The 116,637-nt window shown below is 43.1% G+C and overlaps 11 protein-coding genes across 17 annotated transcripts; 5 read left to right on the forward strand and 6 right to left on the reverse strand.

Moving 5' to 3' along the window:
- Positions 1-407: 407 nt before the first annotated feature.
- LOC108095776 (protein toll) lies at positions 408-43,040 on the forward strand. Its single transcript, XM_017197022.2, has 4 exons — positions 408-809; positions 27,438-27,563; positions 38,293-39,554; positions 39,737-43,040. Exons 3-4 carry the CDS (start codon positions 38,332-38,334, stop codon positions 41,808-41,810), a joined length of 3,297 nt encoding a protein of 1,098 aa, XP_017052511.1. The 5' UTR covers positions 408-809; positions 27,438-27,563; positions 38,293-38,331; the 3' UTR covers positions 41,811-43,040.
- Positions 43,041-43,099: 59 nt separating this feature from the next.
- Positions 43,100-64,190, reverse strand: LOC108095777 (cation-independent mannose-6-phosphate receptor). 4 transcript variants are annotated; one of them, XM_017197027.1, is made up of 18 exons: positions 64,119-64,190; positions 63,698-63,771; positions 63,541-63,624; positions 62,853-63,069; positions 62,627-62,790; positions 62,256-62,539; positions 62,051-62,198; positions 61,865-61,986; positions 61,683-61,795; positions 56,607-57,040; positions 56,381-56,494; positions 50,048-50,194; positions 49,484-49,663; positions 49,294-49,420; positions 47,569-47,636; positions 44,406-44,583; positions 44,106-44,236; positions 43,100-43,872 (listed from the first exon to the last, which is right to left on the reverse strand). In XM_017197027.1, the coding sequence occupies exons 2-18, from the start codon at positions 63,752-63,754 to the stop codon at positions 43,792-43,794; spliced, it is 2,649 nt and encodes an 882-aa protein (XP_017052516.1). In that variant the 5' UTR covers positions 63,755-63,771; positions 64,119-64,190; the 3' UTR covers positions 43,100-43,791. The 4 variants fall into 4 exon arrangements, with proteins under 4 accessions (XP_017052516.1, XP_017052512.1, XP_017052513.1 ...); XM_017197023.1 differs by having other exon boundaries at positions 44,313-44,583; XM_017197024.1 differs by having other exon boundaries at positions 44,313-44,583; positions 64,096-64,144.
- A 254-nt stretch (positions 64,191-64,444) lies between these two features.
- LOC108095798 (integrator complex subunit 12) lies at positions 64,445-65,694 on the forward strand. The gene is given in 2 exon segments (XM_017197062.2): positions 64,445-64,686; positions 64,689-65,694. Coding segments are annotated over 2 exon segments (990 nt in total). The 5' UTR covers positions 64,445-64,529; the 3' UTR covers positions 65,522-65,694.
- Positions 65,672-67,702, reverse strand: LOC108095797 (nucleosomal histone kinase 1). Its single transcript, XM_017197060.2, has 2 exons — positions 67,366-67,702; positions 65,672-67,306 (listed from the first exon to the last, which is right to left on the reverse strand). The coding sequence occupies exons 1-2, from the start codon at positions 67,597-67,599 to the stop codon at positions 65,756-65,758; spliced, it is 1,785 nt and encodes a 594-aa protein (XP_017052549.1). The 5' UTR covers positions 67,600-67,702; the 3' UTR covers positions 65,672-65,755.
- Positions 67,703-68,082: 380 nt separating this feature from the next.
- Positions 68,083-69,956, forward strand: LOC108095801 (histone H2A.v). The gene is made up of 4 exons (XM_017197066.1): positions 68,083-68,283; positions 68,572-68,649; positions 68,821-68,934; positions 69,405-69,956. The coding sequence occupies exons 1-4, from the start codon at positions 68,281-68,283 to the stop codon at positions 69,633-69,635; spliced, it is 426 nt and encodes a 141-aa protein (XP_017052555.1). The 5' UTR covers positions 68,083-68,280; the 3' UTR covers positions 69,636-69,956.
- A 301-nt stretch (positions 69,957-70,257) lies between these two features.
- On the reverse strand, positions 70,258-73,223 carry LOC108095800 (SPARC). Its single transcript, XM_017197065.1, has 3 exons — positions 73,122-73,223; positions 71,212-71,385; positions 70,258-71,152 (listed from the first exon to the last, which is right to left on the reverse strand). The coding sequence occupies exons 2-3, from the start codon at positions 71,365-71,367 to the stop codon at positions 70,400-70,402; spliced, it is 909 nt and encodes a 302-aa protein (XP_017052554.1). The 5' UTR covers positions 71,368-71,385; positions 73,122-73,223; the 3' UTR covers positions 70,258-70,399.
- An 86-nt stretch (positions 73,224-73,309) lies between these two features.
- On the reverse strand, positions 73,310-77,094 carry LOC108095799 (ribonucleoprotein RB97D). Of its 2 annotated transcripts, XM_017197064.2 has the most exons (6): positions 76,923-77,093; positions 76,533-76,762; positions 76,227-76,471; positions 75,321-76,079; positions 75,110-75,266; positions 73,310-74,945 (listed from the first exon to the last, which is right to left on the reverse strand). In XM_017197064.2, exons 1-5 carry the CDS (start codon positions 77,004-77,006, stop codon positions 75,115-75,117), a joined length of 1,470 nt encoding a protein of 489 aa, XP_017052553.1. In that variant the 5' UTR covers positions 77,007-77,093; the 3' UTR covers positions 73,310-74,945; positions 75,110-75,114. The 2 variants fall into 2 exon arrangements, with proteins under 2 accessions (XP_017052553.1, XP_017052552.1); XM_017197063.2 differs by having other exon boundaries at positions 73,310-75,266; positions 76,923-77,094.
- Positions 77,095-77,608: 514 nt separating this feature from the next.
- On the forward strand, positions 77,609-82,773 carry LOC108095963 (oxidoreductase-like domain-containing protein 1). Of its 3 annotated transcripts, XM_017197305.2 has the most exons (4): positions 79,042-79,178; positions 81,805-81,845; positions 81,908-82,146; positions 82,395-82,773. In XM_017197305.2, the coding sequence occupies exons 3-4, from the start codon at positions 81,922-81,924 to the stop codon at positions 82,632-82,634; spliced, it is 465 nt and encodes a 154-aa protein (XP_017052794.1). In that variant the 5' UTR covers positions 79,042-79,178; positions 81,805-81,845; positions 81,908-81,921; the 3' UTR covers positions 82,635-82,773. The 3 variants fall into 3 exon arrangements, with proteins under 3 accessions (XP_017052792.1, XP_017052794.1, XP_017052793.1); XM_017197304.2 differs by having other exon boundaries at positions 79,043-79,178; positions 81,805-82,146; XM_017197303.2 differs by lacking the exons at positions 79,042-79,178; positions 82,395-82,773 and adding an exon at positions 77,609-78,676 and having other exon boundaries at positions 81,805-81,919.
- On the reverse strand, positions 79,200-83,562 carry LOC108095962 (homeobox protein rough). Its single transcript, XM_017197302.1, has 3 exons — positions 83,022-83,562; positions 79,927-80,161; positions 79,200-79,583 (listed from the first exon to the last, which is right to left on the reverse strand). Exons 1-3 carry the CDS (start codon positions 83,560-83,562, stop codon positions 79,304-79,306), a joined length of 1,056 nt encoding a protein of 351 aa, XP_017052791.1. The 3' UTR covers positions 79,200-79,303.
- An 816-nt stretch (positions 83,563-84,378) lies between these two features.
- LOC108095833 lies at positions 84,379-113,531 on the forward strand. The gene is made up of 3 exons (XM_017197116.2): positions 84,379-84,674; positions 85,924-86,500; positions 112,005-113,531. Exons 2-3 carry the CDS (start codon positions 86,227-86,229, stop codon positions 112,994-112,996), a joined length of 1,266 nt encoding a protein of 421 aa, XP_017052605.1. The 5' UTR covers positions 84,379-84,674; positions 85,924-86,226; the 3' UTR covers positions 112,997-113,531.
- LOC108095832 (DNA-binding protein Ets97D) lies at positions 113,310-115,402 on the reverse strand. The gene is made up of 5 exons (XM_017197114.1): positions 115,242-115,402; positions 115,051-115,165; positions 114,919-114,988; positions 114,146-114,860; positions 113,310-114,087 (listed from the first exon to the last, which is right to left on the reverse strand). The coding sequence occupies exons 1-5, from the start codon at positions 115,303-115,305 to the stop codon at positions 113,657-113,659; spliced, it is 1,395 nt and encodes a 464-aa protein (XP_017052603.1). The 5' UTR covers positions 115,306-115,402; the 3' UTR covers positions 113,310-113,656.
- Positions 115,403-116,637: the final 1,235 nt, after the last annotated feature.

The following is a 116,637-nucleotide window of genomic DNA, read 5'->3' on the forward strand; positions in this document are numbered from 1 at the left end:
TTTTCTGTTTTGCATTTGAAACTTATCAGTTTTATTTTTTTTGGTCATTCTTTTGTTTTGGGTAATGAGGGAAATGTTAAAGAATTTTTAGGTCTGCCAGACTTTAGACTTTTCTCCTAATTTATTTAGTTATGTACATACTTATCAAAGATTATTAATTTCGAATTCCAACTGGCATAATAGTTTTACTTTTTTTTAACGTATATTAATTTATTTATAATTATATAGCAGTTAACCCCAAGTTGAACAGAGTATTTCACTGTCGACCCCTAAGTGTTTTCTGCTTCCGTTTGTTCGCTCACTGTAGGTATTGTTAACGAACTGAGAGATCCGACGAGACTAGCTTATACTCCACCATGCTTTCTAGCTGTTTCAGCTCTCATTTTCCGTCTGGCAGTTTTTTTCGAACCGCCGAGGAGAAAGCACGCTTAGCGCTTGCCGCAGTTGGATTTTTGGGTTTTCCAAGCCAGAGTCGCGCGTTCGTGAGTTGTGGGCCGCTTTTGTTTGTCTCTTTTTGTGGCCAGCGATTTGGCAACCGATGCGAATAAGCCAAGTTAAGAGCAACGCAACAACGCAGCACAAAAACAAGACACAAGGCGCAATTAAATGCAAATGTGTGAAAGTGTACCGAGTATTTAACAGAAAAAAGTACAAAATTCGCGGTTAAAAAGTGCGAACAAGCGCAAACAGAAAAGCTAACAGTGCCAGTGCGTGATTGTTCGTGCCAGCTACATAAACCGAATTAAAATTAATATTTGCTCAAGAGATCTTGGCAGTTAACCTCACATTTAGTATAACTTATTAAAACGGTAAGTATTTACGCCTTCTTGTTCAGTTATTACACTTTGAACCTCGCCATCTCGCTCTGTCTCGTTATCTGTCGTTCAATTTTGCTTTGTGCTAAGCTTCGCTTCGCGCGCGCTTAGATCTGCCATCTCTTTTCCACTCGCCGATCACTCCCAATCGTCTATAATTGCACAGGAAAAAAAGCTTTAAAAATTATTATCTACTTATCACTTTCGTTCAGATAACAGTATTTCCATTTTCTGGCAGCAAATAACCGACATGTAATAAGATGAAAACTATACAAATAAGTAATGAAAAGTAAACTTCATACATTAAAATGATTTACAAAAGTTAATATATTCAAACCCTTTTTTTTCTCTGCAATTAAGCCATGAATAACTGTTACAACAATTGTTACCGTTGCTCAATTTTCTCCAGTGGTTGTATGTGTCACTTGTTGTTCACTATTTCCGCGGTTTTTCACCTCACTTTCATGGGAAATGCGAAAAATGCTGCAGTGCAATTGCAAGTGCTTTTCGGCCTTGGGGTGTGTATTGCGTTTCGGCGAAGAAAAAACACAGAAATCAAAGCCACACGCACTTGGCCCGCGCTCAAAGCTTTACCCATCACATTAGCACTCTGATTTTGGCCAAAAACCAGTTTCGATTCGAGACAAGCAGACTCGACAAAAGTTTATTTACTCCCAAAGAGAGCTTCGTTCAACAGGTTTTTTTTGCGGGGACTTTATTTGTTCAGAAGGTGGGAATTTCTGTTGCAGTTCGGCTTTGTGCAATTAAACGAACGTGATTTAGACGATTATTTATAGAACCCTTCGATTTAGGATAAACAGAGTTTCCAGTTACGTCGACTTAAATTTAAGAAAGGGCTGTAAACGTTGCAGGTAGTTCTAGGGCCAATAATATTCTTAAATCACGTAAGAACGTTTTAATTAAAGAAAGGGGAAAAACAAACTTTCTTGTGACGTCAATTATGAATGTAAAAAATGTTATTGCTGGTTTTCTCAGAACCAGAGATCAATAACATATAAGTCCCAGATCTTTTCAAATAAGTTATTAATTAAGCCTCTGTTTTTCTTTGTTAAAATTTAAATTATTTCATTAGTCATTTAATAGAACTAATTATTAAAGACATTCAAAAATTCCCATTACTGAAATGGTTTATTGCAAATGACCTATGATAGACCTCGCATACTGTTTACTTTTGCACATTGGTCTTTCCCAGTGCTCATAAATCTCTTTTATTTGATAACATTTTCAAATTTACGGAATTTACCTTGTTTAAAATCTATGAAGATAATAGGAGTCTCTGCTTCCTATGCTAAGTTCAAAGCTTATCAGGAGTCAGAATGTGCAATCTTGACTTAAGAAAGATTTTGTTTCAAGGAAAAATGTTCTATATATTTATTAATATTGAACGTACATATTTCGATTTTCCGTTATTATTCTTCTTTATAAACGCCTTTGGCTTCTCCTTGTAATTGTAGTTAGGATTTGGGTTAAGATTTTTCCTCTTTGGCACAGATCAAAAGCAGCCAGCTTTGAAAGCAACTACAACAATAGGGGCAAAAAAATGTGAGTCTCTCCGTCTGTGAAGGTAAAACTGCGGAAGTCATTTAACAGTCTACTTAACTTTTGCCAAAAAGCCCAAAAAAAAAAAAAAAAAAACAATGGAAAAATGAAGTAGAAAACGGCAAACTGGAAACGTTCAAGATGCTCCGCTTGGCTCTTTGGTCTTGGCCACGTTAGAAAGTAGCTGTAATTGTGGCTCCGTTATTGTTATGGCCAAACCGCCACTCGTTCAACTGCAGGCGGTAAAAGTTGCCCAAAATGAATTGTCATACAAGTTTGTTATAAATATTTCTGCACTGTCTGAAAAATGAAACAGTCATACACATTTAAGATTCATTGTTGTGTATTCTCTTTGTGGTGTTTTTGAGGGCGTTTGTCCACCGACTTGATAAGCGAAAAGACAGAAAAACAATATTTGAGGCTGGCTCCGGTTAGGTTTTTTACATCTGCCAAGTGTTTTTAAGCTGTTTTTGCTATTTCACTCTTCGTTATTGTCGGCTTGTGTTTATAATTAGCAAGTCTGCTTTGAGTGTTTCTATGACTTGCGATCCGCTCAGCGGGATGAGTCAGCTTCCGAGAGAAGTGAGCGTGGCGATCGATCTCCCAGATGCCTTACTCTCTTGATCTCCGATCAGCGGGCGGTTAAACCCAAAGTCAAACCTGATCGGTGACGTAAATGGGGGCCGTCTACTATACACAACTAAAACTAAAACCTATTATTAAATGTAGATCGAATGTAAAAATAGGTATTCATATTAAAAGAAAAAGAAAAGGGATACAAGTTTTTCTTTGTCGTTTACCGATCACTATTAAGTCACTTTAAAGCTTTATACATATCGTTAATAAAACAACTTTATCTCTCTTTGCAACATCTTCTTTTTCTTTGGGTGTACCTTCGACGTGTGAGGTTCTTTACTCACTAATCAGCATTCGATTGTAATGTGATAGACCTGCTGGGACAGTCGGAGGGTTTATTGCGTTGCATTCAATTAATTAATTCCCATTTTATTGAGTCAGCTGACCATACAATCGTAAAGGGAGGAAGAGCCATAAGATACCCACTGCGACATTCTGTGGAGGGAAATAAAGTCGTTGCACTTGCTTTCACCCTAATGCCTTCATCAGCTGCACAAACGAAAAATCTCATTAATTTTCCACTGTCGCTCTATCTTTGGGATATCTCTCTATTGTTTGTCCTCGTCCTTTTTTTTTTTTGGTTGGCCCTACCTGCGTGCAGAAGTTTTCCTTTATCATGTTTTTGGTCGCGACATGTTTTCTGATCCGTGTCCTGTGCGCTGCTCTAGTTCATTAGATGGACTTGGCTAATCGATTTCCATAATCAAACAGCTGGCGCCAAAATGCTCTCTCGCGGAGTGAGACATTCCAAATTAACCAGAGTAAATGTTGATATAATAAACCTCTGGCTGGGCCAATTAGGCCTCATTCTCCACCTGGCAGGCCCACATATTTTCTCATTTGAATAACGAAACACGGCCACAGCAGGGGAAACATTAGACGCGCCTAAACGTGGAAATTAGCGGCCGCGGAAAAACCAACAAAAAATTCCAAATAAAAAAAGCATACGAAAAAAAAGAGAAATTTAATTAAAGCCGCATAGAAAAAATGCATAAATTTAGTCACCCAAACACCCACCTGGCATGTAATATTTGTAACCTCAGGGCGGGGTAAAAAACGTGTAATTTTCACGGTCCCCGAGCTGCAGCTTTTCAGCAACTTGGCGGGTCAGTCCGGCACAATGATTAGGGTCAGTGCTGGGTGGCATGCCCCCAAAAGGAAAACTCCTGCCATCTAGCAGCAAAAGCAAAAGCAAAAGCAACAGCAAAAGCAGCAGCAGCAGGTTGCCAACAATTTCTGCTTATAATTTTCCGTTTTTCATCCTCCTTCTTTGCCTCTCTTTGTTCTGGCCGAGATAAAAGCATTTGTCATTAGCATAAAATGTTCTGGCTCAGGTTTTGATCTGGAGTTTGGCCCCGAAAAAAAGGGAATATTTGAACTTCATTAGTGGGCCAGCTAGCCCAAATGGGCACTTGGCTATAATTAAAATTTAAGCTAATTTTAATGCTCAAAAACGAGAGGGGAATAGAGCAGTAACTCGGCAACAATCTGGGGCAGATATTAAAAATACCTCAAATGGTGAATGGTAACCGCTTGATTTGACTTTAAGAACGAGCACGAACTCTGAGGAGCACAAAGTGAAAGATAATTTAGGGAAAATGGAAAGCCTACGCTTGCCTATTGATGGGCATTCGCTGATAGCATTGCCCACGCAACATTAAGAACAGGAAAAGCCTCTTTTGTAGGTGTAACCAAATGACGAATTCGTCATCATGCCTCGCCGAGCACCCTTGACATTCGAGGAACCCTCGCAAACGTCTCAAGATTTAAGTCGCTGATAAGTCAAAACCCTACTTAGATGGCCAAGATGCCACGATAGCACTCCCAAAGGGCAACACTCAACGCCTTGCGTGGATGGTCAGCAATTAATGGGACTTCTGCAGCTCCTCCTTAATGATTGATATCCGACGAGCGGGCCTGGGAAAATGTTTTGCCACACCAACACATTGCCCCGACATGATCCCCAATAACCGAAATGTCAGGAGCCAGCCCCTCGAATTTACATCAATGGCATATCGGTTGAAAATTTAATAGCACATTAAGGGCGGACAAGGACTAACATTTGCATTCCTAATGAGACGGACCGCCACGCACATAGCCATAGCCCGACTGCAATTGGTGGGGACAGCCGGAATTATATAGCAATCAGTCGAGGACTCAAATGTGTCAATATGTTTCCGTCAAGGGATGGGGAAAAGGGAATGTGAAGCCATGTGTATTGGACTGTCTGCAATTTTTATGCAGGCTATATAAACAATTCACTCCGCTGCGAAATCAGAGCAAGACCGAGGGCTAGGGAACATGTAAATCAATACACAACAAATACACAAACAAATTATAAATGCAAACAGAGACGAGGCAGACAAATCGGCCAGACAGAAAGAAGCGAAATGTCCGGCTGTTTGCACAGATTGACGCCATTAAAATCAACGTATGACATTTTTTGTTGTTTGCGGACCCCCGCCTCCACATATTCGACAAAAAACAAAAACATGTATGTATAAATCCAGGCCACCTCTTAGATGGCAGTCAATGATAATCGGCCAGCGACGGACAAACAACCAGAACCCAGGCCCAAACACGAAGCAAAATCTGAGCTCGATTCTTGCATGTTTTAAGCTGCCCGCTGTGTGGATCCACACAAGAGGTCGTAAAAACAGAGTGTCATAAACATAAAATTGATTTTGATTTTAGTCCGCCGTTCCTCTGGGCATTTCCCACTCTCCCTGTTGTATAAATCTGGTTTTTGGGACAGTTTGGGGTGTGCTTAATTTTTAATCGAGTCCCGTGGGCAGACCTTTGAAAGACCCCAATTTGGCCCCGCATTTAATATTGATTTCAGACGCCGAATTCGACATTGCCGTACACATTAATTGCTGTTATTATTAGGAAAATACACATTAATTATGAACGACCAGACGTAGATTATATCACAAGTGTTTGAGCACTGTTCGGGGACATAACCATAGTCATACTTTTTAATGGCCCGTAAACTTGGAGGGGGACAAGAGAACATTATCGATATTCTCTGTATACTCGTACGTTCACATGTATGCCTAATTTATGGCGCAGTCAGCATAGAAAGTTTAATGAACCTGCAGCTTAAAATCATAACTTCTATGGCTCCCGCCCATGACGGCCCGCCTATCTGCCGCTCACCAGGCGAGTTATTAAAACCGACAAGTCTGAGAGCCGCCGCCGCGGCAGAAGTAAGCGAGGCTAAAGCCGAGACCCCAAATTGAAACACGAAAATATGTTACAAGACCGCATACAGTGCGTCACGCATTGTTAAGGCCGAAGAAGCTTCACAGCAACTGAAGGTTTACAAACATTACGTAGAGAAAACACAAATACTGTGAGATAATAGTGAGTTAATAACGCGGAGAGTGTAAAAACAATATTTGCCATAAAAAAATAAACATTTAAAAATTTACGATTGATTTTAGTAACTTATAAAGAGCTTTAGTCCCATAGAGCTTCAGAGCTTTTACAGCCTTGAAACGCACTGTACTTCAAGGAGGAAATGACTGTGGCTTACCCACACATAACGGGTCGTCATAGGTTTTTTTAATCGTGATCGCCGCAACACCTTTGATGCGGCTGCGCATGCGCCGTGAAAAACTCCCGAGGAATGCATTTTTCAATAATTTAGTTAGCCCGATAAAGTGGGAGACGGCAAGAAGCATACTTCAAGCTAATGCGATTTTGCGGCTGACCAAATTACTGATGGATCTATAGTACCTCGATTATGTTAATCGAGGAGGGAGCCCAGCGTGGGAATATGGCCCAGCAGTGCCCTATAGCTGAGATTTTCACGTAAGCCGCTTAAGCCAAAGGAGGATGAGATTTCTTTCTCTTCTTGCCGCCAAACAGACGAGTCCAATTTTGGGCTCTGAGCCATTTGACAAATAAGACTTTTCATGTCGACATCAGCGCGCTGTGGCAGCGTGTTTCCCGTTTCGTTTTGTAATTATTTTTCCAAGCAGCAAAATGAAAAGGAGAATTCTGTTTTCATGAAAACTGTCAGAGTCCAAAACTAAAAGCAGACACAAGATAAATAAAGCACTGCTTATTGCTGTCCTTTGGCTCTGTGTGTTTGTCATGAAAACAGGACCAGAAAAAACAAAAAAAAAAGGGCTGATAAAAAGAGAATGAAGCTCTGGAGGAAACTTTCATCATTTGGTCGAGGAAATTAATTAAAAGATAATGACGATTTTGCCGTTAGAACTCGGCACACACAGATATTTTGACAGAAAGCAATTAGAGGCAACCAATTATGCGAAATAGTTTGCTCTGGACTCCTCGGGGGTTGCGGCTCCCCGAGTTTTTAGCCTATCCCCAATCGGTCTTATCCGTGTCAGTCCGCCCCAAGTCACCCTGATGACCTGTTTGCATGTCTGCCACTTTGCCTGTCGACACTGACGCCCTGCCATGCTAAATATTGATCAATTATGTCGGCCCCTGTGGGCCCCTGGCAATTTGAGCTGCCCCTGGGAATTGCATCCACACCATCCATCAACCGAATCGCACAGAGCTCGTTCTAATCCAGTATATTATATTCTTTTTATTTGCAGGTAAGCCAAAAGTACTGGGGAGCTTCAAGTAATTCGGTATTCCTGCCCCTTTAAGTGAGTACCCAAGGATTTCTTTTGAAGATGGGGCATTTCCTGCCCATTCAAACGAGACGAAGCTCGCTTTGTTTACCGCTTTTCAATTGTCTGCAATCACTCTATTTATGGGAACTCGAGCATGAACTGGGAATGAATCGTGATATCACAAAACTTTCCCACACAGAAAATCGTCCTGTCATCCGGCGGGCATAGTTGGAAGGCTTGCCCCGGGCTAAACGCATAAATATAAATGAATAATTTAAAAGCTTTTTAAGTTTTATTTAAACTCCGCATCTAAATCCCCCTTGGCTCATACAGGGAGTACACACACTCTGGATGTTGCGGATTAACATTCAGAGTGCCCCGGGCACTACACTTTGAGTGTTTGCAGGGCATTTAAGTTAAGTCGAGCTAAAAACTTCCTCCGACATTCATTTCTTTTCTGCCTCCACTGTTGTTGTTGTTGTTGTCGTTATTGTTGTTGTTGTTGTGGCTGGAAAAGCAGATAAGCCAAGTTAAGGGTGAAGATGCAGAGGCAATACAGAAATTTCACGCCTCACCAGAATATCGATTAGAATTGTTCAATTTCAATTATCATCGAGGCAAAGAAGGGGCCACCAGAAAATGAAAAGATTTTCCCAGATGATGACAACGATAATGAGCAATGGCCAAAGCCTGTTCGAGCGGGAAACATGGAAAACGTGAAACGTGAATTGCATAAAATTTAACACTAAATAGCCTCCCAAAAAATTGCTGACTTACAGCGACGACTGCTCCACTGGAGTCTCAAATTGGGATTCTCGAACGCGCCCCTTTGTCGATTGATGCGCCAATAAAATGAAATAAAACAAAATTAATGAGCAGCCGTTCGTGCTGAGCCAGCACAACATTGGAAAATTGCGCAAAATAAATTAAATTAAGCGTTTGTTTCCCAGGATTTTACCCAGGCCCGGACACAAAATCGAATCGCGCCGAGTCGAGCCGAAGATGTATGGCATTTTAAAAAGTTTTAGCCCAATTTAGCCCCGTTGATTGTAAATAAGTACATACGTACATACACACAAACATAGTCACTGTGAGACGACATCTTCAAAAGCAAAGCAAATCGAAAATCGTGACAGGAATGCATGAGAGCCGATGTCCCAGGGGCGCCAAAAGGTGGCCTAGACCGGCCCTTTCCACTCCACTCCGGCTTATTTATCCTTAGATGGCCTTAATTGCAGCTCACAACGGCACACATTTGATTCAATCAAACACAGTCATTGATTTTGTGTCTTATTATTGCGCCTTTTACTTTATTTTTTGAATGACTTCTTCGTATAATTGAAATTGCTTTTACTTTTTCCCTGCCTTGAGCCCGGGACCCTGTTCCTTCCCTTTCCCTTTTTTTACTCGTTTGGCTTGGAAAATTTATTTAAAGCGAAAGCATTTTCAATTAATTTGCCAACAGCGGTTTTGGTGCCAGCCGGCAACACCGCAAAACAGCCGCAAAGAATTTTATTTATTTATATTGAGCTTGCCGGGGCAAAAGTGTCAAACGAGAGCCGGGTAGAAGGACGACGTCCTTTACTTGCTCGCTTTTCATGTAGATTTTATTTGCGACAAGCAGCCGCGAGTCAACAAACATAAGCACATACCCATACCCGTATAACCATACCCATACCCATACCCAGGCCAAGAAATTGAATTTTACATGTATTTTTAATATTTACCAAGCGGCAGCAGCCAGCAACAACAATAAAAACGAAAGGGACTTGTTTGTCTTGTTTGCGCCCTAAAGGCAGCTACAGTTTTTGATGTATGAATACCCTTGATGTGGCCCCGGGTCCTGAAACTTGTTGTTGGAGTTTATGTTTAAGGGGTAACACTGCTCTGGATTTTATTCGAAAGAATAACTTTCTATTTTTCTTCTCAATCTCCCAAAGGCGATTCGTGTAGTCGAGGTGCATTGTTCAAACTTCAATCGATCGATAGTTTATCTCACATTCAAGCTGCACTGAATGAGTCTTAAATACATTACCCTTTTAAATGTAAAAAAAAAATTAAATAATTATTAAATTTGTATTGATTATTTGTTATTTGCTCATCGAAAGATAAATCTCCTAAGAAGTTTTGTGATATTAGGTATCTTATTGAAGGATATTCCCACTTCGAGGATGTACTTTTAAGAAAGGAGCCTCATCTGCATCCCTTTTATCGCTGAGAAACAAAAACGAAGACAAAACATATTGAATTTCACCGCTGTTCCTTGGGTTTTTGCTGCTAGGTCCGCGCTTTGTTATCATTTTTTTTTCGGGTTCTTCTTGCTATAATAAAATGGAAAATATTTGTTAACGTTTTTATGCAAATCAATGACGCTGGCGTGAGCTGAGCAAATGCGGCGACCCACAGCAAAGATGCGGGGGAGAAGGAGCCCCAGCGTTCGGGGGAATTTATAATAAAATTTTGACATGGCGACAGAACAACTTGACAGCCATAAAACATCAAAAAGTTATCGCTCCATCGCCGTCCGCTCCGAATCCCTCTGCATCAGCCGCCGGCGGATGGGATGGACATGTGTCCTGGCTCCTCGGAGCAAAACGCTTTTTTGTTCTTCCTGCCTTTCGTAAATTTAAAATCAAGAAAATGCGGGAATTACGTTTGTTTTTCCCTCCTTGGCTCCTCGCCTTTTTTGTGTAGTCCTTGTTTTCATCATCAGCAATGAAATGCATAAAGTTTTTCGCAAAAGTTGTTGGCTGGATTTGTTTGTCGCAAAGGGTCGACAATGGATGGCATGTGGAGTGGGATCCCCGAAAAGGGGAATGGGGCAAGTGGAAGGTTCTGGAGACTGTGAAAGTTTTACCCGCTGTTCGCCGGGATTTTCCTGGGGTATTAGCGTTGTTAGCCCCACGTTTTGCCTCTGTTATGCTTGATTTTGCCTTCCTTTGCCTGGCCCTTTACCATTTTCTTTGCCATCTCTCCTAACTTTCGCTGTACTTTGCCCGTTCCTCAGTTTACTTGACTTCACTTCGCCTTTGGCCCCGGCGTGAAATTTGCTCTGGTGCGTGTATGTGCGTTTCGAGGGGGAAAGAGATTTGTCAGGGAAAGTCAGAAAGGCTCGGGAATCTTTTTCTTGCGGTTAGAGGCGAAACCAATTTGTAGATTTGAAAAGTTTCTCTTCAAAACCGTTAACAGAACACTTTGAATATGCCAAGGATGCGGGGATGAGAGACCCTCGCCGACTTCTTTCCATTTTTTTTATGTTTTTGACACTTGGCAGCGGCGAGGACAGGCGAATAAGTTGGCAGGCAGCTGACAGAGAACGAGAAGTTGGCTTTTATTAGCTGCGAGAGACCCTTCAAGTATCTGGTAATAAGTTTCCAAGATTTTTTCCGATAACCGAGATAATGGAGAGCAACTCTGCCCTCGGATCCCAGAAATCTTTTGTGCCCAGTCACTTTGGCCCTCTTCAATACCCCGTGCTCACCTTTTTTTCCATTCGCATCCTGCCATTCAAGCGAGGCGAATGTAAATTCCGAGATAAAAATCTATATGGTGTGCATATTTCGCGCACCTTTACTTGTTTGTTTTTCAGCTCTCTCCCGCTCGGCTTCTTTCACTTTCAATAAAAACGCATAATTCTTGTTTTACAACGCGAGGCCGCCAAGGATAATGCCTCGGAATCGCAGAGCGACAGGGACGGCAAACACACATTCCCCTCGACTGTTTGCATGTGCCGCCGGTGTGATAAAGGGGATTTAAGATTCACCAAACGATAAATTGCGGTAAAAGGTGTCTCTCACTCTAGGCACCAAGGATATAGATCCTGTGGCCGGGTTTTGCTGATAGCCAAAATCTTCAGCATTGAAAACATGATTTTTAACTGGCAGAGCTGAAAGGCGAATACGACAGCCTCGCCGTGGCTTTGTGTGTGTGCTAGTCCTGTTTGCACGGTGCACAAATGAAATGAGATTTCCAAGCAAAGATAGAAATACTCACTCACTTACAGAGACAAAAAACTTGATAGAAAACCTTAAGACAATAAATAACAAAGGTTTATTCTGAGAATACATGTTCTTAGAAATTTACATGTGAGAGAAAAGGTTTTTATTGTGGTTCTCTGTTGAGAAACAAGTTGAATCAATAGTAAATCAACAAAAAAGTTAACTTATTTTTATTTTATGTAAAATTTATGTATATGAACTCCTTTCACCTTTTTCTCTCAGTGCACAAGCACGCACACAAGCGCGAAGGGAGACAAAATCACACAGGCAGAGGCATATACGTGTTTTCATTCAGGTGGAGCATATGAGAAATTCTCAATTTGAATGCAAACATGTTGGATTATTATGATTTTCTTCCTACCGTTGGCAGTTTTTCTTGTTAGTTTGCTTGCCGGCTTTTTTTCTACCCCCTATGTGGTGGATCTGGAGCCAGCTCCTGGGTATTTGTGTGCTTTCTGTGAGCGGAATGCCTTTGCTAGGAACATTTTTTTCCGCCGTGCTGTGTGACAAGTATTAAGTGCAATCAAAAGAAGATTTACAAGCGTCATGAATGAAATATTTGCACCACATATGGCCGCACACAGGAACGGCTTACAGATTCTATCTGTGTCTCTATCTGCATCCGCATCTGTATCTGAATTTGTATGTGTATCCGTGCCTGCACTTGCGTAGTAAGTGTTTGCGCATAAAAACACATTTGACATGGTTGATGTTTATGGTCGCCCAGGCCATTATCTAGAAACAAAACAGCCTGTCTATCTTGATCAGTGGTAGGTGAGTTTAATTATTGATTATGGCACAGGAAAAAAGCTGTGGAAGTGGAAAGGGAGGGAAAGCCAGCGGGTCAGCTGGCAAAGTGAAAGGATGTGACACCGAACCGAGTTCGGGGGCAAAAACTTGCTAATAAATTTGTAGCTCCTCTGTCCGTGAAAGCGTGGCTTTTTCGCTTGTTGTTTGTTTCGGCGTTTTGGGGTTTCGTTACATTTTCCCAGGCGGCGGTAGTCGCATGACTTTTGAATAACCTTTCCCACAATTGTTTGCGCTTGTTGTGCACCAAATTGCACAGACAATTGCTGGAGACTGGATTCACAGCTTTGGCCTGAGCTTCAGCTTGGATTCGAGCCACAGTTGATTGGCGCAACTCGCTATCGCATTCGCATATTCATGATGACACACACATGTGCATGCATAACTAAGCAATCCAGCCGGCAAACTGGAGTTCGCCTCCATGATTTAGCAATTGAGTCGAACGACGGCGGCGGCGACGAACGACGAACGACGATTAAGATGCGCCATCTGGCTGGATTACATTGAATTGACTTTGGGGCCATAATTGATGGCTTTCCAATTCTCAGTGGTAGTGGAAGGTGGGATTCGGCAGGGAGGGAGGCTCAGCAATATGGTTAGAAGTCGATATCCACCCGAGCCTTTGATGTAATACAATGCGCGCTTCTCGCTTTTGACACTCTCCAAAAATTAATGATCTGGCAAGCCGCAAAAACCAAGCAACTCGAGTGTGGCTGTGGATGGCAGTTAATAAACGAGTGTTCTCACGAGTGGTGACTCTTCTGGTTTCAGTTGCGCTTCAGCTTGCGCGGCAGATTGTTCATTTGGTAAGAGTGGCACTTCTCTGATTAATAATCCATTGCCTGCTGATTATTGCAAATAGATAAGAGGTTCATTAGCGTTAAACTAAAACCCTAAAAGAAGATGAAGCTCTACATAAAAGAAAGAATTTTAAGCTTGAGATTTACCATTTGAGTTGATGAACGTAATTCTTACTGATATTAGAATGTATAAATTCTTAATACTTTCTTGTTGTCGCTTATCTTTCTTAATAATGCGTAAGCTTTTAGTGACTCACATATGTCCAAAAAGTTTTTATGATTCTGAATATGAACCTGCATTTTTTTCCGTGCCATTAAAACTTTGACTCGAGCAGGCATTTAGGAGGCGATTTGTTCAAACGTTTTTTGGCCAGTTATCGGAAGCTAATGGCTGCGCTGATAATTCCCCAAATGCCTTTTTTGTCTTTGGAGCATAATTTACGCATCGTCGCAGACGAAATTATGTGTAACATGTATATACTTTGTGTGAGCCAGCTGCCATGTGAGCTGCTCGTAAAATGTCCGTCCAAAAATGGGCTCGAAACGGCCGTAAAAATCGATGCACGCCAGATATACATATACCAATGGCGAATGGGTGTGTATATATTTATGAGCAATTTTCAGAAGTGCTTTAAAGTGTAAAGCATGTGCGCTTTCGGACGGAGACCAGCGCGAAATAATATGCTAAGGTAAAAGGTAAAAGGCATAAGGTAAAATGGGGAAAGCAAGGCTGCGGCAAACAAACATTGCGCATACGCCGTGTTAATTTGCATTGTTATCAGACGCCGCCACTGCTGTTCGCTGATGCGCGTCTTTTGAGCCATCCGAGGGCACGGAGACCGCCTGCCAGGCGGCATTGCCGCATCCTTACAGCTGTGGTTGCCTGCCGCACCACGTGGCGTATGCGTAACTCCGTATGCCCCCGCATCGTTGCGTCGGTTTGTTTTTATGCCGTATGTGTATGCGTTATTAAATTTATTTGACTTGACGTGCGCACACACACACACACAGACAGAAGGCAGCATAGAATGGTATGGTTAGAGGATTGGGATGCGGATGAGGATGCGGATACGGATACGGAGCTAAGGGAGAGGAAATGGCTACAACAAACTCACACATCGACATCAGGCAGAAGGAAGTTAGCAAGTCCCAAGGTTTCGGGTTCCGAGTTCCGAGTTTGCGGCTCCTGGTGGCTATGCAACTGCCCCAACTGCTCTCCCTTACATTTCTCATTCTCATTTAATATTTAAATTGCTTGTGGTTAAAATATCTCATGTGCTCTTGTGGCAATTTATATTTTAAATTATTAATTCTGCCTTATTACATTACATACAGCATATCCTGCCTTTTTTTTTCCTCTCCCTCCCGTTTAGCCAGCTCAATTTCAAGCTTGACTTCATATTTATTCAAAAACACACAACATACCCGAGCAACAGCCTCACATGACTTAGATTTTTCGGTGGGCTGAAGGGGAGCGAATGCGGATTTGCTTCGGGTACGCAATTGAATTTGGTCCTCTTTGGATTTTCTATTTGCATTTCAAAAGGAATTTTCAATTAAAATGTCAACATAATTTAGAATTAATTTTTGAATCTATTCCGTTCGCTTATGTAAATAACATTCTAGGCTGGGTAATTTAATTTCTAGTTTGTTTTATTTTCTTTGCAGAAATTTCTTTCGAGTCTTGCAGGAAAACTAAAATAAATTTGCCGGTTGTGTAAACAAAAAATGATTCCTTGGCATTTAGTTATATTTATCTTGCAATTGTTTCTTCTGGTCTTATTTAACTGATTATTCCGTTGAAATTCGTTTTTTTATAAATTCTTGTTTTTATTGTTTGTCTTAAAAATAATAAGAAATCGGTGCTATCTTCTCTTCTAAAATACAAACAATTTCGGGCAAAGCCAACTGTAAATCTGTTTTCATTGCTTTTTGATAACCCATGTATTGTTCTATAAATAACAGCTTCAATTTGCTTTATTTTTCTTGTGTTATATTAAAAGCAAACATCATTCTTTGATACTTAAAGTGAATAAAGGCAGATAAAAAGCGCCGGCTGACTCTGTTTTTCTGACTATCACCCTGAACTCCCCTCTTTCTTTTTACGACGACATCAACATCGTTCCCATTGCCTGATGGGTATTAAAAACAAATACATTTTATTCATGGCTGCGTGTCAAAGTTTTTGGAAATATTTATTTCACAACGGCTTGAATTTATGTCGTACATACCAACATTCTCGCTTCTTTCGTTTGCAATTTTTTATTATGCAAACTTTTTTGTGAGTCGCATGAATTTTATATCCTTTATTCACGCATAACTTTTCCTCTCGCGTTTGCCAAACAAAAGTTGGAAAAACCGCTGAAATGAAATTCGATGGAGTTGCTCTGCTCTAGAATGGCTGATGCGAGCAAAAACAGAAATTTCATTTATAAATTTCCCATTTTTGTACGTGTTTTTATAAGTTTAATAACACATAATGGTCAACACGATTTGCGATTTGTTGCTTAAGCTGATAAACACGCTAATTGCTTGGCATTTTATTAAGCTGCTTTTATATATGTATATTCCCTTCATCCAACTTCTTATTAAAGCTCATCAAATGCTTATCTGCTATCAGCACCCAGCCAACTGCTAAAAGCTGCAGATCCTGGCAACGCGTTAGCGACTACCGACCCACGTACGAAAAAAATAAAATCAACAACAACAAGGGAGCCTTAATAAAAAAGGAAATGTCGCATAATCATATGTGTGAGTGTGTGTGGTCGTGACAAATGATACGGAGCCCCCGAGGAATAAGGTTTGGCAGTTCATAGAACCCCGAAGCAGTCAGCCGGTATTTTTCATTAGGCGCGAGAAATATTAAACAGACGACAGGCTGAAATTATTATCCTGAATCTGGCAGCCGGCGGTGGCGATGATAACAAATTACGTATACGCATCACACATACGCCGCGTTGTCGCAGGAAAGCTCATCAGCGGGAGCTGGCACTCCGCTCTTTTTTTCGCCAAGTCCCAACCCCCCGTCAGTTTTCCTGTAATATTTAAGCATCGTTTTAGCCCCACTCGAGGCAACGTCTGGCTGTGGCAGTTGGCCCTCTAAGCTGTTGTGATTGTCAGTTGCGTTGCTAAGCTGTTTCACGAGTAGAAAAACCCGGGGAGCAGGAGGTTCCATCAGCCAACAATTGTTTACTCTGCTAGCGCAATGCGTGTGCTCGGCTCCTCGGGCACTTTATTATATTTGTAATATGTATTATGACATTTCTTTTATGGGCTTTTCCCTCTTACCCGATGATTTGTCGATCGAGGAATAGAGGAATCGGGGAATCGGCACGGCAGAGTGCGTTAAGCATTTATTAAACCGAAATACGAGGGTGGCATAAAGACCAACTTATGGCCCAGCTCTTGCAGGAAGTGGGCGTAATTGCGTTTCTATGTTCGCTATTTGTATGCCCTCATGTGTTCATTTCCGCACGCAAATAAACAGGATAAAATCAGGCAATGGCCAAAGATTGGAGTCGAGTCCCCCCGTCCTTGCTAGGAATTATTGATCGAATGGCAGGAGATGGTGGAGGGTGGCGAGAATTCCTGCAAACGATCCCGGGGCCACATAAATTTTATTCTTTATGAAACCCAAGCATGCCAGATTGAAAGGGGTGTTGACAAATCCTGGGACCCCAAAGCCTGACCTGCGGCACTTCATAAAACGTAATCCGGACTCGTGGCTGCCAGAGCCGCTTATGACAAACATAATCATTAAGCCATTATTATTATTACACTTACGGCGGGCGAATTCCGCCCACACGCACATAAATTACTCCAGGATATCGTGGGCTCGGTCGCCTCGCCAGCCCGAGCAATTCTCAATGATTTACGGTCCATATTCCGATTGCCGGCTAAAAGGAGCAGCGCCCGAAGGCGTCGCCGCCGCTGCGTTGCCATCGATAAACAACTCGAAATGAAATGCAATTCCGGGCGAAATGCAAAAGGAAGCTCCTTCCGGCTTTCAGGAGTCCTGCGTTCGTCTGCACCGGAATGGCCCACTGCGTATCAAGTGTGTGCACAGCCCGACTTGTCCATCTATCTGTTTGTCGATATTGGAAATCTGATTTTATGGGTTTTTATTTCGTTTGACTTTGCGCTGATTTTCAATTGCTTTCGCACTCGCACTCGCACCCGCATCGCCATTTTACCCCTTTTTCCCTGGTCGTACTTTTAATAATAACTTCTGGCATCGTGCTCTGGATGCAGGTCCTGCTCTTCGGAGTCCTTGTTCGGAGTCCTTTATCCCAGTGCGGCAAATTGTTTGTCTTTCATAACCCGCTCTCTGGCTCTTGCGAGTGCGCCTGCCATATTTTTTGATTTTATGAAATATTTATGCCTGGCTTTGGTCAACAGGGAAATTGATTTTTCTTACCGCCTCTCGGTGCCCCACTTCCCATTCCCATTTCCCGTCGCCTGTCACGTTCATACATGTCCTGCGACAGCCTGTTGAGAAACAATTACAGTTACGCCCAATGGCCAGAGGAGCTCGGCGCCGCCACCCAGGAACAGGTGTTGACATGTGTCGCTGCGGAAAATTAATAAATATTTTATCATTTGTATAAACACAACATTTCATTAATTTTTATATATTTGTATTTGCGGCCGCCGGCCGTGCGGTTCCTTTTGTCCGTGACTATGCATATTCTTCTTAATTAATCGGCCGTGTCGCGTAGTCCTTTGTGTAAAATTATTGGTAAATGCAGCCGGCAATTAAATACTTAATGCCAAAGTGCAGAGTTAAACAGCCGCAGCAGAGAAACCAGAGGCATTGTCAACATCATCATCAACAACAAAAGCAGCGGGCAGATTCACCATCGACACCATTATCGTTATGTTAATGGAGTGCCCCCCGAAAAGATGGCCATAATAATAATGATAATGATAATAATAATAATAACAACAAGAAACAACAACAAAAATGATAACGTGGACAATCCCTTTTTGCATATTTTCAGTATTTATTATCAAACGCTTTCAATTGGGTTTCAACCAATTAATTTTCATAAAGAGAAGAGCGACATTCAATTTTAATATTTTTAATTAACCGTCAAGCATAGACAGTGCTTAATGTGCCTGCAAAATAAAATAATGAGCCAGACGATAATCGGATAATGCTGCTTAACTTGTTAATCCTTGCATAAATCTAAATGCCTGACGGCGCTATCCAGTTTGACACTTTTACTCACTGTTCTTGTCACTTGGTTACTTCCACATTTAGACTTGCATATTACAAACATCATTTTTCATTTCCTCCCAAAAATGGAAGGGGGTGGTGGTGGTGGTGCTTCGCTCAAATAGTTGGCAGTGGGTGAAGGTCGCACGCACATGACGACAGTCATCAGTCAGTTGGTTAACTCGCTGTGGCCCGCTCTGTGCGTTTAAGTGCTTGTTTGAGGTTTACTCGCAGTGTGACCATAATCTGCCACAGACACTTACACACAGCGACGTCAACAGATAAATAAACAAGCGACAGAGACAGACAATCGGCGCGGGAGAGAGAAAGGGAGACGCAGCAAGGAGCACATAAACGATGTCCTGGCGTAGCCTGATTAATGATGTTGCGACAATAATTAATTATATGCCTGCATCTCGGGAGTGATGGTGGTGAGCTGTGGCTATAGGGTGGGTGGTTTTGCCAAGCGGTCGGTGCGGAGTGGGGCCAGGTCAGTGCAGGGTTTTAGTGTGGCCGACACCACAAGTATTTCATTTCATTCGCGCCGCATTTTACATGGCTGGGCGTTGGTAAGCCACAAAAACCACTAAATGCTGTCTAAGCAATTGCTTCGTCGTGCTGTGGTGTAGGTTGGGGTTTTCACGATTTAATATAAATATTTGGGTATTACCAAAAAATAAATCACAAAATGAATTTTTAAATTAGTGTATAACAATAAGAAAATCTAAAGCTAGAATAAATTTTTCCAACCAGCTTTTTTGTTGTTCTACGTAAGTGGGTTAGGGTAAAATATTGCGATTAAATTACATCGACTGTACCTAAACTTTCTTACTTAAAACCACCTCAAAAATGCTCAGTATTCGCTAATGTTCGTATGTAGGTTGTTGGCCCGTCAAAATATATTAGACTCGATTGTTATCCGGCACTCCTTTAGCCACTCAAGTGCTGGCAAAGCTTTGGGGTAGCAATTAAAATGCAATTTAAGATATTTCTGCATATCCCTAGCCTCGGCATTCTTCACCCGTGTTTTTCGCGTTCATTGCCACCGCGTTTTTCACCGACTGCAAGTGTGTGAGTGCATGATTTAGACATTTCAATTTGCATGTGTTAACATGCAATGCAAAAAGGATTCGATTCTTATCGCTGCCACATGCCAAAGGCCAAAAAAAAAAACACTGGCGGGAGCAGTGCCCGAGTCCTGTCTGCAGATCCCACAACTGCTGGCCAATACAGCAAGCACTTTTCTGCACTTTCTTTACTATATAGTCGAGGCGAGTCGAGGTTTATAATGGCGCAACTTCCATTGCATGCAACGTGCTGCACACTCCCACTCAAACCGACGAACGTACATACGAGTATATGTGCTTCGCTTTCCTTACCTCTCCGCAATGTGGAAATTTGAATATCCTGCGGTAATTTCCACTATTTTTAGTACTTTGTTGCCCTTTTGAACTGTCATTACTGCGGCTTGCGAAGTTGAGTGAGGAAAAAAGGAGCTGAAGGAGCGGAAAGAGGTGTCGCGAGGGGTTAAGGGAAGGGGTTAAGTGACTGCCTGCTGGGTTTTCGGGTGGCGCATCTTTTGTGCCATTCACGTTCTTTTCGCCCTTCCGTTTTCCGCTTTTCCTCACTCACAGCCCCCACAATCCTTTATTTGCATGCGAGTTGAGTTACTTTTTATGGATTCCAACATAAGCGACCGGGGAAAGAACGAAAAGAATCCATATACTCGTATATATATACATATACACATTCAGCAGAACTTGGCGAACTCGCATAACTTTGATGGGGATTTTTGATTACTTCTCAAATGGCTTCCAGCTCCATCAAGAGCCTCACTCCTCCTTCACTCTAATGCGCAATTAGAGCACCATTCGTTGATTGAGAAATTAGCCAAGTTTGAGTTGCGTCCGTCAAAAGACCGTTTTCGGCGTGGCCAAAGGACTTATGTGGCATTAAAACGTTCAGAAGCCATTCTTCATTATGCTGGCCAAAAACGGACGACTGCGGACGTGGCCATTGCGTGAGCCTCCATTTTGCCCACTCCTCCAAGAACTTTTGTGTGCGTGACAATTGTCCGTAGTTGAGCCGAAAACCGGGATCTCGCATCTTGCGTCGGTCTTTTTTTCGGGGGGTCATGTATGCCACATTATGCTGTTATTGCACAAAGAGAAAAAGGTTATTTGTAACTCTGAACTTTTTTAGTAAGTTTTCTTTTTAATTTTTAATTCTACTAATTAAATAACTAGTTAAGATATCGATTTCTTTCTGTGTATAAGCTTAACTCATTTCTCGCCCAAGCTTAATAAAGTTGCGCCTTGGGGTTTCGGGGAAATTGACCAAACTAAGGCTGCTCAACTCGGGCGATTTTTACTCGCACATTAACCCCGAATCGGTTAAAACGCAGCGAGAGCCCCACAAAATTGGCACGTTAAAAGCGTCTATAAAATGCATGTGTAAACAAGCCCCGAACTCGTGTCCAATTATGGCCAGCTCACACGAAATTGGGCGGAGAAGGTAAAGGATCGGGGACCAGCTGGATGAGGATGGAGGGTCGGCGGAAGCCAAAGCAAACTTTTATCTAAACAAACAGCTCGTTTGGGCCAGGCTAAAATGGACGCAGAGTGACTGGCGAAGCAGCGAGGCGCGGCATGCTAAAAATAAATGAAGACATTAGCGACGCTCAAATGACATGTTATCGACTTTGAGGGCCAAGAGGGCCAAGCGATGGCGGACACCGCAATTACCGTTAGCAACACACACATACAGGAGCACAGAGACACAATCGAGTGTATGTGTATGTGTTAACCTGGATCATAAATAAAGAGCTATAATGGAGGTAACCTTTTGGGGCAGAAAAAGGGAGAATGGGTGAGAGTAACACGGCTGTGACTGCGTTTGCCTTTCAGCTTTTTTAAGCGCGCTTCAGATTCTTGCGAATGATATAGGAACATGCAAACTTCCGGCGGAAGTGCAGGCGTGCGACAGAGACGGAAGACCATTTCCCCTGCTCCACCAATACACTGACACGAAAAAGCCATTAACACACACGTATACGTATATACGTATATGTACTGGGCTTGGGTAGCAGTTTTTTATGTGTTTGCGATAAATTCTCATTTCGCCGAGCTGCGCTTTTTCGCCGCAATCAGTTGGGTGGAAGCAACATAAATATTTTACCAGCCAGCCAGCCAGACAGACTGACAGACAACGGGGCAAACAGGCAGAAGGACTGAAGGACAATCGGACGGACGCACCGAGGAGCAGCAGAGGGACAGACCCTCGAAGGCGATGGCGAAAAGGCCACCACATAAAGTTACAAAAGTTGCGGCATTTTCAAAATGCAAATTACCATGTGCGAGTTCTTTGGACGCCTTACCCTTTGGCCCTTCTCCCTCCGCCGCCCGCTGGCACTCAATCCAGCCACATGAGCCCATCAATTAAAGGTCATTTACATGTCAATGCAGCCGACCAGCAGCGGCCAGCAGCAAATAACGAAAACAATGGCAGCAAACCGCAAAGTTTTGCACCCAGCGAAACTTCTCTGTAATTGAAGCATTTTAGCCCACGTCATTGCTCAGATTTGTATCGCCGCCCAAAGGCAGGGGCGTATCCAAAAAGGGGGTTAAAACCGAGGTTAAATAAATCAATCTTTATAAATCAATTCCTTAAACCAATTTTGATCTCGATAAAAATAGTAAAGGGAAATGATTTGTTCTATAAAAAGTGGCCAATTTGAGTAACCCCCTGCCTACGCCCATGTGTAATGGCCCTTGCATGTTTATGGCTCTCAACCTACTCCTTCAATGGGTGAAAAAGACTTTTGTTACGAAATTGCCTTCGCTGTTGCCAAATACTTTGCAGTTTGTAATTTTAACTGCGTTGCAATTTGTTAAGTGCAACGACCAGTGTGTTTATTTTGGTGAATTTAAGTACAGACCATGTGGTGTAACTATTAAAAAATGAAGTTATTAAACTCACGAAGAGGGCTGCCAAAAATGACAGTTCATGTGGCTTTTAGTTTTTGGTAAGGCAAATGGAGGTTTGTTGCATCAATTTAAAATCGCTTTAACATCAACAGAATTAACACGCAAACGCGTATCGACCGCTTACGCACAAACAGAGGCCAACAAACGAGCCTTTGTTTCGTCAACATCATAATGTCGCCCGTTTTGTCGCTTCCGCGACAGCGGCTAAAAGTTCCGCCCCTTTGGGGCACTCCACCCACTTCCGTGGCAAGCACCCAACACCACCCACCCACTCAGACACAGAGTGTACTGTGCTGATTTGCATTTTCGACATTGTTTGGCTCGATGATGACTGCCACGCCTCCAACTGTGATGGAACCCATTACCACCACCCCCCGCCCTCTCGGCATCGACGGCAATTTATGTGTTGCATTGTTTATGACAGATTTATCGCAAGTTAATGACATGCGACCGCTGATTTATGTAGCCAACACAAATATGCCAGCCAAATGACGCGGAGCTGACAGACGAACGCATTCTGAATAGCATCTGAATGGCAACCGAATGGCCAGGAGCTGTATGGAGGTATGGATCAGAAGCACTAATGAGCACACCTCCGCGGATCGAAAGGTAATATTCCATTTGATCCGCACTATAGGAGGAGTGCTCTGCTGCAAGCGCTGCAGGTGAAATAAAGAAGCTGCAGGGAGTGATTATTTGCACATTTACACAACTGGAGATAATTTGTTTATTCCTTTTCATTCTCTCGCGTTTTCATTTCCCCAAAGAAGGTTGTTAAGTCTGGAGGTGATGTTGGTAACAATGGAATAATTACAGCAAATTTAATTGAAGTGAATTTAAAACTTTCCGATAAAAAAAATTTTAGTAGATATTTTACTTAAATATATACACACGTGAATAGGATATTCTCAATACTCAAGCATTTAATTTATGGAAGTTTTATTTTAATAGACAAATGACTTGGAGTCTCATTACTCAAAAGAATATAAATTTCACAAGTTTTAATTTCCATTAACCTATTGATAACGATAAGGAAATTAACGTACTCGAAAGAGCATAGAACCATTTGTTTCCCAAGTAACCAACTTTCCTCGTCGTTCTTGCAGCTTCTTTTCTCCTGTTGTCTGGGTGCTGTAATTTTAATAATGAGAAATTGTCAGCGCATAAAATGAAGTCCAGACAACGACAGCTGACACAACAACCCACAGTAGACCCACAGTAGTGGACCATCAGCAGCAGCAGCAGCAGCATCCCATTTCCATTCCCGGCCTTCCGCCACTTTTAATTTAAAGCTTTTGCACATTTACGCGTCAGCTGCCCGTCTTGTTGGTGTTGTCATTGTTGTTGCTCGTATATAATAATAAGTGCGCGGCAAGTCCTCTCTCTTCTTCTTGCTTGAACTTCCTTTCTGGTCCCGGCCATGCAAATATTTATATGCCAGCGTTGAACTTTGTTGATTACAAAAAACGGAATGAAACGGAACACGAAAAACGGAGCAACAAAAGTGAAAAGATTTTTTTGTATCCTTCAGATACGTTTTTTTTCAGTTGGCTGAGTAATTTTTTTAGGGAAGTAGGTTAAGAGAAAACACAAATTTTTTTTCAAGGCTTTCCTTTGCTTTCCTTTTTACGAATAAGTTTATTCGGCCAAAGGTCAAGTGTAATACACCCGAAAGTGATGTACTCGTACAAATACTATACACGTATATATGCACGATCCTTTGCGTGCTGTGAGAAATGGCCCGGTCTTTGGTTTTTTGAGGTCAGCCATATATTTCAATTAAAGCTGAACATGCAAAGCATAAAGAATAAAACTCCGGCAGCTGAAGTCAAATAAATTTTTTTGGCTTGTGAAATCCGAAACTCCGCTGCTCATCGTGTGTTAATGCTAATAAAAGATGATTTATGCGTGCGGAAAATGAAGCAGAGCTCTCGGCCAACTTCCCAGGGAACTTTGTTGTGGTAAATGCGTGCGACTTGCTTCCTGGCCAACATGGCAATATCGACTTTCCACTCGAAGAAGAACGTAATTAACACGCTGCACAAACAGCAGTCACTAGCAACAGCAACAGCAAAAGCAACCACAACAAACAACACACAACAAACAACACCTAGAACGTCAGCAAGAACAATGCATAAATCTACTTTCCTGGTTCAATGCGCCGGCTGCGGTTGGCTAACGTGATTAGAAAAGAAAACCAAAAGCGAGGGAGCCGCCGCACAAGAACTAGTTTTCTTTTTCCTACCTTCAGCATAATGGGAAATCGAAGCCGCAACAAACGGTAAAAAGCAGCCCGCAACTGTGGAAAGAACTTCAGCTAACCATGATGGCTCGAGTAGGAAAAAGCCGCCGAGGAAGCTTAGAAAGTGCTGGAAACCAAAGCAGGGCAACAGTATCGTTTCGGCGAACATTTAAAAGGCTTTTTTTGCGCTACAGCCCGGCCAAGTCAGCCAAGCGCGAATTATGCCCATGAAACATGTGTAAAAGATACTGAGGGAGTTGCAATTGAAGTAATTACAAATGCACAGCCATTCTACATTCTAAATGTGCCGAACAAAGGCAGAAATTGCTGAAAACTCATATACAAAAGAACAGAGCCGGAGTTGCATGAATGAAAGACCCAAATGCATACACAAATAAATTAGCAACTAAACATAAAAACAAAGGCAAGCTTTGGGGGAGACTGCTATGTAATTATGTAAAAAAAAAAGCGGAGCGCGTGCATCCACAAGATACATATGCATATGCTTTTTTTTATGTGCTGTGTTCTGCTGTGCTGTGTGTGGGTTTGCCTGGCAACGTGGCAACACATTTGCACATTTCATTATTTAACAAAAAGAAGATGCAGCGAAAGGGCCGCCGGTGGGAGGGCAATAAAAACTGAGGCTGCCTCACTTTTATTAACATCCATTGAGAGCTGCCTGCCCTAAGCAGTGCTCATTATGGCAACATCAACGGAAAAGCGACGGCAGAGGCAGCAGGAGCAGCGGATCCCAGCCCCATGTCTATTAAAATTAAAATGCGCTCAGCTCTTTTTTATAATCTTTCATTCGTAAAGTAAGAGAACCGAAATTGCCACACAAAACGCGCAGCGGGGAAGGAAACTGGTCTGCCACTTCAGTGATTTTCAATATGAAAATGCAGCCAGACAGAGCTGACAGACAGCCGAAAGGGGGGAGTTTTGGGCCCGGTCTGAATGCATGTTGCCGCATGCTTGGCTGAATACGAATGCAGGAGCATTATGTGGCAACAGTCAGGGATTGCGGTTTACAGCCTATGCAAATTAGCAGATATATATCTGCCATAAACGCGATACATGCAGATAGTAGATAAAACAGTGCTAGCATTTATCGCAGCAATTTAAGAAACTCCACATTCATGTGATGCCTTTAAGAGATAGTGCGAGACAAAAAGAAGTGTTTTAAAATATCAGTTCAATAAAAATGTTAGATTTATGTGGACAATAACAATGGAACTCATATATTTATTGGTCTGTTTTAATTGGATGATTTTGGAGACCACGACTTTTAATTGAGGGGAATAACCCATTTTTTGCTCTCTGTGCCTTTAAGAGATACTGCGAGACAAAAATAAATGTTTTAAAATATCAGTTCAATAAAAATGTTAGATTTATGTGGACAATAACAATGGAACTTATACATTTATTGGTCTATTTTAATTGGATGATTTTCGAGACCACGACCTTTAATTTAGGGGAATAACCCATTTTTTGCTCTCTGTGCGACCTTTCAATTAATAGCAATAGCTGTCGAAGCTTGGAAAAAAATACATCGTCTTTGGGTGAACAAAATGCTTCGATAATCCCTGCTAAACATGCCACTTAAAATTGTGAACAAATCGTAAGATGTGTCCAAACCAAAAGCATGGAAAGTCAAATAAATATTTGAGAAAATACAACATATTTGGTATTCATTCATTTTTGGGCCCACATCCTTGTCCACTGCACAAAAAGGCAATTGAATTAGAAATTCTTGAGTAGTTGTCAGTTTAGATAACTGGCAATTTGTATGCGGCGTGCAATTAGAAAATTTCGGGCCTCAAAATAAAATAACAAAATAACAGACACACACGAGAGCGACAGACAGAGATGAGCTGATGAATTTAGTGAACCAGAGCCGGCCATGCATACAAAATAAACAAAGAAACACAAAGATGTTTCCTTATTTATGGCAGAGTCCAAAATGTATTCAAATATGTAGATTTGCCAAGTTTATTTCCCCAACCCGTTTTGCACATGGCAGGCAGGAAATAACCGAATTACAGGACAAGACCTTTGCCACTTTCACCCCGGCTGCCATTCGGGGTGAAATTTGTTATTTATTTGCAATCCGGGCTTAGTTCTTAATTATTTTCTTGAAACTGTTTCGTAACCAAACAAGAACGCTTTTCCCATTTTATTCGATTGAGTGAAATGCAGGACAAATTGAATAATATTATTCCAGAAATTTGAATATTCTTTTGGAGGGTTTTTTCGCAACCATTCCGCAGGGATTCATGTCAAGTTGTAACACTCAGTCGCCATCCCGATCCTTTGGCCGCCTCTTGTCTGCATTATACGCTCTTGACTTGCAAATTGTTTACGGTTATGGCTTGCATTGCAAATTCTAAGTAACAGCCAGCTTAATTAAATTAAGCATACGTATCCAGCCACGCCCTTAAGCGGCTGCAACGGGGGCGACATCGCTCATGAATAGGCATTACGTATGCGTTGAAATTTAAGTGGCTTACACACACGTGTCATGTACACACTCTTCACATGGACACGGCTTGTTTGCCACTTTTGCATATGTATGACATAATTAGTGTCATAATGATACACACACAGGCACACACACACATATGCCGGGCACTTGTCTAGCAGGCTCAAAAGTTGAAAAGTCCCTGAAGAAATGGCCCAACCAGTCATTTGGTATGCTAATAAGATGCCCGACTCCACCCTTTCACTCTTACCCTTGTTTGGCCCCCAACTAATTTGCATATTTTTCACGTTTTTCGTTGCAGTAAATTACTTAAAAACACATTAAAAATGTTCCACGGACTGCAGCTGCATCTGTAGTGGGAGGCAGGATCCAACGAAAAGGATAAGGTTTCCTCTTTCTCAACGCGGCAAGGATAGCTCCGAGCAAGGTGAGTGAAAATAAATATTATCACGGATCTCATAGCGCACTTTATAAACATTCATAATAAAATTGTTATTTATGTCCGTCGACTGATAAACAGAACACTTCTTTGGCATTCATTTTTTTAAATATCATTAAGTATTGCATCCTTTAATTGCAGCTCAGTTTTCAATTAACTTTTTTTGCGGTTTTTTGTTTAATCGAGCATAAAGCAAGCTGCAAATATAAATAAATTGCATTAAATAAATACGGGAATGCCAAGGGAAATAGACAAAGCAAAAAATTACAGAAATGTAAACCGCAATTATTTTCATAAATGTGCAGCACACTAAAAAACTAGAAAAACACTCAAAAAGAGCACACAGCGCTTCTAAATTTTTCACCACTTTTCCCGAAGAGTTCATAACTTTTATCACTCACTGTCGTCCGCACAACCGCACACTTATACACCCACACACACGCCTCCTTGGCACTTGTTGTTACTTTTTTATTGCCACCTTTTTTCTCGCTATTTCTCTCTCTCGCTCTTTGCGAAATGCAAAATGCGAAAATGCATTGTGACAGCTATTTTTTTAAATGTCAACAAGAGGACCATAAAAAAATACGCATACGCCACAAACACTTTGTCGTTGGTGTTGCATAAGGAAAAACACTTTTTAAATATTTTCAGAGGCACTTTTATGACGTCTAGCACAAACGTGGTGAAGTGAGCAAAAAATGGCTGAAAAGCTTGAAAAGCGGCGGCAGCAACTATTAATAATGTTTTTTTAGTAAATACTAGTGCGTGCGGCATTTAATGCATTTGAAAAAACATATCATTATATACATATAAGGGAAAAAATCTATTTAAAGGGTTACGTAACGAAAGAAAAAGTCATTTGTTTATTGTGATTAAAAATCATTGTACTGAGACTTATATGCTTACCTTTAACCCTTAAATATCACCAAAAAACAAAACGAAAATCGCTGGCTCAGTAGTATGCTACGATTTAATGGTCGTTCGAATACGTTTTTTTTAGTTGTTTAGCTGCAGTTTTCCTGTTTTTACCACAGTTCCTCGGTTTAGCAGACAAATTATGCGTTAAGGGTGCCACCCTGCGGCTCAAAGAGCTGAAGAATTTAATTAAATTTGCACAAAAGTTAGCAACGGATACTGGAAAAAGTCGGGCACTGGCAACCAGAAATGGTTGCAGTGGCAAAAAAATTGGTGAAAAATGCTTAAATTTCGCGCATGGTTTTCAATTTGACGCGCCCCTAGAAAACGCCAGCTTTAGAGAACACTTAATTGGTTTTTCACCAGGCAACGGCAACGGCAACGGTTGCTGACCGCAAATTAAAATAAAAGCACTGGCCGATCCAACCGACCAAAGCCTAATCTCGTATTCCACCCAGCTGAAGAATAAGCAAAGCGGCTATAGAAAATTTAAATTGCATTGCCCCATCGAATGCAGCGACCACGTGGCAAAGGACAAACACAATGTTCCACGGCTTATTTGACTTTATGCAAATTGATTGCATAAATAATTTATGATTAAGGATCGGGCAATAATTTGCCAATTTAAATGCACAATTAGTTTAATTGATGCGCTGTCACACGCCTGCCCAAAAAAAACAAAAAAAATAAATACACACCCACCAAATGTGTCGCTGCAATCCGAGCGAAACGAACTCGTCGACTCTGTATTTGACAAATAAATAATAAAATGTTTATTTCGATTTCAAAAATGTTGCCATGTTGACAGTCCTGCCAGTACATAATTATGCAAAATTCAGCACCAGCGAAAATAAATAAATAAAACAAAGTTCCCAAACAAGCGACGGCAATTAAAATTAAAAATTAACAAAATATTTTCCCCAGCATTATAATCGCACACACTCAGACAGGCACAGACGCAAAATTAACACCCGCGCATGCATGGCATCGAGTTAAAGCTCATTATATTTGCATTTGCATACGAAATACATAGTTTCAACACCTCCCATCTCTGCCCTTCTTAGCCAGAAAATGTTTTAACGAAAAACCAATTAATGCAGCCAAGCGAGCTGACTGCTCCTGATGATGTCGGTGCTGCAACTAAAATATTTTCTATGTGGAGCAGCCGCATTGCAAAATATGTAAATGTACAGATATTATGTGAATTACCATCAAATTGTTTATGTAACATTTTTCACGTCATTCCGGCTAAAATTTCCAGCCAGAAGCTATGCAAAATATTTATGTGCGTATGGCAGCTGCCGTTTCAAATATTAAAGTATAATTAAGAGGAAATTACCAGCCGGAACTTGTCATAATTAATTACTTAAAAATCGGGGATTAACTCTAAAAACCCCAGCTTTTGAGCCCCAACCAAGGTTAAGCGAATTCCACATGTTTCCCTTTTCACTTTCAGAGCGCCACTATCTGTGCATCCATCAGAACTTTTTATTTACTTATTTTCTTTATGCACTTGCCACCGACTCTGACTTCCCCATGGACCGTTCATTAAGTTCGAGTGGAGTTCACAAACGTTGCGCATAAAGTGCACTTTACGAATTCACGCATTTTTATGACAAGATTTCAGCTTTTCATTTGAAACCAAAAGGCAACGCTACAGAGTTCTCACCCTGCCCTCTATCAAGGCAGTAACGTAATTTTTTTATTTACTTTCTTTTATTTGTACTTTGATTTAATGGCCATAAAAATTCGGGGCGAAGGAGCAGAGCGAACACGCGTGCATAAAAATCACAAGGCACGCTGTGAATTTTAATACAACGCTGCGTATACGTAATGATTTCACTTGGTCGTCGCCATTTTGATTTTCCATTGGGCCAACAACTTCCCTCGTTGTTGTTGTTTTTCTTGCTATAGCTACCATCAAGGGAACTGCTGACTTTAATTCTCGCTTTTTTTCCTGCAATTGAAACATGAAATTGCATTTATTGTGTGCGGCAGCAATGCAAACAAATATACGCACTGGGTCCTGTGACAGGGTTCTGGAGTAAGGCCTTATGACACCAAAAAGTAGGCAGAGATTTTTGATTTATCGCCGCAATGCCACACGCACACCACATGTGTGTGCGTGAGAGTGTGTGTGCGTGAAAGCATCGGCATATAAATACTTATGTACATAAATTGAAATGAAGTGCCAGCCACTTTTGTGACCGTTTCAGAGATTTTAATCTTTATTTATCGCCATTGCGGTTGGCATTGTCCTCAGGGCTCATCCTGCGCTTTCGCGGCTATTGGCGAATTTATGTTAAGCAGCCTACTTCCCTCTCTTACCAGCTATTTATTTTTGTTTTTTTGATAAATGTTAATGTCTCTATAAGCGCGTGTGAAGCATATATCAACACATACGTCCATTTTAAATGTTAATCAACCCGGGACCCAATCTATCAATACTTATACATATTTAATGCTCAACCCCAGAGGCCAATGCCAAATAAAAAATATTCCGAAAACAGACCGTAAAACAATAAATAACCAAAATCAGGATGGGGACAAAAAACGCCAAAATCGTATGGCTTTGAGCCGACAATGAAGGACATTTAATAATTTTTTTCTGGGCACTGCAAAACCAAGTCGGACATTCATCGGATGTGGTAACGGTTTGTCTGTGTGGCAGCCGTTGCATAAGGCAATCTGTGCAACATGTACACACAAAACTGTGCTTTTACAAATAAATATTGCATTGGGATTAAGCCTGTCACAGATAACTCTATTCGCATGGAATGATTTGGATTTTGTGTCTGCTATTCGGAAGCGTTACACGGAAATATGTTGTGTGTTAGCAAAATATTTTTATTAAACCAAAACTAAAGTTCTTACAAAAACGAAAAAAAAGTTTACTAGTCATACCTACAAAATTGTTTACTTAACCTGGGACTCTAATCTGTTCTAATTGGTATACAGAATCATTTACAAGTATTTCAAAGTCTTCAAGTCATTTCCACCAGAAAAGTTTTAAAGTTTCTCGACGCCAAGCTAAAAGCAAATGGCGCCAGCGCAACTTGCTAAAGTGTCTTAATTATCGATGCAATTTTAGGTTTTCCGTCTGCTGCCAAAAAATGATGGCCCCCATTGAACTTAATCGAACCAACGCTCCGGCCAAAAGGCGTAACAACAACGACAAGGGCTTAAATGGGCAAATGGGCAACGAACAGCGAGTCGAGTGCGTTTATTTATAACAAGCGCAAAATGTGCACAATTAGCGCTATATATGGCATCGAACCTACAGAGGGCGATTCTGCCGCCATAATCATGGCAAGCATGCCATTTAAGGCCCCAGAACTTTAAACGTGACTCACATTTCAAAGAGGAAGTCCGGGGAGTACGGGTTTTGGGGGCCTGCGGGTCGGCGAATTAAGCTGCATACAATAAAACAAAGCGCAAATTATGAGGGCCGACAGCGGACAAGAACGGCAGCAAATAAAAGCCGATGGCAGTGGCAAAGGCAGTGGCAGTGGCGATGGCGATGGCGACAGGCAGAATAAATAGAAATCAAGAAAGCATAAAAATGCCCAGCGCGGACAGGGACAAGGCGAAAGCCAAAGTTTGAATGCAGCGGTACGAAAAATTAAGTAGTTGGCAGAACCTGTCCAGTCCCCAAAGACTAAAGGCAACCGACTAGGAGAAGGAAAACCTGCGGATCCTCCATCGCATTGGTAATTGAAGTGTACGCGTGCGTCCCCCCGGAACTTGGATTTGGCCACACTTGGCGGATTGTCGGTGGGTTGGCTGAAATGGTTGCTGGGCTGGCCAGCATTATGCTGTATTATTTACAATACGAGGGCCGGCGGTCTGCCCGCCACTTAGATACATACGTTGCCCCATAAAATGCTGTTTAAATGAACGCTGGCCGAGCGTGCAATGGACGACATTTTCATTTACGATGCCAGCGGCTCAAGGAGGTGAGGCCAAATTGAATGCGGACTGGGTGTCTATTATTTTATTTCTATTCTGCCGGCAGCCAGCTCTCACGGAGTGGCTTCGCCATCCCAATCCCATTCCGCCCGTCGAGTTGTTTATTTATGTGATGGACTGTGCGTGTGTGGAAGTTGCAGATAAATTTACTTAGCCGCCCGAGGAGAGCGCTCTAGTTGAGCAACTCCGGGGCTTAAGGAAATGACAAGTTGCAAGTGGAACGGAGAGTGAACTTGGTCAGGGAGATTGATGGTACTGGAATAATGAAGCTTGGCAAGGCCGAGGAGCTAGCGAAGAGATGTCCCACCTTTGTGCACCCACACGGGAAAAAATTGATAAAAACCTAAACCGATTTTGTATATTATAAAAGTTTATAAACAGCTTTTAAAGTTATAAAATAACTTTAATCTCTTTTTAATGCGACACTTGGCATAAAAAACATAGATAATACTTTAAAACCTCCTCTTAAGTAACTAAAATCAATACTGATTTGTTATTTGCTTAAAAAAATGTGAAAACTATCTCCTTTAAAATCGGATTATTCAGGATATCGGTTCAGTTTTTTTGGCCTGTATACTCTCGAGCTTGTGTGCAGTACGTCATCGCCTGGCGAGTGGAAATCAATTTACGTTAAATGTTTGCCCATCCACCGAATCTAAACAAGGCTGGCCGCATAAACCTGCGCTGACAGGATGTGCGCTAAGTGAGCCAAGGAGCAAGCGGCCTGATGGAGTGGATGGAGGTTCCACGGAGGAGCAGTCAACCGCAGAGTATCCATTTGAGTGACTTTGGGCAGGGCCGTGGATGGGATGTTGAGGGTCGAGCCCCAGAATAAACAATCGGCCACCGGCGCTTCTGCGTTTTCTGCCATGGCAAACAACTGGCTTGCTGTGCAACAAAAACATCATCATCCTCATCGACCTGGCCAACAACAATGGGGCCTATTAAACTTGAATGCGTCACGCATGCTTGCTGGTTCTTTTGCCTTAAGAGCTCCTCCCTCCTTTACTCTCTTCTCGTTTCTCCTGCCTTTTTCATCGGCTCAACAAGTTTTTGCATTTGTCTCGGGCACGAGCGCATTATGCTGAAAACTTTGCGAAAAACTTGGGACGACAACATGATTAACAGACAAATGACATTACAAAGCCTTTCACTTGGCGACTTCTCCTCACTTTGGAAAGAGCTAAAAAAAAAAGCGAAAAAAAAACTGCATCATCGCCTTGGTGCCTTTCTATTTCCCAGACAATGAGCTGGCTTTCAACGAGATCTGGAGAGGAGGCCCTTCGCGAATATGTGGGGGAGTCTCGGTCCCGGGGCGGAATGCGCAAATCAGGTCTTAACCCCTTTTCTTTCATCTGCTTAGCCGTCTGCTCTGTCTGCAGTAACTTGAACTTTCAGTGAGCCGTGCAGCTGGCAAGAGTAATGAGCAGGCGAGTATCTTATGGATTTGTCGCTGACTTTGAAGTTGGCTTTTTTGCTGGCCCGTTCGTTTCCTCGTTCGTTCGCCTCGTCTCCTGAAAAGTTGAGCTGTGCTGATGCATTTACTAATAGAAATTTTAAATTTAAATGCCAGCGTTTCTTGCACCCATCCGTCGCGGCTGTGCACTTGAGCACTTGCAGCTCGCCTTCGGCGGTTTGCACTTAACGCCGAGGCGTTACAGCGTAAGCAGCTTCGAGATATTTTCAACTCACTGCGGCTCGAGTGCTTTCGACTTGGACCCATCCTCTGGCCCTTCTGGAATTTTGATGCGCTTTGGCAAAAATTCTACAGAAAGTGTAAGCCATAAATAATGGAGGCGGACTTAATGAATTCATCCGAGCAGCCAAAGGATGTCTTAACCTTGCGATGTTTGTGCATAATTAGCTGGAGCAGCAATTCCTGGAAGATGTTCTACATTTATCACTGGGTTATACAAAGTACAAAGCAACATTTGTTCATTTATACATGATGTTTATGGCAGGCCCTTTGATAATTTTAGCCCTTAAGGGACACTACAAATTTTTTTATAATATAAGTTGTTTCAGTTTATTCACTGTTGTTTTATAAAAGTGTACTATGTGCAACTATAATTTGAGATATTTTTGTATACTGACTGCACTGAGTTCTGCCAGCCATTGTATCGGACAGACGGTCTGTCTGCCACATTGCCAATCACATATATTGAACAGTTTCCAATTTTCCGATATTAAGACCCGCTTAGAGACTCTTCACTCGCCGCCCCCCAAAACACATCTTGAGATGGAGAACACAGATGTTTACTTAAAGCTCCGGTTTGGCAATACATTGGCCCATCTGGCTGGCTATATAAACATGTCCCGACTGCCTGTTCACCAAAGTGTTGGAGGCGATGCCTGTAAAACCAGAAACATGGGGCCAAAAGACTTGGAAAAGTTTTTGGGGGAATTGAAATCCTTTGGCAAACAACGAAGCAACCGCACACATATGCGCACACATATTGGGTTGGAGGGGAAAATGAAACATTGCCAGTGCAGTGGTATACAAAAACCGCACTTGGCCAGACTTTCCGTTTCCTAGCAGCTCGGAAATGGAAAATGGTCGAAGGACCTCCCCATTCACTTCCTCTTCAGCCGCACTTCACATGCGTGTAAGAACTTTTCTCAAGCATTTGTAAGTTTTTAATAAGAAATTGTTAAACAACTTGTTCTGGTTTTTTTCTCTCTCGGTTCTCTTTAGGACTTGGCAAGGCTGCTGCCTCTTGGCAGAAACTGTAGTAATTAGTCATGTTGATTGATGAACGTTCGCTGCGAGTGTGCGAGTGTACAATGTGTATGTGCGTACTGCCAATTTTAGTCGTAAATCCTCCTGCTGTTGCGTTTTTGTATGGCAAAAATTAATTTAAAGGACGAACAATATGTCAACGCCATTTAAAGACTTTGGCATTGCCGTAATCCCGACAGTGGGAGCATTAAGAAAACTTAACCATTAAATGGTTGCTTCCTGCAGGCATCCGAAAGCCAATTTTCCAAGAGCAAGCTGCGGGCGGTGCGACTATTAAACATCAGTCTTACACACGCCAAAACACTCGGTGGGTGAGTGGTGAGTGGTTCCCCGAGAAGGCTTACATTGTGTACTCCTTGGGTGGGCAATAAAAATCCAAGGTGGTTGGAAGGCAGGAAGGAGCTTCATCCTGGAAGGAGTCCTTCCCCAAAACTCAACCCACACAACCTCATCATGCCATGCCTGCGGTTGTAATTTAGTGTGCCTAATGAATTTAGTACCGTTACATACCGGAAGCGAGCATGTGAGTGCAAAAATGCGCACTCGACTGGAATGTCTGTGAATCTCCATGTGTGTGTGAGTGAGTGTGTGTGTGTGTGCGGTTACGTGCTGGTATTGGGGGTTTCCCCCATCCCCCCGTCTATCCTGTGCCGTTTCAGTGTGAAAATGTGTGAAAAATCTGCGCTGTGGCAAAACTTCGTTAACCTTTATTAACGACACGAAGGAGAGCGTCTAATTAAACAAGACAAAATTTTAAATCGAGCGTAACGCTTACACACAGGTAGCTTCATAATTTCCTAGCATGTGTGTCTATGTGTGTGTGTGTGAAATGAGCAATTATTTTTAATTGCCTAGGCGGGATTAAATTGGGTGCCAGGGCAGGATTCAATTAATTGGCAGGACCCAGAGCAAAGGCAACACTTCTGGCCTGATTGCCCAGAGTAAATGTTGGCACTGCTTTGGCAAGAGGGTTCCGCTCGAGGCGAGATGTCAACAAACGGGGCACAATTCGCCCCAGATTAGATTGCATAAACAAAACGCGCTCGGGATATCAATGCGGATTGAAGGAGCCCAGGTTTCAGGCTCCAGGTTCCAGCTCGTTGCTGGATATTTACACGGCCAGCGTGGCATAAAAGCGAAAAGTAATTTTCCTAAGTGAATATAAATGTTTAAAATCTTGCCAAGAAAAGCAGCCAACAGCGGCAGCAACTACAACAAGAACAACAAAGCGCCGAATGGCTGGCTGACTTGGCTAAGAAAATTTAAAAGGCAAAACACTGTGGCCCATGGTAGTTCAGTGAAACGAGCGCACCACCACCATCACCACCACTCATTGGGTGAAAAGTGCTTAAAGTTTTATGCGAAATTGAAGTCGGGCAGCAGGAACATGCTGCAGCGTTCCAAAAACAAGGTGTTGGATTCCCGCTCCTGTGGACCAACAAAGCGTGTCTACTCTGCCATTTAATGGCTTAAGGGGATATCTGCAATCTGATGGCTGGCAAACACTTAGCACACACAATGCCTTCCATTTGCAATAACTATTATCATAAGCATTCAGCAATATTTCGATAGCAAAACACTTTTTCAAAACAAATAACCTGTCTATCACTTTTCCAATCAAAGTTTCTCATGAAAAATCCAGACGCTTAAAGTAGCCAGCAGATGCAGATTTTTCGGTTGGCCAAGTTGATTAAATTTTGTGAGCCAACAAAGCGCAACTAAGAAGCGGGTCTGAAAATCAATATAATCTTGTCAGCCAGGGGGCACGCGGCAAAATTTCATCATTGTTCGGTCCTAATTAATGAGGAAAAGTCACCAATTTGAAAATCAAATTACGGCGCGCATAATTAAATTGCCTTATCAAAATTTCATTCAAAAGCGTCTGTCAGAAGGCCCCGAAAAATACGAGAGTTTTTTCCTCGCCACGACGGCCAGGGACAGTTGACAGTAAATGCAATATGGCCTAAAGTTGCCTTTTTTGGGTAGCGACAGCTAGAAGGCCAAAAAACTTTTAATTGAATTCCTTTCAAATTGTTCGTAATGGGCACAATTAAATTGTCACCATCAGATTGAGAGAGAGGACTTCAAGAAGGAGCAGAGTGACAGACTGTCCGACAGACTAACTAACTGGTAGCTCAAGTTCCAGTGGTGGAGAGCTTTAGCAAAAATCTCGTATTATGCTGCACTCGAGCGCATGACAAATTCATTAAATGCACAAAGACCGTAAAGTGCCCCACTGTCCACAAGGAGCAACAGGACGAAGATCCGAACAAGGAGAGCGTTTTACAAAATTTTATACACTCCCTGACCGTAATTACACCACACAGCAGAACAAGGGGAGTCGGGATTACAGGGTATGTTCCGGCAGGACGATGGAACAGTAGTTGGGCGTGGTTTCGAGGTGAGCCAACCATGAAATGCAACATGGCCCAGGATGCGAGGAGCAAAAAGGATGTGTGCTCGTGCCATATTTATACACGGATTGTTGCCGCTGCTAGGTGTCGCCGTCTGCATGTGTGTGTCCCTCTTTTTTTTCTTTTTGATTTTGTGTTGCCCAGGAGTGGGGATTTTCCGCCCCACAGCGTCCGCACTCAAACTTAATTCATTTTCAGCGTACACACGGCGTATGCGTGCTGCTAATGAAATATTTTGAACGGGCTGTCAAAATTTCTGACTCGCGCTTAATTAACTGTCCCTGATTAAGCCGCATTCAAAAGACTTTACGCACCGCCGTGTAATGAGCACTTTTGCCAAGCTTTATTCCATTAAGGAATGCCAAATGTTTGTGCTCCCTTTTATTTCGCTTCCATATAATTACGTAAAAGTTCGTTCCGCCTCCGAGTCGCCGCCCTTTCATTATATCTCCAACATTTTCGGTATGGCTTGTCATTTTCATAATGACAAATGAAAAATCTTCGAAAGAAGTTTACTTTGCATTTAAATTATATTAATTATGGTGCATACACCAAGAGAACATAAAATATTATTTTTAAATTATTATGAAACGCAAAAGGTCGAAGGTTTTTAAGCTTTTTATTATTACCTTCCTTACGCACGTTCGTTAATTGTTATATTTAATTTATTTGCTTTCAGTCCAAACAAACAGTAGAGGAAACATAAAAGGAGGCCATCATGGGTCAACTAAAAATGGCTTATGAACTGGGTGTGCTCCTGCTGATCCTGCACCTATTAAATTGGCCAGGATCTGAGGCGTCCTTCGGCCGGGATGCGTGTAACGAAATAAGCATGGAAAAGAATTGTCATTGTATTTTCAGTGTGATGTCAGAATATGAGATCCACTGCCCGGCGAACACGGAGTATCCCACATTCAGGCTAAACATTCAGCCCAATGATTACGTGCAGATTGTTTGCAATGTGACGGACACCACGGAATACCAGCGGTTGCCTAAGAACATGCAGATCGGCGAGGTAAACAGAGTCCAAATGCGACGCTGTATGCTGCCCGGCCACAAGCCGATCGCCAGTATTCTGGATCACTTGGGCATAGAATCCCCCAAAACGCTGATCTTCGAGAGCGACAACCTGGGCATGAACATCACCCGCCAGCACTTGGATCGCCTGCACAACCTTCAGCGATTCCGGTTCACGGCCCGACGACCCACGCACATTCCCGGTAATCTATTGGCCGATATGCGTAACCTTAGCTATCTGGAGCTGAGGGCCAATATCGCCGAGATGCCATCGCACCTGTTCGATGACCTGGAGAGCCTCGAGTCCATCGAATTCGGCAGCAATCAGCTGAGGCAGATGCCGCGCGCAATTTTCAGTAAGATGCCCAAGCTGAGGCACGTCAATTTGTGGAGCAACCAGCTGCACAACCTGACCAAACACGACTTCGAGGGCGCCTCCGCGGTGCTGGGCATCGATATTCATGACAACGGCATCGAGCAGCTGCCACACGATGTGTTCGCCCACCTCACAAATCTCACTGAGATCAATCTGAGCGCCAATCGCTTTCGTTCGCTGCCGGAGGGACTCTTTGAGCACAACAAACACCTGAGTGAGGTGCGTCTCATGAACAATCGGGTGAAGCTGGTCACACTGCCATCGAGACTATACGCCAATCTGCCGGAACTGAAGATCGTTCGGATTAGATGCGAATTGGAATCCCTGCCGGGTGATCTCTTCGAGCATTCCTCGGAAATCACTAACATCTCCCTGAGTGACAACCATTTGAGCACACTGCCCGCCAATCTGCTGGAGCACCAGGTGAACCTCCTGTCCTTGGACTTGAGCAACAATAGGCTGACCCACCTGCCGGATTCTATTTTTGAGCACACCAACAAGCTGGTGGAGCTACGTTTGGAGGGCAATCTCCTCACCAACATCAGCAGGTAAACAACATTTAAACTTAATTAGTTAGTGTTTAAGGTAGGGTTTCTGAATTAAATAAATTTAATGGAAGAAGTCAGGTATGGTTTTTTATCATATTAAAAAAATTTGTTTTTTTTTTTTTGTTGACAACCTTTCTATTATTTATTGCTAACTAATCTTTTGAATGTCTTTTTAATTACAGTGAATTATTCAGTCGTCTGAGCAACCTGGACACTCTCTATATGAGCAGAAATCTCTTACGCACCATTGAAACCCGAGCTTTTGCTGGAACCCGTCGACTTCACCACCTCCACTTGGATCACAACAAAATTGACCTGCTACAATCTTTGCTGGGCAGTTCGAGTTTGGGCGAGAACAACTCCCCGTTTGGCTACATGACCGAACTGGTGACCCTCAATTTGCGCAACAACTCGATCATTGTTATTTACTACGACTGGAATGTCGTGCTGACAAGGTTGAGGGAACTGGACCTGAGCTACAACAAAATTAGTTCCCTGAAATACGAGGATCTGCAATTCTTGTCACAGAACGATTTGAACGTCAACTTAACGCACAACAACATTCGATCGATCTCGTTGCCCAAAGACGTGGATGTTGGAGAGGAATTCAATCCGGTGCCGGTCAATCTTGATCTCAATGACAACCCCTTGGACTGCAGTTGCACGCTCCTACGGTTCGTCCAGTTGGTGAGGGCTGAACATAAGCCGAACTACGCCAAGCAGTTCAGGTTCCGCACGGATCGACTTAACTGCAGTCAGCCGAAGTCCCTGGAGAATACCCTTGTCCGCCAGGTGCACCCAAAGTTGCTCACCTGCCCGCTGGATGTATCCAATGATCCACGAGATCGCAAGTGCCCGCTCGGCTGCGAATGCTTGGTGCGCACATTCGACAAGGCTTTAGTGGTGAAGTGTAACAACGGCAACTTGACCCATGTTCCTAGATTACCAGAACTGCACCAGAACTTGGATTTGATGGAGCTCTATCTAGAGAACAACACATTGCTTAGCCTGCCCTCTGGCGACACTCCCGGCTACATGAAGGTAACTAGTCTGCATTTGTCCGGCAACAATCTCACCCACATCGATGTGGGGCAATTGCCTCCAAATCTGACGCACCTGGATGTGAGTTGGAATCATCTGGAAACGCTGAACGCCACCGTCTTGGGTTATCTCAACCGCACCATGCCATGGAACTCGATGAAGCTGTCTGGAAATCCGTGGATGTGCGATTGTACTGCCAAATCACTGCTGCTTTTCACCCAGAATAACTTCAAGCGGATCCCGGATCGCTATGAAATGATGTGCGTGAACGCCGAGGTGCCCACTCGAATGGTGGAGCTATCCACAAATGACATCTGTCCGGAGGAAAGGGGTGTCTTTATAGCCCTGGCCGTGACGATCGCCTTAGCCGGGCTTTTAGTCGGATTTACTGCAGCTCTGTACTACAAATACCAGATAGAGATCAAGATCTATTTGTATAACCGTGGACTTTTCTTGTGGTTTGTCACGGAGGAGGAACTGGACAAGGATAAGTTATTTGACGCTTTCATTTCCTATTCCAACAACGATCGGATGTTCATTGAGGACTACCTGGCGCCCATGTTGGAACATGGTCCTCAGAAATACAAACTGTGTCTGCATGAGCGCGACTGGCTGGTCGGTTCCCCTATTCCGGATAATATAGTGCGCTCGGTGGCGGGTTCTCGGCGTACCGTTATTGTGCTCAGCCAGAACTTCATCAAATCGGAGTGGTCCAAAATGGAATTCCGAGCTGCCCACAGATCAGCCCTGGACGAAGGACGCGCCCGCGTCATTGTGATCATCTACTCGGACATCGGAGATGTGGAGAAGCTGGACGAGGACCTGAAGGCCTACCTGAAGATGAACACCTACCTGAAGTGGGGCGATCCGTGGTTCTGGGACAGGCTGCGTTACGCCCTGCCTCATCGCAAGCGTGGCAGTAATATGGGCAACGGAACGCTGGTCAAGTCGGCGCTGAAAGGTTCCACAGACGACAAGCTGGAGCTGATCAAGCCGTCGCCGGTGACGCCGCCCCTGACCACGCCGCCGGCGGAGGCCACCAAGAATCCGCTGGTGGCCCAGCTGAACGGAGTCACCCCGCATCCGGCCATCATGATTGCCAACGGCAAGAACGGACTGACGAACCTCTACACACCCAATGGCAAGTCGCACGGCAATGGGCACATAAACGGCGCCTTCATCATCAACACGAACGCCAAGCAGAGCGACGTATAGGACTGGGAGAAGGCGGAGCTATTCCAGTTCGATCCCGACGATGAACTACTGTTCCGTTAGAGCGAAGCCCCGTTCAAAAGAAAAAAACCACTGCCACTGACGAGGCGGAGGAAAAACACCCAGCTGAATGTAAAAAGTCTAGAGAATATCGATTTCCCCGTGTTTTTCGGTCAAGTTAGAGTCGCCCCTTCTAGGTTTAGTTATCTTGCGCTTGTAGGAGCTCCAGGAGAAGTTAATGAAAATTTCAAATTTCAATATTTCATGTGGCCTTTGTTAAAGAAAAATGAAAAGAAAATATTAGTTTGAGTGTGGAAGGAAAAGCACAAGCTAGTTTTACCACATCACTCTGTTTTAAGTGTTATTTGTAAGCTTAGCCTAGATCCTGTGCAGACTCTTGTAGACATATAAATCTCATTTATTTAGCAATTATTTTTACATTAGGACTACTGTAAGCTGACGCAAACAAAACTGAGAATAGCTCAATGCTGAATTACCTATTGAAATGACCTGTTTTATTTGAATATTTTACTTTTGAACAGAATCTCAAGCGAATGGGAATCTGAGTTTTGAACAAATCGAGCTTTATTTCGAACTACCTTCTCTTTATTTGCTAGAACGCCACCTACTATTAAGTAGACCCATGCAATACACATATGACGTATCCAAATAGTAGTATAGACTCTGTAATTGTGAACAAAGAAAACAAAAGCAGCCGAATGATATACAAATTGCCTTCTTTGTATGTATGTATGTATGCTAGACATGTAGAGCCTAAGGATTCACCTTCAATTGCATACGACTCCCTCTCTCTCTCTGTACATAAGCTGGACGAAAATTCTTGTACTTTTCCTTATCGTATCGCACCAAATTTCCTACTCACAACTATCACGAATATCAATTGTAATCTCACGCCCATTTAAATGACGCTATATAAATAAGTACATACCGAGGGAGGACATTACTGAACGGAATACCATTATCACATCTACCAAACAATTAGGCTAGCCCCCCATTCAAATGAAAAATGAATATCGTCTATGATACGTAAATGTAATTAAGCTAAAGTATGTGTATATCGTCTAAGCTATAGATTGTCTCTGATATGTAATACCTAAGGTACCTACAAATTTATGCAGACACACTCATCTACTCGGAATGCATAGAGTAAATTAAATCTACTTGTATATTAAAAACACATACAACGCAAATAAAATATATTTTAAAAATTTAGCTCGATGCTGTTTTTATTTTTCCTTGTTGAATCGCTGAAAGGTAAGGAAAACTCCATGTTTGGTTCATATAATTTTTTGATTTATTTTGTATTAAGTTATTTAAAATTGTACATTTAGCCGCTTTAATTGTGGCTTGCCTTAAACAACTAAAACAACACAAGACGCAAACAAAAAATAAGTACAAATTGCCTTAGAATAAAATACACATTTGTTTAAAGGAATACAATACTAAATTGCAAATTGGTTAAAAAAGTAAATCACATAGTCAATGGAAGGAAGAAGCTGTCGCGCTTTGTAGATTATATATCTAGCCATCAGCGAAAATACGTTTTAAGCAATTGTCCTTGCAATTCTCTGGCGAATGCAGACCGCATTATCTATAGCTATAGGTACGGATTGGGTAGGGGAATTCCTTTACATATGAAGGGTATATAAAATATATAATTTGTATATATATGGTTCCGTTATTTGGTTTCTGTAAGTCGTCGTTGTAGCCGACGCGTATTGTACAATTTTATATCAGCAGTTCGCCCCCCAAATTAATCCTTACTTTTCTACTATTTTTTCATTTAGTTTTGTTTAGCTCACAATCAGTTCCAGTTTTCAGTTTTGTCTTTGGTGTTCTATGTTACTCACTTTGGGATCGTTCGTGTCCTTAACTAGCTACCCCCACATCCGTTCCGCCACCTTGTGCCCCAACTAATGGCTAAAAAGGCGGCCGACGACGACTTATTTTGGTTTTGGCCCACCTAAAGCAGCATGTCATCATCGCTCTCGGTGAACTCGCCATTGGGCTCCAGCAGCAGGTTGGCCTCTTCGTTGGACTGCACCTGAATCGGGGAAATACAATTTTAATTTTGATTAAGCTCATGACGAGCTCATGGCAAGGTCGAACACATATAGAAAATAGGTATGCAATCTTTAAATCCCGAAACCATACGCTTAAAGACAAGATTGCAAGGTCAAACAAATTAAAGAAATAAAAACAAATAATAAAATAATACCAACACCAAACGAAAGACATAGTCATAGGGTTTTATTTCCCTCAGAAACAGAAACTTACACGGGAGTATCTCACCGCGGAATTGCTGCGCCGGAAGATGTGACGGACGCGCTGCCTCCGCGCCGGCGAAAAGGCAACCAGGCCCACGCACGTCACACAGAAGGTCACCGACAGAATGGCCGCCAGGATGGCTGAAAGGAAGGGTGGGAAAACGGGGCGGATGAGTGATGGATGAGCCAGGCAATCAGTGGGGCCAGCTGCACTTACTGCCCACGGAGGCCGTTGGCCCGATGGGAGTAGCCGCCGGATCGGGGCCAGCTGTTGTTGTCGTTGTCGACGAGGCCGCCTTGGTTGGCTTACCCGCTGGCGATGCCGTAGTGGTGGTGCTGGTGGTGGTGGTGGTGGTGGTGCTGGAGGTGGTGCTGCTGGTACTACTGCTCGAACCACCTCCTGGGGCATCATGCTGGGTAGCGCCAAGGGAAAGGAACTCACAGATGGCCGGCGTTCGCTGCACATAAAGCAAATCGCATTGCTGGTCCTGCAACGAAGCGGATCCGTGTAATTAGAAACTTTCTTCATTACTGGGCTGGGGCGAAAAATAAATAAATAAATTGATAGGGGGACGGGCGAGTATAAATTCCAAGTAAAATACTAGTGGACCCGGGCACAAATTCGTGGTGCAACAACTGCTCGCAGCTTGTTTCCGGCATCCTGCCGCCTGGCAAAAAAAAAAAAAAAACCAAAAAAACCCTTGCTGTGTTCTGTGTGCCGTTCGCTTGTAACACTTTCACCCAAAGACCATTTCCGGCGCGACCAGCGACTGCAAAATGAAACAGCAAATGTGCGCATAATTTAAAAACTTTTGCGGCGCAACTGCAACTGGCAACCGGCAACTGCAAGTGGCGAGGCAAAAACCCTCCCTGGCTGGCGAGCTGGCAGAAACTTTCCCGTCACGGCGAGGCGCCGCACCAGACACGAACATGTCCGCGAGGAGAAGCGAGACGGGGGGGACAAGGACGAAGGACGACGAACGACGGAAGGGGGCAACGCTATAAAAAGTTTGCAGCCATTTAAAATCCCATTTCATTGAATCGCTAATTTTCCAACAGCGTCGCTGCCAGTAGCAGTTCCTGGTAGAACCGTGTACACAGCTCCTTTTTGTTGCTGCCCAAAAGTTGTCCTTCGTTGTGTATATATATGAAGTATAAATGCACAAAAACACTCAAAGAAAAACCTATGTGATGGAAACATGAATTTTATATCGATTTTTGCCAGAAAGGGTTAAATAATCTAACACACTTCCACATTCCAGTTCCTTAGTTAAATCTTCTGTTTCCTTAAAATTTCAACTACTTTAGTTTCATATTTTTGCCTATTCCTATTTCCTATATTGTTTCTGGCTGTAATAATTTAAAGTGTAGCACAGAAGAGTGCTATTTTCCGCTTTGCAGTTCAAGGATTAAAACGTGTTGGGTTCTTTAAGCGATGAGCTTTTCTCCTTCACCCTCATTTCAGTTTCCCCTGCAAGCTGACCAGAACATCTTGTTCAGCTTAACCTGTTGAGTCGGCCAAATTAGCCAGATGTATTAGCTGTCTGGAACTGGGATATGGAAATATTGAAGATCCCAGAGAGGGTGTCAAGCAATTAACATCATCGCATAATACACGCACACGAGTGGCAAACCAAACTCGGAGGCAGTTTGTTCGATTGTTGGGAGACTACTACAGTCGGTTAAAGGAGGTGGCTGGCAGGATGTGGGTTGCTCGATGTGGATTGAGTGCAGTGCGTGGACCCGGGGTGTCAGGGGCACAGCCCGCATCTGTGACACGGCCCCCCCCGGTGGCGACGGCATTTGGAAACGTTTGTCGGAGGTGGCAAACAGCTTGCAGCTGGTTTAAATTTGGGTCAATTGCCCGGTGCCACAAATGGAAAATCGAAGCCAAACAGAACGCCGAATGCGGAACGTGTCAGAGTGAGTAAAACATAGAAATTGGAGCGGCAAATATTTTCAATCAGCAGCGTGCTTCCTCCGGCGTAATTTTCGCCTAATGGACTACAATGCGGTCAAATGACAACCGTCGAGTGTTTCGGGCGTTTTTTCGGGCTGGTCGGTCAACTAACCTCAAGCTCTAATTTCAAAACGTTTTTTGGGCAGCGGGTAATGCAATTGGACCTGGGTCACTAATTACGGTGCATTGTGCTCGGAAAACAGGAGGGGAGTAATATTTTAGCAACCTGCGGTTAATTGTCGCCCAGGCAAAACAAACAATTATTAATTAGCTTAGAGAGAGAGAGTTGGGCAACTGGCTGCCATGCATGCTAATGATGCTGCCTGCTGGAGAAGCCACAACAAAGTCGAATCCTTGGTCATTAGTCAAAGTGCTGCAGGCGAATGCAACTTAATTATATTATTACACTCACACACACACAGACGAGCACTCGGTAGGAGCAGCATAAAAGGTCGGTTTGTAATTTAATTTCCTCCTGCCGGCATGGCAATCCTTGGCTAATACCACTGCCAAAGTCCAAGGGTCACGTGGTCAATAAAAGGAGAGGTCACCGATGCCAACAATGCATGCATATCTCTCCAGCTGATCCGAAATGGGGCCAGCACCTGCATCCCCTGGTGACAACAAGGACCTGAATGAACCCGGCAAACAAAAGCTCCAACCAGCAGCTAAGAGCAGGCGAAGGCATTAGACAAGAAGCAAGAAATGCAAAGCGAACCGCAAAAACACAAAATATGAAGGGACAAAGGACAAAGAAATTACGCAAAGGGCTGAAGGCGAGGAAGATGCACAACAGCCAAAGCCGATTGCCAAGTGGTAAGCATAACAAAGGACACCTGCCGCACTCCAGAACCCTCAGCTCCTGCTGCCCGAGTCCCCGCCCCCAAAGCCACCGCCCCTTCCAAGGAGGACCGCCTCCTCCTGCTGCTCCGTCAGTTGGTCCCTGGTTGCCCTTTTCCGCACACATATTTCCTACATTTTCGCTTTGAAGCCCAGGCTCTTTGCCTTGTGGCTAGACTTTGAGAACGGACCCACCGACTGCGAAGATTTCTTGTTCGCATACACAAAACGAGAAGAAAAGGAGAAAGGGTAGGAAGGATACTTCATTAAAACGGAAGTTACATACTCTTTCCTAAATAAAAAATATCTTTCTACTAATATTATAATATTAAACAATTAAACTTAGTTTGTATCTTTAGTTTAGAAGTCTTATATGATATTTCTTCAATTATCAGGTGAAATACATATTTACCCACTTTAAAACTCCATAACCTCATCCCAAACACCTGAGCAAAAGGTAATTAGCCCTCTACAAGGGTATTTAAATAAAAAAAAAGTATGTAAAATATCCCTACAGTTGCCATTCCACCGTGTTTTTCTTTGATGCGCATTTGGCAGGGCGCTGAAAGGCGTGTTACACCTTTTGTACTCCTCGGAGGAGCCAAGAATAAGCTCCAGATGCGCTGCTTACTGATTCGCCTGGAAGGATACACACACAATACTTCGTACTTACACTCAGAATGGTGCTGCTGCTCTCCGTTTGGTTGCTGCATATCAGGCGAATCTGGACGTTCATCGTTCCTGCAACGGGTGTAAACGTGATGGGGCATTAGTTTCGAGAGCACTTTAATTAGTTCAAATGAACCCAAATTCAAAACAATCTTAACCCTAATAAAAGCGTACGAAAGGCAACAGAAGCAGCAGAGACAGGCCGAAAGCCAGACTTCCGTTTTAATGGTCCAGACAAAGGATGGCATCCCCGCACTCAGTATCCTTCGGCAAAGTGGATTGGGCCTGGACACCGCAAAGTTATCGCATAAAAGCCAAAAATAATTATCACCACAGACGACAACAGAGCTCCAGCTGGTAGTCCTTGGCATCCTGCAGGGTCAGGCTGCTACTGTTGTCGGTCAAATGCGCACATTTCAATGTGGAGTGGGTGGTGAATCAAAGCCACCGGCTCCGGTCGCAAAGCCACACAAAATCTACAACTCGTTGGGATTTGGGGAAAGGCAAATGTCCTCCTCCTCCTCCTCCTCCTCCTCCTCCTCCTCCTCCTCCTCCTGCTGCTCCACCTACTTAATCCCCACCTTCACCACCCAAAAACAAAACACACTCTTCGGGTATCTGCTAACGCCTGTCACTGGGCATATTAAAATTGTCTGATCGTTTGCAGATTGCGCATTGTCGTCCCACAATGGCGAAACAGAAACAGTTTGTGCGCCACACAGAGTTTTAAAATAATACCATTTTACGGCCAGGACCGAAGACAATGGAGATGTGTCATAATTAAATCGTCGTCAGTTTTATTTGTCAAAATAAAAACTTTTTGTTTTTAATGGCAAAGTTTTAAGTGCCATGCAATGGCTCGAATAAAAATCATTGTGCGAATACAAGGCAGCTAAGCCCGGTGGCTCCGGGGAAATCTCGGCACTGGAAGCCGGATGCCTTTTAAGCCCCCACAAAAACCCACCCACCTACTGCTCCGACTGTCTGCTCTGCATGCATTAAATATTCATGCAGTAGTATCACATCAGCTAAAAAAAAATATATAGGAAAAACATGAAAAGCTCCAGAGAAAAAGAGAGATTTTCCCAAGTGAAGCGAGATTATTTTACCGCATTATCTCGTAGACAGTTTTTTCGTTTGCTAGATATTTTTGTATAATTTTTTTTCGTTTTTTTTTTTTGTCGTATAATTTCAAGCACTTTGCTTGCAGACGGACAAAAAGAATCTTAGTTAAAAAGCAAACTGCTAGGAACACAAAAACGAAATAGAAGAGCAACCACGACAAGTGGCCGAAAATGTCGCAGTTGCAGGAACGGCGCCGCTATAAAAAAAAAACAACAAAAATACGAGTGTCAGCGGCAAAAATGACGCGATAAAATGCCGCGGGGACCCAAATGGGAGGGTGCAAGAAGCGACGGCGAGGAAAGTGCATTGGGCTGAACGCCAAATCTAATGCGATTCCTCCGTTTTCGCACAAAACACCCGAAAGCGTACCGAGAACAAAAAGGCCAGCGGAAATCCAGATAAAGAAGGCAAACAAAATGGCGGCAATGCGCGCGTGTTGCGCCAGCGGAAAGGGAAGCGGAAAAGGAATCGGAACCGGAAACGGAAGTGACAAGCGACAACGCGAGCTCTCCTCGAGCTCCTTGAAGTGGGTATTCCAGGGTAAGCCGGGGATATGCAAATCGAATTAGCCGGATTGCAACGGCACAAGGACCTGGACACTCACCTTCCTTGCCGCAATTAGGCGACTCGTGTGTGAAGAATATGTTGACCAGAGCCTGCGAGTAGTCCGTCATCGCCTTGCGATGCTCTCCGCAAATGTTTACCGACATCTTCGTGGCATTGTAGTCGATCTAAAAAGGCGGTAAAAATGCAATTTAGTGACCTGGTTGAACATGCCTTTCAGCACGGCTCACCTCAAGCTTGCCGTCCTTGGTAAACGGCGCACTCTTGAAGTTGAATTGCCGACCCAGCTCATCGTGCACCAGATCACAGGTGTCCGCATTGAAGGTGCACTCGTGCGGCGGGCAAAAGACATTCGTCTCCCACTCGAAACCGTAGTCACAGTCCTCAATCGAACGCAGCACCGGTTGTCCCTAAATTGTCGGAGAGGAGAAGGGTGAAGGTAACCATTAGGGGCATGCAGGCAATTTGCAGCACAACTGGGTCTAGTGGCCCTGAAATAATCGCATATATGTTGCTGCCCACCCAGCCACTCAAAGCTGTCCGCAGAAATCGTTGCCAAAAGGCTGCTCCCTCCGCAAAAGGATCTGAATGTGGCGATTTTCGTTAAAGCTTACACATGCAAATGTTTCTTTGCATTCAATAAACTGACATTAAATTAAAATTGAATTTAACACTTATTGAAACTGTTTATACGACAATTGATAAAAATACTATAATTAAAATTCCATTCAAGTTTATCTTAACTTTAAATAAAATTATTTTATATTTTATTTGATTATTAGCAGTGTACTCACCCGACCCGCACGCATATTGCAGTTGAAAAGGATGTGCGTGGAGAGCTCGGTGGTGTTGTCCGTGGGGCAGGGATCTCCGTTCAGGTAGGCCAACTCGGCAGAGGTGCGATTCCTTTGCACCAGGGACACCAGTGGAAAGCCCATGCTCTGTGTGGGCGGGAAGAGGAGAAGAGTTGAAGTGGTGAAGGGTGGAGCTTAAAACAACCTCGGCGAAGGAGAAATGTTTAACTTTATGTCTGAGATTGCGGCAAATAACTCGAAATCCCTGTCTGAGCCACGCACACGTTCGTTCTCGTGTCGCCTGCTCCCGGCCATTTCAGCTTGTTGCTATCGTTGTTGGCGGTATACTGGCCAACCAGCATCGTATCAGTCGGACTCAGAGAGGAGTGGCCGGCCATCGATGCGATGATAACTGGCATGGCAAAGGACACGGACAACAGGACATGCCGGTCCAACTCAGCACAAACGACAATTTAATGGATAGTTCAATGGCACTCAGCACCCGACCAATGTGAACTGAAATTTCTTTAAAAGAACTTCAGGCAGATACAGTTACGCCCACTTAATTTCTTCAGTTATTCGATAAGCATTTTAAAGAAAAGTTTCAAAAGTTGGCCTTTTAAAGTATTTAAAGAAAGTAAGTTTCTTTAAAATTAAGTAAGAACTTAGTTGATTATACGAAGGTGCTACAAAACTTTTGTAAACTAAATTTAGCAGCATTTTTAAAGTGGATACTCAGATTTAAGGATCTTTTGTTTGGAATTTGGAAAAGCAAAATATACTTTGAAAGAACTACGTCGTTTCTTTAGAAATGTAAAATCCTGACTTCTGAAAGGGTCCTGAATTGGGAGCATTCGACCAGCTCGTCGCCTGTGCAGCTGTTGCTGCCCTCATCGATGGAGCACGCTAACTGCTGCTATTGGCAATCAGGCAGCTTAAACGCTGCCAGCTATCCAACTAGCCGGCCAACGACGTGAGCTTAATGCGCAAAAAGCAGGGATACGAGGACTTCGAAAGGATATTCGGGGGGAGGCAGTCGGCGGGGGAAGGAAACAAGTGCAGTGGCGTTCGAGTGGCACAAGATTTATGCTCGGGTCAGCAAGGTCGATGGCGGCAATCGTTGCACATGTTGTCGTCTCATCTTAAATGTATTAGTGGCAGGAGTTCCAGTGCCCAGCTAGCTCCTCCCGGCACCGAACTCATTTCGTATGCAGCTCAGGCGATGTTTTAGCAGTTTGCTCTATTATTTATTGCTGGCCGTTTCACTGGCCAGTTCCCGCTGACCCCCTTCGAAAATCCATTTGAAAATCAAAATCGCAGCTAATGCGCCATCAGCAAATACAGAACGATATTGGAGCGGGGATGGGCACTACGTCCAGGAGTCCTGACCTTCAGCCCGGCATCCTCATTAGCATGGGTGTGGAGGAGATTCGGCAAAGGATCCGAGGAACTGGCGGGGAAATAGGACTCGGCAAGGGGACTTTGTCGGCGCCAGCTTACCGACTTAAAACACAGGCGGCAGTGGCAATAGCAGTAAGTTTTCCCAGTAGCTTGCTGTGCAAAATTTATTGAAAAACTTTCTTATCGCATTTGAACAAGCGAGTAACTTCTCTGTATGTTTCCGTTTGCCAGTGTGCGTGCGCCTGGATATTTGTGATTATTTTTTTAAGTTTCGCACAACTTTCCTCTCAGGGATAGCAGGGAGAAAAGGAAATGCCAGCGACGACTGGCCGGCAGACAGAAAGTAACTTAATTGTTTGCAGATACAAATAAATGAGTTGCACAGAAAAAAAACACCAAGCAAACACACACAAAGGCCAAGGCAAGGCCAAGCCAACAACAACAAGGGACAGGAAAACAAGAGAATAAAATCTTGACTCGATTGTTGGAAAATCTTTTCGCTCAGCCAGGGAAACAAATCGAAAACTTTAATGCGCTGCAGAGAAACGAGAAAGCTGTAGGAGATTAAAAGAACTGTTTCGGATTCTCAAAAGGATTTCAGGACACGACATTTATTTAGGTAGCGAGTTCTAATTAGTGGAGGAATCCTGAAGGTGGGAGCATCTTCTTTCTTATCCTATATTTTGTATTCTAAGAGAATTGTTTCTTTCAGAAACGAAATTGGATGTACAGGGAGAGGTCAAGGAAGATAGCAGCCAGAAATTATAGGAATGAGAAAGGGTGGCCTTCACGGAATTGTGTTCTCAAACGGATTTCGGTGCAAGTAATTTAAATAAGATAGGTTTAGCCTGCAAAAGGATATCTTTTTCCCAATACTGTCTGATGCTTTTTTAAAACAAAGGAAACATCGAGAGTCAAACTTATCCAATCTACTGAGTTCTTTGTTAAATTGTGGACATACATAAAATGTTCTAACTCAAATCGAAGAAAAAACTACAAGGACATGCTCGAGTTGGAAAGCAATAAAGATTTCCGCAAGTTCAGCGATTTACTGGGAACACGCCAACGGACAAGGACTCCCGCAGGACCAAGGGATGTGGGTCATCTGGCCTGCGGTCGCATTGACATTATAGCCTCGGCGAGACTGAAACTCCCCGGAATCCATGGAACTACTATACAACAACAATGGGCTGAGAAGCATGACATTGAGGGACAGGACAATGGCTGGGATAATATTAAGCACAATGGCTGGCAGGAGAACAGTCGGGACGAGTTATTCGCCGCATTGTGGAGAGCTCCTGGCAAGGCATTCAGCTGTTTGCACAACAATTTGATCGATTTCATTATTAATCCGATTTGATGGGGCGAAGGCTCCCACAGGCAGCCATTTTGACGATTTTGTGGTTATTGTCGGAAGTGCAAATGCAAATGGAGATGATGCACCCACCGCAAGTCGGAAAAGGGGGGAGAAATGGGCCCGGGAATGGGGGGCAATTGCCATGCCAGTCACATGCCCGTTGCCAAATTTGCACTGGCACAAGTCAAACGCCCCCGTCGAGTTGACAATGGAGTCGCTGCATGCCAATGAATTGACTCGAACTCGCATCCGCACTCGCAGGAATCCAAGGCGAAATTCCCAGCAAAAATCAAACGTGTCGCTGATCCGGACTTCCTTTAAGTCAAGCGCACCATTCGACAAATGTCTGTGGAGTCAATTGCTTAACCCTCAAAAGCCAACTGGAAATTTCTTTTGGACACACAAAGAAAAGTATTGAGTTGAGAAGTACGATTAAAAAACACAATTAAATTTATTATAACAAAAATTTAAGCAAGATTTTTTCATACAATTTGCATCTTTGTTTATAAAATATCATTGTCTCAAATTAAAATTGAAGTGAATTAAGACTTGTTGTATTGCAGCTAAACTAAACTCACCATTATAAATGCTAGAATATATTTTCCTTTCCTTTCTTTTACTGAGAGAAACTCTTGTGCCCAGAGTGGGTTAATGGAATTCCCCCCAGAGATTCAGGCAATGCTTCTTTCCATTGTTGCTGTTAGCCTGGGGATATGCAATGGCAGCACATTAAAATATGTGCATGCGATAACGGAAAGGGGGTTTTTGGTTGGGGAATGCCAAGATTCCAATGCAGGCGACACCGTTCGACAACTGCCAATGAGTGGGCGTGGCTGTCAGGGAGTAGCCCGAAGGAGAAGAGGAGGAGCAAGGACACCAGTGAGGGCGAGGATGAAGGATCTGGGGTCCGCTCAAGTGCGCGTCAGCAACTACGAGCAGCACATTTCCGTTTCCGCACACGAAATGCTCTGAAAACGGAGCATTTTGAAAATGCAAAACGTGGCGCAAAATGTAAACAGGGATGGAGGGACCAAGAGATACACGGAAATGGAAATTTGTTTAAAAATATAATAAATGGAGAGTCATCGATGGCAATATTTACCCGAGACTCTGAATAGTTTAGTATTTTACTTTGAAAACAATGCATATGTGTTTGTGTAAAAAAAGAATTGCGGGATATATTTTTTAGTAAAACTTTTCAAAATATTTTTCAAGTGTTTTATGGTGGTAACCCCCACCTACAGTCAACTGAGGCTGTAAAAATAAAGCAACACAAATTTTATAAAAATATATTTGCCATGACTGCGTTATTTCTAGGCCAACGGCATGAAAACAAAGCCGATGGCACTTTAAGCCGCCACCCACTTGGAGCCATCTAAAAGCGCCCGACCAACCACCCCCTCGATGAAACCCGCTAACGGAAATGCTTTACAGAGCACGTCGCCGGTGGGCACACCCCCTCACACCCACACTCACACACACATAGCCCCCTCACAGACACACACATGGAAGCTGCTGGCCGCTAAAAGCTGTTTTTACAGATATTTCACCCCCATCCCAGCCGCATTTTGCCATTTCCTTCCGTTCCGTTTCGTTACGTAGTGCGACGTTACGTTGACTGACCTTACGTTATGTTCACATATTTCACTCGCGTGCTGCCAGCCACAAAACCCCGACCCCCTGTTGCCATTACGTACAGAGGCGGGTGTATGAAAAATTTGGAGGGGCTTTGAAAAATATGTTTGAAAGAACAAGTTTTTGGACAAGGAAAAGTCCTTACTGGTATTCATTTTCCTTTTTACTTTAAATACATCTAATGGTGGTTTATAAGGTAAGATAAGATATAAGTTTTTAAGAACTGGTATGAATTGTTTAGTCCAAAGTACAAAGATTGGTATAATGAATCCATAAATTACCCAACAGAACCCCCTATAAACACACCACTGCCTTTGACCCCCAGTTTCTGGAAACCTAACTGCCTCCTATCCCTACTTTCCGCTCCCAACTCCAGCGCACGGCCATTTCCAACGCGTACGTGCTTATTTTTTAGCAACTTGAACAATGTTTTTGCTCCCGGGAAATTTGTGCAGCTTGTGATAAAAGTTCTAACCGGAAGGTGCCAGAGCGCGGGGTCCAAAGGCGGCGGTGCGCTGATGGCGCGAGGTCGGCATTTTGGACCTGGCATACGGAAAATGCACTGAACGGAGAGAGTGCCGCCCCCTTGGCATGCACCCATTGTCGCATGCAATTATTGTGCTGATTGAAGTGGGGCGCGTGCGGTTGGCGGGGGCAACTTAGAGGGGCACCCTATAATTCATCCGTCTTCCACAACGACGACAACCTGGCACTAAGCCGAAACCCGAGCTGCTGACAGCCGCGAAGGCCACATCATCGAGAAGGCACGCGTACAAAAAGTAAATTGAATTGGCAGCGAAAATGTTATATTATTTGTGTTTACCATGCCAGAAAAACTCAAGCTTTTGTGGGATAATATAATAACACATCATACCTATATCACATTTTATTTACCCTAAAAAGCTCATGTTGCCTAATCCCGAACCATTAAAAAAGGGAACGCCCAGATTAAATCTGAAACGGACCCATTTTTTCTGTACGTATGTGAAATGGTTTAATGGAAAAATGTATGAATTATTGAATCCAGGCAAATCCCCTCCAATTATCTCGTTCATTTACAAAGATTTTGGCAAAGGCCGGGCGTAAGGGATAGCGATTTTTGGCCATTTTGTGGTCCTGGCAGAAATCTCGTTTCAAGCAAATTTCATTGCATACTTTTGTGGGCTTAAGTATTTAGGCACCAAACCCCACAGAGTTGGACAGTTTTTGGACAGACCCAGTGGCCACATGCTCAGCGAGGAGATTTTTGGCATTAAACAACTTTTGGCCGCTGTCAACGGCAGACAGTGTGAGACCGAAAACGAAAACGTGAACGAGTACGAGAACGAATACGAATGTGAATCCCCAGTCCCCCTAATTCAAGGCTCCTCTTAATGAAGCAACCAAATCCACTGGTCGGTCCCCTGGGTTCTTATAGATGCTGGAAATGGCCGGGAGCCGGGAGGTCTTTCGCTGGCTGGGTGTGGGCGAAGCTTAGCAATTAGATTGCTGCATATTTAATGCATGAATGGCGCCACAATTTTGGGCATTTGACCAAAAGGCCACAACCATATTGAGGCGTTTATGAGGTGGAAAACCGGAGAAGGAGACGTAAATTACGAGCCATCCCCTGGGCTCCCCACTCATAGGATGTATGCATGCAAAGAGTTTTAAGCACATAAGCGGCTTTCTTTCACGTGGCCAACACTACCGCCCTTTGTGGCCCTTTGTGACTGCTATCGTATGTGGCATGCATACACACAGCACGCAACAAAATAATAGTTATTCTCATTTTGGGATACAAGTATCACATTTAAAGTAATTCTCAGAAAAAGTAAACTAGCAAAAGTATTAATAAATTTTTGTGAATCCATTTTGAGTATTTTTTTTTGTAGCACCCCTAATTCGTTGCCCTCAAGTGTTTGTGTATGTAAGGATATGGATTTCCGGATGGTACTTACTCGCTCCTCCTCGGGGGCGCCGTCGGCCGTCACTTTGGCCATACAGGCAGCAGATCCGCCGGCACAGCCTAATTGGTATTTGGGCACTAATGGACGGCACACATTCAAAAAGAACTGCAAGGAAATAAGAGAAAGCCGGGTTGAGAGTTAAGTGGCAAAGACAAAAGCCAGCAAATTACTGCCTTTTTGGATGCCTGTGGGAAATCAGGGACTACAACGGACTCACCTTGGTCGTCTTGGGCACCAGGTGCTCCATGCTGGCCGGCAACTCCACCCTGGCCTCGTAGTTGTCGCTGGCGCTAATCAATGGCGTTAGATCGATCAGCTCGTCGCCACTGCTGCCAAAACCATTCGCCGTGTGGTCCACATAAAGAGTGGTCTTGCATTTAATCGGCTCCCGACAGGCCAGCGGCGTCTGATATTGGATCAACAGCTGACAATTGGAGTCCTCAATTATCTTCAAAGAATCCGCATTGTCCTTGGTGGCATTGTTCGCGCAGACAAACTCGATTTTCGTCGACCACTGCCTGATGGCCGAGCCTGTGGGGCACTTCGCCCCGTCGTCGTACAGCAAATACAGCGAGCCGCTCTGATTGAATCGCAGCTGCGAGTTGGAGTTGCCCAGGCTGATAGTTGTGGAATTCTGCTCGTAACAGGCGCCTGCAAGTGAACGAAAAGCGGGCGGATCAATAGAGTTCTCCACGGAACGGAAAGGCGCCAAGCGCCAAAAAGTCGGAAAGAAAAACAAAGACCCGCTCAAAAGCAAATAAAACACCAACATGGCCAGCAAATCCGCGCTGGAAAAACCTGAACCATTCACGCCATCACACTCGAAACTTTTTTCAGAATTAACTGATGTTGTAGATGATGTGGATGTGGCTTGAATACAAATACTAAAACTAAGAGAAGTTTAAGAAAGAAGTTTCAAAGTTAGCAGCGAAGCAAACAAAGACAACTAATCAATTTTTCTAGAATGTCTAAGAAGATGATATAATTGCTAATACTTCTTCATTACTTTCAATAATTTGTAAGAGGTTCTAGAAGTCAAGTATTTTCTTAGCAAAGTTTGGGTTTTTTTTAGAGTGCAGTTTTGATTATAGAACCACTGCTTCCCGCGAATGGAGCAACTACTCGCATAGCAAAGGACCAGGGATAACACGAAGTGGCAGCAGCTGCGACTGGACATCAAAGGCGAAATTAATTGTTCTCGCTGTTTGTCCACTTGCAAGGAATTTTTTTCGCTGCCCACTCGGTGAGAGTGTCTAAGCAAGCGGAATGCTTTCAGGAACGCCCCCAGCCAGGTCGATCCAGTGTAAAGTGACATCAAAACACAATGGACCCTGGCACGCAGCAATGCCTCCAGGAGTAATTGGCAGTGAATTTGCATCGAGTCGAAGACTTCCTTTGGAATTTAAGATTTAATTGCCTAAAAATAACATTAAGTTGTTTGGAGAGCTGAAAGCGTCCTCTTGACAACTCAATTTTATGGAAATAAACAGGATGTCGTCCTCGCCCTGCCGTTGTCGTTTTTGATTCTTTCCTTTTCAATCTTTCATTTCACTTGCAACCCAACAATTTTGAGCAATGTCACTCACATTTGCCGGATTTTGATTGAGCGCCCTAGAGCAGACAGCATTGTGATTGTGATTTGACTGGAGTATGGTAATTTCAGACCCCTTCACTCCACACTCCCCCTTCCATTCGCCGCCTCCACAACTCTGCGTCCACATTTTTATACTTTATTGCAGACATCGGACAAATATCCATCCACATACACATGCAGGATCAAGAGCCATGACCAACAACGAGAAAATGACAAAAACGAAGAGAAAAAGACCAATTGAGGTGGCTTTTGGCAAATCGAAAAAGAAATCGACTGTCAACTAAATTGATAAATGACATTGTGGGTCTGCGTGACAATATATGTACGTCTGTATGACCGACTGTAAGCCACAGGACCTGCTAGAGTCCTGTAGAAGTATGCAATTGAATTTAGCAGACCGCAAACTCAGAAGAACAGAAGACGCTCTCTAGGGATTTATTTCTACAGCTTCGCTCAGATTGGAATATTCGTAAAGTTCTTTAAAAAAAATCAGAAGAGGAAAATCAAAGATAAAATAATAAGAAATTTAACAACCATTATTATTGGTATAAATTGCTGACTTATTAAACAACTTCAGGAATCTGTACTTCGGATATGATATATTTTGTTTAACTCCTTTGTGATATTATTTCAACCGCAGGTGTGCTATTCATCCGGACAAGTGTGTTCAGGATGTTTTCTTGTACATACACCTTGGGTGAAAATCATTTCCTTGTCAAGATTATCCATCGAGATTGACCTGGTCACAAACACACCGACACAATACACCCTCGTAAATTGAATCCCAATGCAATCTCGGTTCAAAGCAAGCCTTTGGGGTTCGCATTGCGGTCATGAAACAAAACATTGCTTAAATTCCGCCTACTTCTGAGAAGGGTTAAATATAAGGAGCTGACTTTGTGGCAATGATAAGGCGACTGGCAACGGTATGCCGCAAAATATTTCCGGGCGAATAGCGGCAACTGCAAATGGTTAAGAAAACCCGGGGCAAATTGAATTTCAATAAGAAAACATTCTGGCAAGGGCCAAGTAACCCTAAAAACATTGACCAGCAGCCGGCAGCCAGCGAGCGCCAGCAAAAACCCGGCAGAAGCGAGAAAAACAAATATAAAACGATTTAGTAGCTGCCTGATGCCACTTTGGATGGCGCATCCAGGCCAAACAGCTGCCGGCAAGTGTTAGTTACGGCTGGTAGGATGAAGGAGTGGGTGGCTGGGGTGGCTCGCATTTGGGGTTCGCTTTTTGTCCAGTTCGGACCAAATTGAATCTGCCCGCCAGCAGCAAGGGCAACACAAATAACCAAAGGAGCAGGAGAGCCCCACATAAAAAGGAGTAAAATACGAAAACAATAAAAACAACAGAATCAAATTATAAACAAAACAGCAGCAGCTCGAGAAAAACAACAGGCACGAAATTGTTGTGCCATCGGACTTTGATATTCTCCAGACTTGTACAAAATATAGTGAGCTTATCTTTTGCAAACTAGCAATAGTTGCATTTTACAAAAAAGCTGAGGTTACAACTTTTGCAGACCACGACTACCGCCTGAAATATATTAATAAAATAATAAAAAAGGGTAGAAAATTAGACACTGACATGCGTTGTTTATACAAAATAAATTTTAAAACTGTCCAGAACATCAGATACTTTGACCAGTAATGTTTACCAAATAATTTGTTTCTAGCAACACTCTACGAAAACGGCGCTTTTAAAATCGATTCAAGCGGTTTATAAACAGCACGCCGAACTGAATTTGCTTAGGCAATTATTTTGGCAAGCTGCAATTAAATGAAGCCTGCCTGATCATATCACTCGGAGCACTACATATAGCCAAAATCCCCCGCAGCTACCTTCAAAATGGCAATTTGCCGAACCCGCCATAAATAAATATAAAATGCAGAGCGAAACGCAAATGAAAATTACACAAAATGACAGGACAACAACGCATGCTGCATAAGCAATTAACAGCAGAAATGGGGGCGGGATTTTATATGGGTTTTTGGTTTTTTGGGGGGCGTGGCCATAACTCACTTGCAGGCAGAAAGGGCCAGGGCCAAAACCCTGCCAAATGCCTTCAAATATTGAATTCAGCTATGCAAACCAGGAGGTTTTAATGCCCATCCGGGGAATGAGAGGGGCTGGCTGCAATATGCCGTCTGCCAGTGTCAGCTGGGCGCCAAACAGCGAACTTGCAACGCAGCATGCATACACCGAAAAAAATAGATACTGTAACTATCTTCCCTTTACAAACTACTTTCCCGTATTCTAACTTTTTTAATGTTGATTCCTTTCAAATTAATTTAATTAAAGTAATATGTTTTTCCTATAGAAACAAATTGACCTTTCTTCAACAAGCATAAATATTTCTCTCTGTGCAAATAAGCGCCAGCTTGTTTACAAAAGCGCTAGCATGTCCTGCGCCCCACTTTCGCGCATGTGTGTTCGTCTGCTATTTGCCTAACAAATGAAAATTTCATGTAGGTCTCTGCCTCATGGCCTGGACATCAGTTTGGCAAAAGGGAGCACACACTTATTTATTTGTTTAGGCCCAGCAGTGGGCCATGATATCTCCACAGTGTGTCTGTGTCTGTGCGAAACGCGCTATTCGCGAGGGGGCCAGCCAACCGAAAGGGACGCGCCAACGGATATGCGTCTGCAGTCGACTACGGAATGCAGGACACCCAGATACACATCCTTGCCCTGCGTGAGCTGATGCTCCATGGATACCAGATACGAGGGACACGTTTCACTTGCCAACAGCCCACATCAGGCAAAGTTGTTATTTGCCATGGCGAACCGTCCCCCATGTGGATGCAGCGCGCATGCAAAGCAAATAAATAGAAAAATATCAAAGCTGCAGAGATGTTCGCCATATATGCTTTAGAGCATTAGATTATGCACGGCGATGTAAAACATGTCAAGTTTTATGCACAACTTTGTTTATATTTTGCAATGTATGTACTTGTAATACTGTCTGAGAAAAAACTATTTAAAATCAAAGAAATTAAAGTTTTAAAAAGTTAACAACTTAACAAAATTTTTAATATCATAAATGCACAGCTTGTATTGAAACAAAATATTAAAGTTATTTCAGAGTATCCCAGTGGCGTCTAAAACGCTTAGCTTATTACTGACGTCAAAAAATGTAAATTGAATTTTCACGTGGTGGCAAAGGATACCGAGATGGAATGATGGGTTAGGCTAATGGTCGTCTGACCAACCCACATGCACACTCACAGGCGGACTCGTAAATTATGCAAATATATGACGGACCACATCACAGATCTAAATCATTATCATCATACCCCGGCATTTACAACTGCCAGCACACGAGTACGGACGTTTGTATACGGACATATGTAGAGGGGATCCACAAATAGCCACTCGTGTGTGCTTTAATGGAAACCGGATGAAATGGTCAACACTTGACCGGGCCCTACCCATTTTTTCCTGCACTTCTCTCCGGTTACCAAGACGATTATGGCCCTGAGCGCCACTCGAGCGGAAGAGCAATAAAAAATCATTAATCCCGCACAACAAGAGTCCTCGAGACGAAAGGGTTTAAAGCTTTAGCAGGTTAGTGCTTCCTCAACTTGGCGCGTGAAGCCCCTTTTAATTACTACTCTTTTATGGCGAGTAAGTTTTGCATCAGCACTTAAAATCTATATTAATATTTGAGTGCGCAAATGGTCGACTTACCGCTTTTTTCCTGGCAGGGAGTCCCAGCATGGGCGCACACTGCAATTGTATAGTTTTTGCCATCCTTAATCAAAGTCCGGGCTGGCTTCGTACTGAGCGAACTGAGATCCAGACTATAAAGCGAAAAGAGTAAAGTGCAAGAGTTTAAAGCAAAAATCATTGAGTGAAATGAAATTACTTACAGCTCATTTGGAGAAGTGAAAACCGTACAAGGTTTGAGATCAATACAGGCCAGCGGAGTGACAAAGTTGAACTGGTATGTACAGGAATCGGCTCCAAGACCCACGAACTCTGGATGCGCGTTCTAAAGTGAATATATTTAATATAGTATTTAATTACCAATTATTCTGAAAACCTAAATTACTCACCATTATCAACTTATCACAGCTAAAATAAATCACGCTGGTGTAATTTGCGCTGGAGTTCTTAGCACAGGGCGTTGGTGACTCATGTCTAAGCAACAGCTGCCCGTTCTCCACCAATGGACGCGATTGCACATTTCCCAAATTGATAAATCTAGTGGGGAATATCATTGACTAATATGCACCACTGTATTAACCAATGCTCACCCACCGTTTCTTTGAATTTGTTTCCTTTGGGTTAAATAAACACACGCTGCTGCCGGGCGGACACATGCTGTTCTTGCCGTAGAGGACAGGTTTGCAAACGTTGATCAGGAAAAATGCATCATGGCGATTGCTGGTTCTATAGTTACTATCACTCAGCGACATCAGATCGAAGGTTCCATTCGATTTTGAGTCACGCACACTGCAACTATTGGATTGCAGGGCATCAGGAATGGGTAGACAAGCCAGTGGGGTCTCATATATCATATAAAAAGAACAGGCATCGTTGGCCTATGCGGAATAAAGAAGGAATGACAGTTTTATCAATGAATTTTCAGAGATTTCTATAGCACTCCTGGACATAATTTGACTGCTTACATAAGGCGTTATGTGCATTGGCCGAGCGTCCAAGGTATAGTCGCAATTTAACATCACATGGAACTGATAGTTGGGATTGCTGGCGGTTCCATTTTCACACTTGGCACCACTTTTATACTTCAGATACATTGTTCCATTGTCGTAGAACAACTCATGTTGGCGACCTATGAAATAAAAGTATTTTAGAGAGATTTTTTCTATGGCTTCCATGTAGCTCTAAACTCACCGAGAATGTACTCCTTTCCCTGCTTTTTAAGGCAGGCTGCCACATTACTCTCGCCATTGCAGGTTCTAGATAGATTACCACAAATGTTAAACTCAAACTTGTCGCCTCCATTGCCCACACTCTCAACCACATGAGCCAAGTCTGAGCGGAGCCCACTGAAGTCAAAGGTGGTGCCGTAAATGGGCTCCTTGATTTGACATTCCTGGGTAGAAAATGTCTTTAAAGAAAAAAAATGTAAAAATAATTAGTTTCCGATTAATTAAAAAAAATAATGCAAAATTATTTTATATTATATTTTTTTACGGTAGAAAAAGGGGCAAAAAAAATATTTAGACTATCTGTTTTTATTTTACAAACTTAAAACTGTTTATCAATAAGGCTTTTCTCTGAGACTTCATTTTTAATTATAAAGAAAGGTATTGATAAGGAAGTCTTTTTTTATTACAAGCTATTGTGTTAACTGCTTTTGTTGTTATCGCCGACTGATTGATTTCTTAGCCATTTGAAATGTCGACCAACAAAGACTGGAAGCGATAAGCGGGTATGGAGAATATGCTCTTGGAAGGCCAAAAACGGGGTCTTGGCCAAAATGCCAACAAGTGCGCAGTGAAAATAAACAAGCCGCCCCAAAATAAACGCCCGCCCACTAACCAAACAACAGCCCGTCTCCCACTAAACGCCCACTCACCAGCTGATCGGCTGCGTCACTGGCAACACTCTCGCCGCAGCTTAATAGCAGCAAAAACAGGGAAATCACAAGTCGAGAACGCATCTGCAGAAATTTTAAATTTAAAATTAGATATTACTGCAATTAAAAAAGTATAATATGTAAAATCTGTACCCACCTGGCGAAAATTTTCCTGCGTGGGAGTTGCGCAGTCCTTTTGCAAGCTGCAGCGCATTTTGTCATCTGCAGGTTCTGGAAAATAAGTGGGCACAAAATAAGTCAATGACTGTGAAATCAGCCGCTGTTTGTTTATTACTAATTCCGTCTTATGGTTATCGCAATTTTTTCGCACTAATAGCAGTTTGATTACCCTTATCACAAGTTAACTGTTTATTTTGAGAGTGAGACAAGTTGTTATTGCTTTTCCAACAAGCTTCCTCTTCGATTTTTCAACGGTCACTCAAATTTGTTTTCTTCTCACGCGGCACAAAAACCAGCACTCGCTGGCGACGCAAGCGAAATGAGTTACGCGAAGCGGGGGTAATGGGCTAATCTCTATTATTGCCCAAAGTATACCTTTTCAAATGTGGCTTGATTACCTGGCAAAAAAAACACGGCCAATTGCAATTGTTATTTTCCGTTAACAGGCGAACGGCAGTCGTTAGGAAGAGGAAGAACTAGTCGGTAGTGTGGTAACACTGGCCAAACAGCTGTTGCGCTTCCAAATATAAGAATAGATTAACTAAAAATAAATTTTGAACAATAGTACAAAGCTTTTTGTATTAAAATAAATATTGTTCTGATAGGTTACAAATTTAAAACATATTTATTTTTTATGAGTTTATGTTGATTTATTAAAATTTACCTTTTGCGCCATACGTTGACAAGAGAATGGCAAGGGCTTAACAGAAAAAGAGCCGGCCGGTAGTGTGGCTACACTTGCAAATCAAACAGCTGTTGCGCTTGCGAAAACTGCACTTTTATTGTATTTTTATTTACTCGATTTTCAGATGGCTGCCAATATAGCCGCTGCAGCCGCAGCCGCCCAAGAAGTAGACCCCGTTCTGAAAAAGGCAATCAAGCTGCTGCACTCGAGTAATCCCACCTCTGCGGCCGAGTTACGCCTACTCTTCGATGAGGCTCTAAAAACACGTTTCGGACCGGAAAAAGTTTGACCAACAACATGAGCCAGCGTATGCTGGAGGATGAGGCCAACTTTCCGGGCCGGGCGGCCACGCCTCCGCAGCAGCCCATTAACACGGATGAGATTATCAATCTGACAAACTCACCGGATAAGGAGCCGTCGGATTCGGTAGACACCATTGCGGATTCGGACGATGGCTTGAGTGCCGTGGGTATTGTTAATACTGGGGATACCGGCGACTTTGGCGATCTCAACTGTTGTGTGTGTGGCGAGATGGTCTTCACGGCCACAAACCGTCTGATAGAGTGTTCCAAATGCGGCGCCATGTACCACCAGGAGTGCCACAAGCCTCCGATCACAAAAGAAGAGGCGGCTGATGACCAGGAACAGAATTGGCAGTGCGACACGTGCTGCAATAAGCCCACGAGCAGCGGGAGGACGACTTCATCTGCGGCGGCAGTCACACCCACCGTTTTCATAGCCGACGAGCCAATGCCGCTGACCAGCAAAGCTAAATCCTCGGCGGCATCTTCACGATCATCTAATTCGTCCAACTCCTCGTCGCCGTTCTACAGACCCGAGCCCAGTAGCTCCACAAATGCCAGCAGCAGTAGCAGCAGCAAACATGGCCACAAGTCCTCCTCGTCATCCTCTTCCAAGTCGCACAAGGAGGAGCGATCTTCGAAGTCCACGACGACGCCTTCACTTAGTGCCATCGGAAGCATGGAAAAGCACACCAGCAGTAGTAGTGGGACCTCCTCATCGCGACGCAGCAGCTCCAGTGCCAGGTCCAGTTCCAAGAGCAGTTCATCAAAACATCACGAAAGTGGAAGCAGCAAACGCAGGTCGAAACAGTAAATAGGATATCCATATTATTAAGTACAAAGTCTAAATGAAAATATCCATTTATTTATACACTATATTATAATCTGTAAGCATCTTGGATTACTTTAAATTTCTGATTTTACTTATTTGTGTTACCACAGTTCAAACAAATAAAATTCATTATTTAAGTAAACGTTGGAAAATAATTAAGTGTGTTTTATTCAAAGGGTTATTAATTTAAAAATATAGAAAACAAAAAGTCTGCACCTATCGCTGGTACTTGCGCACGGTGACGGCGGGAGTACGTGGACTACGACCAGAAGAGGTCGAGTCGCCGTCATCCCCATTCATCTTGCGCAGGTTTACCCGCGTCACGGGAGTGCCGTCCTCCTTCGAACTGGCCAGGCTGCGGGATGAGGGTGTCTTCGATTCCACCATTGCTGCCTTATCCTTGTCTGCCTTCTTTTTGCGTTTGACGTTCACAATCACGTTGGCGTCCATGCTCACGTCCAGCTCAAAGTTGAACTCGTAGGTTTTGTTGGAACGTGGCTGCGGGGTCAAATCATCGTTGACCACAGTTTTGCCACCAGGTCGTCCACGCAGGGAAATGGCCGGACTGAAATTGATCTTCGCACTGACATTAGGTGTCCTTACTCTCGCAGGAGTCGGCGTGTGTGGCTTGGGACTAGCCTTGGGTGTGCCTTTTAGCTTGGGAGTGGATTTTGGCTCCGTCTTCACCCGCTTTTTGCTGGGTGGAGTACTTTCTGCGGCTGCAGCAGGAGCGGATCGCTTCATGGGCGAAACTTTAACATTTCGGGCTGTCGGTGACAGCTTCTTAGCTGCCTTCTTGCGTGGTACTTTCTCCTCCTGCTCCTCTTCGTCGCTGGCAGAGATTTCCTCCTCTATGGAAGAATTCAATGCAGGAGATTCTATTTTCTTTCCTCTTTTTGCTGCAGCTGCCTTGCTCGTTCCGGGTGGACTGTGGTTATTGTTGCTGCTAGTCTGTGGTTTAATCTTGAATTCCAGATCCCCACTGTTTGGAATTTTCAACTGTTTGAGGGCATTTGCGAACCAACTGCGGCACTTGTCGTAGTCTGGCTCTTGGTTATGCGTTAATTTTGAGACATACTTCATGAAATCCCCTATGGCAGCGGGTACTCCTTTAGGAAACAGCTGCTTAAGACTCTCTCCTACATTATCCATAAATGCTTCCTTCGCTTTTTGAACTTTAACCGGGACAGCCAGTAGTTTCTGCGTTACCCAGGGTAGCTCCACACCCAGCCATTCAATGAGATTGTAGCCGAGAATCTCCAGATCAGACCGCCTAGTGGGAACCCCCAAGTGGGCATCCCTCGATGTGTACTCTATAGTACCGTTGTGCATTTTCTTGGGGTCCGGCTTAAAGTCCCCTGTGACGAAATGAGAGGCTAAGCCGAAGTCAACCAAGTAAGCCTGTGCTCCGCCGCCTTTTCCCAGGCCCAGCAGTATGTTGGCCGCCTTGAGATCGGCGTGAACGTAGCCTGTGCTGTGCATAAACTGGTAGACGTCCAGCATCTGTATGGCCAGCCGGTATACAGTGCCCTCGGGGAGTCGCTTTCCATTTTGTTCCAGAAACTTAGAGATATCGCTGCCGTAGCGCGGCATTACTATAAAACGATGTTTTTCTCCGTTGACCTCGACGGAACCGTTGGCCAGGATGTAAGGCATGCCCAGGGACTTTATGCCGTTTTTCTGTTTGAACTGTTTGATGTCGTCCTGCTTGGCATTGCGCAGATAGAAGTGCATCTCCACGAAAAGAGGACCGTTGCCATGGGGCTCCTAAAAAGCACTTTTAAGAAGACATCTTCGAGAAGGGTAACTTTTAGGGTACAACTCACACATTTGACCACCGCATCGTAGTTCTTCTCCCCGACTTTGCAAGCAGCGTAGATCTCGCCGAATCCTCCCATTCCAATTGAGGGTCCTATGCGCCACTGGCCTTTTGCCAAATCTGTGAAAACCGTGCCCTCCTTAACCTTCTCCGGCATCGCGTACATCTTGCTCTTGGCCTTTTTGGCCGGCACAGCCTTTTTGGCCGGCGCAGCCACTTTCGGCTTGACTACACGCGGCATTTTAAGGCGCTAAATCGTGGCTAAACAAAAAATTCGCAAATTCCGCTCGAAATGCCGGGCCGATAGGGTTGACACTCGGCGCGGGCAGAAGCGTTATGCAGGGTTGTCAGTTGCCTGGACACAAATTGCCTCATGCACAATTGGATAGTCAAAACAATAGTTTTACAATTATGAGTTAAATGTCAAAGTGGATAAAGTCAAATTCGTATACCAAAACATATAAAAAAAAACAATAATCTTTTAATTATATTTAATTTTATGATTAATTTTACATTTGTCTGGGAGGGATAATATTAGATTAGTATTAATCGCAGCTGGATTGGTTAATAGTGAGAGGCGGTTGAGTCCGAATTTATTTGTTTGAATTTATTTCCAATATTTGTATCCAAATTCATTTCTATTTCAAAGGAAACTTTTATAACGCTCGACAACCCTGAAACCAAAATCCATCGATACATATCGATAAGTCTAGTTCCACCGCTAGCGTCCGCTGACGGCGTCTTTTTTCCCGTAAATTTTCGAGTGTCAAGAAGTCGCGTTCGAGGCGCAATTTCCGCAGAAATCCACAACACTTCGGTTCCGAGTCGTAACAATCATTCCCATCGCCGCAGAAAGAACACCAGTGCTTAGAGCATTTCGCAAGCGCAGTTAGCACCCAACAGAAAAATCGATTAAACAGAAATGGTAATTTTCGGCGAATTTCGAGCGGCAGCGCAGCTTGCTTTTCGCACTGCGCGTGCCCTTAGCCGCGAATTAAATATTGATGCAGATTGTGGATGCAGCATGCATAAAGAGTAAAAACACCACGTAGCGCGTAAACCGATGAGCCCCAAAAACGGCGGGCATTTGTTATTGTATTGGAGGAGGCAATCGGTCCTAACCTCACAATGGCATCGGCGCCACCATTTTGTGTTTTTACGGCTTGTTTTTTAGTTTTTAAACCTAATAGGCGCTGTGTTGTGTTTTTCACAGGCTGGCGGTAAAGCAGGCAAGGATTCAGGAAAGGCCAAGGCGAAGGCGGTTTCAAGATCGGCGCGCGCGGGTCTCCAGGTGAGTTTACAATCGGTCCGTCGTCTGTACCTCGGTTTTGGCGCCTTTTTTACGTGCTCACCGCGCCACCGAGCATATTCCACCAAAAACAGGGTGCTTTTGTTTTTTTTTTCGAGGGGGTTGACAAACATAAACAACTCGGATAATTAATGAGTTATTTCTTATGTGCAGTTCCCCGTGGGTCGTATCCATCGTCATCTTAAGAGCCGCACCACATCCCACGGACGCGTCGGAGCCACCGCCGCTGTTTACTCCGCTGCCATATTGGAATACTTGACCGCCGAGGTGAGTGTTTTCCCGCTTTTCTTGAGCGGCCCTTGCGAGAACGGTACTTTTCCGGTGCAATTGGAAAACACCAGAAAACCAGAGTTCTTATTGCCATACAAAGCGAATGATGAAAATGTACAGCTAGCTTGCATGTGAAATAATCAAGTTTAAAATTTTAAATGAATAATTTATTGTTTACAATTTTTATTACATTGAAATTCCAAACATACTTTGATTTTAATTTGGATTTTATATGATTTTTCCGCTTTTATTGAGCATTTGTTATTCCGACAAATTTCCCGCTTTAAATAAATCACTAAATATACTTATTATTTGTTCCTCTTGGTATTTTAGCTTCATACAAAAATATTAACAGAACTAAATATTGTGTTGAACGTAGGTTGTAAAAGATTACGCGGTTTTATGGCTGAATTTTTAAACAGCTGTTTATTTTATAAAATTTGTCTAATACAACGTTCCAATTGCAGGTTCTGGAATTGGCAGGAAACGCCTCGAAGGATCTGAAGGTGAAACGTATCACGCCGCGCCACTTACAGCTCGCCATTCGTGGAGACGAGGAGCTGGACAGCCTGATCAAGGCAACCATTGCCGGCGGCGGTGTGATCCCGCACATACACAAGTCGCTGATCGGAAAGAAGGAGGATACGGTGCAGGACCCGCAGAGGAAGGGCAACGTCATCCTGTCGCAGGCCTACTAAGCCAGCGATCATTCGGACGCCTTCGAAATACGCAAAACTTATGTTTAATTCAGATTTCAGCAGAGACCAGCTAACAAACCGACGAGTTTTAATCATTTCTGTGCGCCAGCACATACTTCTTATATACAACGTAATACATAACTATGTAATTCTAGCATCTCCCAACACTCACAAGCATACAACATACAAAACAAAAAACAAACACAAAACGTATTTTCCCGCACGCATTCTTGGCGAGGTTGAGTATGAAACAAAAAGAACTTAATTTAGAGCAAGTAATTACACGAATAAATTTAATAAAAATTATAATAAAAACGCCAATCCTGTTATTTCGAAAAATCCGGTCGAGATGTTTGCAAACGTGGCAATGAATGTAAAGTATTTAAACTAGATTGTAATATATTCAAGTTGTAAAATGGACGTTTTTAATGTGAAAAGTACAGTCTAATTCCGATGTCGCGAGGATATTAAGTTTTATTAATCGCATTTATCTCAAAACAAAATACAATTTTCTATATTTGTGAACCCAATAAAAATAATTTAGTCCACTGCGAAGAGGATTTAATTTAAAAAGTAGATTGTAGAAATATCATTGGTAGAAAAATTAATCAAGAAACTTGAATTACATGCAGTTAATATCAAGAGTTTTTCGTTTATTTTCACTGAACAAGCACTTAGGAAAAATGTTGAAATTTTTTAATTAAGGAAGCAAATAGTAACTAATGCTCTCCGCAAGAGTAATGAGGGGAAACTGGGGCTTAGTGTTAACCCAGGAGGTGAGGCTGAGCCCTCTGGACATCGTCGCAACGCTCCTTGAGATCCTCGGGGTCCAGCTCCAGGCAGGCGCCCCACTCGATCAGGGTGATGCGATGGTCGTTGTTGGAGTCGCAGGACTCCAGGAAGGGGGCGATGCAGTGCTCGAGGCTGACCAGCGGAGCACGGATGGGGAAGAGCTCGTGCCGGGAGACGGAGCGATCGGTGTCGCCGTCCAGATCGCACCACTTCCAAACCGCGGCGTTGGACCAGCGACGCGAGTTGTTGGTCTCGGCCTCCAGCTCCATCTGCATGTAGTGCTCGGTCAGCTCATCGCGCTCGGCCAGATCGCGCATCACGTTGAACAGCCAGTCGCGCATGCGCCTGGGGAAGTCCTTCAGGTCCTCGCCCTCGCACTTCCTCGGCTCGTGGCAGGCTCCGTAGTAATCGATGTGCATGTGGGCGTTGTCCGGATTGGTGCAGCCCGCCTCTCCGCTGTCGCACCAGCAGCGCTGCTGGTAAACGGAGCAATCCGACGGCCAGGTCTCGTTCGTGTTGGTGCACACCAGTCGGCGGGTGTCCAGCTCCTCCGGGCACTCTGGAATGCACACGCACTGGGGCTTCTCGCCGATCATCTGGCAAATGCGACCGGCTCCGCAGGGCATAGTCTCACAGAGATCCACCTCAACGACGGGGTTAAGCAGGTTGTGCTGGACCTCGGCCAACTTGCTGACCAACTCGTTCTCCCGCTCCACATCCTTGATCTGCAAATTGGATATAGCTTTTGAAATTTAAATGATCATTTTAACCAAGGGCCACCCACCTTGGCCTTCTCTTCGAGCAGACGCAGGAACTCCTCCTCGTTCTCATCGATTTCGGACAGGTCGAGGTCCGCCAGTTCATCCTCAACCTCCGAGGAGGCCTGGACCTGGCTGAAAACCAGAAGCCCCAAGCCGAGCAGCAGCCAGAGGGAGCGCATCCTGTGTGTCGGTCTCAACTATAGATTTTTGAATTGTTTTGTAATCAGGTAGCTCAATTAAAACTTTTATTAAAAGTTAAAAAACAGATATTTTATCTATATAAAAACTGAATCCTTTTCATCCTTTAACTGAATTTCAAACCTATTGAAACAAAATAAAATTTGAGCCAAAATATTTGCTGATATTCAACAAATTTAAAATCTATTTTTATAAAGGTCATGAAAATAGATTAGGTAACGAAATGAAAACATTTTAAGATAAGCTTTGGCCTTGGCCCACAAGAGTGTTTTTGACTGTACCGGAAACTCTACTGTACCCCAAGGAAATTCAACGGTCGCCTTGTAACTCACCCTCGAGGGGTGGTTTTTACATCCCGATGGGCGATGTGAACGCGGCGTCTTTTTCTGATTGAAAACAATTAAGAAGCCGCAAAATCTTGCTGCAGGGTTCAAAAGGTCAACGCAAATGTATCGCGCAGATACAGATGCAGAAGTTCCCCTTTTATGAGGAAATTAATTTATGGATCTGGGCCAAGCGCTTCGAAAACAATGCAAACTTATTGTGGACAGGCAATGGAGCGAACGAAAGATGTTTATTACAGATCGAGGAGTTTTTAAATAGAATGGAAGCGGCGATAGAAAAGTGGTCAGGTAAGGGATAAAATCTCAGAATTCCACCTTTGCTTGCTGCAAATAGTTTTCTCACTTATTGCAACCGCAAAGGAATGTATACATTATTCGAAATGGAAGTTTGAGGCATGTTGAACACATGTTTTGCAGTTCAAAGCTTTTTTAAATTTGGTTTATGAAATCATCGACACTGCAAAAGTTGATATAGTATGTGGACACTTTTAGGTAGCATTTCTAGCCCTGATTAAAGCTGACCTTAATGCCATTAATACAGACTCAATTCAAACCGAATTTACATAGTCTCTCCATAATCAGTTAAAGACGTCGCCCTAGTTCTATGTTTCTATTTGGTACATGTGCTGCTATATGGCACATCAAATTGCCCAACGACACATTCGGCTTATCGCAACAGGCCCGACTTGGCCTCACCGCCTCTTATCAGGATCGGCGGCTTCCGTTTTGGGGACCAAGATGTGCTTAATCGTCGCTTTTGTGTCGCTAAATATCAAGTGAAGTGCGCAGCTCTGTATCTTGCAATTGAGAAGTGTATATACGATCTCGCGGTGGCTTCCAGGAATATCCGAGTTGGATGCTGTTGCAGTGCATTCCAGTTGTATATGTGCACCACATATATATGCTGCAGTTTAATTATACCGACAAAACTAGAAACAATGACGTGATGCAGCGTCCAAGATGCAATGTTTATGTTCCAGGGGCCAATGAATCGTGGGGGAAATGAGGCCTCCGCAAAAACGATTTAGTTGAATTTGCGGAACTGCAATTCGTTAACGACGACGATGATCACACTTTTAGTCGGGCACATTTGACCTTGCAAAATACTTAACTAACTTTGATTTGAGCTTGTCTATGGCTGGTTAAAAACTCTCTAAGTGCCAGCAAATTAATTGGCGAATTTCAACAAAAATCAAATTCAATTGATTCCGTAACGATCGATGACTGTTTGCCAATATCAAAGAACATTGAACTTGAAGAACCGGGCAGAAGCTGAACTTGCAGAAATTTGAGAAACAACCGAAGTATCTGTTTTCGAAAACCTTATGACACACACTTGTTTTTAGTCCGATTTCCACACTCAATCCTTTGTTTGACTAATTAATACTCACTGTATGTGTGAAAATAGTGCTTCCTTTCAAATGTCTAAGCGCGTTGGCGGATGTCGACTGACTGTTTGCCTTTGGAAAAGCTTCCGAACGATTACGGATCGCTAAACTGGAGCATTACCCATGTTTTGGGGTCGCCTCCGACATGTTGGCTCCCAACATGTTCGCTTTGAATAAAAACACAGATTGCCTTCATTTCTGTAGTTCTCTTTATTGGTAATACTTTTCGAATTTAAATAAAATCAAAAGATGTGTTGTACATACCTCAAAATTGGACTACATTCGGGACCCTTGTTTCTGGTCACTCCGGCGTGGCTCACGTTTTTGGAAAAGAAATATGGTGTTTGCTTTAGAAGAACTCAATAAATTTGGTGGTGACATGCTACATATAAAGCAGGAACTTAAGCGCACTTATAGAAACTAGTGTATCCTAGGATCCGTCACTAACTTACCTTATTATTAAAGCCTGTCTCAAGCTTGCTTTTAATACGAGTAGAGTATATCTAAAATTAGTTTGAAAGTGTTTGTACCTAGAATTGTATAAAGTTAACTAAATCTTGATGTAAATAGATTAATTTATCGCTACTTAGACTGCGACCAAGAAGAAATGAGACTTACATATCGGCAGCTAAAACAAATACATAGTGTTGTTTTTAAGTTTTATTTATTTAAAATAAATATGGATTTTCATATAGTTCGGTTAAGTGATTAGTGTTGTTGTTTTTCGTAAACGTAGCAGAGGAGCTCTAAATGAAGCTGGCAAATTATTGACTGAGCCCTTCCTTATCTCAATACATAATTAATTGCATTTAATTTATAGATCAAAGCCTTTGGCGTGCGCTTCAGAACGAAAGCTTATATATAGCAGATAGAGGAGGATGAGTCGTACATCTAGATAATCTGAAGGTTTAAACTTAACTTAGAGTTCGTGTCATGGCTCGAAATCAAATACATATTTCTTAGCAATCTTTTGTAGCATATTGTATATTATACTTTTTCAAGTTTGTCATACATGTAAAATGAAGAGAAAGATTAAATAAACATCGTGGGAGACTAGAGAAGAAACCTTTAACATCTTTACAGAATCATGTCTTGTATTTGACCGTCCGTTTCGCTCCTTATAAAAATTGACAATAGTTTTGATATCAACTCTTGTGTACATTGATAGTTAAGGCCACGCACCCGTGCCACGCCCGCCAGCTAGGCGTTTGATTTGATTTCTGATCCGAACTCCACTTCGGTCTCTTGTGATTTCGCATTTTTGCATTTCTCTTATTTTGGACGTATATCTTATTTGAATGGTTTAGGTAATACATAGGTATCTACGATTAAGCTATTTGTTTTGGGCCAATAAGCTCAGGCTGCTACAGCTGCGTAATTTGTATCTAATAGTTAATTGAGTTATTGCTTGCAATTGTCCTTCCACCTTTGTTTCAAACCAACGCGCGTCGCACGGTCGCTTGCTTCGTTTTACAGAGAGATAGTTGGATTCGAATAGAGAGCTTTATGTTATATCGTATTTTGGGCATAGTCTACGATTCAGGGGTTACAAAAAGGCGTCTGAAGTAAATCGAAACGGGGGAGAGCTCGCTCCCCCCAATACGGTGTAAAAAATATTTATACATAGTCTGTGGCATAGCTTAGGTCGATCGTAGAGTTATCAATGGTATAGCTTAAGAGTAGAGTAAAACCGTAGTTAGTTGTCCTATGATAGAGAGACAATGCGTTATTTTTCCTGTTAGTAACTCTAAGCGAGTGTGGCCTAGCTTATCAACGAGCCTATTTAACAGTATCTTGATTCTTGAGCTTTAGCCGCCCAAAGAGCATCTAAATCAGAGAGAATTATACACATTAGTAATAATACATTATGGTGGACTACAGACGCACTGCGTCTGGGTGGCAAGACGTATTGGGGTATCTCTTATGCATAGGCCACATTTAAAACGAATGACTAATTGCGGGGACGGGTAACGATCGCACCATCTACTCACCATATTCAGCGGCGGTACTTGCTATTGGCACTGCCACCGGTGGCCACCGATCCGTTGGACACGCCCACCGCCTTAGTTCCAGTCGCGGGCGGAGCGCTTCCATTGGGCGGCGGAGCACCGGCGTTGTAGGGCGGGTATGCAGGTGGTTGTGGGTTATCTATAAAGGAAAGTGATTAGGGAACGCGGTTCACTTCTGCCGGATTACACCTACGGTAATTGTTGGGCGGCGCTGCCGCATAGGGATTCATTCGGTTGGCGTTCATGTTGTTGTGCTTGGCTGGACCGCCTCCGTAGTTTTGCTGATAGCCGCTGCCAAAGTTCGGCGGCGGTGGCTGTTGCTGCTGCGGCGGAGGCTGCTGGTGTGGCGGCGGCCCCTGCGGCGGTGGTGCACCTGGCACCGGCGGCGGTGCGTTGGGCGGCATGTTCCAATTGCCAGGAGCCGGCGGTGGCGGTCCGTTGTGGCCCATTGGTGGTGGCACTGCCCCAGCAGGAGGGACCTGTTGCACTGGCGGCGGACATCCCCACTGGCCGGGGTGCCACTGCTGGGCACCGGGTGGCGGCGGAGGAGGTGCATTCCAACCGTTCTGTACTGGCGGATAGGGACCCCAGGCGTTCATCTGCGGTGGTGGGGGCTGTTGGTAGTAGGGCTGCATTGGCGGTGGTGGGGGTCCCCAGTAGTTGTAGTTTGGTGGTGGGGCGTTCATGGGTGGCGGTGGCGGCTGCTGGTGGTAGGGAGGCATGACCTGGGGCGGCGGCACAGGTGGACGGTAGCCCGGAACCGGAATGTTGCCATTATGCGGCTGCTGCTGCTGCTGTGGTGGAGGAGGTTGTTGCTGCTGCTGTTGCTGATTTAGCGGCTGCTTGGTCCCGTTTGCCAAGGCTCCCGGCTGCTGCTTGTCCTTCTTCTCTAGATTGTAGATGGACTTTTTCACATCCACGTGCACATACTTAATCGAATGCTGCTTTTGAACTGCAAAAAGTAAAATAGAAGCGTAAAACATGGGAAATTCAGGTATTCTTCTCTATAATCATCTTCTTAACGGAAATAATTATTAGATTCAAGTACTAAAGAGACTTTTAAAACCCCTCTAGAAAGGAGTTCAAGATCTATACTTACGAATGGCCTTATCCACGGCATCGTAGTCGTCAAACTCGATAAAGGCGAAACCACGACGCTTTCCTGTGGTTTTGTCTGTGAGTAATTTAACAGAGATCACTCGCCCGAACTGAACAAAATACTCCCGCAGGCAATCCTCATCGTGGTTGTCCTTAAGACCACCTACGAACAGCTTCTTGACGGATATGTTGGTCTCCCGCGATTCGCGTTCAGGGCGCGGCAGTGCCCTCTTAGCTTCCACAGTTCTGAAAAAAAGGGTTTTACTTCGAAATCCAACAAGGTAATATTGTCCATGGAAAAACTTACTTGCCGTCGATAATGTGCGGCCGGTTCTCTTGGGCCCTGTCCACCATGACGGACTTTGTGTAGGTAATGAAGCCGAAGCCACGGGATCTTTTCGTGGCCGCATCGCGCATCACAACCACATCGACCACCTTGCCCCACTGGCCATAAAAAACTTTTAGGCCCTCCTCGGTGGTGTACGGGGCCAATCCGCCAATGAACAGCTTACGCAAGTGCTCTAGCTCGCATATGTCCTGCCGGAAGGGAAAGGAGGGGAGTTAGTTGCCAAGTGGGCGGTAGGTTGGGTGGTATGTACACTGGAGGACGCATTTAAATGCGTCACTCACCGACCCGCATACATATGAAAGCACACGGCCATATACGTGTAAGCCACTTTAATAAAACAACACTTACATCATCCTCGCGGTCAGGTATAACAACTACTTCCTGGTTGTCCTCCGGCGGAACCTCTTCCTTCACGTGCCCCGAACTAGCCATGATTTAGCTCACGATTTAACCAAATTAACAAACAGAAAACCGAATTGCAGGTTGTAGGGCGAAGCGAAGAAGAACAAAATTGAGATGTGTCAAAGCCAACAAGAAAACCGATAACACATCGATATTTTTTGGCCAACAATTTTTCTGCTTATAATGGGTATTCATGTTACAGGGTGGTTTGAAGTTCATCAATCAGTCGTTATAAATATTCTTAGCTAAGAGGACTTTAGATTTGGAAAAATGTAATTTTTTAATTCCTGTTTAGTAATTTTCGAATCGGGCTAAAATTGGATGAGTTATGGCTTTTGAAATCGGACAAAAATTGGATGAGTTATGGCTTTTGGAAGGACAACATTGGGTCACAATAGTAAAAACAATAGGAATCTTGGAAAATTCTGACATGAACAGGTGTCAAAATACCGACCATCTCCAAAATGAAAAAATTAAACGCAAATGTTTTTGTAATTTCACCAAAGGTCTTAAGAGATATGCCACTTTGGAATCGGCCTTAAATTGAATGAGTTATGGCTTTTGGAAGGACAGAATAAGGCAATAACTTGGAAAATTCTGACATGAACATGGGTCAATATATCGACCATCACCCAAATTAAAAACTTAAGCCCAGTTGGTATTTTAATTCTGTCACAAATATTAAGAAGTATTCCACTTTGGAATCGAAAGTGGCAGTAGAAAGCAGTATTGGATGCCATTCTACAAACCAACGAAAACTTGGAAAAGTCGGCCGTGAATAGGTTTGTTTGACGAAAAATCTTGAAAAAAAGTGCATACTAGTATCTTGTAATTCTTTGGCTGTCAACTGTCTAAACTTTGGCTGTCAACTGTCTAAACTTTGGCTCTCAACTGAAAAACTCCTTGAATCGATATTTTCCCACCTCTAATTCTAAATCTGTAAAGCTGGTATGAAAAATATTCAAGTCATCCTAAGAAAAAAATAAGAAAATAATGATTAAGTTGTAGATGGCCTCCGCAGAAAACACGCCGCATGAAGAACGGCGAATATGCGGGTTGGGTAACCATACGCTAAAGACCCCATACCGCATAATCAGGAACCCGTACTTACTTAAATTTGGCAGAATGATAAACTCCGAGCTCCAATCGCAACCATTGTGCCTGAATTGCTACAATCAACTCCTGAGGATGTACAACATCAAGAACAACAATGCCAGGAGACACCAGGCGGCAAGAGCGGCGCACATTACATCGGACTCTACAGTTGGTAGCGTTCAAATAAGCGACGAGTCCGCAAGAGAATCTACTTCTAACGGACCAGCGATGGCGAACGCTTCTACAGTGAGTAGCATTCAGATGAGTGGCGAGTCCGCAAGAGAATCTACTTCTAACGGACCAGCGATGGCGAACGCTTCTACAGTGAGTAGCATTCAGATGAGTGGCGAGTCCGCAGGAGCATCCTCTTCCGATGGACCCACCACAAGCGCAGCCGCGGCGGCCAGAAGGGCAAGAAGGGCTTTGCTAGCACAGCAGTCTTCGGATAGATTAGTTTCCGATGATGAAGATGCCAATTCCAATTTGAGCTTAAACGCAGTGAATGGTGCCCGATTGCCACATATCCAGCCAATTCCACGAAGACGCTCTTTCGTTCACCTCAACAAGGAAGCCATGGACATTTATCTGGCGGGAACCACTGGAGGGTAACATGGATATTTCCTATGTAAAAGATATTAACATCATTTGCGATATTTTTTTAATGAATCTCCTAATGTGTTTATACAACAAATTTGTACAAACACATCTAAGCAATACATTTGGGTATTGAATGAATAAAAAGATTTACTGTTATTCGTAAAGGCAAAAGAAAAATCAAATAGCTCTTCAACAGTTCTTATAGCCTCTGCAGATTTTTGGATCTATGCTCGCAATAGGTTTTATGAAGCATAAATTAACAAATTTAATATTCATTTAAAAAAAAAAAAAAAAAATTTAATTAAAAAAAACAAGTTTCCTTGTTTATCGATAGTTCTATCGTTACTTACGGCAGCAACAGCTGTTTGCCCACCAGGGCTGAGTTATTGTTTGTTCGTTTCGCTGTTTTTCTTTTTTAACGACTTTGTTGTCTTCCTTTTTCTCTTATATAAACAAATTAAATGCTGTCCTGTAAAGTGTAAATTATTTCTAACCGTTTTCGCGCAGAAAGTGAGTGCTTGCAGGAAAAACTCCAGTGCCCTTTTTTTTACAGTTATATATTTACTACTACTTAGGCTTAGGCTAAACATTTTAAAGCTCAATTAAATGTAATCAGTTAGTAATAATGATAATTGCTAGCATGAATTAATAAGCGTCGCTGTTGCTCGACGTCGTTGTTGTTGTTGCTGTTGCTGCTGCTGCATTTGTTGTTGCTCGAACTGGTCATCGATGTCGATAAAATTAGCATCCTGCGTGTTATCCTTGGGCAGCGCTGGCGGCGTCGCAGCCGCGGCATAGTAACCAAGGCCCACGCCCACTCCGACCGCAACGCCCCCGCCAACGCCTCCGGGGGGCATGGTCGTGGTCGTTTGACCCATTATAGAGCTCATAAAACCATTGGCCACGACAAAGTTTCTGAAAAATTGATTACATCAAAATAGTTTCGAGCAAAACTCCTGCCCCAGGACAACCCCCTCAGAAAGGTATCGTCTAATTGGGTCTGTGTGCGCATAAATGTCGTAAAATTAATTTCGTGTTAATTTTATGTTGGCCATCAATTAAACTTCTGACATTTCCTTAAATTACTTCCGTTTCGAAAATAGACACAAAACTATCAAGTAAAATCCTCTTCACGAGCTATTCATCAAAAGGTTATTAAAGTTTCATATTTAAAAGGGATCATAACAAAAACAAATCAAAGGCAAACACACAAATTTTAGTCCTTCTTAACTGTATAAAAATCAATATAGTAACCCACCTATAGTGCTGATCGATCTGAGCCTTTTCTATCCGCTTGTCTTTGGCCCTGCGGTTCTGGAACCAAATCTTGATTTGCGTTTCCGTCAGGCGAAGGGTCTCGGCCAGTTCGAACCGACGGCTCCTGGAGATGTACTCGTTCCGATGGAACTCCACCTCCAGGCGAAGGGTTTGCTCCGTGCTAAAAGTGGTCCTCTGGCGGCGTTGTCTTCCCTCTTTGCGGCGCCTCCGAGCCACTAAATAAGATTCACAAACAATAAAATAATTACTAAATTTTAGATAACAGATAAATCAGCACAGGAAACCATAAAACAAGAAGTTTTCCCATTCAAAGCGACACTACACCCCTCAGATAGTATCATATTTTCACAGTCTGCTTATTACACCACCCACCAAACTCTACTCTGCCCTTATTCGTTTCAAATACAATAGAGATGTTAGAGCGAAATTAATCTTACATTAACAAACCATCAAGTTATAAGCGCGGCTAAACGATTCCGAATGTGGTTGCGTGTCGAGCCAGTTAACCCAACAAATAATTAACCACTCTGATATCTGTAGACCTTGTTTGTTATTTCCCCCACCTGCTCCGTTTCGTGGCTCGCGTTTGTGGTGCACATTAGAAATGCATTTTCCACGTTGTCCCTGGCTCAAGTGTGTTTTTTATATTTATTTCGGCAATCTATGCTGATCCGGGAAAGTTTTAACAATGCCAACAGCTGGCTGGCCATCATCATCATCATCATCATCCTCTTCTCGCATTCGAATTTTTTGCTCCACCGTTGGTTTGTTTGTTTGCATTCGCAGTGTCGCCGACGATGAAGTTCAACCAAGCGCACATTATGCCCCACTACCCCCTGAGTAACCGCCCACCTGCCACCCATCTTCACCCACCTTCACCCACTCCATTGTGAGTGGTGCGGTTTAGAGTCTAATTGATGTAACAAGGACAAGCTGACAAGTTGTTCGGTTTTCGCGGGTGGGGTTTTCCCGGGAAGGGGTTGCTTTGTGGGCGTTGTAATCTCTAGTTTTTGCTTGATTACCCCTTGCCAGAATAACTCGAGGCGGTCTTAAGCTCTTCCCTGATCCTTTCTTTCCCTCTTTCCTCCTAAAATTTTTTAAATCACGTGTGAAACTCGATAGCCAAGTGTCCTTTGCCCAGTTTGTTGTGGCTGCTATGAGTCTCCCTCTGTCTGTTTCTCGTTTAACCCTCTTTGCTTTCTGTTTGTGTTTGCTTTTTTAGGTTTCCTGCCAAGCTCAATTACAATGCTATTTTTTTTAGTTTCTTATGATTTTTTTTTAAGATTTTACAAAGTTTTATTGTTAAAGTTTGGGCAAAGAAGGTGGTAATAGTATGGTGGTAATACTAATGTCAGAATTATTTGTTTTCATGCCGATTTTCCTTTCTCCAGTATTACATTTTTGATTACAAACCAGTATGCCCAGCATACCATCGATGTTTCATTATGAAAATGTTTAATTTCGCACTTATCAATTGCTTCACTTATTCGCCCTTAACCTGCGATCATTTTCATTAGCCAACGCATTTCAATTTTTTTTTTTGGGTATCCCCACCTCACCTCCACACCTGGCAACCTCATCAGCCGCAAACGAAAATGCCGCAAGTAAACGAAAACTTTCACGGCTCAATGCGTTTTAATTTTTTCTTGGCATTCGGTTTTTTCCTTGGCTAATTTCTTTGCATTGGGGGTCAGCAGCAGAAGCAGCAGCAGCTCATTGTGTGGCATTGCCCCGCCTTCGGTTTGTTTATTTTTTCCTGACTGATTTTACATAATCCTTGCCTGCCTGCACTCAGTGCGGGGATATTCAATAGCACTTGCACTTAATCAGCTTTTTTTCTGTATCCGATTTTTTGCAGTTCCTGCGGAACTAACTTCATCTGGGGCTGCACCTGCGCAGGCGTGTGAAATGTTCATCACTTCCTCTGAGCCTTTTCTATCGTAACTTTCGAACTCTTTCAGAGATCGGGTGGGAAATGTTAGCTCCCCTGGGCTTCAGCTGTCCCCGCTGTCTGCTCCTGAGGCGAGGAGCCGAGCGGTGGGCCTCCTTGGCCCGCCTTTTGTCGGGCAGCAGCTCCCAGGTCACCAGCGACTCAAAGGATGCCACCAAGGACACGGCAACCAAAAGCACAACTACGGTCAAGGAGACTACAGCCAAAGTTAAAAGCTCCAAGGGGAGAAAGAGACTCAGGGACATAGAGGTAATATTAGATAACTAGATTGAAATTTGTATTTGTATGATAAGATATAAATAAATTAAAATAAGTTCTTTAACTATCAATTTTTGTTAAACAAAAAAATTTAAAGAATGGCTCTTTTGTCTCACAAGAACAACCACCAAATCTTTAAATACAATTTCTTTAAAGAACAAAACCAACTTAATATCTCTCTTGAAACGACTTTTCTTCAGAAATTATATTTGGTAAGCTCAAAACGCTTTCTTTCACAGCTTCCTCCAGAGCCCACCACCTGCTGCATGTCGGGATGTGCCAACTGCGTCTGGCTGGACTACGCCCAAACCCTGGCCAAGCTGCTAGGCGACAACGACGAGGAGGCACGCGAGATCGTCCTGAGCAAGATCACCGACCCGAACCTGAAGATGTTCCTCAGTCTGGAGCTTCGCCAGATGGCTCGCCAGCGGGAGGAGAAGGCAGCGGCGGAGAAAGCAAAGACCCCTCCCAAAAAGTAGTACAAACATCTTTTCCCAACCATCTAAATTTCTATAATAGTTAGGACCAAATTCGTAGTAGCTCAAATTTACTCTTGTACTAAGTCTAAGAACTGAAAAACCTCACAATAAATACCTAAGAGTTCGGAATATAAAAAAAGATGTTTGCTGGAGTGTTGTTTTAGTTACAGTTTAAAAACACTCAGTTGTCTAAATTGGAGAGTAGTATTACCAATGCATATTAACAGAAAAGCATTATATTGTGAAGAACGGCATTATGTTTTAATTAACAACTGTCAAAGCCGTTTAACACTTGAAATGCTTAGCAATAAACTTAATCTCATTTTAAAATGAGTTACTAACTAATAATCATGGATCCCAATTACCAACTTCATAACTTTTACTCACAGAATGCAGTAAATCCGGCGCTGAAGTGCGGATCACTGGGAAACCCGGGCGGAAATCCGTGTGGCAGGCCGGGATTCGCGGTTACTCCGGGATTAATCACTGGCGGCGGAGTCACGTAGCTGAGCTTCTGATGAACTGGCAATTGCTGCGGATGATGATTAGGATGAGGATGATGGAGCTGCTGCGTGGAATGCCGGGGGTAATCCTTGGACTGGCCGTAGAAGTCGTAGGCAGAAAATCCGGGGAGGGAGGAGCGTTCGTCGCTGATGGAGATGTCCGGCGAGGAGACGCTTCCGCCGTCGCTGTGATAGGGCGTTTCGCAGGGGGGCGGCTTGTGGGCGTGGGTTCCCACGTCGATGTCCCCGTTTTCCGAGCTACGCGTTTCCAAATGTCCGTAGAGTCTTTCGAAAAACTGACGCGGCGACGACGGACGTTGCGGTACGGTTATGTTCGTGGTGCTCGATAGCGGATTATTACTGTCGCTTCCTTCGATGGCTGGCGAGCCATCGGGTGACCCAATCTCCACTTTTTGGCGTTGCATTTGACGAGGGAATTGCCGCGGAGCTGTCCAAACTAATCACTTGGGTAATCGGCGAGCGACTGAAGTGTCGGATATTTTAGCCACTTCCGCTGGTCAAGCGACGCTTATCCTGACGCCGACTCGAGCAGAGGAACTGGAAAGAAACAAAGCAAATTACGCGGCACATCAAAAAATTAACGACAGCAGCGGGGGCGCCTAAAATGCTGCTTAATAATACGAAAAAAATATCCCCCTCCCCAAAAAACACCTGAAGTCTGGCTTGAGTTCGCTTTGATTGGTCGAAGTACTGTGAAATTAACCCCTAAATTTACTTCCGGCTGAACGTCCGTTAAGGGTGGCAAGCAGGCTAATTCGAACAAGCTCCGCCTTCTTTTCAGGGGACTTTTCAGCAAGTAGTTTGCAGGATTTCGGCTTAAGCAGTTCAAGCAGGGAATGTTAGTAGCCCTGGCGATGTTATGACATAACGTTAGGATAACATTTATCAGAGGCATCAACCCGGGTTGATGGAAAAACATCGGCAACCGGACAAGATCTTGTAGTCGGTGTTGCGGCACAATATCGATGTATCAAACAATTTCATAACATATTGGTTTGTTTTGCAGCTCCATGAATTTTGGATAATCATTTAGAAAAACGTCGTGTTTGTTTAACCGTTTGAAAAAACGTTGATTATTCGCTGTCCAAGTGCCTGGAAAAAGCGGCCTCCAGCGGACCAAAAACAAAACAGCCAATTCGTTGAGGTTTAGGTCTTGGGTTTTCAACGAGTAGTCTCGCTACCCTCTACCTATTCTTCCATGGGTTTTTGAATCTCTCTCACTGTATTTTGAATTTGAATCGAAGGCGGACGTGTCGGTGCCGCTATGGATTATGTGTTTGCGGTGTTTCGGTACGAAAGCATGTGTCTTAGCGAATGCAGATCAATGATTCGATAGTGCCGTTGTTGGATCGAAAAGTAAATCAAAACATTTAAAACGTTCGATTTCGGTTATTTCTGAGCCGTCGCAGCTGCGCATTCGATTCGCAAGTACCGTTAGTTCGCGCAGATGTCGCAGCCTCCAAAAGTGCCAATAAAGAATAATAACAAACAAAGACAAACAAGTGGTTCAAAAAAGGTACGAGTAAATGGAACATCCCTTCGATTTTGGCCAATATCGACTTTGTTTGTCGTAGCCCCAAATTAAAGCAAACAGCAACGGGCAAAATCAGGCCGTTGCAAACATTGCACTGGCTTTTGTTTGTTATTCTCCGCCCCGATATTAATTGAATGGCTTTTATTAAGCCCCAGTGAGTGTGTCTGTGTATTTTTGTTAAGGCTTAATGTTTGTGCAATGCAAAAATATTTTGTTAAAACTCGTTTCGTTTAAAGCTTATTTGGCTTAGGTTCGCGAGTGTGTGATTTTGAGTCTCAGTCTTTTTACCATCCATCAATTTCGGTTTTTGTTACACTGACATATGCAATTTTTTGGCCACTTTTTGTGGTTTTTATTTCTTGAGCTCAATTTAAAAATATCTTCTGGATACACAGAAAAATAAAATAATATATCTTGATGTGAAGGGAGGTTTGAAAAGAAGTAGAAAATGACATATTTGGAAGAAACATTTAAAAGAATGTTTAATCAAGACTGTACAAATTAATTTCACAATGTAAAGTAAACATCGTTTTCAAATTTTTTGTTATGTGTATGCCTCGCCGAACGAAGTTTAATAATTCAGAAAACCCACATGTTATTTCATTCTGTTGTCATCCAAAAAAAAAAACAAAAACATCAGCCTTTCCATTGACATTTATGAGCGGCGCTAAGGGTGCATCTTGCTCTCTCGCTCGCACACAGGAACTTCCTCTCCTCTCTCCGTCCCTCTTGCGCATTCAGAGGCGTGGGAGGAGGCATTTTCAGGGGCCTTATTGTGGGATTTCTTTTGATTCCCTAATTCCCACCGCGGAATTTCTCGTGGGCTCGTTTGCATTATCCTGCGCATGCGCAGCAGATTATGGGAAAATCGTTATGGAAATGAACGCGGAATTTTTTGATTGATAGAAATGTCGCGTACTTACCAATTATCAACATAACAACCGGTAACAGCTGTTGGCAATGTGTGTTGCCATGTTCCGTTATAAATGCGAGTGAGGAATAGTAATGAAAAGGCAGCAAACATAATAGTGACGAAACTCTATAAACCAAGATAACTGTACTTGGTTAAGATTATATTAAATCTTTCTTTATGAAATGATCCCCAATATATATATAATATCCCATTTCCAATCAGTTATATGGTCTTTCCATCGCTTCCAAAAGCGATTTGCATGCATATGTGAACTTCTGATTCACACCGAACTAATCTTTATGTCTCTTATCTTTGCAGTGCCAAAACGTCTGACACACTTTAGTGACTTGGACAGACGATCGTTTCACTAATTGCTGACACACATAATTTCCCTAACTGGCGAAAAAAAAGGAGAGCAAATGTCGAGCGCAAATTGAATTTACGGTGGTGCCCCATCAAAGTCAAGTCGGCCGACTCTAACTAATTTAATGATCAAAAGTAACACATTTTTTTCGCATTCGGCGGCAGCCGCTGAGCGGTGTTAATTGAAAGTGTCACGCGTCGTCTAAATAATAATCTCCAATCGACTGGTTTCGTCTATGTGAGTGCTTGTAGTGAGTGATGACATTAATTGGGTCAGGACGATTGGCCAAAAGCGGCGGATCCGCCATGTCCTGGCTAGTTCTAGTGATAACCCTGGGGGCGGCACAGGCTGCCACGCCCTTCGCGAAGGAGTACCGCAGTGCGGGACTCTACAATGGAAACACCCTCGTCGATCTGGACGGATCCACCACCCTGGACTTGGGTCTCGAAAAGCCCACCAGCAGCAGCGGACTCAGCGGAGGATTCAAGTCCGAGTCGTCGGTCGTTCTGCCGGGAATGCATCAAAATTCAGGTACTACAAATATTACATATATGTATATTTAATTTTGAATTTAAAAAATCGAAATTAGGACTTTTTTTGGTATACATTGCTATTTGTTATATCTTGAACTATGTTTCATCGACTGTTAAATGTATTCTAACCCTTTTATTCTAAGGGGGGCTTTTAAAAATGTTTTCCCTTGGTTTTAAGGTAATCTGCATATTAGCATCAACTTCACTTAGTGGAACAAGTGGGGTTATCATTTGAGTTCTTCCCAGAATTATATGGATACAACCTTCATTCATGTTCGCCTTATCGAGCCGAAAAAGAACCAAACAAAAAATGCTTGTGCTCCAGTGAGGGAAGAAGGAAGTGTTCACTGCAGGTATACAAGTATTGAAGTATTCATATGTGCCGGCGCTTATCTAACCTTATCTCACAACTCTTTCCTGCGACCCTTTTCTGCCTCCGATCGTGTCTTTGGTTTACTTTGCTATACGACCTGCGCCTCGGCGGCATCATATTTCAGAAACAAGCAGGAAAGCAACAAGAGTGGGGAACAGATTACTCGAACAAGTGTATTTTCTGTCTGCCGCTTGTCTCTCCCTTTTGCATTGTGTCTGCTCTGGTTTGGGACGGTCCTCCCCAGGTTTTTCCCCCGGTAACTCAATCCCGAGAGATGAGTGCTGCCCAGCTGGCAACCAGGATGTCAACCGCAGCTCCCAGACCCAATACCCATTCCCATTCCCATCCTCATCGCGATCCCATCCCATCGCATCCCATCCCAATTGCAATCCCAATCCCATTGCTCGATTCGGGCACGCTCGGCACATCCGCCAAGCAATTTTCCTGCCTCATTATAACGAGACTAAAGCGTAATCACGGGGAGGGAGACAGACGTGTGCTGGAATGGCTCTCCCCGGGGTTTCTTTATAGTTTTAATTTCCATTCCTCATTTTGGGGTTCTTCGATCTTTGCCAAAGTGCGAACTTCCTGTCCAAACTTCGGCGCAGTGAAAGGGATCTCTTGAGTGTCGAGTGTTTGGGCTTGTGTGCGCTTACCTTTCCACGCTGGATCGGTTGTCTTGGTTGTTTTTTTTTTTCGGCCGTCCGAATTCTGTCCCCCGCTTTTGGCTGATTTAAATGTCATTTAAGCCGCTTAACTTGGCCCTCTTGGTACGTTTCTGATTTTCGAGTTTTTACGACAACATTTTTAAGTTTTATGGTAGTCCCATTTTATGAGCGTGAAAATGAAAGTACTTTCGTCAAGTCGCAGTCGCAGTCTCACTCACTGTCTCCTTTCTCTATCCCTATCTCCCTCGGTCGGCCTTTTCTTTTGGAGTTTTGTGGCCCTCAACTTATGACTCGACAGCAATTCCGAGGCCTGGGTAAACTTACGGACGTAAATTTGTGGCTTTCTTAAATGTGTCATAATTAAAAGACAACATTTTCGTGGGCCGATATGCTGGTTGGGACTTTTCCGTAACCCCAACCAAGATTTAGATCAGATTTAGATATGGGCAGTATCTGTGGGTGGGCCACCCTAGGCCTCAAAAGATCAAATTTCCCGAGCTAGAAACCCATTAAGGTTTCACAGTCCATTTCTCGTTTAATAGGCTATTTCCCGGCATTTCCTGGATTCCTGGCGAACTGAATGGGAACCCAAAGACCGTTAAAATAGTTGCACGCCTTGGTGAATAAATGTTGATGCACCATTAATATTGGTTTTTATTTTTTTGCCCCGATCTCTCATTCATTCCGATTCATGGACATCAGCCAAAAAAATATTAAGAGCCTAAGGGGCTACCTGAATGTTCTGTGAACTGAAAGCGTTTTTCTTTTTTTTTCGGGATCCGGGTCCAGCGTAAACATTTCTGCAAAGCACGCAAACTTTGGCCCAGGCCAGGGACCAGTTTTTGGTAGCCGGGTCTTTCCTCGGTCTTGGCTTTGGCTTTGGTGCGGTCTGCTCTTGGTTTCCAAGTTCCCGAGTACAGTACGCAGGCGCAGAGATCTTGGCAGGAGGCTGTTGTCGCTGCCGTTTCTTCGGCTTGGGGTCCCTGGCACTTCAACTCTTCAGCATGTATTTAGATAGGCCAACGTCGAAAGATACAAGCCGCCTGTACCTGTGAGTTCGTGTTGCTGGTTGTGTGTGCGAGAGTGTATACAATTCCGGTCAAATGAATAGTACTTAACCACATTTTTAAAGGTGTAATATAGCTATAAAGTTTAGTTTTGGCTATAAACTATAAAGAGAAATCTTAAGAGGATTAAAATTTTAATTTAAAATTTCTAGCATCATCATAATTTTCGTAAATAAGGTACTTAAATACCTCTGATTTAAGAACATTTTCCAATGCCATTAGTGGTGTTATTTCTGTAACCATAGCTGTATGTGCCTGGGCCAAACAAAGCCAGCCGACAATCGTAAAAACTAAACGACGGGAGAATTTATGAGGCCTCAGCCGGAGTGGAGAGGAGTCGCCTCAGCCAGCGGTATATGTGTGTAGATCAAGTGCCAAAGTCAGAGAACGGGCATTCTTCGAGTTAGATAACAGGGCCCGGGACCCGGCCAGGTTTTGTGTCATGCAAATGCAGATACAGATAAAAACCGAATGCAGTTTTGCAGTAAAAATATATAAATCAAGGCAGCAGGTAGAAGGCAAACGACCCGAGGTCTAGAGTCTAGAATGCGAGGCACAAAGTGCGAAATATCCCACAGAGAAGGGATGCGATGCGATGCACAAGGTGCATCTGTTAGAGGCACTTGCCCTCAGCTTCGGTTCCCCGTGTCCGTCCATCCATCGTTAACGCTGCCACGCTAATTTGACGAAAGCCCATTTCATGGCATTTTTCCAGCACGGCCAGCGATTTCATGCTTCGACCGACCGATCGGGAATTGGGAACTGGGAATCGGACCATCGGTTCGGACTCTCCTCGCTGCATCGTACAGGTAGTTTTTAACACCTGAAAACCCAATCGTTTAGTGCGCGCAAGTGTCTGGTGTCTAGCCTCCTTCCTCCTTCCAAATCGCAGTCCACATGCACATGTACTCCTATATGTATACCTCCCACCTCAGGGGCCTCTTGTTTACACCTTTTGCGAAAAGTCAGGAAAAATGAAACGGTTTCTTCCCATTTTATGGCCCGAACGCCTGAACCTGTTGTTTTCTGTTGTGTTCCCCGGATAACCTGTGCGTTGAACCCTCCTCCTTCCCCCCCTCTGTGTGAGTTTTTTTTTTTGATTTTACCATTGTTTATTTTACCAGTCGTTTGTTGTTGCTATTTATTTGTTTTTAATTTTACATTCAAAAAAGAACAAACGGGTACACGGATAATGGATAATGGTTAATGGGTAAATTGTGCAAGGCGCTGGCTGGAGTAGAGTACATATTCTATTCGATTTGTTTACCGATCGCATAAACTTCTCGGTGCAGTGTGCGCAGCTTCGCCTTCGCTTTCTATATAGGCAAATTTGGTAGATTTTATCTGACAGCATTGTTTGTTGTTTTGGCCACGGGACAAGACAAGCCAACAACTAACAACACAACCGAAGCAAAGTGCAACAATTTTGGGGCCACAAACGAACCACCTACGTTGAATTTAACCCGGCTCCCCCTTCAAATTGCAATGGCAAACAAAAGACAAAACACCGTAAACAGGTGTCTGGCAATGTTTTCCTTTCCGCGCTTTTCTCCCTCTCAGCTCTTTTAATTTGAAAAGTAACCGAAACTGGCGGCATGTGTTTTGGTTTTTGTTTTTGTTTTTTTGGCAGCGGCCAACGCATTTCCTCCCACACATTCACGCAGCTAAATACCAACTTTCGATTAGAAAGAAAGTGCCAAACAAAAAGTGAATGTTACCCAATGAGGGGAAGACAAAAGCGATATTGGAAACGAAACCCGAAAGAGCCATAAAAATATGCCATAAACACAACAAAATCTCAGAAATCAATTGTGATCTATCGCCCGTCTCTTTCTTCGGCGATCAGTCTGTCTCTTTTCCCACAGAATTCCGGCAAAACGCAGTGGAGGCGATACTGGTGACGTAGGCGTTTCGATCCGGCGCCGATCTCTTAAGATCGTGTCGCTCTCAATGCTAATAAGATGTTGTTAGATGCACAGAGACAAAAGTCAAATTTATCTACGGTTTCTATAAAGGTTGAGACGAAATTGTTACTTGTATTTCATATTCTAAACTAATAAAATAATCATTACTTTTACGCAAAACATTAGAAAATATAGTTTCCTAAAGCAAACAACATATTCAGAATTTAATAAAATCAATTTCGCCACTCAATGAAATAGATTTTTTCCGTGTGTGCCTTGCTGGGCTTTCGAGTGTAATTTGATTGTGTCTCTGTTGGTTTATTTGGCTCGCTGATAGCCGGCTGGCTGTTTGCCATAAACATCTCGTAAATTGAAAAGCGAAGTCATTAAATTTGAATCTCGGCGCAGCAGTTGAAGTTCATTTGGAAACTTGACGAGAATGCAGCTGCAGATGCGGGCAGATGCAGAGCATGTGCAGCCGCACAAAAAACCAACGAACTAAACTGAAAATTAACAACATTATTGTGTATTCATTATGCTTCTGACGTCCCACATGCAGCAGTTTGTCTAATTGAAATAGAAATCTCTGGGTCTCCAGCAGTTGCACAGATGTTTTATTTCAAGTTTTCTTCTGTTTTTTTTTTTTTTTTTGACTTATGTTCTGGCTCTGGCTCCTTTTTCCCTCTTTCACTTGACATTTGAACTTCGGCGTGCAACCGCAACGTTCGAGTTGCATAAATAACTTTTGTTCCAGCGAACACATAGCTTTTTGTCTTCTGCTGGCGTGTTTGTTTGTTTTTGGCTTTTTCCTTTTTCGACTTCTTATACAATGACCTAGAAATTTGGCTTTCTTTTTTTGGCCTTTGTATTCACAAGCTGAAGAAGCCCCATAAATTAATGGTACAAGCTGAAGATATGGCTAAATGTACAAACAACGACATTGCTTTATGATGCTACCCAAAAGAAAGGTAGTAAGTTAGCATAAGAGAACAGTATCTTTTGAATTTGTCATCGATTTTAAATAGGGTTCCCATAATTACTCTTGAGGTAAAAGCCAAGATCATTTTTCCGATGCTGGTCCAATAGCAGCTAAAATATTTTCTGCATTTATTTTCGCAATTTCGAAATCGTTTAACATTGCATTTGACCTCCACCCGAGGCGCCAGCCATCTCTCAGGTTTTGTGCAGCTTGCTGCCTTTTGCCTGGCACCCACACGGAAATCAAAGTCAAAGCCACAATTATTGGCTATAAAAATACAAGGGGGAAAAATTACCAATTTCGCAGCTGAAATGTTTAACAGAAATTGCTTCCGCACTGAGCAATTTGTCACGGCAACACACCCTCAGGGATTGCACCGCATCGCACCGCAGATCGAAGTGCCATATGACAGAATAGGCAGGCAGTGCAAATTATAAACCGACTGATCCGATAAATGATCAAAAAGCCGAAAGCCGACAACGACGGCCTGTTGCCAATAAACAGTCAATTATTGCAGACAGCCAAGTGCATAAAATTAAATCCGAATGGGCTGGAGGCACATCCATCAGTCGGGCAGCCATTTCGTCAGTCAGACAGTCAGTCAGTCAGTTAGTAACTTAGTCAGTTACGCAAATCTAGCCAAGAGACATAAAAAAACTGCAAGAGGCCAACACAAAAAAAATAAATATGTAAATTTTGGAATTCGATTGAAAACACATTATTTCCAATAAAGAAAATACGTTGATATTGCTTTTGTTTTATTTTAATTTTTATTTGCAAATTATTGCAGAATGAAGTGTGGACTTGTACAAGTTTTTGACTTTTAAAATCCCTTTTTTCCAGTGCAGCGAAAATTAGCATTGCTGCTGCTGTTAGGCTCGCTTACCTTGCTTCGACTAATTCGACGACGACTGACTAATTTATGTCAATTTATGGCATGCAGCCCCGCCCCTTTGGGCGGCTACGAGTTTCCCACCCAGCCGGGTCGTGAGTTGTGCAGGGCCATATCTTATCGGCCAATAACGCCATTGTTGATACTGGCCGAGATCTGTGGCAATGTGCTTGCTGCTCTGGCTGCTGTGTGGAGATCTTCTTTAAGCCGCTTACAAGGTAATCTCTTTGGTCTGGTCGCAATATTTTGATCAGCATTTAAATGGCTCTGAACGCTCACACTCGGAAATAACCCAAATATTTTGGGCTATTAAAAACTTTTCTTCGTTCAATTGAATGCCTGACAAAATATCAGAGATGGTTTTTTTCGTTTGGCGCCAATGAAAATTTCATCATCGGCGACTGGCGATAAATGCTGTTCGAATTATTTTTGGGATTTTCTCTTCGTCGCTCTCTTCGCGGCGGTATTAAAATTAGTTATTTAAACGACTTTTTAGTTGCACAGCCGAGGTCGGGGGGTGTCCCATGGTTGAGTCATAAAATGGTTATTTTATAGTCGCGTTTACATGCTTGAAAACCGACAGCCAGAAAAGTAACCAATGCGCTTCATTAAAATGTAGTAACACTCAACATATGCTTGTCTCCAATGAATTTTCATTGTTTTGGTCGTGAATTCATAAAAATTCCACATGTGTTGATGACAACTAATGTGTTTTTCCGTTTATGCTCAATTAAAATAAAAGGCACTTGTATTTACAAATATTTCTTTGATTTTTTTTCTAAAATTAAGTGTCGTTGTTCCACTCATGCTGACAACTGAAATGCAATCTTTAAAATGGGCTAACCCCTATCGATATTTAAATCAAACATTTTTTAGATATTCTACGTATCTGTGTCTTTTCGATCATTGATATGCTAATAACAGCTTTCCACAGCTTATCAGGCTGAAGATCGTATTCAAAAACGTTCAGTTTCGAGTGCCATCGATTGATATTGATGGGGATCAAGAACATACATATCCACTTGATATGTTCGTTGGTCCACACTTCTCGCTGTGTTTTGTCATAATTTTAACCAATTTATGCACATTTTTCCCCATGTTTACCGTTAGTCGCCGAACGGCTTATCACGTTTCTAACGGTACTCGGTGTTCCCCCAACTCCAGAACTCCCCAATGACCCACCTCCCCCTCGGGGATTTTCTGGCTCTTTGTTCGCATACGATTATCGTCATCTATTCGAGGGACAGGTGAACGAACCTCGGTTCTTCGATGACTTTTCGAAATGATCAATTTCATTGTTTTTCGCCAGCTGTCTATTTCACAATTATAATTTATGAAATATATGGTATATGGTTTAATTTATGCACGAAAACTTTTAGCTAATGAAGCAGCAGCCACCGAAAAGACTCCAACTTAAATGGGGATAATTAAAGCAAATTTATGGCAAGAGTTCTCTGAACCCTCCAGATATGTAGAAAACGATTCTGAACTTTCACCACAACCAATTTGACGTTTGATGTCCCATGAAAATGGATTTATAAGCGTGCCGCTCTTTTTCCTCGACCGATTTCAGCCCCTCCCACTATTTATTTAACAAGAAACAAAAGTGTTAAGACGAAAAAGAAATGTGTTCACATCGGAGCAACAAGTTAATTAGCCACAGAAATAGACAGCGAAGGAGGCGAGAACATGAAAAGAAACCAATATGAAAGCTACAGATACATGGCCATCCGTGAGATACCCAGCCAGCCGTCCATGTCAACAAACAGTTCGACACGCTCGATCGACCATTAAAATTGTTTTGCCCGGGCGACCGTCGAAGTGAATTTCATGTTCCATTGGCCAGAACTCTTTCGATGCCGATGCCGCTCGAGAACTCTCCATTTGCGAGATCTGTCACAGATCTTAGAGAAGGGGCCTTCGGCAATCATAAATCTCTCAACACCTCCGTCAGATTTGATCTAAATTTGCGCTTAATAATAAACTCTCAGTTCCTGCCAAAAAGTAAAATACGAAACGAAGATATTATTCGCAGGTCAAAGACTTTTTGTCTGCTCCTCTTAACCAACCCGCATCCGCACCGCTCTCTACTTAGTCATAATTGCAAGAAAACCAAGGCCCACATTCAACTTGGCTGGCCAAGTGCTTCAGAGAGACATGGCCAAAACGGATTTCGGGCCACATTGCGGTGATTGATCGTTCGTGCGCCACTCTAACAAAACGAGAAGCTCCCTAAAAAAAAAAATGTATAAAGTGAGAAGGTAGGGAAAACCACTTTGGATCACTTATGTTTTGTAGGCTTGAGCTGTCTTCTCTGGTTTTATTGTCTTTGCGATCGTTGACATTCGATTGCTTGACCATGGCCAACAACAAACGATTGGAATTTGATATGTGTCACACAGTGCGTTTCAAAACTATGTCAATATTAAAGGTTACATTTTGTATAAAATACAAAAAGTATAAGTTACAAATATATTTTATTCAAAAAATGTAGATTTAAAATGAATAGTTTTTAAGTAAATCTTTACTCTGCCTTTTTTTAATACCTTACCAATTAACCCAGTTTGCGACATAATTAGTGCTTTAAACACCGAAATTAACAAGCTTATAGCAGCTTTGGCTGTTGACTATTGAAATTCAATATTTTTTAGACGCACTGTAGCCTAGTATCTTTGTGTTTTGATCTAAATATAGCGGGCGCCGTGACACTTGACTATCTCGCATCTCGACCGCTTGACCATGTGCGGTTTGCGACCAGTTTGTGGGCGTGCCGAGGGGCCGATCGCAGATCGTTGATCAATGAATGGCCAAGACAGAGGTTAATGCTGAGACGAACGAACGAAGGCTATTGCATCGGAAATGGGGGGCTTTCAGGGCCTTCAATTTTGTAGAGCAGTGTAATGGGGTAGCCGTTCACAGTTACACAGCCGTATCTTTTCAAGATCTGCGCTCTTGAAAGCGGCTGTCTTTGAGCCTCGTGTGTCATTGCCGCCCGGAGGAAAGAACGCACATTAGCCGGCCAGAAAGCCAGAAAGCCAGAAACCCATCATAGCCATATCAAATTTCGCGGCTAGGCCAACATAATTGATTGGTTGGGTTGGCTGGAACTTGGCTTTCAGCTTTCGGCTCTCGGCTTTGGGTTTGGCTCAAAGTCAAAGCCGCACGCCCGCAAGTGCTGACATTTGTTCGGTGTCACGACTTGGCAAACTGGCAAACTGGCAGACAGAAGACAACTCCTGGCACAAACCGTTTGTGTTCTATGTCGGTCGGTTTGTTAGTTAGTCAGTCTGTCTGTTAGTCACTCACGAACTGTGGAACTGTTGGAACTTTCTTCCGTGCCGCAGAATGACAGCGGCAGAAGCTGCAGAGCTCCAAGGAGCCCCCAGCATCCACCCGAATGCTCATCATTGTGTCATTGATCCCGGGCCTCTTGCCTCTTGCCTCTTGCCTCATGCCTCTTCCCAAGTTGCAAGTTGCAGCAAAGGCACCGAGCATTGTTCTGCAGGAGGCACAAGTCCCAGTCTCGTGGGCTTTATCGCTTTTTCCCGATCGGCTGCAGCTTGCGGTACTTGCTCGGTTCAAGAGTCAGCACTTACTATGCACACCAAAGGTTGAGATAATAGCATTTAAGGTGGACTCTTAAAAAAGTAAGTCTTAAAAAATGCGTCAGTTCAACATTTTGAATTTTGACTCAACTTAGCTGGAAATATATGTGACTAAGCTGATTAACATATAAGCTATCATAAGCTATATCAATGTTAAGAATAGTTCATTATTTAAGTTATATCCTAGTCCTTTTTTCTTTACCACAACTGTTTCTGTCATATTTACTTGCAGTTAAAGTGGCAGATGCAACCAACAACCAACAGTTGCTGACTGAAATTTTTTTGTGAAAATTAATTTAACATGAACTGACGACTAATTTTGAAAGTGTGGCCATGTCCCAATCTTCTTCGAGAAGCCTACAAAATTAAATTATAAAGAAATTTTCGGTTTGGGGTAAATTTTCTTTATGGCTTCATATGGCTTCGGACAGCTGCAAAGTTTTCGGCGGCGCTTTAATAGCTTCAACTTTTGGCAAAAAAAAAAAAAAAAAAGGAAAGAAACGAACCCAAACTTGTTTTGGCCACAAAACTGGTTCTTAGCCGGTGAAGAAGTTTTCTGTTGTTATTTTTTTTTTTGTGAATTTTTCGTGAATTTGTTTCTTAGTTGGGCAAACGCGGCTTAATCTTCTCGTTCAGCGGCGCAGGCCAAGTCGAAGTTAAGAGAAGATATTAACTAAATGATAATGCTTAGCAGGTAGTTAAGGGCTCGGCTCGGCCAGAAATTGCCTCTTTAAGCCAGCTTCCTTCTTCTGCAGACTTTCGAGGCGGAAGTTTCCATCTGGGCTTTGGCCTCTATGGCACTTCTTAACTACGTGCCTTTGGCCAAGTTGATGGCATTTCGGTTTGCCGGCTTAACTTGGCGATTTCCGCTTCTGTTTCCACCAAACTCTGATTGACACAACGCAAACTCATTGAACCAACAATATCAGAACGTGAAAATCCACTTGGAAAACCTTCGGTCTGCCGGTCTAACTGACTGACGGTTTGAGTGGTGTGCCCCCAATGAAAATTCATTTCATCGCCTCAATCAACAATTTAATTCAATTAAGTTTTGAAATGTTTGCGGCACGTCGGCCGAACAGCACGAAAACAAAAACAACCACATCCCGCGAAAGAATGCAACTGCTAGGCACCCAAAATGTGTTTAATTATCAGAATCGGAATTTTCATGAACCAACTAAAACAAATGTACATAAATTTGAAGACAGGTCTTTGCTGCTGGCGTATTTGCAATTGGCCACGGCAAATGGAAGGGGAAGTTCCTTGGTACTGGTTAGTGCCCCAGTCTCGGCCAACAAAACGTTTTCCCAGGCAAGTTCAGTAATTGCGGACCAGCTGAAAAAGAAAAGCATAGCTGCAAAGTACAGTCGGTTTTAAAAGTAAGGTTCCACATGCTTTTATTGACATAAACAGAAATAAACAAACTAAAAATATCCTTATCTGTATTACGTCTTCTGACATCAGAATATACATATTTGGTCTTTAAACAGATATTTTATAACAATACAACGTTTTTTTTTATTGATTTGATTTATAATTTCATCAAGGAAACAACAAGCTCATTAACCTTTAAGAAATCATCTAAAAAGCCAAAAAGCATCCAAATAGGAACAGATCTTATTTGCATAATCGTTTTGGCACTCTTAAGCGGGATTCTCCTCGTTGATTAATGATTGTATTAATATAGCGTTAATGACTTGGACCGACGACATTCATTCCAGAATTAGCTCAGATTATGCCAATCCGTTGAAGAGCGCTGAAAAGCTGGTTTTCCAGATTTCTCCGCTAAGCTGCGCGGATTCAAAACAAGTTTGCCTATTTATTCTTTTCGCTGGGAGACGTTTTAATTTCGCCAACTGTATTCGGCAAGTGCAACTGCAACTGGAGAGCAAAGCGAGGCGAGCTAATCGGACGGATCTCGACTTGTATCTTATAAATACCCCACAATTTATGCATTTGCTCGCATTTGCTTAAGCAAAGAACCGTTAAACGTTCGCGAGCCTCTTAATTAAAGGCCATGGAATTTGTAGAATCAACAGCAGCAAGGGGAGAAACTCTAGCACTTGGCGGCGCAAATGTTTTCATTTTTTCGCAGTGAATGGCCGCCACTTACAGAACCAATTTACACGGCCGAAAAACTTGCTCAATTTATGTGGTGGCTGAGCAAAGGCTGAGATACTACAGATACCAGCCACTTGCAGATACAGATAGAAAATTAAGTTTAAACAATCGCCGCATGACATTGAACGGCAGACAGGTGGAATCCTCCCCGCTTCCTCCATAAATTTTGGCCAGTTTTGTAATATTTTGGCCATAAACAAAAATAACTGAAAATGGTTTCTCTTCTGCGTTTAATATTTATTTCTTTTTGGTCGAGTATAGTAATTAAGAGTCTCATTGAGAGGATAATAAATCAACTTCGGTTGGCTGGCTTACCACATGGAAAGTGGAGAATCTGAGATTGCAAAGGCAAAGCCAGTGATTTGCAACAACGGCGATGATATCATATGCGGGAGGAGTGTTTCTGTTTTGCAATTAGCCGATCGGGGTGTTTTTGCATTCACTGGGTAGCCAAGCTGCTTATTACATAGAACACCACTTGCCGATTGCAAATGCGATGACTTCGGGCCCGGACGGGTTTCAGCCGATGTTATATAATCAACTGAATCGTGACTAATGGCTACAACTTTGCCCATATTCATATGCGCTGTAGCTTATCATTCACTTCGCAGATTCTCATGGGAAAGCGGGTCAGAAAAAAGGCAATAGTGCCTTCATAAAGTTCTCCAAACTTCTAAGAATCAGTTAGGGCTAATAAATATTCTGTTGACTATTGTGGGAAGAGCAGTAGCTGCTGCTTCTATTTTTTCCGTAATATTTATTAAGATCTTAAAAAACTGCATGATAAAAAATCATTTTATCAGCTTGTTGACAGAAGTATAGGCATTGACCTAAATCTTACGCAGTTTATAGATCATTTACTTCGAGTGCAATTCAGATTAGGTAGATTTTTCTAAGCGTTATCTTTTATTGATATACAGCGAGATTTGTTAAAGCATTGACCCAAAAAGTATTAAATTGTTTTAAAAAGCTGGCAGATTAAAGTAATCTTTTAATTGACAGATAACCTAATTAAAACGCCTTGTTAAAGTAAAGACATTAAGACTTAAGAATTAAGATGACATAATAATTTTCTAAATTAAGTGTATTTTATCATATTTTCTTTGAAAACGCTTAAATCCAAAGGTAGCTCGAGAGCATTGAACCTCTTTCTTTATATATCTTCATTTTTATGACTTTTGGAAGTTTCCATTTGAGAGTGTTGAATACTTTTTATATGCCCAGCGTAACAAGTGGAATTTTAAGTATGAGAAAAGAAAAATAGTGGAAAAGGTGTCTGAAAAATAATTAAATAATAAAAAGAACCTCTGAGTGGGATACAAAATTAATTTAAATTGAATTTTAAACAAGGCAAGCCTGTTGAATCATCAACGATAAACACATGATGACAATGAGGAGACGAATAAAACTTCCCCAAGATTCCTAGAAGCTGTATTATAAAATGAATGTATTCAGCTATAATCTCTCTGAATTTCAACCCATACTGAATCATTTTAGAAGTAGTTGGAAGTTGTATTTTATTGAATATTTTTGAACCTTTTACACAATCTATTTACGCATGATTTCATGCTTTGATGTGCCAGTTGAACCCAAGTTCAAGTTCACTTGGCACAGTCGGAGACAAAAAAAGTATAATTAAAGATTATTATGTCACGCAATGTTTACGAATGTTTGTCGGTTCATTGCGCAATTTATATGAACGGCTCGATTTCTTTCTACAATCGATGAAAATCAAAAATTGACGTAATGTGTTTTTGATTGAACATTTCGGGGCACGTTTCAATACCGAGCAGGCGCCGCATGAGTTGCCAAATCAAAACTACAAACAATTTGTGAATGAATAGCTTTAAATTGGCGCGTTAATGACAACAACAAGCAACTGTAAACTTAATTTTTCAACATTTTTTCGCAATATTGTTGGCATTTAGCTGATTTTGCCATCGCAGCAAGTCAGCGCGCGCTTGACCCCAAAATGAAACTTTTAAATTGATTTTTATTATTTCTTCAACTTGTTGAACTCAATCAATTAGCCGGAGATAACTCGATGTGGGTGTCAGCAATGGCAAGTTGTCGCCGAACGGAATTGTTTTAAATTTTTCAGCAATGACCTTTGCTCTTCAGCTTTGCTTTCCTCGTAAAAACTAATATTTTTCCTTCTTCCTCTCGTTGCAGGTAAACAACAACCATTTGCCGTGTGGGGGAACTCATGGGTCGTGGTGACCCATAATAACATGCACACTTTTAGCCACAAGGAAAAGCTGAAAAACTGAAAAATTATTCATTAGCCAAGTGCCAAAAGCGTATTCAAATTAAGTTGCTCAAGCGAAAACCAAAACCGAAACATGTGTCAGCCATGTCAATGCGTTTGGTCCGAGCCAAAAAGCCAAGTCGAAGCTCGAGTGCATTTTCTTTTTGGCCAAAATGCGGTTTCAACGGCTAAGAGTTTAGATGGTATTACCTCCATCCTCTCGGACAATTTGCCGGCGGAAATTTCATAATCATGGTAAAATGAAAATGTTACATTTTATGAAAATGTATTATTATGTCCATCATAAAAATGTCACTGAATGACACTTGCGCTGTCCGCTGAGCTCTATGCTTTATGCTCTATGCTCCCACCTCCGCGGATTATTTTGACAGCAGCAATTTCCAAGCCCCCCAAACAAAACCCCTCTAATTCCCCCGTCCATTGCAACAGCCCTCTGCCAATTTCTGTTGATTTAAGCAACTTTTTATTTTCGACTCGGTGGCGGCGCCAACGCAGTTGCACAGATAGAGAAACCAAGCGAATTAATAAAAGAGAAAATCAACTGAGATTGAATTTAGTGATTTCGGTTTGGCTCTTTTTACTTTTTGGGCGAACTGCAGCGTCGACGTGCGATCGCAATTATTGCCACAATTTGCGGCCATTTCCGCTTGGCTGCTGCTGCTGCTGCCGTTGCGCATGTGCCACTTGTTGCGAGTCCGAGAATCGAGGGGTTGGCGAGCGGAAATACCTTCTAGTTAACAGTGGGCTAATCATCATGGGGCAAGTGGCAAATTATGTTTTTATTAATGGTTATGGATTGCCTCCTCAGTCTCTAAATTATTTATAATTGGCGTGGCGATATCACAATCACATGCAAACGAAAGTGATGTGATGCTTTCCATTTTTGCTGAAACAAATGCTAATTTGCTGAAGTGTTAAATTTGTATCTTTAGGTGCCATTCATTCGAAAACTTAAGCATACTTTTAACTAAAATCGATTACTAATTTCGTTGGACCATGGCCATATTGCCACTGTCCTTAGGCGTTTAAGCAAAAAGTGCAACATTTACTTCGCCCATTGTACGAATGTACTTTTTGTTGCTGGGCACCGCTCACTTTTTAAGCTCGATTTCTTCGGTTTCCGTACCTAAAACTCTACAGTCTAGAGACCCAGTGCGCCTTTGGTTCTTTGCCTCGGCATTTGTCTTTTTCTGTTTTGGGTAATTAAAAGCAGCGTTCAAAGTGCAATTGCTGTGGGTTGCATTTACATAGACATGTGTTCAAACATTTGCGTTGCGCTCTCCGCCCGACAAGTGTTGTTGTTTTTTTTCCGCGGCTTGTCGTCCCGCGTGGGCGTTTCAATTTAAACAAAATTTCCAGTCTACGGGCCACGGTTTAATGGCATTAACAATATAGACAAGACCCAAGACACGCCCAAGCCGAGCGGCTGACTGAGTGACCTACTGCACTCAAATGTTCGGCGACATGTTGCAGTCACAGCAGCAACAGCAACATGCAACACCATGAACAACATGTTTCCCGGCTGAAACAAATTCTGACACCTAAATTTGCTACGCATTTTCAGGGTATCATTAATTAGTCAATGTTGGAAAGTTTCTTCATACGCTTTTTCGGTGAAAGTTTGAGAGATAGGAATTGAATTCAGTTCAGTTCAGTTAAGTCGTGGATGGATCCCAGGTCAGGCCTAGCTTCATTTTTCATAATTACAAAACCGATCGTACATTACCTTGAGCCCAATCTGCCAAACGGAAAGAAAAAATGTTGATGCATCTCTCAAGTATTTCTCATATTCAATGCTCTGAAGAGCTTTCAAGACTCTGTGGACCATATTTTTATGTGATGTGATGCCCTGGGAATATAAAGGGTATAATGGGATTGAAATATTTATTTAGATCACCTAAAAATCAGTTCTGTTAAATATTATTTGTTTTATACTAGATTAGTGTTGCAACTGAGTCATTGTTATTTATTTATTCTAGCTGCTGTCTAGCCGTTTTTAATCTGCAGATACTTCTCTATGCAATCACCTTAGTCTTAAAGCTGTTCTTAATCTGTTTGCTTATTTTATTTTTGGTACTTAAACGTCTGACACTGTTGTTGCCTTTGGGATTTATAACGTAAAAGCAGGGTATTGATTGGTCGTGACGCCCTTTTCCTCGCAGCATTCTTTAGCTCTTTTTCATTGTGTTTTTCTCAAAATGCACTTCAAGCTGCAAGTTTTGAAGGCTCAAGTGGCACTGGAGTTGTCAGCTGTGCCAGCGGAGTTGTTGTGTGGCTTTGACTGCAGCTGCGGTTTCTTGGAGGTGGCCCGCTCTGGCTTTTCTTCTTGGCCCGATCCGATCCGATCCGATCCATTCGGATGCGATTCAGCCCGAATCCGAACGGGCTTTCGAGCCATTAGAAGCGCATGTCTGCGGTCGCGTCGACAACAATCAATTGCCTGTGAGCGCATTTTATTGGCGTCATCAAATTGGCTTTCCATGGAAATCCGCATTGCAGTGCAGAGCACTGCAAGTCAACCTAGACTTTCCCGATAGAACTTCACAGCCAAAATGGTCATCATCATAATCGCGATAGCGATGGCGATGGCGATGGCTAAGGCGATGACGACGGCGATGATCATCTGGGACATGGCCGATGAGATGCCTCATTCTGTTGCCAGTTGCTGGGAGCCATAAATACGAGCTGACATTGCTCGGCGTCTTTCACGTTGCAGCTGCCCGCATTCTGGGGCCAGGGATTTTTCATCTGGAAAAGAGTCCCCAACTCCCCGAGATGCGAGTCGAAAAAGCAAAATTAATTGTTCAAACATACTCAAACACACACGCGCACACACCTTTCAAGGAAGCATTTTCCCGAGCTTTCCACATATATGCAATGTGCGCCTGCTTCATTTTCCTTTATTTGCACGATTTTTGCCATATTTCTCCCCTCTTTGGTCTTTGGAGCACGATCGGTGCCTCCCTCCCCAAAATGGTGGCGACATTGTGACGTCGTCGTGTTCGCTGGCAGATTATGATCAACATATTTGTATATATATAACCCAAGTACGAGTATATATATCTCTTGTGTCTTTCCTTTAGCCATGACAGCGAAATATTTCTGTTGGTGCTGAGCTGCCATGTGTGAAAATATTTATTTTCCATCTGCTCATGCGGGCCTGCAATGGGAATGCATTTAATTGTGGGCCAAGAGGGGAGGGTTAAGCTTTTCTTGCCTCGAAAATCGGGAAAAAACAAATCGCAGGGCTTTATTTCTCTCAGAGTTCTTAAGTGTGTTTGGGCAAGACTTCAAATGGGTTTATATGGCTTCAAAGTCATCTAATCAATTGAAGACGCTGAAGTTTTATAGAGATGGCTCTTGTTGAACTAGATTTTTTATAAGCCCTAATTGAGTTCAATGGGTTTTGAACAGGAAGTGTTGGAAATAAGTTTTTCATGGATAAGTTTATGATAAATAGCTTTTATAAGAAAATATTTCTGTTATTAATTAATTGTATATTCGTTGCTGCATTTGGCCAACCTAGTTACTTATTGACAGTTAAACTTTGGCTTTTCAATTAATTCAATTTTCAGCAAACCTAACTGCATGTATCGTGTCCGAATCGGACTTTGATTTTCAAATTGCAGTCTTTGCACCTCGTTTAACCCGAGATCTTTGGGAGGAGGAGGGGCTGGGAGTTCTCATGTGGTTCTCCGCTGGGCATAATTATGCTGCTGCTGCAAGTTGCAAGTTCTGCCAGCATATTCAGGGGGTTTTTGCCGCATTGTGTGTTTTGTCTGGCTCTTTGGCTCTTTAGCTGTTCACTCGACTTTTTGTGGGTCTGACTGTTTGTTTTTTTGTCGTGTCTGTGCGGAATTCGGTCAAGTACTCTCGGCTGGTTTTGTTCGGTTTGATTTGTGTGACATGTGGAAGCTGTCGGCTGCCGCATTATTGACACCCTATCGGGCGTGAAAAGCCCCGCAACTCGATGATTGTGAATATGCATGAGTGGAAGCCACGAAAAAGTGGCCACGAGTGGCGAACGTTACTTTCTACGCATTTGTTACACTTTGCATCGCGCTCTCCTGCTAACTTGGCTTATCATTCGCTCAGAAACTTAATTATTTCGCCTGTCAGTCATCCGATTCCCGAAAGAAAAAACGTAAAACATTTTTTAATGAGCCGCCACAGAGCTACCGACCTTAAAAAGAAAGTCAGGCGACATGTCTGGGCTACCTTGGATAACTTTGGACTTCGTGCCAACATGTTTCTGTTTCTCCTGTTCGCTTTGTATTTTCTGAGCTCTCCCCTGAGTCCCCCTGTCCGATGACTTGGCTCATTTGTGGATCTCTTGTCGGCCCAGGGTCTTTACTTTTTTCGTATTTTGGAAATTACGGAAGCTGTTGCTGTCGTAGTTGTTACTCGCATTTTTTTCTGTTTGTGAAAGAAAATCTCCGGCTACCGTTTGTCAAACAATTTCTATGGCGAGAGTAAAGAAAGGATAACCATCATAATTGATTGAACCAGGTTTTCAGCTCAGACAGAAGAGGCAACAATGGTTTTTGTGGTACCCTAAACCGAGGGGAAATGTCTGGCAAATAAATCAACCTTTTATCAGCACTTCTCCATCGACGGAGGAGGAAACTCTTTCCATACAAATAACTAATTATATTTTACACACAAGAATGTAAATTGGCCTCGAGAGGGGTCAACATTTGAATTCAGCTTTCATTTCGCTGGACTGCAATTATTTCGGCTAATTGAACAGCTCGATGACATTATCGGGCACTTTCCCCACCAACTGCGCGAGAAGCTACCGAACAGCCAACGGGCTGTCAACTTCATTAGATTTGATTTCAACAAGAAATATCATGGAAAACATTAAACGCCTCTGAATAAATTCAAATTAATTGATAAACACACGAAAACCGGAATGAAAAGAGAAACAAAATTATCGGCCATAGAGGCAGTCGCCGTTTAGCTGGCCAATTTGCAGGCCAAAAACTGCAACCGTTTGAAAGGGGGATGGGGAAGGGGGAGGTGAGGTGGCTAAAAGTCGGTGGCTGCGCATGCGTCGCAGAGATTGCGCAAGTCCACTTGGTGGTGCAGAGTGGTGCAGCGTGCTCAAGAGTGGTGGTGCCGAGTGGCTTGAACCAGTCGGACTTTTGCGTGGCGTGTGTTTAACTTTTGAGCAGATTTTGTCGCATTTTTTTTTTTTTTTTTTTGCCTGCCGTTGAGGTATTTGTTTTCACAGAGCCGTTAACCAACTCCCCCTTTTCGGTATCCTGGCTCCATCAATGGCTCTATTTGATGTAAACCGACTGGCCGGCTCTTTGAACCGTTTGAACTTTTGGCTTTTGTCTGTTTCGGCCTTTTTTTTTTTTGTATTTTTGGTTGGCTCTTGCCCCATTCACCCACCATGGGGCATGTTTTATTTGATATTTCTTTTTTTTTCTACTTACCAAATGCTACGACATTTCGTCATGCTAATCAGCATGGAGTCAGTCGTTGGCTAATTGGCTTAGACGGGCTAACTCGCTGCCTTGGACCTGGCTTAGGAGTTGTGAGTTGTGTGCGTGGCTATCAGATTACTTGACATATTGCAAAATTAGATTTATATACGGCCAGATGGGCTGAGGAATGGGGAACTGACGCTGGAGTGATGCGGGCTCGTTGCAGCTGACACAAAGAATTATGTAGCAATGCAACGGCACTCAAATTATCGCAGAGCCAGTTTTACTTTCTTAAAATCATTCAATTAAAATAACTTCAAGGTGTTTGTATTTTCCATCAGCCATTTCTTGTTGATCATAATCGTTTAGGAAGACTGCCTGCACTACCTTTTCATTAAGGAACTAAATGCTTTCGATACTTAGCTTTAATGATTTCCCTTTAATGAGCAAACTGCCCATTATAATAAAGCACCTCAAGGCAAAAGACATAAATTGAATTAAGGTGGCCCAGGGCCAATTTTACTAATGATGTTGAAATATCTAAAAGTTTCTTAGGCTGATTGAAATTTCTAGTCTTAAACGATGTGCTTTGGAGATAAATAGGAATCAAACAAAGTGTAAACATTTTCAGTTTTCTTACCCACTGGTAATTGCTTATGAGAAACTGGTTGCAGATTTGAATTGCTTTCGGAAAACTGACTGCATTGGTTTCCTTTTGCCACTTACTTCATATCAAAATTAATTGGATCTGGTTGCAAATATTTTAATTTTTACTGCTACTTTAAAGTTTAATAAATAAGTTATGGCTCAGTGATCTTGGAGTGACAGTTATACAATTTATGGCACTCTGATCTTTAGGAGACATTTGAGCTGATTGAGTGGAGGATTACCTACGCAAAGTGTTTCCTATTTAGATCGTAACTGTAACTTATTAGAGATCCCGCCCCATTTCCGCCCTATCCAGTTGATTGAATTTCGATGTAGTGTTCCCAATCAAGTCCAATGCCAAAGTCAAGTCAAAGTTGTCATTACTGCTTATTATTATAGTCTTTTTTCTCCTTCCCCCATTTGCATTTACTAATTTATTTATTTACTTGTCTGCCTATCGGTACTGTATCTTTTTATTATGCAAATGCAGGTGTGTGTCTGTGTATCTAGAAATTATGCAAATATCAGTGGGCCGATTGCGCCTTTGTGACTTGCAAGCCAATTTAATTTGTGACATTTGCCTAGACAATTTTCTCCGTAAGAATTTCGAACTTACTTGTCTCCAACTGGAAGTCCCTCGGCCCATTCTTCTCAATATTTTTTCCGCTGTGTGTGGGCCTGGGGCCTGAGATCTGGTCGCCCGTAGGAACTTGCGTCTACAAGAAACAATTAAACTCAACATGCATTTATGTCAAGTTATTCGCGCTGCTCCGGCAATTAGAGAGCAAACCAACTCCAAGTGGGCAAAACGGCAACGCATGATCACTGGGCAGTAAATTAACCCGCACTTCCATATGGTGGTTACATTCGTAGTGCGACAGCTGCAGTTGTAAATTTGATTTTTACGGCTAGAAACATGTGGCCAATTGGCAGCAACTGGCCGGGCCAGTTCCAAAAAGCGACAAAAAAAGAGCGGCGAAAAATCAGTTTTCCGATATCTGTCACCAGTCATTGAAAAGGAAACCTTGCCGACTTTTGAGGTGTTAATTTGGCCACATGCCGAAAGCCTTGGCCATAAATTCACTTCGTGTTCATGTCGCGTGCAATTAGCCGGTCCAAAATCTTTCGTTGCCAATTCTAGATCAATAACTGTTGTTGGAGAATGTTTGGAATGGATTCTTGTATTCTAGCTGGAACAAATTTGGAAATAGTTTCATCAACAGTTTACAAATTATAAAATCAGTATATTATTTATGCAGACATAACTAGAAAAAGTTTTGAGAATTTTCTCTTTTGAATATTAATCAACAGCAACACGTAATAGTGGGCAAACTTTGATTGGTCAGCCGCATATTAATTACTTGGGAGCAACAGAAGGCAAAATAAAGAAATAACCAATTTCAATTTCAAAATTCGGTACTGTTGTCTGGGCATAAAACTCAGACTGAGTTCCAGTCTCAGTCTGAATCCCAGTCGCAGTCTGTCTTGTCCAGAAAGCCAATCGTGACAATCATGACAAAATCGAACGGATGTTTGAAACCAAAAAATGCAAAACGTATTTTTTTAAGCCTTTGTTTGCCGTATTTTCGGCTGGCAATTTATCACAAAACAGCGAATAAAATCTAAAGAAAAGAAACGAATTGAACCCTATAATTTTGAGGCAAGCAACATAACAATAAATACAGAAACAATAATTTATAATAAATTGTCATTTGACGTGTTTGAAATGTATTGGCAATTAAAAACGCAATTGAAACGAGGGGAGTGCGGTAAAGATCGGCGCTCCTTGGTGCAGTGAATCGCTTTTGGGAGCACTATATTTATGAGTACCAGCGAACTTTGGAGTTCATGAACCTAAATTTGGGTGTGTAGAGTTTGGTCATGATACTTCAAACAAATCAAATCAAAGGCAAGGCAAGCCGAGTAAGCAAACGACTCTGAGGCTGAAAAAATAACTATGTTTAGTAGATAAAAATCAAAATAAATCCTTTCTTTAATAAAATCAGATCAGCAGATATTCTAACCGAGTTGAGATCATATTTTAAAATATATTTGCTTATGTGTCATTCTATTTCTATAGAAACCGAACAAAATGTTCTTTCCAAAAACTGAGCCCTCATATTATTCCCTTTTTTGTAGTGTCTTCCAAAAATGCTGATTAAAGGTCTTTTCTCTGTCGATTTTGTTGCCGATTCCCGTTGTCCCAGGTCCCGCCCATTCTCAATTTACTTTGGTTTTTGGTCGCGTTTTGCTTGCCCCTTATATTTTGGCTTTTGCTTTTTGTTGGGAGTTGCATGTTGGAGACCGGAGTTGAGTGCAGTTTGCTTAGGGCGTACTTAAGTACCGTTATTTTAATAAACGCCGTTTGCGCATGCGCAGCTCAAGTTGGCCCTGTTTCCTCAGTGTTTTGTTTTTGGGATACTTTTCTGTGCAACTGAAAAGACTTTCTTCACATAAAAGAAATTGAATTACTGCTGATGGCAAAAAGCTAATTTTGTTTTTCAAAATTTAGTATAGAGACTGATCGGGATAAAGGAGAGGTGGGTGGAAGGAAGTGCCTCATAAAGTATGCCATTTGTTTTTCGTAATATTTATTTACTTTGCCCATTGCATAGATGCTTTGTTTGTTTATTTTCGCTTCGTTCTGTTTGTCGCTTTTTGCATAAACATTTATGCAAATGTCAAATGCCTAATTGACAGACAAGAGCCAAGTGCTTGCCTTGCCTTTTCCTAAAAATATATATAAAAGCTTTATTGCCTACAGTCGGGAATGCCGACTCAAGAGTACCTGGTACTCATTGAACTTGGCAAAACTAAAATAAGAAACAGAGAAACCTTGCACAAAACTTAAGGAAAACTACGCATTTTCTTGTTTTTGTTTTTTAAGTAGAGAAACGGATATTGTAAGATTTATTGCCAATTTAAAGGCTTAAAATCGCCTCGTTAGCTTGGTAATTAACATATGTTTCTACGAGTACAACATACCCTTCTATTCTGGAGTGTCGAGTATAAAATCCATGACAGTGACCAGGCATTGTCTATGCTGCCTGCGAATTACAATTTACGATCGACGATCAGCGAATTGAGCTGAGCGACAGCTCCACATTTTGTCAGCTCGGTCGGCGGAACCCTCTGATTTGGAACGACCTTGAGCCTTTGTGCGACCTAATAGAGACCAACCCCACCCCCTGGAGGGGAACATTCAATTATCTAGATATACGTGTTATAAAGTGATCTAATGAATTTACTTTATGCGTGTTTCATTTGATGTTGATTGTCCGATAAACATTTTATTTCGGTTTTTAATGGCCCTAGCTGGCTGCCGTCGTCGCAGTTGTTTGTTTTGAGTGAAAGTAATTTGTCGATTATATATATTTTTGGTGGCTGTATCTACATACATATGTATATCTAAGCGACTGACACGCCTAGATAGTTGGCACGTCATGTGCTAAGAGCCAAAATCCGAGAGCCGGTCCGCAGATTCTCTGACTCATGCCGAAGAAAGTTTAAACAATGCTTTTCGGGTTGTTAATTCCTTGCCTTTCCCAAACTGATGATCACCGACGCTGATGAACGTAAATATAGTTGTAGTCATCAGGGTTTTGTGTGTGCTTTATGCCTACAACCACTTATTTAGTCGATCATTTGGCAGCAGGTGAGGAGAAATTAAAGATTGGGCGTGGCTTTCGAGAGTCGATTGAGTTGAAGATGGGCTGGCCCTTAATTATGAAAGTTGAATACGATAGGATTGTTTAGTCATGGAATAACTTAGTTCTAAAGTTAGGCAAGTGAATTAAATCAAATGGATGGAGATTTTCCACAGATATTCAGCAAATTGGCCCATCTTGCACTGTATCTTCGATCTGATCTCCCACTCCACTCGAGTTCATGGCAATGGACAAATTGTTTTGCCATATATAGTATGCATCATTGAGCTCTTTCGCCGGGACGAATCGATATCATTACTCGAGATCTGAGCAGTCTGCAATTCCAGGCCATTTACATGATCACCTGAAGAAGATGCACGCCCATTGTAACCATTGCGAACTGGAACTGTGAGACAGCATTGACAGGCGGAATAAAGGCAATCTTCCATTTAATAACCAATTATCATTGATCAACTGAACTGCACGCCCAGTCCCTAGAGATCGGGGTTGGGGGGAATTGGCTCGAGAACAGAGAACGAGAAACGAATGCACTGGCCACTGAGCAATATCAATTACGAATTACATCTGATTATCCGCCTCTGCCTGGGAATCGACCACATTGCCATTGCCATGGCCAAGGTGAGTGGCGATCGTGGATGCGGCTCGCGAGATCCCAGAACTGAGATCCCAGAACCGAGACCCCAGATCCAACTCCCGCCTGGGGGCTATGTGTGTCTGATTAGCGCATAAACAAGTTAATGCCATTGATGATGACGATGCTGAGCCACCTGAACAGACGCCAAGTGCATTGCAATGGGATCGGATCGGATCGGACGGACTGCGGAGCGTACGTGGTGCGATCTTATTGTTTTCTTTGGGAATCAAAAAGATAAATGGTTCATGCGGGCAGTTCTCCTGCAGATAAGGCAAACTTCTGGCCTCTTTGGCAGTCTCACTGCGTCGTCGTTGTCGTCTTTCGTTGACAACTGGCGGCGGCTCCACGAGCTTTTGATCTTGACGAACTTTTAGCCGCCGCCTCGGGCAAAGCCTACACATACCGTATACTCGTATGTAGTGTACACCATTGGACCATGTTGAACTTTCCCAGTTTTGTCGTTGTCTCCACTCTCGTCTTCCTAGAATATGTATCTCCGTCCGTTACTGTTTGCCCAACACTCTTCGAGGCGAACAGGGTGTGGGGTGGCGATATGCTAATGCTGTTTGGGTTTGGGCAGCCAAAAGCCAAACAATGTTTGTTGACGTTACCTTGAATTCTCGGGGAAACAAGCGACACAAAAGCCCCATAGCTACAGCGATGGAGTATGGTAAACAGAGAGGTTTCAGATATGTCATGGGCTCAGAGCAAACGGCAGTTGACATCATAGTTAGGGTTCAATTGCTCTGGGTTCTCAGGGATCGTCTTTGTATTCGACAGCATAAATTAAACTTAGCGTGAGTTAGGCACTCAGTATATGGATCATTACTCGGAAGTGGTACCTACATTAAGTGTAACTGTTATTAAAATGAATTGTTGATAGTAATTTTTTAAAAGATTTAAATTCTAAAAATCAATATGGAACAGAGAATGGTTAGACAGGATCACAGACTATGCTCAATGATCAATTCTGAGAATAAAACAAATGTAATAATGTAAATTTAGAAGTCATATAACTATTTGCTTAGTGTATTTTGGGAGCCTCCCTGCCGAAAGTCTGGGAATGATTTAATTCGTTGGCATTAACGTGGACAATTGTCTGCGGCTGTGGGAGTGATGCGACTTGTGTGCTCCTATGCAAATGAGGGGACAATTATGCTGATCAGCGCTAATTGGGGGAGCCATAATGACCCACAGAGTGACTAACCCAGTTCTGTTCTCATCTCTTTCCATCCACAGGCTGCCCGGCGACGACGAGTTCCCACTGCCTGCGCTGCAACAAGGCGGGCTGCATCAAGTGCCCCATGTACCTGGTCACCGACACGAGGCAGTGCGTCGACCAGTGCCCCGCCGGCTACTTGGACCAGTGGTCCGCCCACACGGAGTTCATGGGTCGCGTATGCGTGCCCACCGGCTACTCTGGACCACTGATGGCAGCGCTGGCGGGTCTGTTAGGTGGCTTCCTGGTCTGCCTCTCCCTGCTGGCGGTGGCCGTGATGTTGGTGAAGAGGAAACGACGGCGGAAGTCGGTCAAGCAGAAGCTCATCAACGAGAACACCATGGATCGGGCGGACTTCATGCGGCAGCTGAACGAAATGCGTCCCAATGCGGAGTACTTCCTGGCCATGCTGAACGACACCCGGCGGCAGATCAGGAAGCTCTACCTGTCCGGCGAGGTGGCGGCTGCCAACTCGTACAGACCCATTGTGCGGGACCTGGCCAAGCTGCTTATCCTGCTGAACAGGCCCATCGAGCTTATTCCCGCCCCGCCGCCGGATTGGTCCCGGCTGTACGCCTGGTCGGAGCAGGCCCTGGAGCGCTATAAGCCGCAGGTGGGCCAGCTGATCGACTTCTTCCAGGCCTCGCAGAACCACAACAGTGGCCACCACGAGGTGCTCTACGCTGCGCCGGCGAAGAAGAAGGCGCTGCAGCAGGCCAGCATCTTCAGGCAGCAGGTGACGCCCACGGCGACGCCGCAAGGAGTGGGCGAGCTGATGGCCGGCGACCGGAGCAGCAGCGCCTCGGCGCAGCAGAAGCTGCACCTGTTCGGCTCGCTGATCAGCCTGCACGAGTTCGAGGAGCCACGGGCCTCGGATCCGTTTGGGAGCAGCTTCAACACGCTCAAGAGCGGCAATCTCATCTCTGATCTCAACGCCAGCTCGCTCTGGCTGGAGGACGAGTTCTACAAGTTGGGCTTTCGACCGCAGGACGAGATCACCACGGAGCTGTAACCGCATCACAAACACAGGCTCAATGAAGCTTAATCTAAAACGAAGTATTATCCCGGCTGGCGGCGCTAGTCGCTCGAAATTAGCGCCAGTTCAGCTGGGAGAGCGTTTGCGTGCGCGCACATTCCGCCAGGCCATCATCATCTTTAACTCCATCGACAAGCTAACTGGGGAGGCCGTTTAGCCGGAGCCGCTAAATGCCCACGTTTAGAGCTTAGTTAGATCAGTTAAGCAAGCAAAACTAGTCACGTAAAATCACAAACAAAACCATCAACACACAACGATGCCGTGGAGAAGGAGCAAATGCAAATGGAAATCGCGTGGAAATGAATTTAGTTTTATGGATTTTACAAAAATCGCAACAATCATGTAACGAACAATATTCAATATACACACTATAGAGATACTATTCAGATAATATTTAAGTTGCTTAGCGGTAGGAAAGCGATACTTATAGTTATAGCTTACGTAGACAGAGATTATAAAGCTTAGTAAATACGAAATGGATAATAAAATCGTGTGCCTTAAGAGTGTAAAATGTGTAAAGTGTGTAACAATTTGTATTATTAACCAGGCGCTGTCATCGGACAAAGTCAGCCAACGCTAAGGCTCCTCGTACTTCCAGAGTATGTCGGGTTCCTGCTTGAGCTTCAGCTCGCCATGTCATGTGTCTTCTTTAATTGGTTCCGAGGGAACCACACATTCGGGCACAACTTGTCGCTCGTTCACCAGCCGGGACAACTCTTTGGCATCATAGCCGATCAGCAGCTTTAAGTCGCAGTCGAATTTGTAGGCGAATCGCTTGTTTGACACCTTGGAGATCATATCCCCATCGTAATAGTAGCGGAGAGCTCGCGACAGCTTCTCGTAGTTCATGGCGGGCTTGTTTTTCTTCTCGCCCCAAAGACGGGCCACTCGGTCGGGGTCAGTGAGCTTGAACTCTCCCTCGGTGCCCACCCACTCAATGATGTCCGTGTGCTCGCAGTCGGTGAGTATTTCAAGTAAGAACTGCCACAGCTGCACCTGCCCATTATTGCCGGAACCAATGGTGGTGTAATTCGTGGGACTCTGGGACGTCGGAGAACTTTCAACGGCTGTAAAGGAATTAGTATCGTTAGATTACGCACTTAAGTTTCTTTCTGCATTACTTACAATCCGAACCCTTGACTGCTTGGTAGGATTTCCGCATAATCCTCTGCTCTAGAGAAACAGAGCCCGGAGTGGCCGATATGGCACTCGCAGCCATAATCCTGGGTTGCTTGGGTTTCCTCAGCTCCTCTGCCTGCTTGTGCACCACGGACACAAAGTTGCATTCCTTCAGAAGTTGTAGGTGCGTCCAGAAAACGTTGCCCGGATCACGTGGCAACTTTCGGCTGAACTCCTCGTGCGTCATGGCACACAGTTCCTGGCCGTTGATCTGCCAGTCGTTCATGTTGATGCCACGTAGCTCGAACTGCTTGATGGCCCACTCCAGCCAATGCGTCACGTGGTTCTGCGTCCACTCGATGGCCGCTTCGGGAATCTTCAGACGCGCCTGCTCCCGCTTGAATTTGCTGTCCAGAACCCAGTTGAGAACTGGTTTAACATCCTTGGCGGTTTCTTGGGGCTCCTCTTCGGAGTCTTCTCTGTGCTTCCGTTTTATTGGTGTTTTGGTGGGACTTTCGCTGGAGGAGCTCTTTTGGCTGGCGGTTTCGGGTGGTGAGAGCTGGGCCACCACCTCCTCGGCCAAAGCAGCCAGAGCTGCTTCCGTGGGCTTAAGGACATCGGCGATGTTTATGCGTTTTCGTATAGTTTGAATTTGCACGTTGATCTGCACCAAACCCTCTCCCTTGACGCACTGATCCACCAGGTTTTTGTGGGACTCCAGCTGAAGAAGAGACAAAATAGATTAAGAAACCGAAAGGATCTCGAGTGTGTTGACTCACCTCCTGTGCGTCCTGCAGCCAAAAGGTGTAGTAATTCAGGCATACGCCTATCTTTTGTTCAACAAGTGATCTGTTTTAAAAGAAGAAAAGAGATACAAAAGGGGAAGTCGCAGTGAGTTTAAGAAGCCTTACTTGAGCATGCTGAGCGGCTCTCGGATGTCCATGTGCACGATGATAATGTCGTCCGGCTCCGCCTCCGTTTCAACATCGATACTGTCCTCAAACATTTCGCTTGCAATCACTTCCTCTGCATAATTGTTTACAATTAAATTTTGAGTTACAACAGGTGCGTCCCAATTGGGAATTTGTAATTTCCCACTCACCCAGGGCTCCGCCAACACTTAAGCGGCGTATAAGCTCGTCCGACAAGTCATTGCTGCTGTCCATCGCGGCTTTAGTTTGTTTTTAACTATCAATATTTACCTTTTTATGGTAAGCTATTTATCGCGTGGATTTATTGTTGCATTTTAGGGCTGGCAAGAGACTCCCGAGAGGACCGATATATCGATTGTTGACTTGAAAAATATCGATGTTTTAATTGTGTGACCAAAAGATATGCCAGGGTCTAACAATCGTTTCTCAGTGCTGCCATCTGGTTGTACGTTTTTAGAATTTGGCGGTTCTTTTAAATAATTACCTAAAAACCAATAAAAATAAAAAGATCAATCATCAAGGAGTCATGATCAGAATACTTTCAGAATTAACTAATTAAGATAAAATGGCTATTTAAGTTAAGAATATAAGAAAACGGTTTTTAAAGGGATACTGATTCTGTTGTCTTTAAATAATTTTTTCCCTGTGTATAAAATTTTAGGCAAATACAGTCATCACAATATTTTCGCCATCAATGTTTGGTTCATCGCCAGCAATTAATACTTAAAGCCAAACGATCCATAAAAATTAGCAATCTTTTGGTGACAAATACGCCCCCTCAAGTGATTTCCTAGAAAAACAATCGAAATTAATTGAGGAATTCGCAACAAAGAGTTGATGCTTAACACGGCCACTTGTGGGTGAGTGGCTTCCTCTTCATTCGAGATATTTTCGCCACTTTCTTTCGGCTTAAAAAACTCAATGGGCAGACACAATTGGCAATGTTTGTCTATAGGCATTGAGGAAGTTCTGCGTTCCCACTGCCAAGTGGAGTGGCAAGTGGCAAAGTGCTCCTCATCTTGGGCTAATGCTGATTAAATGCCCCGTAACACGATCAGTACGTCAGTGGGTCAAAACGGTGGGACAAAGAGAGCCAATTGTGCAATCACGACGAGGGACGGAAAGTAGCCTCAAGTGCACAGCGCACTTGTTGTTAACACAAGCGATTTTCCATGTTCCGCGATATTGTCAAAGTCGGCTCCCGCAATGAAAACTACGGAGTTGGGAACATTACCTCATTGTTGACTCAGTTGGCGTTGATGAACGATATTTGCTTGCGAGTATCTCGCCAAATAAACGGGATGACAGCAGATTCGAAGACCGCTAGATGTGATTCAGTTTTGTTCCAGGAATATTCTAGTACATCGTCCTCAGTCACAACCTTGCAACTCCATTTCCCCTTTCCGTTTCGTGTCCGATACAAAAAGCTAATAAACTAGAGTGCGGGTATTTTTGTTTAACGACAAACTCTGCTTTGTTTATTTACCAGCCAAGCTGTTGACTAATATTAGCCAGCTGGCCAAATTCTGGCGCTTGACTTCAGGTCATCTGCTGTGGTCTTTCCAT

The sequence above is a fragment of the Drosophila ficusphila genome, unplaced genomic scaffold, assembly GCF_018152265.1.
Source record: "Drosophila ficusphila isolate 14025-0441.05 unplaced genomic scaffold, ASM1815226v1 contig_791, whole genome shotgun sequence".
NCBI classification, from domain to species: domain Eukaryota; kingdom Metazoa; phylum Arthropoda; class Insecta; order Diptera; family Drosophilidae; genus Drosophila; species Drosophila ficusphila.

Excerpts from the sequence above, each read along its gene's own strand:
- LOC108095777 (XM_017197023.1), bottom strand. The coding sequence starts at position 63,754 with ATGCGCTGCAGCTTGCAAAAGGACTGCGCAACTCCCACGCAGGAAAAT. Across the intron at positions 63,625-63,697 it reads CGCAGGAAAATTTTCGCCAG|ATGCGTTCTCGACTTGTGAT; the intron begins GTGGGTACAGAT and ends AAATTTCTGCAG. Across the intron at positions 50,195-56,380 it reads GCGCCCCCGAGGAGGAGCGA|AGCATGGGCTTTCCACTGGT; the intron begins GTAAGTACCATC and ends CCGCCCACACAG.
- LOC108095962 (XM_017197302.1), bottom strand. The coding sequence starts at position 83,562 with ATGCAACGCCAAAAAGTGGAGATTGGGTCACCCGATGGCTCGCCAGCC. Across the intron at positions 80,162-83,021 it reads CGCCGGATTTACTGCATTCT|TGGCTCGGAGGCGCCGCAAA; the intron begins GTGAGTAAAAGT and ends AATCTTATTTAG. Across the intron at positions 79,584-79,926 it reads CAGATCGATCAGCACTATAG|AAACTTTGTCGTGGCCAATG; the intron begins GTGGGTTACTAT and ends TCAATTTTTCAG.
- LOC108095799 (XM_017197063.2), bottom strand. The coding sequence starts at position 77,006 with ATGGCTAGTTCGGGGCACGTGAAGGAAGAGGTTCCGCCGGAGGACAAC. Across the intron at positions 76,763-76,922 it reads TACCTGACCGCGAGGATGAT|GACATATGCGAGCTAGAGCA; the intron begins GTAAGTGTTGTT and ends CCCTTCCGGCAG. Across the intron at positions 76,080-76,226 it reads TGCCGTGGATAAGGCCATTC|TTCAAAAGCAGCATTCGATT; the intron begins GTAAGTATAGAT and ends TACTTTTTGCAG.
- LOC108095963 (XM_017197303.2), top strand. The coding sequence starts at position 77,985 with ATGGCCTCCGCAGAAAACACGCCGCATGAAGAACGGCGAATATGCGGG. Across the intron at positions 78,677-81,804 it reads CTGGCGGGAACCACTGGAGG|TTCCTGCGGAACTAACTTCA; the intron begins GTAACATGGATA and ends GATTTTTTGCAG.
- LOC108095832 (XM_017197114.1), bottom strand. The coding sequence starts at position 115,305 with ATGGACAGCAGCAATGACTTGTCGGACGAGCTTATACGCCGCTTAAGT. Across the intron at positions 115,166-115,241 it reads AAGTGTTGGCGGAGCCCTGG|AGGAAGTGATTGCAAGCGAA; the intron begins GTGAGTGGGAAA and ends ACAATTATGCAG. Across the intron at positions 114,861-114,918 it reads GGCTGCAGGACGCACAGGAG|CTGGAGTCCCACAAAAACCT; the intron begins GTGAGTCAACAC and ends TCTCTTCTTCAG.
- LOC108095801 (XM_017197066.1), top strand. Across the intron at positions 68,650-68,820 it reads CGGCGCGCGCGGGTCTCCAG|TTCCCCGTGGGTCGTATCCA; the intron begins GTGAGTTTACAA and ends TCTTATGTGCAG. Across the intron at positions 68,935-69,404 it reads TGGAATACTTGACCGCCGAG|GTTCTGGAATTGGCAGGAAA; the intron begins GTGAGTGTTTTC and ends TTCCAATTGCAG.
- LOC108095776 (XM_017197022.2), top strand. The coding sequence starts at position 38,332 with ATGGGTCAACTAAAAATGGCTTATGAACTGGGTGTGCTCCTGCTGATC. Across the intron at positions 39,555-39,736 it reads CTCCTCACCAACATCAGCAG|TGAATTATTCAGTCGTCTGA; the intron begins GTAAACAACATT and ends TTTTAATTACAG.
- LOC108095797 (XM_017197060.2), bottom strand. The coding sequence starts at position 67,599 with ATGCCGCGTGTAGTCAAGCCGAAAGTGGCTGCGCCGGCCAAAAAGGCT. Across the intron at positions 67,307-67,365 it reads ACGATGCGGTGGTCAAATGT|GAGCCCCATGGCAACGGTCC; the intron begins GTGAGTTGTACC and ends AGTGCTTTTTAG.
- LOC108095800 (XM_017197065.1), bottom strand. The coding sequence starts at position 71,367 with ATGCGCTCCCTCTGGCTGCTGCTCGGCTTGGGGCTTCTGGTTTTCAGC. Across the intron at positions 71,153-71,211 it reads TGCTCGAAGAGAAGGCCAAG|ATCAAGGATGTGGAGCGGGA; the intron begins GTGGGTGGCCCT and ends TCCAATTTGCAG.
- LOC108095833 (XM_017197116.2), top strand. The coding sequence starts at position 86,227 with ATGACATTAATTGGGTCAGGACGATTGGCCAAAAGCGGCGGATCCGCC. Across the intron at positions 86,501-112,004 it reads GGGAATGCATCAAAATTCAG|GCTGCCCGGCGACGACGAGT; the intron begins GTACTACAAATA and ends TTCCATCCACAG.